Source organism: Capra hircus, chromosome 16 (genome assembly GCF_001704415.2).
Source record: "Capra hircus breed San Clemente chromosome 16, ASM170441v1, whole genome shotgun sequence".
Classification (NCBI taxonomy): Eukaryota; Metazoa; Chordata; class Mammalia; order Artiodactyla; family Bovidae; genus Capra; species Capra hircus.
In genome coordinates, this window is record NC_030823.1 from 736,327 (window position 1) to 859,273 (window position 122,947).

The following is a 122,947-nucleotide window of genomic DNA, read 5'->3' on the forward strand; positions in this document are numbered from 1 at the left end:
TCTGTTTCTTTCTTTCTTAATTGAAGTGAAGAGGAAAAGTTAAAATTTTACATCACCTCCTTCTCCTTCTGCCTCTAACTCAGCTTGCCCCTTGCAAAGTCTAGATCACGTAGGTCACGTAGTCTCAGAAAGTGGGGACTTGCAATACTAGGAACTGGAGTTTATCTCACTCACCCTTGTCCTGCTCTTTGCAGTCTCCCAGCCCCTGCAAGCCTGCTTAATCATGCCTGTCCAGGCCAGGCATCCCCCTCCCCATCTTGACTGCTGTTCCCGTGCACGTGAAACCCCTTAGTTTAAAGCAGCCTATTAACAGCTAGTGTTGCCCACTACAGTCTGTCTATATAAACTCTGTAATCCCTTTGTTCGGGGCTCAGAACTTGGAGCATTAACTCCGCTGGTCCTGCTGGCGTAATAAACCTGAGTTCTCCAACTCTCCAGAGTGTGGTGCTTGGTTTCTCCAGGACTGGTTTCTGCGGCAGAAGTACAGCTGATTTATAATCCTCTGCTAGTTTCTGGTGTACAGCAAAGTGATTCGGTTATATATGTATGCGTGTATGTATTCTTTTTCATATTCTTTTCAAAGTTATTACACGATATTAAATATAGTTCCTGTGCTACGTGGTAGGAACTTGCTGTTTATCTGAACTATTGTTTCTTGCCTGCTTTTCCTTTGTTTCTGCACCCCCTTACTTCCCTTAGTAGTAGTGCAATTCTGGGGGACCCCATGGACTAGCCCTCCAGGCTCCTCTATCCACGGAATTCTCCAGGCAAGAACACTGGAGTGGGTAGCCATGCCCTTCTCCAGAGGATCTTCCTGGCCCAGGCGTCGAAGCCGGGTCTCCTGCATTGCAGGCAGATTCTTTACCATCTGAGCCACCAGGGAAGCCTATTAAGATCATTAATTACTAAGACCTGTTCAAAGACAAGCATTGTGGCCAGGCTTAGATTACAGAATGGCTTAGGCCAAAAATGGCTTCTCTTTCGTTAAGAAAGCCATGTCTGGTTCCCTTTCTCAAAGGACCACCCCCCTATCTGCTTACAGAAGAGGACACAGAGGGGCCAGGGCACCTCTGAAGTTACTGTAGCTGTTCTCTATAGGCCGGAATGATCTGCAAGCAGAGAGGATAAGACTGAGATGGAGACCAAAGAGGGCAGAATCCTGCTCCTCGTCCTCCTCCTCCCTCTGCTCCGCCTTCCCCACTCCCTCCTCCTCCTTCCCCACCTCCTCCTCCTCCTTCTTTTGAATGGCTAAATAGAGTTGTTAGGGGGCCCCTCAGGCTGAGGAGCTTCCTCTGATTAGAAACTCTGGAACTCCAGCTGCATTCAAGCTCAGGAAACATCCTGCAGTCTCTTAAGGATTTAATTCAATTCAACAAAGGCTTATTGAACTCCTCATAAGGGAAAGGGGAAGAAAGGAGATCTAACAATTATCGAGTACTTATATTGTGTTAGGAGAGTGTTAAGTGTATTTACAAGTAATCTAATCTTCAGTCACAGTCCCCTCAGCCCTGAGAGTCTGGGTCATTTAGCTCCAGGGCCCTGAGAGTTCAAGCAATTTGTCCAAGTGTTGAGGGGTAGTGCCTGGATGCAAAACCGGAAGTATTGCTCTAAGATACGTTCCCCTGTGAACCCAGGAGATTGCAAGTGACTGATACATAAACTATTTTAAGCAGAAAGGGAATGCACTGGCTTATTTAACTAAAAAGCACATGAGTCAGCTGGCTCCAGGCACAAACGATGCTGTCAGCTCTCCTTTGCACTTGCTCATAAATGAATAAATCTGTCTCCCATTTCTGTTTGTCCTGGCTCATATGTAATGGCATAGCATGATAGTTTAGGGGTCCCACAGACTGGTTCAAATCCTGGCCCCACTATCTAACTAGCTGGTAGACTGAAAACAAGTTGCTTAACTTCTCACTACCCTCGTTTCCTCGTCTGTAAAATGGATGTAATAATAGTATCTGCCTCATGGTTCTTGTGAAAAGCAAATGAGATCATCCACACAAATGTGCTTGGAATAGTGTCTGGTGTAAATTCAGCTCCAAACACGCCAGCTATTATCGTTTCTGTCTCTGCTTCTTTTGAGGCAGGCATCATTTGCTCCTGTAGTTTCCTCCATGTAGGCCAGAGAGATGGCCACAGAAGGACCAATCTACAGCTTCCCCACAGCTTCTGGTCTTAGAAGAAGAAAGGCCTTTCTCCACACATGCTGCTGCTAAGTCGCTTCAGTCGTGTCCGACTCTGTGCGACCCCATAGACAGCAGCCCACCAGGCTCCCCCGTCCCTGGGATTCTCCAGGCAAGAACACTGAAGTGGGTTGCCATTTCCTTCTCCAATGCATGAAAGTGAAAAGTGAAAGTGAAGTCGCTCAGTCGTGTCCTACTCTGTGCGACCCCATGGACTGCAGCCTACCAGGCTCCTCCGTCCATGGGATTCTCCAGGCAAGAGTACTGGAGTGGGGCGCCATCGCCTTCTCCACACATCCATGTAGCAAATCTCAAGGCAGGCTCTTCGGTTCTTAGGTCACGTGCCATCTCTAGTGCTGGAAATGGAGTTTTTTCATTGGTTAGCCTGTATCTTCTGCCCAACTTTGTGGAGCACCATAATTAACAGTCCCACTTTGATCATATAGACACAGAGGGAGGATCGCTTAAAAGATGGGATACTGCGAAGACAAAATAACATCTGTCTACTATTCTTTGCTGGCTGCTGTTATGAAAGGGCATGACAAGAAGATGGGTGAGGTACAGCCTCCTCTCCATGAAAACTTACATCAAACTAGGGAAGATGAGGCAAAGACATGCATAACAATACTAGAAGGCCAGAGGTTATGGACCAAATGAGATTAGTGCCCTCATAGAAGAGACCCAAGAAAGCTCCCACGCCCGCCTTCTGTTATGTGAGGTTTACAGCTAAATAGCTCCACCTGTGAATCAGGAAGTAGACTCTTACCACACGCAAAATATACCAACACTGTGATTTTGGACTTCCCAGTCTCCAGACCTGGGAGAAATAAATTTAGTCATTTAAGTCATCCACACTATGGAATTTCTGTTGTAGCAACCTGAATGGACTAAAATAGCAGACTGCGAGAAACTCCACAAGAGAAGGGCAACCGAGACTCTACAAGTTTCAGGGAAGAGGAGATCACATCTGGCCGGGTGAATCAGCACAAGTCCTATAAAGGAGACAGTGTTTCAGCTTGCCTGTGAAGAATGGGTGGAATGCTGCTACATGGGAATGGTGCCCATTCAACATGGCCAGTCTTCTGGGGGGACATGGCTGCCTAGGCTGATAGTATAAGGTGTAAAAAGTAATCTTGAAAGGTAAGGCTGGAAAGCTGAGCTGGCAACCAAAACAAAAAGTGGACCGATGTCAAGAATTATTAGACCAGAGGGCTAGAAAAGAAACAACTCTACACAGACATGAATTGCTGAGATTGAGAGCAGAGGGCGTGTAGTGTGGAAGAGGACTGTGAGTCAGATACTAAGGTCATTTGGAAAGTCCTGGAGCCACGATCATCATCAGTCAAGATGGGAAGAAGCCAGGGTAAGCAGATGGCCAGATGGCAAAACATTTTAAGGAAGAGTCTTAATTCTTGATCCTCCAGAGACTTCTACACGACTCATGTGAGTTCCAGTTAATCCAAGAGAGACTGGATTTCTAGAGGTAATGTTATATCCATAAGCATGAAATGATTCACTTGCTAATTCACGTATTCACGAATGCACTTGTATTTGGTGGGCACTGAGTTGGGATCCAAGGCATGAATAAATGCGACTGGATCCCTGACCTCAAGGAGCTTACCTCCCCTTTGTTTATACCCACTGGTCACACACTGTAAGCTGATTATCCACTAAATTGTTGGTTCCCCACTGGACTGGGCATTCCAGTCAGTAAATGTTTTGGACTGATTAATGGTATCTGTATCCTCAGCCTCCACTTGGACTGAGACTTTAACGAGATAATTTCATTTCCATTATGCACTGTCTAGTGCAGAGTCTGGAAGTCATGATAGGAAGCAAGGGACCTGAGCCCTCTTCATGAGAGAAACAGCAGCTGTCACTGAAAACTGCCTGTCAAGATTTGGTTCTGTCTGAGGAAAAGTTCAATCTCATGTGGGAAGAGGAAGGGAAAGGATTACCCAAGGTGAAGTTCCCAGCAGAAGAGGATCCAGATGGCCCTGTGAAAGAGTTAGCAGCGAAGCTGAGATGGGAGACAGGGAAAGGGGAGTGGCCCTGGAGGGTGGTAACTACCGTGAAGAGACAGAGGCCAGAGGGAACGGTCTGCGCTTAAGGCAGGTGAGAGGAATTCAGGAGGCAACAGGTTAGGAGCAGGCAGGAGAGGAGAGGGAGAGAGAGGGGCTGAGCGGGAGGAACATGCAGGAGAGCAAAAACGACCAAGAGCTTTTTGGACTTTCTACCCAGGAAGAAGCGGATTTATTTCTATTCCAGTTCCATCTGGGCTGGCCTGTGAATGTGTTGCACATCTGAACTGCAGAAGTGATGCTATGCCACTGCCAGGCTTAGACTTTAAGGAGGCTGGGATCTTCCTCCATGGTCTCCTAGAGCCCTGAAAAGATCTCCCTTTAACCCTGATCGTCCATAGGCCTAACCAGCCTGTCACCATGGAGATCTCACCATCTGTCAGTGCTGAGCCAAACAGGCTATCATAGGCCCCCAAACTGGTATACTCTTCTGCCACTTTCCCCTCGCCCCCAGTTACCCAGAACTGTTGACCTTTCCTGAGAGTAATTTTTAAATACTTTGGAAACACCTCGCAGAAGTCTTTCTTGCATACTAGTTGGAAACCCATTCACTTCTGCACTTGCTGCTAGTGTCCCATTGGATTTTCTCAGTGTAGCCTGAATCCACTTGGCTTTCCTCCCTTAGACCTTCAGTTCAGTTCAGTCACTCAGACGTATCTGACTCTTTGTGATCCCATGAATCGCAGCACGCCAGGCCTCCCTGTCCATCACCATCCCCCAGAGTTCACTCAGACTCACGTCCATCGAGTCCGTGATGCCATCCAGCCATCTCATCCATTGTCATCCCCTTCTCCTCCTGCCCCCAATCCCTCCCAACATCAGAGTCTTTTCCAATGAGTCAACTCTTCGCATGAGGTGGCCAAAGTACTGGCATTTCAGCCTTAGCATCATTCCTTCCAAAGAAATCCCAGGGCTGATCTCCTTTAGAATGGACTGATTGGATCTCCTTGCAGTCCAAGGGACTCTCAAGAGTCTTCTCCAACACCACAGCTCAAAAGCATCAATTCTTCGGCACTCAGCCTTCTTCACAGTCCCACTCTCACATCCATACATGACCACAGGAAAAACCATAGCCTTGACTAGACGGACCTTAGTCAGCAAAGTAATGTCTCTGCTTTTGAATATACTATCTAGGTTGGTCATAACTTTTCTTCCAAGGAATAAGCGTCTTTTAATTTCATGGCTGCAGTCACCATCTGCAGTGATTTTGGAGCCCCAAAAAAATAAAGTCTGACACTGTTTCTACTGTTTCCCCATCTATTTCCCATGAAGTGATGGGACCGGATGCCATGATCTTTGTTTTCTGAATGTTGAGCTTTAAGCCAACTTTTTCACTCTCCTCTTTCACTTTCATCAAGAGGCTTTTTAGTTCCTCTGCACTTTCTGCCATAAGGGTGGTGTCATCTGCATATCTGAGGTGATTGATATTTCTCCTGGCAATCTTGATTCCACCTTGTGTTTCTTCCAGTCCAGCATTTCTCATGATGTACTCTGCATAGAAGTTAAATAAGCAGGGTGACAATATACAGCCTTGACGTCCTCCTTTTCCTATTTGGAACCAGTCTGTTGTTCCATGTCCAGTTCTAACTGTTGCTTCCTGACCTGCATACAGATTTCTCAAGAGGCAGGTTAGGTGGTCTGGTATTCCCATCTCTTTCAGAATTTTCCACAGTTTATTGTGATCCACACAGTCAAAGGCTTTGGCATAGTCAATAAAGCAGAAATAGATGTTTTTCTGGAACTCTCTTGCTTTTTCCATGATCCAACGGATGTTGGCAATTTGATCTCTGGTTTCTCTGCCTTTTCTAAAACCAGCCTGAACATCTGGAAGTTCACAGTTCACATATTGCTGAAGCCTGGCTTGGAGAATTTTGAGCATTACTTTACTAGCATGTGAGATGAGTACAATTGTGCGGTAGTTTGAGCATTCTTTAGCATTGCCTTTCTTTGGGATTGGAATGAAAACTGACATTTTCCAGTCCTGTGGCCACTGCTGAGTATTCCAAATTTGCTGCCATATTGAGTGCAGCACTTTCACAGCATCATCTTTCAGGATTTGAAATAGCTCAGCTGAAATTCCCTCACTTCCCCTAGCTTTGTTCGTAGTGATGCTTTCTAAGGCCCACTTGGCTTCACATTCCAGGATGTCTGGCTCTAGATTAGTGATCACATCATCGTGATTATCCGGGTCATGAAGCTCTTTTTCGTACAGTTCTTCTGTGTATTCTTGCCACCTCTTCTTAATATCTTCTGCTTCTGTTAGGTCCATACTATTTCTGTCCTTTATCGAGCCCATCTTTGCATGAAATGTTCCCTTGGTATCTTTAATTTTCTTGAAGAGATCTCTAGTCTTTCCCATCCTGTTCTTTTCCCCTATTTCTTTGCATTGATCACTGAAGAAGGCTTTCTTATCTCTCTTTGCTATTCTCTGGAACTCTGCATTCAGATGCTTATATCTTTCCTTTTCTCCTTTGCTTTTCGCCTCTCTTCTTTTCACAGCTATTTGTAAGGCCTCCCCAGACAGCCATTTTGCTTTTTTGCATTTCTTTTCCATGGGGATGGTCTTGATCCCTGTCTCCTGTACAATGTCATGAACCTCATTCCATAGTTCATCAGGCACTCTATGAGATCTAGGCCCTTAAATCTATTTCTCACTTCCACGGTGTAATCATAAGGGATTTGATTTAGGTCATACCTGAGTGGTCTAGCGGTTTTCCCTTAGACCTTAACCCATCCTTAAACAGGTACCTGCATGGTAGCATCCTCCGATCAGTCCTGGTGCCCACATTTCAGAGGTGACTGACCATGGGCTACACTTTTCTCCTATTTATTCTGTGCTCCTGCCTAGTTGCCATGAATGCTGCCTCCCTTAAATTCCAGTTGGTGCCCAATTACCACTGTAGGCCTTTAGTCTTCGTTTATCTCATCTCTTCTCTTTCTCGGTTCATTCACAGTCTGGATCTTCCCAAGGGAGCCCTAATCCCTCTCGGGGACCCTACGTCTTCAGTGACAAATATTCTATAAATGGGTGAATTGAAATCCATGGGGGGACAGGGAATAGAGGAGGGGCCAAAGGGGACAGGTATGCCCCAGCCTCGCCTTCCCCGTCTCTCCTCCACTAGCAGCTTCCTCAAATGGGAGGTGGAGAGGTAACATCACCAGCAACACGGCTCATCATCGCAGACCCACGACAGAGAAAAAGATGCCACTAAGCCCCTCCCAATATGCAGGGGAACAGAGGCTCAGAGGAGAAATGTATCTATTCAAGGTCAAAAAAACTCATCAAATGGCACTCAAGTCTCCTAATTCCTAACTCAATTCACTCTTAACTGTGTGATTTCTTCCACATTCAAAATGTCATGCATCAGATCTAAGACAGCTTACAAAGAGACAGATACTGCCCTTGGTTGAGATGAATGGAACACTGTTAACCTTGCTCTCAAGAAAGTGAGGCCCCAGTGGGAAAGATGCTGTTCATTCAGTCTATTTTAGTGTTTTTAACAATGTTTTAAATGTTTTATTAAGTACCAGCTATACATAAAATGCATCTTGCTATGCTTAGTTGCTCAGTTGTGGCTGACTTTTTGCAAACCCATGGGCTGTAACCTGCCAGGCTCCTCTGTCCATGGGGATTCTGCAGGCCAGAATACTGGAGTGGGTAGCCTATCCCTTCTCCAGGGGATCTTCCCAACCCAGAAATCAAACCAGGGTCCCCTGCATTGTAGGCAGCTTCTTTACCAGCTGAACCACCAAGGGAGAATACAAAAATGCAAATGAAAGGCAAAATGAAAAGAATACAAAAATGAAACGTGATCTCTAACCTCAAGAAATGATTTCACTAAAGAAACAAGACATATACAAGTGAGGATACAACTAGCAATTGACAAACAGAACATAATTAAGAATATGGGTTACAGGGAGGTGGTGCAAGGAGAGATTGTGGGGACTGCGGATCTATTCACCCTGTGGCCTAGCCTCCCCGTTCCCACTGTGGGGAAAAACACCGCCCCAAACTGACAGAGATGCGCAGAGATTGCAGCCCTGCTGCTAGTGCTTGGGAGTTGGATAGCAACCGTGGTATGCACATGCGATGGACTGTTGTGCCATAAAAAGTACACACGACAACATGCATAGCTTTTAAATCACTACCATTGAGTGAACAAAGCAATGTGAGATTACAGCACAAAATAACGGTGCAAATTAAGAACACACACAGTAATATCAGGAATCTTTTTTGCAAGAACACATATATCTCTATCAGCATATGAAATGCAGACTGGAAAGATACACACACACTGAGGTGAATGTCTATGGTAAAGAAGTTAACGGCAGCGAGGGTGGAAAATAATAAAATAGAATAAAGTGCAGGCTTAGAACAGGCCAGTGACTTAAGGGACATAATTAACTGTGCTTCTCAAGGGTAAAAATAAAGTGATTTAAGAAAAGTAAAAAGTCCTGTCTGGGGAGTTTGGGCAGAGAGTTCCATGAATGAGACAGACCCCGAGCCAGTCCATCACCACCTGTTATTTTCTTGATAAAAGCTACATTTCTAGTATCTGCCAGCTTCTAATTCTGGTGACTTCACCAGCCTCTCACCCTTGGCACCCAGGACCAGTCACTGGGAGCTGCCTCTTCTGCATCAGCAGATGGAACCGCTGCCCCGTTGCGGTGACTCTTGTGTGCCACTTGGACAGTCTCCTCTCTTTCTCCCTCACAGCTCCAGGGTTCCTCAGCTTGCTCCTTAAACAGAGAAAAAGAGGCTAGACTGCAAGGCGCTGGTGAGGACTTTAGAGGTGAGACAAACATGAACTCAAATTCAGACTCTAGGAACTCCACCTCTCCGAGCTTCATTTCTCCAATCAGTAAAATATTCACCCCTACAGTTACCTCTTGGTGGGGTTTAGGGATTGACTCAGATAGTGTATGAAGCACAAAACAATGGTAGTTCCTTTGCTTATTTGTAGGTAAAATTCGTAGTTCTGGAAAGGGCAGCTGGGTGCTAGGTCCTCGCTCGGCCTGCACACTGGTCTGTCCGTGGCCCCTCACCCTCCCTTTTCCCAGGCCCTGCTCCCGTCACTCTGTTTTCACCCTCCCTGGGCTCTGCCTGAGCAGGGTCTGCTCTTATCACCAGACTCCCAAACTCTCTGGAGCTTGTAAGATTAATAAGAAGACTGCAGTGAGAGCTGCTCAGTGCCCGGGCTACAGTTTACCCTTCCCCTGACCTCAATAGAAGGCGCCCTCGTGCCATAGAAGAAAGCCTAACACTCTGATGCTGGCCTTTTTCTCTCCTTAAAATGCTGGACGGAGATGAACGCGTCGGGGCCTCGTGTCTAGATATGGATTTTCCTTTGTGCAGCACTAGTCATGATGGGAATTCCAAAGCAATATATCACAGTAATGACTGCAGATTCTAGAGCATCAGGGTGACTGATGGCCGTTCTACCTCACACTTGTCTTCCCAGCTTTCTCTTTCACTAGAGAGCAATTGTGTAGAGTGCTGGTGGGTGGGGGTGGCTAATTGGTTTGAAGCAAATAGTCACAGCTCAGCTTGTTGCCAAGGTTTGGTTACCAACCCTGGGATGGGAGGGACAAAAGGAAGCATGCAAAAATAACAGTCAGCTGAGATGGCTCACAGAGAAAAGTCAAAATCTGTGAGTTTAGGTGGGTTGTTTCATCTGAATGCCTCTGATGTATCCTCTCCAGGTGAAAATGTCCTCCACCAAAACAGGGAAAGACGTGATACACGCTACCTGAGCGTGAGCAGAGTTGTGTTCTACACCAACCTCAAGGACAAACCAAGGGGAAACATGGCTAAGCTGCTGCAAGACAGATTAAGGAAGGCTTGAGAAAGATGCTAGTCTAGTTAACAAGAGGCAGTTCAAGGCACAATTTTATTTTCCAAGGAAATATTCTGGACATTTGTCTTTCTTTTGGATGCAGGAAGAATATTCCTGCCCAAGATGGGGATGGGGTTCAACAGCTTTTACTTTGCAACTTTCTGGGAGGCTCAGGATGACAAGGAGGTGGGGAAGGTGTGTCTCAGCTTCGGGCCCCAGGGTCCTCTGACCGCCCTGACCTGGGACACCCCGACAAGCAGGTGGTGAACAAACCTGTGGACGTCCTCTCGGGTCCTCCCGGGCTCTGGTGTAAGGGTGCAAATAAGGCATGCTGCGGGTTGAAGAGTGTCTCCCCAACATTCATGACCACTCGGAAATCTTAGACTGTGACTTTATTTGGAAATAAGGTCTCTGCAGGTATAATTAGGTAAGAATCTCAAGGTGAAGTCATCTTGGATTCAGGGTAGGCTCTGCATCCAGTGATAGATATCTTTATGAGATGGAGAGAAGACACTCCAATAGCACCACACGGAGATGGAGGCAGAGACTCAGCTGGAGCATCTACAAGCCCCGAAATGCCAGAGGTTGCCAGCAGCAACTAGAAGGCAGGAGAGAGGCACAGAGCAGGGCTCCTTCAGCCTCCGGAAGGAGCCCACCCTGCGGACACCCTGATGTCTGACTTTTGTCCCCCAGAACTGGGGAAGAGTAAGCCTGTTCTTTTAAGTTTCAAGTGTGTGGTCAGCCAGCCCTGGGAAACCGATACAGGGGAGCTGGGCGGAAGGGCTCCAAGGTGCCCCAAGAGAGACAAAGTACCCTGGAGAATCACCTGGAACGGCCTAAACTTTAGTGTCTGCAGTATCTCTCAGTAGGGCGTCTTCAGAAATTAGAGATTCTGTTAACAGTCCCCCAGTTCCTCCTCCCCCAGCCACTCTGGGCACACACATGGAGCCCGCCTTGAACTGCCTCTGCGCCACTTGGTATGGGCTTCAGGCCGAGCCTGAGGACTCCATCTGCTCACAGCTTCTGACCTCAGTTTGCTCAGCCTTCCCCCAGACAGACTCTGCAGAGGCTCCAAACGGGAGAGGAGGCTAGACTGTCCACCATGCTCTTCTACCTGCCTGGTCTCTGAGCAGCTCACTTCCTGCTCTCAGTCAAGACTGTCAGTCACAAAGACCTCTCTGGCCTGAGGGAAGCAGGGAATCCACGTGTATAAAATAAGGGAGGTCAAATCCAGCAGAAACCAAGACCCCAGCATCCAAAGCAGAAACTTCAAAGAATCCCTATAAGAAGGCACTCTTTTATCCATTGTTCCCAGGTCCTGCCATAGAGATCCCTGAGAATGAGTCTTTCCTCTACGGGACGTGGAGGTGCATATATGATGTTTGGGAAGAACATACAGCAACCTGCCTGATCACACTACTGCTTAGGATTGAGCCTGGTCTCCTGAGTCATCTCCCCCTCTCATACTGTGCTTCTTCTTGTGAGACACTGCCCTCCTCATAAGCAGCTCTCAGCCTCCTACTGGAGTGTCCTAAAATTATCACAGTCGCAAAGCTGCCTTGCTAAGCTATGGGGGGTGGCACCTCCCAAGACAGTCTTCTCTGTTTTCCTGGGTGGGCTTCCAGCTCTGCTGTCGCCTAAGAGCCAGAAGGAAGAGGTGGGCGCTGTCTTCTCTTCCCGGGGGCCTAGCCCGGGGGGGGGAGGTGGAGGGCCTGGGCCCTGATGCCTCCCTGAGGGCCAAGACACCTAGAGGGAAGGGGCCGCCGACAGGAAGGGGGCGGAGGAGTCGAGCCCTGGAACCCTGGACTCCCTGGAGGCAAAAAACCAAGCAGATCTTGACAAACACGTCCTGGGAGTGACGGGCCCTGCAGGCATGGAGAGACACCAAAAGTCCAGACTCAGAGGGTGGAGGGATCATGGTTGTGGCAACCAGCTGTTCATTGCCAGTCTCATGTTTCATTGACCTTACCCACCTCCACGTGTGTTAGCCTCTGTCCCAGGGTGTTGTTCGGAACTGTGCCCCCCAGGAGTGTGGCTGCCTTCCTCTCACCAGAGCTGGTGGGCCTGGGCCAGGCTGGAGCTCTGGCCCCGTCACCCCACCCGGCGCCCGGGCCCACTCACGCGCCAGCCCCGCCCAGCAGGGGAGGCCGTGAGCGCGTAGCCCCCGGGCTGGCTGCGCGGCGCTCTTCTGCTGCCTTCTGCCTGCTTGCTCAGTTTCAACGCACTGGCGTCTCCACAGGGCAGGGCTGCTTCGAGTACCCAGAGGAGCCCCCGTGCCTGAAATCTGGGCCGCTCGGGCGGCCAGCACTAAAGCTTAACTGCAGGATGAGGGTGGCGTCAGGCTTGCTGGGTTTTAACATTTTATGCAAAAATGCCTTCAGAGCTTCCACAGTTCTCAAGGAACTGCAGTGCCTAAGACAAGGGACCAGGGGTCAAGGACAGGGCTAACTCCTCCAGAAGCCCCCATGTTGGGGAGACAGGAGGGCTGTCAAGAATTGCCAGGCGCAGGGCTTCCTGGTGAACACCAGAGGACCGACTCTGCAGAGGTGCCATGACCACGTTCACTTGGGAGGGGCCAGGGCAGGAGTGGAGGCGGCTTCAGTAGCCCCTAATAAATGCCTTCTGTTCCTAGCGAGCAATCTCAGCTCTCCACCTCCTGCTTCCGAAACGCAGTGGCCCTGGGTTTCGGTGGGTGGGGTCCTCCGTGCCTCCCTCACCGCCCACCCCTTTCCTCTCAGGTAGAGGGAGTCTGGGGTTCTGGTGTCCCTGGGTCAGCCTGTGGAGGCAGGGGGCTCTTAGAGCTGCCAGGATACCAGGGGGAGGGACGTGGATGGAGGAGGGAGAGCAGGCACCCCTGTGAGACAGGAGAGCCTCAGGTGCCAGGTTCCTGGTGAAGGTGGTCCTGGAGCCCGGCACTGCTGCCCGTCTCTGGGTGGCACCTCTGCTCCCTCTCTGCTGTCTGTCTCCCCTCCCAGTTTCCCAGGAGAAGATGGGACCAGCTCAACATCTTCTCCTGAGCTATTTTGAGGGGGGCGGGTGTTGAAGCCGGTGATGGAGCCAACTCACTCTCTTCCCTCGGGCTCCCACCGTCCCCTCTCCCATCCGTGTTTTGGGGTTGCTAAGGAAACCGCACAGCCTATCTGCAGCTCCTGTTCCTGTCAAAACCAGGAAAGTTTCTAAGGCCAATTCAGTGGGAACACTGTCAGAGCCCGAGTCGGTTGGCAAGGAGAGGCCTCTCCCTCTTGAAGCCTCCTGCATGGATGTCCTCCCACACAACTGTGCGTGTGTGCGTGCACACACACACACACACAGGCTTGTGCTGCCCACACACACACCCGCAGCTCCAATCACCCAGCCGAAGCTAATGGGAGGAGAGAAAATGAAAAACAAACGGAAAATATCGCCCTGCCCGGCTCCTGGGGGAGCTGCATGCCCCAGCTGCCTCCGCCCCTCCCCTCCGAGACTGAGGAGCTGGCAAGGTCTGGGGGCTCCAGGCAGCCCACCCACCCCAGCATCCCCCGACCTCAGGCTGATCAGTCCAGAGAAAGCTCCCAAGTTTGGATCGCTGAGGGGCTGAGTCCTTAGGAATAAGAAGAGGCACCAAGCAGGAAAGGGGTGTGCAGAAATGGCCCAGAAGCTCCACAGTGGGAGTCGGAGTGGAGTGTGACCTTGAGAAGGTCACCCAAATACATTACTGACCGCCTCTCTGGATGCTCCGAAAGTGCACTGAGATTCTGCAAGGCTAGGAGATTGGCTGAAAAGCATGGTAAAAGGCAACTGGTTGTAAAGCAGACCATGTTTAGCATCTTTCTGCTGCTGCAGCTGCTAAGTCGCTTCAGTCGTGTCCAACTCTGTGCGACCCCATAGACAGCAGCCCACCAGGCTCCCCTGTCCCTGGGATTCTCAAGCAAGAACACTGGAGTGGGTTGCCATTTCCTTCTCCAATGCATGAAAGTAAGAAGTGAAAGTGAAGTCGCTCAGTCGTGTCCGACTCTCAGCAACCCCATGGACTGCAGACCACTAGGCTCCTCCGTCCGTGGGACTCTCCAAGCAAGAGGACTGGATGGGGTGCCATTGCCTTCTCTGTTAGCATCTTTCTACAGCTCCTGAATTCCAGAACTCAGAGCAAGGTCACTATCAAAGAAGAACCTTTCCTCCAGAGATGTAAGCTGTCCAGACAGGATATAAGCTTCCACACTGAACACTGAGCTTTTCATCACAGGAGCTATGCAAGCAGAAGGTGGGTTCCCATTGGTGAGGCTGCTATAAAGAAGACTCCGACTCTGCATGGCAGTTCTGTGGCAGGAAGAGTCCAGCGCCCACGGTTCAGAGTCTCTGCAGGCAGCAAGCCCTGTCAGTGCATGGGGGCTGAGGGCAGCAGCCAACCCTTGCTTCCACGCGCTGGCATTCACAGTGCAGCTGACCTTCCCCCTGATCAGCCAAGTGGCCTGTTCACTGTTGTTTTTCTGGACTTGAGAGAGACGGAAGGAAAGATGCCTAAGGAAACACCTGATGAAAGATTTCTGGCTGTAGGAGTTAGAGCGCCACACCACACGGAGCAGAAGCCTTGACTATGAAGGCCTTTTCTGCTTGGAATGAAGGGTTGTGCCTTCACAGCCAGCTAGGAAGGTGGCTTAGCTTTGGGGGGATTTTGCTGGTTGTTTGTTTTTTTAATTTTCTTTTCTTTTCTTCTTTTTAAATCTTGGCCATGCCAATGGCTGGCAGGATCTCCGTTCCCTGACCAGAGACTGAACCGGGGCCGTGGCAGTGAAAGCATGAAATCCTAACTGCTAGCCAACTAGGGAATATATGCGCAATGGAATATTGGCCATTAAGAAGAACAAAATGAAGTCGTTTGCGACTGTGTGAATAGACCTAGAGACTGTCAAAGTGAGTGAAGTAAGCCAGACAGAGAAAGACCACTATCATATGGTATCGCTTACATATGAAGTCTTAGAAAATGGTACAAATGAGCCTATTTACAAAATAGAAATAGACACATGTAGAACACAATCTTATAGTCAGTGGGGAAGGGATAAATTGAGAGACTGGGGTTGACATGCACACGGAGCTTGGTGGGCCACAGTCCATGGGTCGCAGAGTGGGACACGACTGAGCGACGTCACTTCCCTTCCCTTCCCTTCCCTGCCCTTCCCTTCACTACTATATGTAAAAGATGACTGATAAGGATCTACTGTTCAGCACATAGGACTCTAAATACTCTGTAAGGCTCGATACAGGAAAAGAATCTACAAAAGAGTGAATGTGCGTATAAGCGATTCACTTTACTGTACGGCAGAAATAATACAATATTGTAAATCAACTATACTCCAATAAAAAAAAATGAAGTGGCTTTGTTTCCTCAAAAATCAGGGACAGAAAGGAAGTCCCTCTGGTGAAAATGGAAGGAGGTTTGTGTCAGAAGAAAGCAAAGCCGAGGTGGTGCTGTAAGCTCCTCAGGGTCAGGGATGGTGTCAGGGCCTCAATTCCAGGCTGTTGAGAACTACTGTCCCACCTGGGCTCTGCGCAACAGAGAAGTGAGTTGGGGTTGAAGTCCAGCCCCATTTTGCTAGCCAAGCAATACAACACACATGATGGAGACTCTCCCCCGGAGGCAGCAGCTGGGGAGAGCAGAGCGGGCAGCAGCTCCGGGCCAGCCCTGACTGATCTCCTGGGGTCCTCCCAAAGTCCAGCTTCCACCACGGTGCCCCTCATCACCCTCTTCGTGGCTGCTCCCCGCCATGCGGAGAAAGGCAGACATTAGGCTGGTGGGGAAGGCCCTTCCCCGTGAGCCTCGGCCCTCCTCCCAGGCTTGTGAGCCATTTTTCTTTCCAGTCCCCCGCACTCCAGCGATGTCGCCCTGCCTGTCTGTCCCTAAACACTGCGCTCTGTACTTCTTAGCCTTCTCAAGGCTCTTCCCAGCCCAGACCAGACAGGAAACTTGGCTGCAAATGATGAAAGCCAACTCTCGTTAGATTAAGCAGACAAGAAATATTCTGAAGCGAGAAAGTCTAGTGCCTCAGGAGCTGATGGGTGGGCTGGAGCTGCAGCTCCCACCAAGCAAGGACAAAGAAAGGCTTGGTGGCCGAGAACCCTCCAAGGTAAATGACAAGGGCGTCTGACCAGGGCATGTTGGTTCTGCCCCTCTCCCATCTACCTTCAGCTGATAAACCCCTCCCCCAGGCTTATGTGTGTGTTAGTCACTCCGTCGTGCCCAACTCTTTGAGACCCCACAGACTATAGCCCACCAGGTTCCTCTGTCCATGGGATTCTCCAGGCAAGAGCACTGCAGTGGATAGCCATTCCCTTCTCCAGAAGATCTTCCTGACCCAGGGATCAAACCCCTGGTCTCCTGCATTGCAGGGAGATTCTTTACTGTTGAGCTACAGGGACATCATCTGCTGCTAAGACTCTTTGCTGGGATGATTCCCAACTGTTCCTGCTCTTCCTGTCAAAGTCCCAAAGACTCTGTAGGGGCAGCAGATTGGCTGAGCTCAGGTTCTAGGGCTCACCCTCCTTCTCCGCTGACTCTGCCCACATCCATGCTGTGAGGGAAGCAGGGAGGGAAAAAAATCTGCACACTCCCCCTGCCCCTACCACCATGTGGAACAGAAGGTGAAATCCTGCCTGCAATGAAACTCATGTGATAGCGAATTCCCTCTGAAATAGGAAGGGTGCTCAGACATTGGGCAGCCCCATGACAAATGTCCACTTCACTGACTCCCATTCACTCCTCAAATGTCATTTCTCTAAAACCTTCCTCCAGCCCAGCTGTGCTCAAGTGCTCCTTCCACGTTCCCATAGCACCTGGTGCCTTCACATCCTTCTTGTTTTATTAAAGTTGTTTGCAGATTTGTCTTTTTCTCTAGACCATGAGTTCCTTTGATTTTTGAGCAGGGCATCTTCATCCATGACCCCTTGTCTGGATCCAGTGGGTGGCGTAAAAGTTTACAAGTAGGTGATGGACTGAACGTGTGCCCCCGAGACAACTCACACGGTAGCAGATCAGCTCACAACACTTTAAATGCCTGGGTACTTGTGATGAACCCTTACTACAGAGACGGGGTGCCGAGGAGAGCTCAGGAGCAAAGCTAGGTTCTTAAGCTTACGAATATTAGCAAGAAAAGCCTGTAAGTGACCCTCTTCCCTAAAGGGCTGTGAAGGTATCTTTTCCAAAATATGCTCCAGAGAGGGGCCTAGTAGGATGTGTGTTCCATTGTAAGCATGAAATCTTGGTTGCTGTAAATCTGAATTTGTGTGGGTTGAGATAGAAATGCTTTACAGTCATTAAGCAACACTGTGAAGGTAATTATATAAAGTCCTATACCAGGCACCTGGGCCAGGAGTGGGATGAAACTGCCCTGAGTGGCCCCCACAGGGGAGAACAGTGGGAGAGAAGCATCTGGAAAGATATGAGAGGTTAGCAAGAGCCGCTGAAAATACAGGGAAGAAGCAGAAGAGAAGGTGAGGGAGGAGAGCAGCAGGTGAAGGAGCGCAGGAGCAAAGCCCAGGCGCGGGGCAGAGGGGAGCGTGGGGCAGGGCTGAGCCAAGGACCGGGAGACAGACACTGACGCAGAAAGAGGTGGCCCGTGGTCAAGCGTGCGCGGCCAGGAGAAGCGGCGAGGGACGCGGGAGAGACCAGAGCTAACGCCCACCTCCAGAGAAGGCGATGGCACCCCACTGCAGTACTCTCGCCTGGAAAATCCCATGGATGGAGGAGCCTGGTGGGCTGCAGTCCATGGAGTAGCTAGGAGTCGGACACGACTGAGCGACTTCACTTTCACTTTTCCCTTTCATGCATTGGAGAAGGAAATGGCAACCCACTCCAGTGTTCTTGCCTGGAGAATCCCAGGGACGGGAGGGCCTGGTGGGCTGCCGTCTCTGGGGTCGCACAGAGTCGGACACGACTGGAGTGACTTAGCAGCAGCAGCAACGCCCACCTCAGTTGGACAAATGCTTATTAGTGCCTACTACCCACCAGGCACTGTGCTAAGGCACTAAGGAATATAAAGGTACATAGCTATATATAAAGATACACAAACCCCTTATTTTCCAGGGTTTTCAGAGCAGTGGGGAAAGACAAACAGAAAAATCGAGCTTCTTTACCTTGTCCAGGGGACTATGAAAATAGGAAAGGTTCTGGAGGCACATTTTAGAAGAATTAAATGTCTTATCAGTAACACTATCACTTCTGTGATAATAAGGGTTAGGTTTCTGGGGAAGGTGATGCTTCTCAGGTGGCTTGGGGGTAAAGAATCTGTCTGTCAAGGACAGACTCTACAGGAGACACGGGAGACATGGGTTCGATCCCTGGGTCAGAAGGATCCTCTAGAGAAGGAAGTGGCAACCCACTCCAGTGTTCTTGCCTGGAAAATTGCATGGGCAGAGGAGCCTGGCAGGCTGCAGTTCATGGGGTCGCAAAGAGTTGGACACGACTGAACACAAACACTGAGGAAGGCGACAGAAGTAAAAAAAAAATGGCTGAATCTGACCGAGCGGACGTGGGATCCTTTCTCCCGTGTTGGGCGCCACGCAGATTCCCTCTGATTATGCCACTGTCAGCAGCCAGCCCTGACTGGGCGGGAAAGGTGCTGCACCCGGGCCTGGGGTGGCCAGGGTCTTCTCTTCCAGTTCTAATTCTGTTACCTTCAATGTCTGAACCTCAAACAAATATTTAGACATTAACTGTGTGTGTCATTTGCCCAGAGCAAAGAGATCATTTGGTAGATGGATAGATGCAAGAAAGAAAAGGATTGCAATCACACAGTGAGGAGACACTTTTCCTCGCCTATAGCAGATGCCTTTGACCTCAGTGTTGAAGGATGGGTTAGCCGAGGAAAGAAAGGGGGGAGGAGGCCCCTGCCAGGAAAACCACGTGAGCAGACGCACAGAGGCTCACGGTGCAGGCAGGAAGATAAGATGCGCTGGAGACGCTGGGCGGAGTCACGCGGGCCAGGGGTAAGGAGCTTGAACCTACCAGCGGTGAAAACCATTGACAAGCTTTCTCAGGGCAAGACACAGAAAGATTTGTATTTACGGATCGTCACTTTGACAGAGGGGGGTTATCTGGAGGAAGACTGTAGTCTGGGAGACCAATTAGGAGTTGATTACACTTGTCAAAGTGAAAGATGGTGGTGCTATTACCTGAAACGGAGGACACACAGAGGAGAATGTTGCGTTTGGAGTCTTGTGTTCAGAATGTTTGCAGACCATCTAAGGGTATATATGTGTAACAGGTATATGAATATGGGCCTCTGAACCTAAACGGAGAGATGACGGTTGCAGATATGGGGTGGGCTTCATCAGATTAGAGACCATCATTTCAGTAAATAAATGTGGGTGAGTTCTCCCAAAGAGAAAATACACTCAGCACGTTGTGGGTCTAGGTTGGAACCTGGAGAAACTCGAGTGTTTAAAGGGTGTTAGAAAGGAGGGCCCTAAGAAGGAAACACAAGAGGAAAAGCGGAGAACGAGGAGGAGCAGAGGAGATTAGGCCGAGGGGCCGCAGGCCTGGCAGAAAGGGATGGGGACACAGCCTCAGAAGCAGGAGAGAGGGCTAGACGGTTAGGGCCGAAAAGGAGCCGTCGGGAAAAAATGTAGCCGTTGGAGTTTGCAAAATGGAAGCAATCTTTCCACAGATATGTGTTGTGTGCGGCAAGATGGAAGCCAGCAATGAGTCTGGGCAAGAAGTAGAATGAATTCCTCACCATTCTTCTTTTTTTTTTTTAACTGAAGTGTAGTTGAATAACTTTACTATTCTGTGTGTGTGTGTGTGTGTGTGTGTGTGTGTGTGTGTGCGCGCGCACATGCGCAACAGAGTTTTATGAAACTGTGAAAAGGGTCAGAGAACGCTTCTGACACAGATGTCAGAAGGGGCCCAGAGAGTGCCCCCCTCGCTAGTCTAAGCAAGGGAGTTATACACTTTTTTAATTGGTTATCACAATAAATCAAAAGAATGTCTGAAGGTTGTAAAAATTTTCCAGGCCCACTCCCACAATTTACAATTTAAGATAACAGGATGAGTCAGAAGGTTTTCAAGGAGAAACTGTTCTCAAGCAGGATCCATTGTTGTCATATAATCTCTAGTAAAGAGTTAAAACTGAGCTGTCTGTTGTGTAATCATCAGTTCCAGGCTTAAAGAAAAAATACGTTTTATGTGACTAAGACTAAGGAATGCAGAGGAAAAAAAAAAAGGCGTCTGTCCCTTCCTCCTCCTCGATCCTTCACTATTCTTGCCACTTGTCTCTGGGTTTGAAATTGCATCAAAATAAAAAGATAGCAATTTAAAAAGGAGGTTTTTGTTTGAAAATAATGCAGTCTCACAGTAAAGAGCAAGCGACGCTAAAAGGCATAAAACAGGAAACGAAAATTCTGTATCCAAATCCCACTCCTCACAGGTGACATCACCACTGTTTAGAGTTTGATAGCTTCCTTCTGAATCCACTTTGTTTCTTTATTTCTTGCTGTAGTTCTTACAAAAATAGAGTCAGGGAATTCCCTGGTGGTCTAGTGGTTAAGACTCCAGCTCTCATTCCTGTGAGCGTGGGTTTGCTCCCTGGTCATGGAACTAAGATCCCACAGGCCATGTGGCAAAAAAAAAAAAAAAGAAAAGAAAAAAGTGTTTACATTAACTAAAACAACTTCATTTTTAAAAAATGAGATGACACTATTCGCATCCTGATTTGCAGCTTAAAAGCATCTCAGATATTCCGTCATGGCGGCATGCGTACTTCCCTTTCCCTCTTCAGTGCTGCACAGCGTTCAGTCGCGTGCTGTGTGGTGCTTACTCACTTAGTCCTGTCTGTCTCTTTGGGACCCCGTGGACTGTATGTAGCCCCCTAGGCTCCTCTGTCCGTGGGAATGCTCCAAGCAAGAACACTGGAGTGGGCTGCCATGCTCTCCTCCAGGGGGTCTTTCCCAACCAAGGGATCGAACCCATGCCTCCCACATTGCAGGCAAATGCTAGAGCAGGGAAGTCCAAGAATACTGGAGTGGGTGGCCTACCCCTTCTCCAGAGGGTCTTCCTGACCCAGGAATCAAACCAGGGTCTCCTTCACTGGAGGTGGGTTCTTTACCAGCTGAGCTACCGGGGAAGCCCATTCTGTCATAAGAATACACAAAAATTCATTATTAATTTTGAAAATGTTAAATTCAAAGAAGGGACTTCCTTGGTGGTCCAGTTACGAATCCATCTTCCAATGCAGGGGATTTGGGTTCGATCCCTGGTTGGAGAACTAAGATCCCACATCCCACATGCCACAGAGCAGCTAAACGTAACTAGAGATGCCCACACAGCAACGGAGACCCCATCTGGTCAGAAAAACCCTCAAAGAAAAGTACAGAAAATAAAGTACCATACACTCACGCACCCACTGCCCTTTCCAATCAGTGCTAACACGCATGTATGACACATGTGTTAGTTTGACATATGTGTTTCAGATTCTTTTTTTAGAACATAACAGGCTTGGATGAGAAAAGACTGAAAAAACCCAGGGTGGCTGGAAGTCACCTAAAAGTGCAAACCTGACCTCGGCACATACCTGATTGAACCCTTTCCGTGACTCAGGCCAGCCCAGGCTCCACGGTGCGGCCTTCCCAGACTCAAGCCCAAGCTCCCCACCTCCCCACACCGTGCCCTGGTTAGAACGTTCACATTCCAGCACTTTTCAAACAGGCTTTTAGACATAGACCTTCCTGAAGCTCATCTCTCCAGCTAGATTAATTCCTCACTCCATCTTGCTGTCCACACCACACACCCCCACATGGCAGTCCACCTGGAGAACACTCAGCCATCTTCAGGATACAGCTAGAGTCACCTGGTGCCTCTCCTGACTTTGCCCACCCCACCAGATAAGACTGGCATCTCCCCGCTTCGGGCCCCACGACGTCCTCCATTTGTCTCCGTCACGGTGCTTTTCTCTGTCGACCTGCTGAACGCCCGCCCGCCCCTGGACTATAAATTCCTTGAGGACAAGATCCATGCCTTATTAATCTCCAGCTCTTCAAAGCCTGGCACACTCAGCAAAGGCTCTTTAAGTAGCCTTGTGGATTCCTGAAGCACTGATGATGAAGCAGAGGGTTAGGTGGCCCCAGCCTGACCGTTTCCAGAGGTCTCCAATAATCACGCTGCCCAGGACCTCTAGACCCTCCCAGGCCCCCACAGAGGCACTGCCCACTCTGCCCTGTGCCCTGGCTTAGCTGTGCAACCTCAGGCTGGCCCTGCTCAGTCTTGGGCTCCCCCGCCTGCCCTGCCAGCCAGACCCCCTCTGCACCGAGTCCTCAGGGAACACTCAGTGGAGCGCATTACTTAACGGTCAATGGCTCAGACTCCCATCTCTCCTCAGGGCCCTCAGAGTCTGTTTGGAGCCCAGCCCCAATTCCAGTAAATGGAACGCGAATGGCACTTATTCCCAAGATGAATCATTTTGTTTTAATCGCTCGGCCTTTTGCGGCATGGCCGCCTGCTCTGCCTGTCACTGTCTGCTGGCAGGATGGCCTTCCAGGCCCTGCTGATCACCGAGAAGAGGAGGAGTGGGGAGGGAGCCCCAAAAAGGAGCAGTGTGCAGCAACGAGCCAAAACTAATGAAAATGACACTATCGTCCTTCTGGAACCCAAGGAAAGATTCCAAAGGGGCAGAGAGCGGCTCCCAACGTGCAGCACCCTTGGCTGCTCCAACAGCTAACATGGTGGAAACACCCAGCCCTCACCTCCAGCTTCTAAGAAGAGCCTCCAGACCTGGAATTCCTCTGAGCTGGATGAGCTGGGGGACCTGGGAGATCACGGGCGGAGGAGGCTAACAGGGAAATTGTAAGACCTGGAATTAGTTCCCCGAACTCTGGTGTGAAATGGGTAACATGTTGGGAGAAGCAAATCTACACTTATTTTCCTTCCTAGGCGACAATGCCAACAGATCGTGTAGAATGGCAGCCACGTTTTTCTTCCCACCTACGGGAGGGCTCGATCTAGATCTGTCGGGGAAGAGGGGAGCTTGCCATCAGCGAGAAGCTGCCAGGGTTCCAGCCTCTGCCATGGTGTGGGCCCTGGGCCCCAAGGGCTGTTGGCGCTGCCGCCTGGGGCCCAGACCACAGGTCCTCCCCTCGGAGTGAGGAGCCCGTGGCCGCCTGGAGCTGTAGGGCGTGCTCACCCCGCCACGGTGGGATGGGCCTGCAACCTTGCTCAAGTGCTGAGCTGGCTGGAAAGGGGTGATGTGGGGAGAGGAAGTGTTTGCAAGGGGAGCAGAAAGATTCAATGACCCAAGGACACTAATCTCCCTTTCTGACCACCTGGCCAGTCAGGAGGCACCCAGGGTGTCTGCAGCAGAGGGATGACTTAGATGACCTCTGGAGGACTCTTCCTGCCCACGGAGCTCACAAAGCACTTCGCAAAGATGACCTGGGCAGGAAACAATGGTCGCTCTCCAACTGGTAACTGAGCCTCTGGGAGAGGTTTCCTCCACCCCAGCCCAGCCGTCTCTGAAGTGTTGGTGGGGTTAGGGGCAGCACCTGTTGGTCACAACTTGAAACTCCCGCTCAGTGCTCCAGGCCTCCTTCGGTCCCTTTCAGCCTTCTCTGTCACCTCTCTGCTTCCTCACCCAGGCCGCCTGCTGCCCCCTCCCCGCACCTTAGCCTCCTGTGACTATGGTGTACTCTGCAGGGCAAAGCCACGAGTGGCCACGAGCGGAGTTTGCCAAGAGGCACCCGCAACTTCCCTGCGCTCTTCTCCGCTGAGGCGCCAGCTGCTGTTTCCCCGGCAGGTTACTGAGCCCGGGAGGCCCGCACGCCAGGACGCTGTGCAAGACCAGCCGGACCCCCACCTCTGTGTGTGCTCCCCCAGGACCAGCCCAAGGGCCTCCTGGGAAAGGAAGGATAGGAGGCTTAGGCACAACCATTTTTTGAGTGTCTGCTATACAGTAGCTCTGAGACAACTGTTTACGAGGCCGGTAGAGTCCCTGCCTCATGGATCTCACATTCTACTGCAAAGTCAACTCTGGAAGCGTTGTTAGAAACCTTGAGAAATAGCTCCTGAGCGCCCACCAAGGAGGAACTGAAGCCTGAAGAGGGAAGGCGGGTGAGGACTCAGCCCGAACCAGCCCCGGGCCCCGACTCCGATCAGCAGCGGGAGAGGAGAGAGTGCACACCAGCTGTGCCTCTAGCCCGGGGTCCGCCCCAGAGGGCCTGCCAGGGGCAAAGGTCACCGTGCTGCTGGGAGAAGGTGAAGAGGAGCAGCCGGTCCCCCGCCCTCCCCTCTCCCCTTCCAAGCCTGTTCCACGAGTCTCCAGGGGACAGCGGGCTCCCCTGGCCTGCAGTGCTGAGGCGATGATGGTCCACTGTTCCCTTGATACAGCAGCTCCAAGACAGCCCCTGGGGATGGGGATGGAAACTCAGAGGGAACGTGGACCTGAGACAGGAGAAAGCTGTGGACAGCGAGGAGTTAACTTTACACTGCAGCCGTGTGTGTGTGTGTGTGTGTGTGTGTGTGTGTGTGTGTGTGTGTGTGTCTTTGTGACCCTTGTAGCCCACCAGGCTCCTCTGTCCATGGGACTCTCCAGGCAAGAATACTGGAGTGGGTTGCCGTTTATCCCTTCTCCAGGGGCTCTTCCCCACCCAGGGATTGAACCCACATCTCCTGCGTTGCAGGCAGATTCCTTACTGTCTGAACTACCAGGAACTGCAGCTGCCTAGGTTAAACTACAGAGATAAGATGTGAGAAAGCTCCAAGCAGAGCGCCTGACACACCAGCACTCGATAAACATTCATCTTTTCCCTCCCTCCCTTCCTCATCTCCACTGAACAATGCCTCCAATTCAAATGCCTTATTAATCATTCACAATATCACTGATAGTAAGAAGATTCATAAAAATTCAAACTGTAGGTGCTTTGCCCCTCCCTTCTAGCTTCAGAGCATGAAACTGCACATCCCACTCTGTAGGGAGACAAGGAGCACTACCCCTTGGAATTCTCCCATCCGCACTGAGGCTTTCCATTCAGATTGTCTCACTCTGCTGGGAGACGTCTTCAGGAAACACACGTGTCTCGTCCGCCCAGATGTGGCTGAGACACAAATGAACAAGGGGACCACACCAGCCCCTCAACGCTCTCCCTCCGGCTGCACGTCCAAGGCTCCACTTGGCAGGCGTCAAACAAGACACCTCTCTCTGTGCCCATCTGAGTCCCAGCACTGATCTCGGGCCCTGACCTCCTCTCTGCCCTTTTCTGCTCTCCAGGCCCTGCTAATGGGCCTCTCTCACATGAATTCTTAGCACCCAAAGACATATCTGTTAATTTGGATGAAGCTTTTATGTACTACCATCGATTTTAAAGATATCAATAGCAGCAAGCTTAAATTCTTTTTTTTTTTAATGTGATATAACAATAAGTTCAGCTCACAAAATACACCAGCCTCCCAGAGGAATTATGAGCACTTAACAAGTTCTCTGTCGCCTCCAGTCCCAGGAAAGTAAAACAAAGTGAAGCCAACTTTTGTTTTGGAAGTGGGGTGACAAGGGGATGGGGTGCGCTGTGCTTATCTGAGAGGGTGGGAGAGAGGAGGTGACAGCTGGAGGTGATCAGCTGGCGCATCTTTTCCCCTTTTCCTCCTGGGCAGGCAGGCACACCACGAGGAGAGGAAAGCAGGGCTGCCCACCCCCCCAGCCCCCACCCTTGGCTGCATCAAACCTGGGGGGTGCCCAGGAGAGGGGGGCGCACACCTCTTGCAGCTGCCCTGCACCGCCAGGCATCCTGCCTCCCCTCCCTGCCTCTGTCTCTCCCCACCACCTGTGCCCATTCTCCGCAGTAACAATTTACTTCTCCCCTTCTCAGCGACGCTCATAAAAGCTTCCCTCTCAGAAGCTGGAGGCAGGGTGACCAAGGACAACTTGGCCCCTTCCCTCCCAGCCCTCCGTGCCCTCTTCAGCCAGCCCTGGCTTCCACCCTAGGTTGGCCCCTCTGTCTCGCCACACTGGGCCCCCCTCTGTCAGCCTGCTGCTCTGGCTGGCCAGCCTGCCACATGATCCGACTCTTGGGCTCAGCAGACATGATCTGTCCCTGCTTTGGCCCAGGAGCCTTCCCCCTGCAGCCCACCCTTCGCCCTTGCAGACAGGCCCTTGCACAGCATTTCTTGACTGCCACTCACCCCCCTCTGCTTTTACCCTATTTCTTTATTTTCCTTTGCAGTGTTTGGCAACTTGCTTTCAGTCAGACCAGAGGCCTCTTCTGTATGCATGAAGCCCTGTGTCTGGCGTGTCTCCCTATACAGCCAGACAGAATGATCCATTAGCAAGAGCAAGCGAGTGAACTGACTGCAGAAAACCACCAAGGGCTGGTAAGCTGTTTCAGTAGCTCTTACTGATGCCAACGAGCTACTTTTTTGACCTGTTAAAATCCCACCTAATAGGAGCAACAGGGTCAAGCTGAGGATTGGAGACAAAAGGGTTCTGCATTTGAACTCTGATTTTGTTACTTCCAGATGTACGTGTCTGGCTAACATGCTTGGTTTCTTTAAGGGTTTCCTACTCTGATAGAGGAAAAGAGTGATTTTGCCCTCTGGTTTCCCAGACATCACAGGAGGACAGAGAGATCTTCTTCATAACATGTTTTGGAGGTTTCCTTGGAGGTTTTTGGAGGAAGAAGCTGATGAATTGGCTTCAGGCTCTCTCCATCTTCCTGTCAGCCCAGGATTCCCAGCAGGAGGCAAATTTCCTAATCAGTCAAAGCCATGCTCAACCCCCATCCCCACCCGCACCCTCCATGCCCATTAGGCGGGATATAGGGGAAAAGTAAGGAGCCCTTAGCGGGCTCCAAACTGAGGACATGTGGCCCATGACCTGGGACTCCCCAGTCTGAGAAGGCGGAAGAGTACAAAGGAGGCCACATTCTCCAAGCACTAATGACACGAAGACCCAGAATCAAAAAGTAGGCTATAGCAACACATTTTCTTCCAGGGAGAAGGCACAGGGTGGTGATGGAGACAAATGCGAGGTGGGGCGGCTGTGAGTGCCCAGCCCCGCCTCCTCGAGCTGCTCCGGACGCCAGCCCCAGCCTGTCTGGTTTAGATAAGAGCCCACAGATAGCATTGCCCTGGGCCACACCGTCACCTCTCCCAAGGGGACACTGAAAAATCCAGGACAACAGCCTCAGATCTCTGATCCCTGCTTTCTGAGACTGCAACCTAAAGAAAACCAAGGGCTGCCTGAGGGCAAAGGGGCAGAAGCTTGTCCAGACTACTCTGCTCATCGGGGCAACCAAGGCTTCTGATGTCAGTGGCGAAGACCTGGATGGATGCTGCTGTTTGCAGGTCCAGCTTGCTGTGGGCTGGCCCCTCTGCTCCCACTCCCAAGGGCTTCAAGGGGCCGAGGACCACTCCGGCTGCCCTGCCCTGCGGGGTGCCACAGAGGAGCAGGGAGGGAAGCAGAGAGAAGAACGGCAAGACAGGGGGCAGGTGCCAACTGGTGGGGCCAGTCTCCCTGGAAGAGGAGAAATTCAGGAGAAAACCAGGGAAAGTCTGGTTGTAAGGAATCCTCTGCTCTGTAATAGCTCTCCCCACAGCACACAGCATCTTTAATGAGAACCTCATTAAAATGCAGGCCAGGTGAGCTTTGGTGAGTCGGTTCCTAAACATCCTTCTGTCCCGCCTGCAGATGGTAAGGCAGGGTTCCCCTCCCCCACCCCCCCCATTTTGTTCCACTGGGGCCGGGGCCTCTCCGCAGCCAATCTGAAGCATCAGAGGGCAAAACAATGCAACTGGGCTCGGCCAGTGCCGAGGCCCCAGATCTCGGAGGGGTGGATGGGGCCTCAGGTCTCAAAAGAGAAAATGTCAGTAGGACCAAAAAGGGGCCATCAATAAAAACAGTAGGGGTGTGGCCCTGGGTCTCATGTAGACACATACACAGATGCTCCCATTTACACAGATTTTTTTTTAATGTCTTTTTCAGATGCACACATAGACTCACAAAGCAGAGATGTTCACTTATCCTGAGGTACCTTTCCTCCTTCCCTCACCCACATACTAGAAAGTCAAATGAACTCGCTGACCTTCTAACCCCCGGCCCCCCCCGCTACCCCCTCCTATAGGGTGGGCTTCTGCCAAAAAGCAGTCTTGGGGTCCTGGGGCTAGGGGAGGAACTGGACCATCCGAAGTTTTTTCCAGAGGGGAGTGGCACCAGCCGTCCGGGCACCTGCTCGTCCTGCAGACTGACAGCTTGATTTGGCCCAGCTGGATCTGACCCAGCTGCTCTGGGAAGCCCTGTCTTCCCACTGTTCCTTCCCTGCCAATCTAATTTCATTATGATGGCTCTTGGCTCCAACCTGTAAAACTGAACGCACAGCCCTGGAACACAACTCAACCTGGGTATCCTCACCTACCTTCAGGAGGACCCAGGCCACTATTCTCTATCTGGGTGTCCCCCCAGCCCAGTACCTATTTTCAGTCCCTGCACTCATACTCACCTCCTCCAAGAAGTCTTCTCTGATTACATTTGTTTTGTTCTAAACAGCACAGCTTCTCAGCGCTCAGGAAGAAAATTGCTTTCTATTTATCGCTTGTTGTCTGAGCTTGCATCAGGCCTGACTCATGAGAGTGCTGACTCTTCCATTAGATGAGAGCTTCTGATCCTGCAAACAATCCTTGTCCACTCCCTCCAGAGCCCTGCAGAATCCTGACCTGGGAGGAGTCCATTGCCTGGACAACACAATTTTCAAGGCCTGGCTGTTGGTTTGCCGAAGACCCTACTGGATAGCGAGGCCCTTGGAAAGCAGGGGCGATAACAAGGGGTTGGAGCCATCTGGGTTCCAAGAGTTAAGAGGTTTCCCAGGAGTGACTAAGTATCTGGTGTGGCCTTTGTGGAGAGCGGCTCCCTGTTTGCTTTGTGAACCGAGAGATGTGTCTCACCCACTTACTTGAATGCCCTGAGGAGAGTCATCCTATGCCTTGAATAGAGGAACGTGGAGCAGCAAGGCAGGAAACGCAGCCCTGGAGGGTCGGAATCAGAAAGGGGAAAGGAGCAGGTAAAGGAGGATGGGAGGGGGTGGACTGGAAGGTAGTAAGAGTAAAGTGGTTTGGGGGGGAAGGAAAGGAGCAGAGACACAGAAAGGGGAGAAAGAAAACCTGACCCAAAAGGTGGAAAAGGGAGTCACGAAGGAAGCAAAAGCAAGGCAACACAGAAACACAGGCTAAGACACAGATACAGAAATCTCTCCACCAGGAGCTTCGAGAAGGTTCTCAAGCACTGAAACATTCCAAGTCAACTGTACTTCAATGAAATATATTTATTAAAAAGAGAGAGAGAAGGTTCTCAGGAACTGAAGTGTTCAAGGCGGGGGCTGGAGATTTTAGGATTTTAGCCTCTATTATGGACCAGCTACATTCTGTGCATTAGACTGTGTAACACCCCACGAGGTGAGCACTCTCACTGCCTGTTTACAGCTCAGGGGACCCCGGAGTAAAGAAGGGAAGCAACACCCCCGGTCACACAGCTGATACACAGCAGGGTTCAGGTTTAAGTCCAGGTCTGACTCCAAAGCTTGTGACTTTTGTGCCATCCTTCCCCGGTTCTGAAAGCACTCTCCCTGGGCTGACTTTCTCCCAGCATTTCAGCAAGCCCTAATGAAGTGCCTTCTGAGTGCCCGGCACCATCATAGGAGGGGTCTCTGCGCCCACAGAGTCTACAGTCTGACGGGATTCCTCTGATGTTTGATGGCTTGTTCCTGTATATCCAGGTTGACAGGACCCCCTACTAAAGTGCAAATGACGGTCCCACTGCTCCAAGGTCATGCCCGTGACTGACAGGACAGGAAGGAGTTTCAACCTCTTTCTTAGTCACCAAATTTGGATCCATCAACTCTAGATAGGGGGATTTTCTTACAAAAACTCTGAGACTTCTCCAAGTCCCTGGTCCTTCATAAGGGCGTTTGTCTTGGGAAGGTGGGAATAAATAAGGAAAAGAGGGCAATTGAACAACTGTCTGGTCTCTGCTTCTCTGCCAGATCCACTTTCCCCCAAAGTCTCTTCCCCCTGACTGCTCAGAGAGTGGGGCCCCTGGGGGCAGGGGCACCGGGGGTGATGCCAGCAGAGAGGAAGGTTCAGGGAGGGGCTTACAGAGCACTGCAGCGCTGCTGCCGGGGGCCCAGAGGCAAGCTCTCCCGCCCCACGGAGGCAGGGCTTTCAGAGAAGGAGCAGCTTCGTCTGACCAGCTGGAGGAAGGGCAGGAAGCAGGATGCACCTGGGTTATGCTGGGGGCTTGCGAATTCCTTCTCTAGAGCTGTAAACTTGGACAGAAACACCGCCAGTGTCCAGCGCATTGCTGAAGTTTCACCTGGAGGCTGGAGGAAGAGTTCCATGCACTCTCGAGGTCACTAAACAAAACTGTATTCCAAGCTATTCAGACACAGAGAAAGACACAAAGAGCAAGATCCAGAATGGCACTAAGAATGCCCCCACAGGTCCCCTTGCTCTCTCTGCTGACATGCTCCTCGTTCACCCGGGGTGAGCACCCGGGGTGAGCACTCCTCTGAGTTCCGTGTGTACCACCCTGCAAGGTGTCCCCCTATGAGTCCTGCCTCTCCTACAGGGAGAAGGCCAAGAGGGCCTCGGCCAGCCTTCAGCCCGGGCGCCCTGTCCTCCAGGGCTGACTGATGGGGCTCCCCCGCCTGGCCTCGCTCTCCCCTTCCCAGATGGCTGAGCAGACAATCAATATTGATGTGAATCTCCCAGGCAGGCCTGCCGGACAGAGAGGCCCAGCAGACAGAGGCAGAGCTGCCCTCCCCAGCCCGGGCGGGCTTTAACTCAGACACAAAGCAGGTGACCCAGGTGCCTGGTGGCTCTGGCTGGACTGAGGTCATCGTGAGCCAGGAGCCAACCAGGCCCCGCTGCTCCACTGGCCAGATCTGACGTGTGCCTCTGCCAGACGTTTACCGCTCCCGCTCACTCTGCTGCTTGGCAGCGTGAGGTGCCCGGGTGAGGCTGAGGGGAGAATAATAAGCAGTTTCCTCTCCCCTGCAGAGCGAGGCAGCAGCACAGCTGCAGGGCTGACAGTTTGGGAGAGGGACCCGTGTTGCCCCAGGGCCCCAGTCCACCCCCAGCAGCCCGCTCCTCTCCAGCTCACTGCACATCACTCTCCTGAAGGGACACGCCGCGCCACAGGGTCCTGCACAGCTCACCCCACCTCCTCTCCCCATGGCCTCCTGGTTCTGGTCCAGCTGACCAGGCTCCCGCCTGCTCAGGAAGCCCTTTCTTAGCTGACGCCCCCTGGCCTTGCGCACTTTTGCCCCATGTCCATCCAGTTCTTGCACAATCAGTTGGCACAATGGTAAAAATTTCTCTTATGAAGATACAGCCTTATGTGCCTTGAATGATCTTCCCTGCCACACTATAAGCATCTAGAAAACAGGGGCCAGGGCTGACCCATCCTGGGCACCCTTCATAGCCATTTTCATAAGTGGCTCTGTAAGTGTTTGTTGAATGACTGAATGATCTCTGCCCCGCATCTGCCTGAGTGTTTCTCAAGGATGGGACTACCCGGGTCTTAGAACCTCCCAGGAAAACCAATAAAGGGATACCCACTCCTGATTGTTGAGTGAGTGGAGAAAAACCCCAGAACAGTCTCTTCAGCCAGTCTACTCACCCCCTCTTCTCTACCCAGCGCTCACCTGCCCACACACAAGCCCCTCCCCAGCAGCAGGAGCAGAACTGGCACGGCCTCGTCGTGCTCCTTTGAAACCCCTGCTGACACTGTTTAGGTCTGACCTGACTTGAGGCCCATTCACCAGCCTCCGCAACTGTCTATATCACAACCATCCTGAGAAAAAGCAAGCATGCCTCAGGCAGCTTTCCTGCTTCCACACTAACACAGTGCTCTCACCACACATTTGACAGGACGCAGTGGTTTCGCCACATATTTGATCATCACAGGACACATCCCCATTCTACAGAGAAGGAGACTGAGGCTTAGGGAGTTGCACTGAAGGACCTGTAGCTCAGTTGAGACTGAGACCCTCTGACTCCAGCCTGCCACCTCTCCTGACAGCCTTCTGCCTCGCCTCGCCTCATATGGACTCAACAAAGTACGGCCTCCCGAGAAGCATAGCCTTTGGGCTGGAGAGGAAAACTTTGAGGACAACTGAACGCTCCTTGCAAAAAAGAAGACAGAGAGAACCCTTCAGGTCAGAGCAGCAGGGCTGGGATTGCCCTCAGGGTTTCTGGCCAAGCAGAGTTTCTCTGTGGGGCCCAGCAGTTTCAGGCAAGAGGGCACATGGATTTGCCAGGGATGCCCTGAGTCAGAAAGGCATCAAGAATCAGTGAGTGTTCCTGACCAGCCATGAGCAGCGCCCGGGTGCCCCTTCTCTTGGCTTCTCCAGGGCCCACAGTGGTCACGGCTGCAGCTGTCTGAGCACTCAGCACAGACGAGGACCGTCCTCCACGTGCGGAGGGAGACTCCCTGGTTACACACGTGTCCATTGGGGTTCAACAAGGTGGCGTGACTTGTCTGACGACTTGGACCTTAAAAGTGTCAGCATGCAGATTTAAAATCCAGGTTTTTCTAAAGCCAGTACCAACGACCTCTCCAAAACTATTATCCATTTCTTCCAGAAACTGTCATCTCCACTTTCCTGTTCAGTAAGACACGCATCACCTAGACCAGGACATTTATTTTTATTTCTTTATTTGTAGCAGGGAATATATTGAAAAAGTCCAAAACACACATGTTACAAAAGAATATACCATGAAAATATACCACCCACTGTTGATCCCCAAACATGTTACTCTTCCTAGAAGCAACCAGTTACTGTTTTCTATATCTCCTTCCATGTACATATTGTGCAAAACATTAATTATGTATAAATATTCTCCCCCCACCCTTTTTAAACAATGGCAGTATATTAAATACATTGCTCTGTGCTTGTATTTTTTTTCCACTAAACAGTGTGTCCTTGAAATTATTCCATATCTATACATAAAGTGTTCTCCACTTCTCTTGATGGTTGCAGAATATTCCATTGTCTGCAAATCCGTTTAACCAATCCCCTGTGATGGACACTAGGTCATTTCTAATCCTTTGCTATGAAAAAGGGTGCTACCGTGAACAACTCTGTATACAAGGTCATTGTGCTCATGCGCAAGGACATCTGTAAGAAAAATTCCTAGACATGAAATTGCTGAGTAAGCAAGCTCTGAAATTAAACATTACCGATGGGAAGCAAAACAGAAAGCACAGGAGTAGACTGAGATCTTTCAACCTGGCTCCGTGGCTTACCAGCTGTGCGTCCTCCAGCAAGCTATGAGACCTCACTAATCCTTGGTTTCCAAGTCTGTTAAAACATTTGCCTCCTTATAGGGTACCCTGTGAGGCGCCAAGTAAAAGGCAATGGATGTGAAGTGCCTGGCACAAAGCCTGACTCACGGAGGTGAGGAGGTGATGGAGCGACGTCCCCGCTCCACCGTGGGAATGGCCCCACGCCCCTTCCTGGGAAAGAGCTTCTTGCAGTGCCCTGCCCCGCCGCCTTCTCGTTCCCTCCCCCCTCCTGATTCCTAGTGCTCCCATTGCCTCTGGGCGCCACCTGCCTGGCATCGCAACTCTTCGTGTCGTTGTTCACTGTGCCTCTTGCCCATCAGATGATCAGCTTCTAGAGAACAGGGAGCCTCTTGCTCTTTCTCAAACACCCCCTCCACCTGTCAGAAGTCCTGGCACACAACAGAAGCTCAGTGAAGGTCCACTGAACTGAAATCAGCTCTGGAAAACACTCCTCATGGTGTTCTAAGCTCCTAGGTTCTTGGTACTTTAGCAAAGAGAGAGAGGTGTCATCCCCGGCCACCAGGCTGAAGAGGCAGCCAGCCTCCCTCTACCATCCGCTGAGGATTGGTCATCAGGAAAGGTTTTACCGAATGTGCCATCTTTAAAATCCCCTGCTTCTGCACCTCCCATCTCCCACGACACCCCCCAACCCAGACCCTGGTATAAAGCATTCAGACAGCCCCCCTCTGGGGAGGAGTGGAGGATCCTCCCCTGGCCCCTGTCCGTCCCTTCCCAGGCATGTCCTGGGTTGGTCCGTATGCCACTGGGGATCTCAGCGCTAGGGCCCATTGCCCAGGGAGCGCAGGGAGGCGGGAGGAAATGATTTCAGCTTCTCTCTGGAGTATAAAGGCTTTGTTAATTGCTGTCAGGGCAGCTCCTTGGGAACGGATTATTGATAGCAATTGAAATGAAAGAGTGGGGAAGAAAAAAAAACCCAGCAGGCCCTCCTTTGCTGGCTCCTGCCCTCCTGGGTGGGTTGTCCCCCTGCCCCTTCCCTGAGGCGGACACCCCGCTCCGCAGCCCTCTGGCCCCTTCTCCAGCAGCACACCGCCTGCCCCCTGCCCGCCCCCTGCCCGCCTTTCCCTCCTGCTGCTCCTGACTTTCCGCCTGTCTCCCTGCCTCACAGCAGCCGGGTGCCCTGTCTCTTCCCTCAGCCTGTCTCCAGGCCCTGCACCCTCACCTCTTGCTGCTTCCCACGCTGTGGACCCCTGGCCCGCACTTTTTCCTAAGTGCCTGCCGCTCGGTTGCTGCTTTAGTCTCTCCCTTCCTTCCCCTCTCCAGCCCTCCAACCTCCGCATCTGCACCTCCGTTAGCTCCCCAGCCTCTTCCTTAGCTGCTCGGGCTCCTTTTGTTGGAGTCTTGGACCCCCAGTCATTCTCTCCAACAAGGAGAAAGACGGAGTAATCGTGCGGTGTCTCCTGGCCCCCAAAGCTTAGAAAAACATGACTTCCATCCTCCTGTTGTGCCGAGGCCTCTACCCGTTGCCCAGACTCCCAACCTTTAGCCTTTGGTTTGTGCCCGCTGGTCCAGTGAACGTCCGTCCATCCCGCAGGCTGTGTTTGGGGCCAACACTAGCAGAGCCTGATGAGCTCTTCGCCTCGGGGTGCCGGGGTGGAAACCCCAGTGCCCCTTCCGTTACTCACGTGAGTGTTTCTTACCCTCTGCCCATGGCAGGGTCTCCGTGCACCAGGGCTCAATAGCAGCTCTCTGCTTTAACTGGAAGCTGCCCTGCTTCCGGTCTGGGCTGGACCCTGGCTTCCAGCGAGGGTCTCCTGTGCCTTTAAGAAGGCAGACGCTGGTGGGCCCCCCAGCTCCTCTGCCCCCCCAGCTTGGAGCAAGGATGGATATTCCCACGGAGCCCCCTTCAGAGGGGCTCATAAATAATGGCTGATCTTCCCACAGGGGACGGGAACTGTTCTGCTCTTGTAGAGCCTGGGGAAAGCATGACAAGGCTAATTTATCTCTCTCCTCCTGTGCTCACACAGCAGTGGGGGACAGGCCACTTTTCCTCTTTCTCCTTGCCCAGTCTCTCCTCCCAGGATCTGTACAGGAAAGGGCAGGGATGAGAAAGGAGAGCTCTGGGCTTCTGGGTCCCTGAGGTGGATGCCCGCCCTCCACCATCGCCCCAAACAAACCGCAGAGCAGCTTCAGAGCCAATAGCCGCCCTTCCCAGACCCCGCCCATGTCTCACCCCACGGAGCCCCGGCCCACCCCACAGCCCACGGGGCGGGAGCACTCGTGAAAGCAGTATGGTTGCACGTGACGTTCACATGGTGAAGCTTTTATAGTCAAGAGCAGTGGATTCCCCAGACCTCTGAGACCATCCCCTCTCTGTGCTTCAGCAGCCCCTCTAGCCCTGCAGGACTCCCCGTGTGGGGCCGTCCTCATCCCACCAGCCTAGCCGTTCACAGGCAGCTTCAGCCCAGCTGGCCTGCCCCGGACTCACTCCACATCGGGCCTTCCAGGCCGCTGCTTCGACCCACATCTTACGTCCATGGCCTTGGCCGGTGAGGGGCTTGAAGCTATGGAAGCAGATTTCTCCTCTGTGTCTCTGAGGCTGTTCTCTTTCACTGTGTTATACCACAGTCCCACCCATCTAGAAGGGCACACACCGCCACCATCACCAAGAAGCACTGCCCTACCCCCAGCCAAGGCCGAAGGCAGGCTGGCTGGGACGCTAGTACTGCCTTGGGGTTAGGGTAACACCAGGCCTGGCTCCCAGTGAAGATTTTGGGGGGAGTCTGTGGTCTGGAGTGGTTGCTCGCTGTGTTGGTCATCACTGCAGCAGATAATCAATTAGCAAGGGCTTTTAGGAGGTGGCCAGACCCCACACTGGGCCTCATCCCAGCCTATCTGCACTCCAGGCAACCTCTGTCGTCCCCCAGCGCTGCCTCCACCAAGCCAGCACACTTTCCCAGCATCGGAACGCTGCTGAGGTTTCTTCCATTCCCAGAGACTGAGGGATCTGTCTCTCCAGCTCTCCCCTTCTCCTCTCCCTGCAGCTCTTTTCCGCGTCTCTTCATATTACCCGCGTCTCTCCATTTCCTTTCTGCCCCTCCCTCTCTGTCTCTCAGACTCTGCTGCCTCTTTTCTTCCTCCTCCCTTCCTTCCCTCCTCCCATTCTCCTCCAGGCTTCATCCCTCCTGCTCCTTAGCTCCCCCCACCCCAAATCCCTGCCGCCTTCCCTCTAGCGACTATGTTCAGCTCAAAGGTCGGGATCTCCTGAAGGCGCCTTCAGCGCTGGTGGTTAGTCTTGAAGTCTCCGTCAGTGTCTCCGAAAGAGGCCTGGCTGGGGTGAGTTTATAAGTGAGCTGTTTCCTCTCCTTCCCACACTAGGTCCTGGACCGAGAGGGCAGCGAAAAGGCCTCCAAGCACACTGAAGCATCCTCCCAGAGGCAGAACCTCTAGAGGTAAGCTCTTTAGGGGAGAAGGAAACTTAACTGCAGGTTAATTCAGAGAGACTCTGCCGTGGGTCAGGTCTTCCAGGAGCCTGAGGATAGAGCTGCTTCTAACCACCAAGCCAGCAGTAACATGACCTGAGGTGGGGAGGCTCACACACCAATCACCGACGTGCAGCCTGACCCTACTGTGCATGAACATCCGCCCGTCCGTTTCCCGAGCTTCAGGGGATGACTTGGAGTGAGAGGCAGTGACAGCATTATCATGCCCCTTTGCAGATGTGGAAATCAAGGTCACAGCTAATTGCTTCATTCCTCGCTCCATCAGTTCTTTACTGAGTGCCCACTACCTACAGATGCTGTGTTAAATACTAGGCATCATCAACGATAGCTAGAACTGGAACCCAGGGTCAGGAGACACAGGCCTGGGACTTCTCTGTGATGAGACCGCAGTGCAGCCTTCAGGCCAGAGTTACTGGTTCAGCTTGGGAAGTGGTGGTTGAGCCTGAGCAGTGAGCAAAGGCCCAGCCCCCTATGGACCATCTGCAGCCCTTTGGCCTTTCCCCTGCCTGGCCTGAGAGGGGCCCACTGCAGTGTTTCTCTGACAGGAGCGCAGAGAGCAAGACCCTGCACCAGCAGAGCTCTTGGCTCCTCGGACTCTTGCAGGTTCCTTACCTCTCTGAGCCCAACCACAAACGCCGTATGGATCACCTCACGGGAAACTGGGCAGGAAGCAATCATAATTTAGTCCAGAGCAGGGCGTCAGCAAATGAGAGGAGGTGGGGAGATTCCATTCCATCTATTCTTCCACTCTTCTGGACAAAGCACATTACTTCTCAGCTTCTCTCTTACTGCTGCCCCTATTTTTCCTCCTTGGCTGGAAGAGTTGCTGTCGTTTATAGCATGATACTACGCAGATGGGTGAAAGGACGGAGGAGCAGGGAGAGCTGTTCAGAACTTGTGAGGAGGACCGTGTGGTGTGTGACTCAGTAGATGTACCATTTTCCTAAGTCTCATCCGCCCATCCATCCTCTCAGCCTAATTCACTGGGAACCTAACAGAAAAATGCTGACATGTCCATTTTTGCTCTTTCTCTGACTTCTTTCTCTTCACAAGATCTGTGGATAGGAAGGGGGAGACTTTTCAGAGGTCATTTCTTCCAATCATCAGCCTCTAGGAAGAGCCAGGCTCACTCCCCAAGCGGATAGACTGATTTCCCCTGGTACTCACACCTACAATGAACAGTCTTTTCTGCCCAGAAGCATTTTATTATGTTGAACCTGAAGGCCTCCAGAACCATCTATACTGTGTTCACTGCCCTGCCTCCTCTGAGTCTTCTGTTTTTCCTCTTTGATGCCCTGTTTTTCTTTCTTTCCCACCCCCTCCCCCCTTATTCTCATGGCTCTGGGACAGAGCTGTGGACTTCAAGTCAGAAAACCTCATTTTGAACTCCAGCTCTGTCATTCACAGTGGAATGAGCAAAGCCCTCGATTCTCTGAGCTTCAGTTTCTTCCTCTGTGAAATGAGTATAATAATACCTCGTTGCTGTGAGGATCAAATGAGATAATGAATGGGAAGCAGGTTTGCAAACCATAAACCACCATACTGGAAGGCTTACCATTAATTTCACCTGTTTGTTCGACACCACGGAGAGAAGAGGTGGGGAGCCAGCAAGACTTCAGGTCAAAGCTGAGTACCGCACACCTGAATCATAACCCTGCCTCTGGCTCCATAGGCGACCGTGGGAAAGTCACATAAGCTCTGAGCCTTGGCTTCCCCGACAGTAAAGGAGCAGCCACTGGACCCATTCGCCTCCCCCAGCTGAGGAGGTGAGTTGCTCATAAACAGGGTTGTTCATTCTCTATGTCAGAGACACTTCTGAGCTCACCACTCCAATTGTGATTTACTGAGCATACATGATGCCATCTCCTGGGCTAGATAATAGAAGTTGCAAAGGTCTAGGCCTTGCCCAGGAAGAGCAGCCAGCCCGGCCCAGCCCTGCCAAGGAGCAGACCAAGGTGCCTTCTCAGCTCACACATGCCTCCGCCCCTGGATGAACCGACCTGAGCAGAAGTGACCACCGAGTCTCACCCCTGGCACCGGCCACCAAGAGCCAGTGAGACCCTAGCTGATCAGAAAGAAGGAAAGGTTTCCCCATCATGTTGGGGTCCTCTCAGCTCTTCAGAGCTGCTCCTCTCCTTCTCAGTATCCCGTCTGCTTCTGCTGTCCCTCTGGAGGTATCTCACGGCGACTCTGTGGCAGAAGCCTCCTAACCTGTCCTCACAGCTTTGGCCTCACTTCTCTCCCACCCATCCCACTCACTGCTGTCGGATTAACCTTCCTAAAATGCTCCTGTAGCCTCTTGGTTTCCTGCTGGGCACCCTCAGTGATTCCCCATTGCCTACAGGATCAAACTCAAGCTGGATGAGGTCTGACACTAAGGATAAATAGCTTCAGAATCAAGAGAAACCTGGTTCGACCTTTGGGGGACTTCTCTGCAGCTTCCTTGAGTGTCAGTTTTCTCAACTGCAAAATGAAGCCAATAGTACTGATAATCTACCACTGTCATTCAGCTTTAAAATACACAGAAGGCACAGCGCCTAGCCCGCAGAATTCACTTAGCTTGCATTAGCCCCCTCTGACTGCCTCCCTATTACTTCCCTCCTCATCCCGCTACAAGAAGCACCTTCCCTGGGGGCTCAGATGGTAAAGAATCAGCCTGCAGTGCAGGAGATCTGGGCTCCATCCCTAGGTTGGGAAGATCCCCTGCAGGAGGGCATGGCAACCCACTCCAGTGTTCTTGCCTGGAAAATCCCCATGGACAGAGAGGAGCCTGGCGGGCTACAGTCTGTGGGGTCACAAAGAGTCAGACACGACTGAGCGACTAAGCACAGAACACCCTGGGCGTCCTGCGAGATAGACACTGACAACCAATATATCACGTTTACAAGGGCCAGGAGGGGAGCCCTGGGAACGTAAAGGCTTTGGCGTGATGAGCAGGCTTCTGGCGCATCGGGCTCAAGCCTTCAAGTGAAAAGGGAGGACAGAGTCTGCTCCAAGGGCTGTCAGCCTGCGGAGCTCACCTGAGACGAGAACGCCTGTGCTTGATTAAAAAAAAAAAAAAAAGCTTCTTTACATAACTGAGCATATTACTTAAATGGCTTTGGCTCAGCCCTTGGGAAACCTGGTCCTCGTTCTTTCAAAGAAGAAACTTAAACCAAAAACCAAAACAAACAAACAAAAAAAAAAAACAGGCAGCGTTAGCTGCAGAGTTCCTGCTCCAGCGACCAAGAGGCCTGAGGAGCGCACGGACGTGGGGCCACGAGGTGTGGCACCATCAGGATGACTTCATTCACCGAGTTATCAAAAACCACAGGGTCTGCCAAGAAAGAGGGTGAGTCACCAGGACCCACAGGAAGGAGGACCAGGGGTGGGGTGGGCAGCAGGATATGGTGAGACAAGTTAAGTATTCTGAGGACACACAGCTTCAATTCCTGACATAGCTTTGGGGTCTTCAACTCTCTGAGCCTCAGCTTCCTCATCTTTAAATCTAAATGCTGATTGCATAGCATTGTTTTAGGGATTAAATGAGTTGATGCATATAAAAGACTATCAATAAATGTTACTTACTTTGACAAATGAGTTCTTAATTTTCCCCAAAGTTAGAGAAAGTGTCACATTCTCTCATCTTCCACTGCCCCTGATAAGAACCTCTGGCTTCAATTAGGCCGACCTCAACTTGAATATCGGAGAAGGCGATGGCACTCCACTCCAGTACTCTTGCCTGGAAAATCCCATGGACGGAGGAGCCTGGTGGGCTGCAGTCCATGGGGTTGCTAAGAGTCGGACACGACTGAGCGACTTCCCTTTCACTTTTCACTTTCATGCATTGGAGAAGGAAATGGCAACCCACTCCAGTGTTCTTGCCTGGAGAATCCCAGGGACGGGGGAGCCTGGTGGGCTGCCATCTGTGGGGTCGTGCAGAGTCGGACACGACTGAAGCGACTTAGGAGCAGCAACTTGAATATTCTTCAGGAGGATGATTTCCCCAAAGTTCAGGCCTCCCTGAGTTCCAGCTACTTGCTGTAATTTCAGACCCACTTGGTTCATATCATCCAAAGCTTCAAGACCTGCATCAACCCAGACAGATGTCCTCTAACAGTCAGAGCGCCAGGCATCGCACCGTCCTCGGAATACCCTCAGCACTTCCCTTCTGATTCAAGCAACAACAAATCACAGACCATTCCAGACACTCTGTGTCATTCACATCTCATTTTATTATGTGTGCGTGCATGCTCAGTAACTCAGTCATGTTCTGTTCTGTGTGACCCCGTGGATTGCAGCCCACCAGGCTCCTCTGTCCATGGAATCTTATTATGCTGTTGGGTAATTTTCATAGGTTTTTCCAGTAGTCATGTATGGACATGAGAGATGGACTATAAAGAAAGCTGAGTGCCGAAGAATTGATGCTTTTGAACTGTGGGGTTGGAGAAGACTCTTGAGAGTCCCTTGGACTGCAAGGACATCCAACCAGTCCATCCTAAAGGAAATCAGTCCTGAATATTCATTGGAAGGACTAATGCTGAAGCTGAAACTCCAATACTTTGGCCACCTGATGCAAAGAACTGACTCATTTGAAAAGACCCTGATGCTGGGAAAGATTGAAGGCAGGAGGAGAAGGGGACGACAGAGGATGAGATGGTTGGATGGCATCACCAACTTGATGGACATGAGTTTGGGTGGATTCTGGGGGTTGGTATTGGACAGGGAAGCCTGGCATGCTGCAGTTGCAAAGAGTCAGACATGTCTGAGCAACCGAACTAAACTGAACTGACTGAATTTTCATAGGTGTAAGTTTTTATAGTCAACTACACCATAGACTTTCCATAACTCCTCATGCAGCTATAACAAAATTAGGCACAGACTTTATGCTAAAGCTGCTTTGAATGAGCAAATGAGCTGAGCTTAGCTGGAGCATTAGGCTAACGAGATCAGGGCTTAGGGTCCAGGCTATAGATGGCTCAGAGTCCAGGCCACCCCAGCTGACCGTGCTGCTGGTCAAGCAAAGATGGGACAAATGAGTGTGGGCGAAGCAGCCACTAGCACAAGCAGAACAAAGGTGCCTGCCCTGCAGAGGGGGCTCAGAGCCTGCTTCTCCTTACTGCTTTCTGTCTTGCTGATCTAGTTCAAGGTGACTGGGACCGTGAGAGAGAGGAAATAACCAGATGGAGCCAGGCTGAGACGGAAATGCAGATGCTGCTGCACAAACTGGGCCTGGAGAAAACCTCAGGCAGCCTGGGACCAAAAGAACAGGGGCCCATGTGAAAACAGATGGCGCTGGGTGTCCAATCAGCCTAATAGGGAACAGCATTGGGCAGTGAGGGGGGACGTTTACCTGGAGTGCTAGCCATTGAGGGTGCTGGCCATTGGGAGATCAGCTCAAATACAGAAAGAACCTGGCCAAGGTAGCACCCAAGCTTGGGGCAGTACCTGTGGACTAAGCCACAGCCAAGCTGGAGACAGAAAGACACTGGTTCCCTGTCGGATTGGAAAGAGCTCCCGGGAGCCTGTTGGGCATGGCTCCCTCATTAGTCCTTGGCTGGAACTTTCTTCAGCTTCCCTCCCTCAGGCATTTCTAGCTAGGGTGCTCTTCCTTTCATCTCAGCACAGGCCAGAGGGGACAAATATTGTGCAGATAATTAATACAAGTCCTACTCCTCTCGATGGTAATTCAGAAACTGAATCTAGCCGGGGATTAGGAGCCAGGGGGACGGAGGAGTGGAGCAGACAGAGGCGCGCATGACAAGTCCAGCTGCAGCACCCCAAGGAGAGCTGTTGGTCTGATGTGCTAGAGCAGTATTTTGTATGTAGAGAAATCCCCTAATAGGCTGATGTGTCCAAAATGTGAGCTTTAGATTTGATACCCGATGCTTACTCCTTGGAAGAAAAGTTATGACCAACCTAGACAGTATATTCAAAAGCAGAGACATTACTTTGCCGACTAAGGTCCATCTAGTCAAGGCTATTGTTTTTCCTGTGGTCATGTATGGATGTGAGAGTTGGACTGTGAAGAAGGCTGAGCGCCGAAGAATTGATGCTTTTGAACTGTGGTGTTGGAGAAGACTCTTGAGGGTCCCTTGGACTGCAAGGAGATCCAGCCAGTCCATTCTGAAGGAGATCAACCCTGGGATTTCTTTGGAAGGAATGATGCTAAAGCTGAAGCTCCAGTACTTTGGCCACCTCATGCGAAGAGTTGACTCATTGGAAAAGACTCTGATGCTGGGAGGGATTGGGGACAGGAGGAGAAGGGGACGACAGAGGATGAGATGGCTGGATGGCATCATGGACTCAATGGATGTGAATCTGAGTGAACTGTGGGAGATGGTGATGGACAGGGAGGCCTGGCGTGCTGCGATTCATGGGGTTGCAAAGAGTCGGACACGACTGAGCGACTGAAATGAACTGAACTGAACCACAAATTTTCAGGTCCCTTTGCTCTGGTGGGTAAAATCACCCCCAGCTGACTCTCTCAACAGCAGGGTCTTGGACAGAAAAGGATAGAAATAAGACCTCCGCGTATTGTGGAGTTTTGATGCGAAGAGGACAGTGATCTCAGTATCAGGAGTCAGAAGGTGCAGGGTGGACATCTCAGGAGGCTGCGGAATTGCCCACCAAGGGCCCTCTGCTCCTCGCCCAAGCTTAGTGGCCTGCCATCCTGAGGGCTGTTTCTGGGACTCTGTGCAGCAGGAGCCACCCTGAACTGAGGGCTCTCCTTCTGTGTCCTCCATGGCCTCACCTGCCCCACCAGGACAACGCTGTCTGGAAATCTGCTCGTTCCTCCATCATCTACACACACTAACATGCTTATCCTGATGAAATCCGGTCCGACTAAACTCTGGGGTAACCCGAAAGGGGAAAGGAAGTAAGGAAAGGCCAATGTATAGCAGGAGATGTAGGAGGGAGAAGAATTTGCTCCTGTTCCCTCAGGCCAGGAGAAAAAGGCAACTTTTTTTTTTTTTTTTGTAAATGATATGGGCCTCAATCCAACATTAGTCTGGATTGTTTCCACTGCAATGAAAAGAAACCTAACTAAACCTGGCCTGAGCAAAATCCATGAGTATATCAAGCCTGGCTGCCTACAGAAATCTCAGGGTCAGGACTGGTTCCTCTGCCACTTGCAGCTGGACTTCCAACGCTGGCTCTCCAGGAGGCATTGCTAAGACAGCCCCACATATCAAGGTGTTAACACTACTTGCGTGAATTCTACTGGAAGGGATTTTGACCAAAGTTCCAGAATTGAGTTTCATCCCCTGGTTTGAAGTCAGGAGTATGGCCAATTCTTCCCAAACTGCAAGATTTTAGCAAGAGGAAGCAGTAACTTTTCTTTTTTTTTTTTAATTGTATTTTATTTTTAATTGGAGGATAATTGCACTACAATATTGTGAAGGTTCCTTCAGCAGTGATTTTTCAAAGAAAAAATATAAAAATCCAAGTGCCACCACTCAGGGAATCAGCTGGGGGGTGATTTTACCCACCAGAGCAAAGGGACCTGAAATTTTGCAGGTGTAGGTATCAAATCTGAAGCTCACATTTTGGACACGTCACCCTATTAGGGGATTTCTCTACACACAAGGGCCCTAGATCCTGGAGTAAACAGCTGCTGTTAACAGAAGCAGACAAAGATGCAAATGACCACTACAGACCCTATCTTGAATCAGTGGGTCAAGTTTCTTAATATGAAGACATCCAATGTAACTACTAAAGCGTTTGTCAGGGCTGCGGGGCGTGCTCCGCAGAAAGAGAGAGGCAGTGGAACTTCCCTCAGCAAAGCCGAGGGTCCCGAGGAGAGGTGAGCCTGCTATTCACCAACCCAGCCCTTCAGCGAGCAAGAAACAATCAGACACAACAGGAGTTCTGTCTAAGCAGTTCCGCTTTATTGCCACCAACTCTTAGTTTATATAGGCAAGCAAGGGGGTTTTTTCGAGGGTTGCACCAATCACGTTAAAGGTCAAGTCGTCATGCGCTTCATTGTAACAGGAGTCTTTGGCGATCACGCGCTGTCCACGTGCATGGAAATCAAGAGAGCCAATCAAAAGTTTTAACAACTTAGGCCGCGCCCTCATCTCTTCCGCCAGGCACCATCTTAGTTTCCAACCGCAAAGCTAACCCATCTCTAAGGTTTCCCATTTAGGGCCCCACAAGGGCTAGGTGAAGCATTTACTCAAATGGATGCCGTGAGGAACTGTTGACAAACTCCGGGCCCCTCAGAGCCAGAGTCAGTCTTATCCACCTTTGTTTCTTCAATCTGAAACCAGAACATTTGACTTGACTACCTCCAGGGCATTTTAAAAGACTGTGAGTTTAAGAAAAATGGATATTGAGTTAAACTTTCATTGCTCATAGGCATCCAGAAGAGGCAGAAACCTCTTGCAAAATTCCAGTTTTCACAATGCAGGGGATGCGATGACTTTGAATTGAGAGAGCTGTAATGAAAATCAGGGTACCTTTTTTGCCCAGACAGAGGAGGTTTTGTTCCTGTGTGACAGGAGAAGTTAAGAGAAATATCCCTGGCCATGGTCTGGGATGGAAGGAATGGGAATCCAGGAGAGGGAGCTGGAAACGTGGCTGCGCTAGCTAGTGTGTGGCAGTCAGTGTGTGATGGCTAGCCCATGCCAGCCCACCCTGGACGGCAGAGACTGCATCAGTTACCTCATTCGGATTGTGTTTATCCACCAAGATGCCAGACCCAGAAATAAACTGTTTTGTGAGCTCTATACTTAGAGAGAGCACGTAGAGGCAGAGGGATGGGGGTGGGACAGTCAGAAGTCCAAGAGCCATGGGCCCCAGGCTTTGGAAGAGAAAATATGGGCATTCCTTCCTAGTAAGGAAAATAGGTTTGAAACCGAGTGCTGCTACTTACCAGCTATGTGCCATTGGATAAGTTAACAACCCTCTCTGACCTTCACTTTCCTCTTCAATAAAATGAGGATAATGATACTAACCCCTCAAGTTTTCATAGACTCAAATACAGTAGCCTAACTAAAACCTTTATCACAGTGGGAACTCAGAAGTGTATGATCAATGGTGAGTGTAGACCCCACCCAAGACTTCCTATGTCAAAGGATTTTGAACATTTCAACTTTATCCTGCAACAAGCAGCCTCAGAAACAGATGAGGGAGCAGAGGGTGAGTTCCCAAAGGGAGAATTTTGACCCTACTCTTTACCCCCTTGTTTCACATCTGTGGTTTGCAAGGTCAGAGACTTACATCCCTGGCCTGGCAAAACCAAAATTAGCCCAGACCAGGCAGGTGGCAGGGCTTCCCTGATGGCTCAGTGGGGAAAGAATCCACCTGCAGTGCAGGATACACAGGAGACATGGGTTTGATTCCTGGGTTGGGAAGATCCCCTGGAGAAGGGCATGGCAACGCGCTCCAGTATTCTTGCCTGGAGAATCCCATGGACAAAGGAGACTGGCAGGCTAGAGTTCAAAGGATCGCAAAGAGTTGGACACAACTGAGTGACCACGCACGCACGCACGCACGCAGACAGCATGGTGCTCCTTCTTAAAGACCTCCAGGTGGCAGACTTCTCGGCCTGCCTGCCTCTGGAATCTGATGGGATGCTCTTGTGACTAACTCCAAACCTTTAGCACCAACCACAGTTTATATTCATTCATGTATTCAGTCAGCTGTTGATTCATTTTTGCTATAATAAATTGTCAGGCACCTGTTATGCCACATGCTGTATCAACTATTGGAAATATAAAATTGAGTAGGAGCTGGAGTCTAATGCGAAGGAGACCCAGCAATAGGCCATGATTGTGGTACACAATAAGTACCTTAATAAAAGTCACTTCTGAACACTTTTGGGAGAAGGCAATGGCACCCCACTCCAGTACTCTCGCCTGGAAAATCCCATGGATGGAGGAGCCTGGTGGGCTGCAGTCCAGGGGGTCGCGAAGAGTCAGACACGACTGAGTGACTTCACTTTCCCTTTTCACTTTCCTGCATTGGAGAAGGAAATGGCAGCCCACTCCAGTGTTCTTGCTTGGAGAATCCCAGGGATGGGGGAGCCTGGTGGGCTGCTGTCTCTGGGGTCGCACAGAGTCGGACACAACTGAAGTGACGCAGCAGCAGCAGCAGCAGCAGCAGCAGCTGAACACTTTTGAAGCCTTGAGGGGCACCTACCTTGTGTTTGGGAGAGGGGACTCAGGGAAGGCATCTCAGAGGAGGGGACACATGAGCTGAGTTTTAAGGGACTGCTGAGCAAGCAGATCTGAGCAACAGTTATTTTGAGAACTATTTCTCAGCCTTTATCATACAAGAAGGCTAACAAGTTGGTTATTGCCAGGCTGGTTATCTCATGGAGATGATATCAAGCTGACGGCACTGGGGTAATTAGCAAGCAGACGTTATACCCCAATGCCTATGATTCTAGGGTGATGACAACGTGGGCACCAAGGACTCCTATGGTGAGTGAAGCCCTAAGACCCCAGAAGCAGGCGGTCCCATTGGAATGCACCCGTAGGTTGCTGCATCCACCATGGTCGACAAAAAGTGCAGGAATAGAGGCCAGTCCTCACAGAGACTGGGAGTGGTGGGGAAGGGCATGGAACAACTTTCTCTTCATATAGAACCAGCTAGATTGGATGGTGACAAGAACCTTCCAGCCTGGAATGTGGAAGGGAAGAACCAGATGACCTCTGGAGGCTCCTCTGATAAGAAGAGTTTCAGAATTTGACTTTATTTCTAACTTATCCCAAGGATCTTGGCTCAAAGTGCTGCCATTGTCTTTGCTTCAAACCAATTCACCAGGTTTCACACACCAGGAGAGACATGCACGCATCCCACTTCCAGGCTCCCAAGCCACAGGTGTGGGGAGCCCACCGAGGCCTATAGAAGCGGAACACTTTGCAAAAGGTCACTCAAGGAACCAAAAATAGAACATTGTCTGTATCGGCTTGAATTGGTCAGAGAAGCCACACCCCTCCACACAATGCAAAGAAAAATAGCTTTTCCTACCGACATACTTTCCACTCCACAACCACTGAATCCCAGAAGAAACTAAGATTAAGGGAGCCAGCCTGGGGCCACCAGCTGCGGCAGCCCCTCTTTGTCTGTCCTCGACCCTGGTGGATGCACTCTTTCTGGTACCCTCATTTCCAGCTCCAGCAGACGAGAGTGCCTTTAAGGCAGAGCTCGAGACTCCAAATACCAGTGTGGAGTCGGGTGTCAGGGAAGACAGCTGAGCAAAATCTTAAAATGTGCTCTATCTCACTTATCATCCTCTTTCTCTTTCTGGTGAGTACCGACCAGGATCTGAATAAGAAGGATTCAGGTTAGCCCTTCTGAAGAATTTACTTATTTCTAATGGATCAAAAAAGGAATGTGTAATGCAAGCAGGCAGCAGAATCTCCTGCTTCAGGGCAATTTTCAGAAAGAGGGCTCTCTACCTGGTGAGCCTTAGCAGGATTGCCTGGAGGCAGGGGTGTGGACTCAGTGACTTCCTAGAAGCACGGGGTGCAACACATCCAGAGGTCAGGCTGAGACCCCAAGAGCTCTGGAGTAGGTGGTCAGTGGGGAGAGAGAGCACCCCAACCCTCAGAACCCTCCCTTAACCTTGGGGTCTGCCCTGCATCTGCTTACTCCCCCCAGCCCCACACACACACCCATGTTAAATACACGGACTGGGTGTTCTTGTCCCTCTTCCTCCTCTCTTGACCGAAAGCCTGTACACCGGTCACAGAGATGTTCACCATCCTCAGTCCTTGCTTTCTGGAGGCTGTTAAACTGAGATGGACACACAGATGAGCCAAACACTTAAAATCTCTTTTTCCACCCTGAACTGGCCACTCTGGCTTTGTTGCAGGAAGGGGGACCCCTTCCAGGGCCTGAAAGGGGGCTCTTGTCTAACACTGAGAAATGAATTGCCCATGGAAACACAGCTGACAAAGCAAGGGACTTTGTTGGGTGGGACTTTATTGGGCGGAGAGCAGGATGGTGAGGGAACCCAGGAGGACCACTCAGCCATGTGGCTCACAGTTTTATGGCGATGGATTCGTTTCCAGGTTGTTTCTGGCCAATCATTCTGACTCAGGGTCCTTCCTGGTGGTGCACGCGTTGCTCAGTCAAGATGGCTGCCAGCAAGGAGGATTCTGGGAGGTGGTAGGACACGTTGCATCTCCTTATGACCTTTCCTGAACTCTTCCGGTTGGTGGTGGCTTGTTAGTACTGTGTTCCTTACCAGGACCTCCTATCACAAAATAATTCACACAAATGGTTACTATGGTGCCTGTCCAGAGCGGGTGGTTTCAGTTAGTGTGGACACCACACTCACATGTCCATCGTTTCAAGTAAAACAGAAGTACGTGGGCACAAGAGGCTTGGTCAGAATGTCTAGAGGTGGAACCAGCTCTATGACTTACTGGTTACAGGCCCTCTCTGAGCTTCATTTCCCATGAAATTAGTGTAACGACACTTACTTCATAGGACCACCAGAGTGAAAGGAGATAAGGCAAGTGAGTTGGCTTGCCCATTGTAAATATTAGTTGGAGAAATGACTGGAAGGTAAGTGCTCAGCCTAAGCATTTACCCAGGTCCCTGTGGGAACCCTTCAGCTTACTCTGTGTTTGGAAGGAAATGAAGATGGGAGCTAAGGAGCTGCCTAAATAACAGGAGGGACTGAAGCGCCCTAGGTCCTGGAGTACACAGCCTAAGCCTTCCCTGCTGAGCAAATTCAACTCTGGGTTTCTGTGAGGGCCCACCTCCTGTGGTCTTCTCCAGACGAAAACATGAAGGAAGGAGGATTTCTGGAATCTAGGACCCAGTGTCAGTTTGAGAACAAACGGGAGGGGCTAGAATTCAGTTCCTGGGATGGAGGCAGAACCACTGTTGTTTCCTCTTTCCTGCAGCCCTTCCCAGCCAGGGCTGTTCTCCCCAGCTCTCCACAGCACCCCCGGAGCCTAGAGGGTCTGAAGTCTGAAGAACTGACCCAAGGTATGCAGGGTGAGAAAGCCTGTCAACTCAAGATAGGGGACAAGCACCTTGGCTGAGCAGGCAGAGGACCTGCCACACAAACTATGTGATATCATGCAATCCTGTTCCAAGCGACAGTTCCCCACCTGGAAAACGGGAATAATAGCTCATACCCTGTTCTCCCTACCATATACAGCTACTGCAGGATCCAATTATTCTATGCAGAAAAAGCATGTAAACTGCAAGTACTGTGCAAACATGGAAGAGCTACTAAAGACTGGAACAGAGGGCCTGTGAGATGGGACAGATTATAAACTCTTCCTGTCTGGCGTGGAGGCCAGAAAGGATCCTTCCAGTTGGCTTTTCTTTGATCTTCATTTGAAACTTAATGAGCACTTAAGGCACTGCTGACACTCTAATTAGGTTTAAAAATTAAATTTAAAAGTCATCACTTGTTCCCTTCTTTCTACATTTACTTTCTCAGCTCTACTGAACACAGACATTAACCAAAAATTATTTTTAAATAACCCTGATTTGATGTAGACTGAAAGAAATGCAAGACAAATATTTTGTTAGAAAAACAAATCACAAACCAAACTTGAGTTTAAAAAAAAAACAAAAACTAGTTAATGAGTTCAAAGTGAAATTAAAACCAAACCACTGAAGTTTCCAAAACAACTGAACAAGAGTAAAATTGAAACAGTAAAACATGCTCCCAAGTAAACCAAACCAATTTTACACATCATCAGAAGTGCTGGATCCCGAAAGTGCTGCGGGCCCTCGCCTCTGCTGGTCCAGGCTTTCCCACGGTAGACCCTGCACTCCATTCACAGGATGCCCCGGACACCTCAGGTGTGCTTAGTCACCAGGGAGGCAGAGATGAGCAAGAGAGAATTCCTTCACTCCAGGAGGGGCTCAACACACACGTTTTTCCTATCAAACACTCTCCCACTGCCCATCTCAACTCTTTCCCCACTATACACCCTCTTCTGCCTGCGATCACAGAAGGAGGTGGAGTTCTCGGCACCCCTACTAAGCCTCATTGTTGCCAGAATCAGAGCATTGAACCAGCAACACAACAAAACACCCAAAATCCAGCGAATAAAAGTTGAGTCCCAAAGGCCTCTGTGGTGCCAGAGACTGGTGATCCTGAGACCAGCTCCTTCCAGTTAGCAGAGAAAGCATCCTTTGATTTAATCCTGCATCACACCCTTTACAGCTGACATGCTTTCTAATGATCTCAGAAAAGGTTGTCCCACCCAGTCCTCTCCACAAAAATCCCAGGAAGTGGAAAAAATGAAATTGTTGCTTGTCTAGGGTAGATGACCACCCACACTCAGCAAGGGGTGAGCTGGAAGCCTAACCTCCTGTGGAGGGCCCAGCAAGTTTCCTGCAGTGGAAAAATAGCCCCAGCTTGTTGCTGCTATTGCTGCTGAGACAGCTGCTGTGATTTGCGTCTCTCTCATATTACCACCCTCCCAGCTGAAATCACTGTTGCCTTCCTGGATAGAGTACTCCCTTTCTGGTTCCTGGAACAAAGCTCACCACAGAGTTGAGAGTTCCTTGTTCGAGCAGATGAGCTTGTCTTGGCTATCTGTGTTCTTATCTACCTGCGGTCTTCTTTCATTACCTGTCATCTTGACCCAGGCTCATTCTGTAGGCTTCTGTTTTGATATCTCTGCCTAGCACACTGACTCCCAGTTGTAGCAGGCATTCTTGTCCCCCAGTTTTGGGGACCAACCTGCAACCAAACTGCTTTCCTAAGCTCTGTCTTCCAGTTTCCTTTCCATCAGCAGCCTTGTCTTGGGTTATGTATAAGGACACATGAAGGGCATGGGGGCAGATGTTGCTTGGATAAGTGTCTGTCTATCCTGCCTTCAGCCATCACCAGAACTGCTCTGCAGGGGAATGAGAAGAGAGACCTTGGATAGAATTTTGAAGTCCAGCAGGAGTCCCACCAACTCTAAAAAGCCTTCCCCAAAGGCTCCAGCCCATCAGCAGCTTTCCTTTCACTAGAACTTCATTGGGTTTTTCATCTGGATCCAAGCTTTGGACTTAATCACACACTTTGTTTTGTGATCTGTTTTATGGGTCTCTACAACTAGATCAGAGGCTTCCAGAGGACAGGGACTATGTTATATATAACTACACTACATAAAATTGCCCAGCGTTGCACTGGGTGTGGGTTATCCTTGCCTGCCACCTATGTTTCCAAGCTATCTACACGCTGCTGCCACAGCTTGCTAAACATAGACTTGAAGAGGCCTCCCAGCCTCCACTCTCTGCTCTTCCTACCTCTGGACTTTTGCTCTCCGCTCCAGCCTGCCCCGCGCCACTTCCCACTCCCCTAGTCCAAAACAGGCTAAAGCTTACTCTTCAAGATTTTTCAGGAACCTCCAAATAGCATCTATTTTCTAGTGCCTTCTAATGTTTTTGTCAAAAGTTATCACTCCCTGGAATTTCCAGAGAAGTATTTTCATACTTCAAATTTCACCATATACTATCCAGCGCATAGTCAGCCCTAAGTTAACATTTAAAAGAAGAATAACTGCTTATAAAGAATAACTGTAACACCTTCTATTGTGGTTTTTATGCTGTGAGCATCTTTATTCCTCCACTAAATGATAAGCTTTATTATCTCTCTACACCTCATCTAGGCCCAGTGGATGTTAAAACGGTAGCCATTCAATAAATGTATACTGAATTGAATAGTAGGTATTCAGTAATGAATAAAATGAATGAATAAAATTCACTGAAATGAGTGTATCTTCATTGGAAAAGACCCTGCTGCTGGGAGGGATTAGGGGCAGGAGGAGAAGGGGACGACAGAGGAGGAGATGGCTGATGGCATCACCAACTCGATGCACATGAGTCTGGGTAAACTCCGGGAGTTGGTGATGGACAGAGAGGCCTGGCGTGCTGGGATTCATGGGGTCGCAAAGAGCTGGACACGACTGAGCGACTGAACTGAACTGAACTGAAATGGCATGTATCAACTGCAAAGGTTTCTATATTACTACATTACTTAGTACAAGTGATCAAAAAACCCAATTTAGTCTAGATTATGCATTGATAATGAGTCATGTAACTAACTCATTTGTGGGAAAAGCAAGGATATAGTAGGATATGAGGTCGAGTTGATTCAAATGCTGCCAGAGCTCGCTCCTCAGCTTTCTGCTCTGCCTTGCTCTGCATGTAAGCTTTACTCTTTACGACGGCAGGCTTCTTTCATGTGGCAGGGAACGTAGTACCTCATACTTCCAGAGCTTCATTCCTCTGAGTGTCCTTGCTGGAGGGAATCAAGCCTCGTTTTCACTTTGGCCTTTTAGTCAAAACTCTCAGAAAGGAATATAATTGGCTCACTTTGGGTCAGGTAGGGATGGGCCTCTAATAAAAGGAGTTCCCATATTAACAGTGAGGAGAAAGACTGTCTTAAAGAAGAGCTGGGTCTGGGTGTCAGCGGGGAGGTTTGGTGTTCTAGACAGATGAAACACTAGATACGCACAGTAAGGGAAGGTAGAGTCTGCATTCAAGAAAGCTGGGGAGAACTGGCACAGGGGATTTGGGGAACTCAAGGCGGGGGGCTCAAGAGGCCAGAGGAATATGCTTTGTTAAACACCTAAGGGAGAGACAAGGCTGACTGCATTTTCTTCAAGTAAGAGGCAGCGTGGGGACAGGGTCGACAGTGACGGAAGCCCACTGGCCTGGCCTGCTCTGGAGAGGCCGTGACACGTGGCTGAGGAGAGCCAGGCTGCAGCTCAAGGATCGGAGAACACGTGAAGGCAGGGGCACGGCCGGGAGAAGGAAAAGGGTCTAGTCAGAGGCTAGTCAACCAGCCATCCACAACAGCCCGACCAGGAACTTCCAGTGCGAGAGACGACACCCTCCCCTCTCCATGGTGGGAGAAGGGGCACGCCTCTGCTCTCCCACGCTGGGCAGTTATTTTTATGGTAGATTTATTTTTATCCTTTCTAGACCTCAAGCCCCCTGCTAGAAGAAAGAAGGCACGGAGGCTTCTGGGCGTCCAGCAAACACTGGCTTCAGGACTGGCTCAGTTACAGAGACGAAGCTGCAGCCACTCCACACTCCCTCCTGGTTTCAAGGGGCTGGAGCTGGGCTGTGCTGGGGGGGCTCTCCCCTCATCCCACAAGCCCCACGAGTGACGGGGACATGGGGAAGATCCTACCTGACACGGCCTAGGGATCCCAGCCCGCCACTGGGGCCTCCCAATGCACCACCCCTGCACAGCCTGCCTCCTTCAAACCCAGGGAGTCTGAGGAGACTCTCTAGCCTTTCCATACTAACCAGGCATCATTTCCCAGCCCCTACATGCCAGGCCGCCAAAGTAGATCCTTCCTTAAATGGGACCACACATCTCGTCTAAATTGTTACTCCTCCAAGGCAAACTTACAGAGCAGTCAGGCAAGGCCTCCACACAGCCACTGCAGACAAGCTTAAAATACACTTTAATCCATATAAAGCACCATTTCAGAGACTGGCTTTTTCATGAATGATAAAGATGCAACTGACACTCACTGGGGACTAAAATGTCAAGTTGCTGCAATCAGGCAGGGAGCCTGACGGCCGTTATGAAGTTCAGTTTCACTGACTCCATTCCTTTCATTTCCCTGTCTTCCTCAACAATTGATCTGTGCTCCTGAAGCTGACATTTCGGTGGGACCTTAGAAACTCTAACATCTCTATCCCTGCCACCAGTTCTTCCACCGAAACACTCTGGAGACTGGAGTGGGATGGACCAGAGGAGCTGGAAGAGGGTTGGGGGCTGAGCGAGCGCACACCTCACCTTCGGGTTCCTCTAATGCCAAGAGGGGAGACTTTAACTTCCGAGGAAGAAAGGGCTTCTTGAAAAACAATCCACGATGGCTTCCAGAGAGTGCGACCCTAAACGCCCCTCCACACCCCTGGAATCCTCCACCTACTGGACTGGGGAAGACAGGCATGAGGGTGGGCGTGGACCTTGTTTTGGATTCAGTTCCCAGGATAGACGGGGGCAGGCGATCTAGCACAGCACTAGGGAACTCTGAGCTCTGAGCCCAGCCAACCACTCGACAGTTTCTTTACTTTTGTCTGTTTAACTTTCCCTGGCTCAGGAATAGGACATAAATGAGTTATTGAGAACTATTAGAATAGAAAAATAGAGGAAAGAAAGGGCCCAAATGGTAGGGCACTGGCAAGGGTGCAAATAGGCAGAGGAAAACCAGACGACAAGGCTGTAACTCATAACGCTGCTTTTCCACGTGCACGTGGTTTTTCATGCTTGGGCCTGCAGGGTGGATGGCAAAGGAGGACAGGGGTGTGTGTGTGAGGGGCTGGGTTAAGATGGGAAGATCAAAGAGGCCTCTTCCCAAACCCTGAAGCTGCGGCCAGTCACCTTCTCTACACCATAGTCTACGGCTTTAACCTGTGAGCTGTGTTTTGATCAGCCTTCCACTAGTGTACGAGTGTGCGTGTCTGCCTGTGTTTACACGCCTGCTAAGGGAGGTATGGGAATATGTCAGCCCATGTAGATGTGCACCCGTTGATGGTGCGTGTTTACACCTGGAAGCCAGAAGGTTTCAGGCAACATCTGGGGGTGGCACTGTTGCACAGTGCTAGTGAGTGTGTGGCTGCTGGGTGTGGTTAACAGCTTATAGTCTGTGTGTAAGTGTGCATGAATATCTGTGTGCAGGTTAAAATGGAAATATGCGCTGGAACATGATCCAAGTGCAGGGAAGCGCATGGGCTTTGGACTCAGGCTGACTCAGCCTCACATCCTCGCTCTGTTATTAACCAGATGTGCAACCTTGGACGAGTCACTGATCCTCAATTTCCTCAACTTAAATGAAGATAATAAGTGCCTCTCAAGTTTGCCATGAGATTACCTCACACCGGTTAGAATGGCCATCATCGAAAAATCTAGAAGCAATAAATGCTGGAGAGGCTGTGGAGAAAAGAGAACCCTCTTGCACTATTGGGCGCTTGCCTAGGAATCCCACGGACAGAGGAGCCTGGTGGGCTACAGTCCATGGGGTCACAAAGAGTCGGACACAACTGAAGTGACTTAGCTAGCTTGCACTACTGGTGAGAATGTAAACTGATACAGCCATTATGGAGAACAGTGTGGAGATTCCTTAAAAAATCTAGGAATAAAACCACCATATGACCCAACAACCCCACTACTGGGCATATACCCTGAGAAAACCGGAATTCAAAAAGGCACATGCAGCCCAATGTTCATCGCAGCGCTATTTCAACAGCTAGGATATGGAAACAACCTAGACGTCCATCGACACATGAACGGATCAAGAGTCTGTGGTGCACACACACAATGGAATTTTACTCAGCCATAAAAAGGAATGCATTTGAGTCAGTTCTAATGAGGTGGATGAACCTAGAGCCTATTCTAGAGTGAAAGAAGTCAGAAAGAGAAAAAACAAGCACCATCTACTGACATACATATGGAATCCAGAAAGATGGGCCCAACGAGCTGATTTGCAGGGCAGCAGTGGAGACACGGGCACAGGGAACAGGCCTGTGGGCAGGAGGGGCGGGGAAAGGAGAGGGCTGGACGGTGGAGAGAGGGGCACGGAGACACACACACCACTGGAAAAGAGCCAGTGCAAACTTGTTGTGTGATTCAGGGAGCTCACATCGGTGCTCTGTGACAACCTTGGGGGGGGTGGGGAGGGTAGGGTGGGAAGTGGGAGGAAGGTTCAAGAGGGAGGGGACCTATGTGCACTGATGGCTGATTCATGCTGATGCATGGCAGAAACCAACACAATATTGGAAAGCAACTATTCTTCAATTAAAAATAAATAAATTGTTAAAAAAGATTGTCATGAACATTAGAAATTATGTGTACAAAGCTTTTGGCACCATAGGCCACACATAGTAGAATTCAAATTAGGCAGCTACTATCACGCACTGGGGATGTTCCTGAGGCGGTTACTGAGGTGGTTAACCAGGCAGTGGGTCTGTGAGATCTGGGTGAGGACTGTGCACTAAGGTGTGTGTACAAGCAAAGCTGTGTCTAGGGGTATTCGACCAAAGCAATTCCTTCTCCTCCAGCAGGCTCGCTATGCAGGGGAAGGAAGGTGCAGGGGCTGGGCCATGTTCGCAGACACCTAGACATCTGGGTTAGCTGAAGAATTCATGCTTTTGAACTGTGGAATAGGAGAAGACTCTTGAGAGTCTCTTGGACTACAAGGAGATCCAACCAGTCCATTCTAAAGGAGATCAGTCCTGGGTGTTCTTTGGAAGGAATGATACTAAAGCTGAAACTCCAGCACTTTGGCCACCTCATGCGAAGAGTTGACTCATTGGAAAAGACTCTGATTCTGGGAGGGATTGGGGGCAGGAGGAGAAGGGGACACAGAGGATGAGATGGCTGGATGGCATCACTGACTCGATGGACATGAGTTTGGGTGAACTCCGGGAGTTGGTGATGGACAGAGACGCCTGGCATGCTGCGATTCATGAGGTCGCAAAGAGTTGGACACGACTAAGCGACTGAACTGAACTGAACTGAGACATCTGGGTCCCGGGTCTAAGGCAGTAAGAGGTTGAGAGGAGCTGCAGGAAGCCAGCGACCTGCAGAAGCTTCCTTTTCCCCCTCCACCCAGCAACCGTTGAACACCGCCACCCACACCCACTCTTCGCTCCACCCCCAGCCTGCGTTGCTTTCGACGAGGGAGAGCAGGGCGGAGAGGAAACCCCACCGGAAAGAGGATTCCTCCCCTCCTTTCCCCACGCCACCTTAAGACAAACCAGGAAGCCGCTGCAGCTTGCAAAAGGGCCACCTTAACAGCTAGGAATGGCCTGGCTCCCCGCCAAGCCCCACCCTGCCCGGCCTCGCCCCGCCCCTTCTCCTGCTTGGGCGGGGCTGGTGAGCCAGAGTCTGGCCCCAATTGGCTGGAGCTGTTGCCATGACGAGCATTTTCTTAAGAAAGCTCTGCCGTTGAAACCGTTTAAATCCGGGCGTGGAAAGGGGGCGCGAAGTTCTCCTCCCTCCGGGAAAAGCAAGACGAGGGACACCCGCCCAGCTCCCCGGCGCCCCTCTCCTTCCGGGAACCTGAGAGGTTCTTCCCTTGGGAGGGCCGGTGGAGACCCAGCCCACTCTCTGGTTTCCGCGGGGAAGGCAGAAGAGACCAGCTAACAACTCCGGCGTGGTTGCCACACTGTGGGGACCGGTGAGTAGACACCCCCCACCCTACCCCTGTCCATGGAAGGCTGGAGGGGGAGTCCCGCGTGCAGAAGCCTGGATCTTTGCCAAGAAAGAGAGGTAGGCTTGCAGAGAATGAATTGAATCGTTCGTGATTTGCAAACTTAGTTTCTTTCTCTCCTCTCAACGACTTCTTTAACTCCCTGAATTTCTTCCTAGCATGTTAGTTGCGACTGGCTTTAGGGCGTGTGTATGTGTAGATATGTGCACAGATTTGTCAAATACTGTATTTCCTTCCTAGATTCAGTTCTTAGAAACCATATAATCAAACAAGTGATTTCTCCTCCCCGCCCCCCAGTTGTCATTCTTAGGCTGTGGGGGTAGGAAGTGGAGGGTCTGTATTTTTCATACCTAAATTGAGCTTTTGGCAAAAGCATTTGTTTTCCCCCATTCGTTCCTGCCCTCCCTGCCCCCTCCTCTCCCTTGGCTTGGGAATGAGACACAGAATGGAAAACTGTTGCAGAAATATTTTCCGTGTCTGTTGCCTTTCTTGAAAGCCCTAAAGAGAGATGGAAAAAAAAAAAAAAACCACACAACTGAGTATGAAATCTTCAACAGGAAGGAGGGGCAGCTCTGGGGGCTGAGAAAGGGCTCACTGAGGGGTGAGTGGCGGTTTGAGCTAGGAGAAGTTGGGGGCGGGGAAGGGGAATGCATACATTTTCTTTGGCTTTGTAGAGAAACCTCAGCAGTTTCTCTCTACCGCTTGCAAAACATCCTCAGACTTTCACGTCTATAATTAGTCGTGGAAAAAGCTGGGAGTTCCCTCATACCGTTGTTGTTTGAGTGTATGCAGAGCATCAAGAACCAACTGTATGAGTGTCTCTGAGGGCACCGCCCCATATATAGCTGTTCCCAAAGAGGAGAAAGGCAAAGGGCTGAAGTTGGAAAGTTTGCAGTTTCACCGGGCTGGCGAGTGTTTGGTGGTTAGGGTGGGCCACAGGCAGCATTAGGAGGGCCCCAGCATCCTGGGCCACTGTGCTGTCTTGATAAAGAGCTAGAAATTCATGCTGGGATTGTCCCTCCTTTTGGTTCACAAACACACTCAAATACTTGGCTCGCCCCTGGGGTGGAGGAGGCAAGCTGGCATCCTCTGCAGGCGAGTCCAGCCTCACATACGCCTCCGTCATCTCTCTGAAGGATCCACCGCGCTCCTGCCGGGTGTGGAGGGTGCGGGAGTGGCTGGCCACAATCCTAGTAGAGAGTGGGCACTCTGTTGGCCAGGATCACGGCCCTCCCGGGCATACCTGCCAGACTCACAGTAACTTGAAGTTAGTGCCCGCCAGCCTGGTAGGGGGGATCTCAGCTGACGCAGTAGGCCCCGCGGCGGTGAGGGCGCCAAAGGGACCGGAAACCCCCACCGCACCCACCTCGCCTGGGTGGAGTGCCTGGCCGGGAGAGACGGTCTCTCTCCCTCCCGGAGCCTCCCCCCAGAGCCGCCCCTTCTGGTCCTTACCACTTGGAGCTCCCTGCCCCTACTGTCCCCTCAGCTCAAGGCCCTCTTTACAAGGAAGGGCCGAGACCAAGGTCATCCTAGGCTGCGGCAGGCCCTGGGGAGAGGGGCCTCCGGGGCAGGGTCCCGGGGAGAAAGTGTAGGAGGCGGGTTCCCTCGGTGGCCGGCCAGGGCTGGCGGCCCACGGAGCACGCTCTGGGGCTGGTGAAGGCTGTTGGGGAGCCGATCCTGCCCCCGAGGCTGGGGAGTGCAGGTGTGTGGAACCGAGCGCCCGCCCTCGCCCTCTCAGCCAGTTTGGTCGCAAGAGTCTTAAAGGCGAGGTTAGAACCTGGAAAGAAGGAAGCAGAAGATTTGGGGGAGAGCAGACACAGAGGCCGGGAAGCAACAGGAACCCATTTCCACTCTGGGGTTCTGGATGACGGGGCTGCCTGCACTCCTGCAAGGTCAGACCGCGCCTCTCCCTAGACTCTGCGGGAGGAGCGAGGGGGACCTTACCCCGCGGGCAGGGGGCCCACGGCAGGACCCCGCCTGGGTCCGGAGGAAAGCCAGGAAGAGGAGCTCATCTCTTGGCCCGGGAGCCCCGTCCTCCGCGCCACCATCTTGCAGAAGCACAACCCCGAAACCACCCTCTCCTCCGCCCCCGGCGCCGTCTCCGACTCGGGCGGCCCGTAACCCCCGCGTCCGCGCGGCGGCCCCCCACGCAGGGCCCTGACCGGGGTCAACCCCGGCAGGCTCGCGGAGGCGTCTCCCGGACGCGCGGGGCGCGCCCGCCGCTGTGAGCCGCGGGCGGGGGCCGAGGGGCTCCCCGCTCCCCACGCCCGCCCCGCGGGCCCGGGGCGTGTCCGCGCTGCGCCCCCTCCGTCGCGGCCACGCCCGGCCGCCGCCCCGCCCCGGGCCTGCGGGGGCTGAGCACACCGGGCACCCCGGGCTCTGGGCCGAGCGCGGTGCCCTGCCCCCGGGGTGCCAGGAGCCTTCTCCCGGTTCCCGTCTCCGCGGCCCTGGCTGGGTTCAGAACCCAGCAGGACGAGCACAGTTCGCTTCTGCACACTGGCTTCTCAGCACCGAGGGCGCAGTCAGTGTTTGCGGGCAGGAGAAGGTGGCGTCTGGGGGGCCTGGGAACCGGGCTGACTCCTGGCTTCCCTGCGGTCTCCGGCCTCCTCTCGGGACGGGAACGCCCCCTCCCCGGTGATGGTGGGAGGGAGTGCTGAGTCAGGTTTGTCAGGGGTCGATGGCCTTGGGTGTCCAAGAAAGTCAGAACCGGAGGGCCCAGTGGGGCAGAAGTAGCAGGTGCTGCGGGCGGGGACCCTGAGCAGGCGCGGAGGACCGGGACTCTGCCTCTCTCGCCGCGGCCCCTTGAGAAGAAGAGGGGTCCTGGGCCACTCAACCCAGCCCTGACCCGCTGCCACCTGCCAGCGTTTCATATATTACAGAGGAAACTGTCTCTTATTCGAGAATAATTCAGCTTCTCTCAGCAACCCCCGTGGGCCCTTTTCGGTTTTCTTCTAGTCCCCTGGCCTTTGACCTAGAAGGCCTGCCCGATGAGGCCATTCCAGACCCACCAGGCCTTGGAGGGAGAAAGCGAGGGTGTTCCTTCTTGGTCCCAGCACCTTAAGAATCCTGTCTGGCTTAGGTCGGCCCCAGTGTTGGGTTCAGCTTGTTAGAGGAATGCCCCTCCTTGGCCCCACTGCCTTCCCTGGAGGACTTCCTGCCTCCAACCTCCTCCACCAGCCCCCTGGGATAGGGCTCCCTTCCCTGCTGGCTCCTGCTCCTCAGACCCGCACTGACTCCTGTCATCTGTGATGGGTATTTGCTGGGTGGGGGTAAGAAGGAGGGAGGGATGAGCAAGGCAGGGGTCCCAGGGAAGCAGAGTCAGCTGGGATGCAGTCCCTTCCCACTCATGTCCCCCTGCAGCAGAGCGGGTTAGAGGAGGACAGCAGGCTGCGGTCCAGAAGGCTGGTGCGGAATGCTTTGTGCCCCACTTCCTCTCCCGGCCATTTCTCTGTCTCCTCTCTCCTCTCTCCCTGCATGAGCCATTGTTGTCCCACTGGCTTATTTCCTCTGCACGTGGTGAAGCAGAAATGACCAGCGCGGCAGCCCCTCCACCGTAAGCCAGTCCTCTGTGTTCCGCCCACAGAGACAGGGCTGAGGAGGGAACCGACAGGACCAACTTGGAACCAGAGACGACTGCCAGCCAGGGGAGGAGCTGGTGCCGGCAGTTTGTGCTGGAACAGGGGCGGATCAGACAGGCCAAAGGAGAAAAAGGAGGTGAGCACACAGGTGTTGGGGGCAACAGTTCCCCCACCCCTGTTTGGACTCTCTTCACTCTTAATTCTTCTTTGGCTATAGTCTTCAGCCTCATCATTTCTCTCTGCTCTGGTTTCCCAAGTTAAGTACAAAAATCTTTGGGATAATTCAGGGAGACGGACTGGGATGAAATCAGTGAGACTGCTTTGCTTTGGCCTCCTTGAGCTGCATCACTCAGGGCAGAGGGAGCTTAGGGTAATGTGTTAATTGTCGAGGAGGTTAAAGACTCAGATAAGCTCAGGGAAGCTCTCAGCTTAGAACACTTCATAGCATCCTGCTGTGATCTTCCACCTGCAAAATCAGTGTCAGGGGTGCTGCTGCTGCTGAGTTGCTTCAGTTGTGTCTGACTCTGTGTGACCCCATAGACGGCAGCCCACCAGGCTCCCCTGTCCCTGGGATTCTCCAGGCAAGAACACTGGAGTGGGTTGCCATTTTCTTCTCCAATGCATGAAAGTGAAAAGTGAAAGTGAAGTCGCTCAGTTGTGTCCAACTCTTAGCGACCCCATGGACTGCAGCCTACCAGGCTCCTCCATCCATGGGATTTTCCAGGCAAGAGTCCTGGAGTGGGGTGCCATTGCCTTCTCCAGTCAGGGGTGCAACCTAGTACAACTCCTATGGAGAGCAAGTAAGCAATATCTAAAAAACAACATACGCATTTACCCAGCAATCCTGTTTCTAGAAATTTATCCAGAAAATGCACATTCACAAATAGAGAAAGACAGGTGCACAAGGTAATTATTTAAGGCATATCTGTAATAAGGAAATCATTGGAATTATCAATGTCTCTGTGTGTGTGCACTCAGCTGTGTGTGATTCTTTGCAACCCCAAGGACTGCAGCCAGGCTTCTCTGTCTGTGGGGTTTTCCAGGCAAGAATAGTGGAGCAGGTTGCCATTTCCTACTCCAGGGGATCTTCATGACCCAGGGATCTAAATCGTGTCTTCCATGTCTCCTGCATTGCAGGTGGATTCTTTACCACTGTGCCACCTAGGAAGTCTGGAAACTATCAATGTCCATCTTTAATAGACACAAGGAGTACTATGCAGCCAAAAAAAAAATGAGTAGGAGCTCTGTGATCCAATATATGATGCCTGGGATATGTTATTAAGTGGAAACAGCAAGATGCGAAAAGAGTGGGCACAGTATGCCAGCTTTGGGTTGAGGAAGTGGGAGGAATATGGCTCTTTTTTTGCAAACTGATACATACATACATGCAGGAAGGATAAACCAGAAATTAATTAATTAAAATGGTTACCTATAGAGGGTAGGTAGAAACTAGTTAGAGAGGCTAGAGCTTGGCATGAAACTCTAATGATGCCTTTTTAGACTGTTTTGAATTTTGAACCAGGTAAATATTTTATGTATTCACAAAATTACATCAAAAAGAAAGAAAAAAGCAGACTCTAAAGCTGACTGCAACAGAAATAAAGATCCTAACTGAATATCAATTTGATTACAAATAAGAGAGTTAATTCTAGTAGTTTTTCAGTTTGGTGCCCTGACCCTATATCCATACTGAAATGTATAGTCTAAGGATAAAAAGAACTGCAAAAAAACCTCAGAGAACTTTGTGGTATTGGTGCAATAAAATGGAAGCTTTTCTGATTATTGTAGGCTAGCTCAAAGAAGTAACTATTGTGGGGCCCTACATGGGAAACCTTAAAAAAGAAGGGCTAGCTTTGCGGTTTAGAGCTAAGATGGTGCCTGGCAGACGAGATGAGGGCGTGGCGTAAGTTGTTTGTTAAAACTTTTGATTGGCTGGCTTGATTTCCGTGCACGTGGACAGCGCGTCATCACGCGTGATCACCATAGACTCTTCTTACGATGAAGCGCATGACGACTTGACCGTTAACGTGATTGGTGCAACCCTCGCAAACCGCCCCCCTCCCACCTTGCTCGCCTATATAAACCAAGAGTTTGCAGCAATAAAGCGGAACTGCTTCGATGGAACGCCTGTGGCGTGTGATGGTTTCTCGCTCGCAGAGGGGCTGGGTTGGTGGACAGCAGGCTCACCTCTCCTCGGGACCCCTCGGCTTTGCTGAGGGAAGTTCCACTGCCTCTCTCTTTCTGCGGAGTGCCCCTCTCAACTATGTTGATGTTTCTGGAAATCAGAGTCTCACTCTGGAAAAAGACAAAAATGGGGGAAGGTGAGGCAAAGCCCTATGATTTTTTTATGAATCTCCTAGGTCTGTTCCCTGGAAGGGTCTAGAAGCAATGCTGTGCAGTAGCACTGAACACACCTAGCGCTTGGAGTTTTATTTCTAAGTACCACTTTCCATTAAAAGAAAGCAATGCTCCTTGGACATATGGCTGATTCCAAGTGTGGGAATGGGAATGTAATAGAGTGTAAGACACTGAATAAAAGGTTCCCTGAGTCCATTCTGAAAGTTAAAAAGCAGCAGGGAGGAGTGGGGAGAGAAAACTCTGTAAAGATAAATGCCAATGAAGTGTGGAAGTGAGGACAGAACTTTAAACTTACCCGTTGGCAGCCCTAAAGTAATAGCTGATTTGGGCTATACTTAAAAATGGATGCCAAGACCACTGGGTGAAAGGCTGGTCTTAGTGTGTTGCCTCGTAGTTACCCCCTAGAAAAGGAAACACCTGTCTTTACAATAGGGCAAGTCCGCACTGACCACCTTAACCTAATAACCAAACGTCAGCAGTAGCGGAAACACCTGGCGCTAATTCCTCCTGAAGTTCTATCATCTATGTTCTTGTCAAAATGTTTATCCTGATTCTAATCATGAGATGAGAGACAAATCTAGAATGAGAGCCCTTCTTTTTTATTTCTTTACATGCCCATCTAACAAATTTATTCACTTTTTAACTGTTCCTGTGTGATGAAAGTCACACTTTTTGATGTGCAGTCCTGTGAGTCTGGACAAAAGTGATCATCCTATAATCACCGCCACCATGAGATTGTTGTTGTTCAGTTGCTCAACTCTTTGCAACCCCATGGACTGCAGCACGCCAGGCTTCCCTGTCCTTCACCATCTCTCAGAGCTTGCTCAGTCCCATGTCCGCTGAGTCAGTGATGCCATCCAGCCATCCGGCCATCCTCTGTCATCCCCTTCTTCTGCCATCAATCTTCCCAGCATCAGGGTCTATTATCTTACAAAAGACCCTGATGTGCCATGACATACTGAACCACAATATTTGCCTTTCCCACACATCCTACTGATGGAATTGCACAGGATGTGATCTTTTGTGTCTGACTTTCACTAAGCATGACGCAGTTCAGATCCTCCTGTGTTTTTTTGTGTCGCAAGAGCGTGTATTACAGAGCAGATGCCCACTGTTTCAGTTTGTTTATCTGTTCACTAGTTTAAGGAGATTTTGTTTGTTTCCAAGTTTTTGGAGATTGAATAAATTCACTCTAAATATTGGACTCAGGTTTTTATGGGAAAATTCTTCACCTCTTTAGAGTTGTAATTTATAAGAAACTGTTAGAATGTTTTCCAAAGTGGCTCTACTATTTTGAACCAACACTGCATGATAATTCCATTGACTCTGCATCCTTACCAGCACTTAGTATGGTCACCTTTTTGAAGCTTCTATCATGTGTTTAGAGGTATGAAATTAGTTGGTAATTGGACTATTATTTGATGTCATCAGCCTGAAATGTTGAAAAACCTAGTAAGAAATAAGGCAGGCATCTTGATGTTAGCAACCAAAAAAAATCTGCTGGGGTAGAATGAGAGTTATTCTCCGTAACAACTGAGACTTCAAAAAAGTTATTAAATTATTTAAAAAAAACATTAAAATTGTGTGTTTGGAGAGAAGGGTAGGGAGGCTGAAACCTCTTTAGATTTAAAGAGGTATTTTAGTCAAATGCAATGCATAAACCTAATTGGATCTTGGGTCAGAAAAAAAAATAAAAAGACCATAAAAGACATTCTGGGACAACTGGGAAATATTTAATATAGATATTAGATGACGTAATTTTTGTTAATCTTTAAAGGTGTGCTAATGGCCATGATAATGATTTTATAAGAGACTATATATATGCAAAAGTATTCAAGGGCACAGTGTCTGCAAGTGGTTTTCAAGTGGTTCAGCAAACAAAAGTGTGTGTGTGTGTGTATTTGTGTACATCAAGAGGGCACACAAGATGCTAACAACTGGTGGATCTAAGTGGCGGGTCTGGAGTTGCTTATTGCACTGTTTGTTTTCAACATTTCAGGTTTGGAATGTTTCCTAACAAGGTAGGGAGAGAAGTGCATGCCAGGGGGGACCCTTGGATTCCTAGATTCCCTCACTGACCCGTGACTGAACCAACAGCGCGTCCGCTCTCAGCTCCCTCGCCAGCACACAGCACCCTCCGGGAAGTTTTGTTTTCCCCTCACCGCCTTAGCATCAGGCTCTTCTTTCTGGGTGGGAGCAGCTTGGACAGCCCGGAGTAGCCGGTGGACGCAGGTGCTTGCCTGCGGGGCCATGGCCAGCCGGGGAGGCCAGGAGGCGGAGGCTTCCAGAATCACCGCGTGCCCTCTGAGAACGGTCCTCCGTGTAAGAGGAGGGACCCACCACGGTTCAGAAGTCGCTTCTGCCAACCTTTCCCCTCCCTTCTGAATTGTACAATGAGGTGCCTCTGAGGGAACCCAGCTGTGCCTGCCCTGAGCCGTCTAGGTGGGCTAAGCAAGGCCGCCTGGACCGTCCCCTGCTGGAGACGGCACAGGGGCTGCACGGTCACTAACCCAAATCACCGTGCTGTCCACCGCTGCCTTCAGCCTGGCTCTGACTCCGGAGAGAGAGCAGGTTTCCAGAACTGCCTGCGTTCTCCTCTCTCCTCTCTTTTCTCCCTGGGCACCCTGGGGCTTAGGTCCTGTGTGCTGACTCGGGGCCCTTCTCAGGTAGGCGAGGACTCTGGGTCCTTTGGTCAGTTCCCCTCTGTCTTGCTTGAGGAGCCTGAAAGAGCAGCAGCCAAGAAGCTGGAAGGGGGCAGACAGGGACCAGTTTGTTCTGTGTTGCCAGACCTGCCGGAAGAACTCGGGGCTAGGAATCAGAAAACTGGTGATCTGGGCTTATGACTACTGCGTGACCTTGCCTGAAGCAGGTGGCGTCTCTGGGCCTTAATCGCTCCCACTGTAAAATGAAACCAAGGGCAGACAAACAGGCCTTTCTGATTCAAGGCCCCTTTTCTACAAAGAGGCAAAGCTCAGCACCCAGACCGAGCTGTTTTCTCATAGAGTCTAGCACAAGGTAACATCCTGTAGCTAAGTTCCATCTTCCCAGAAAGACCAGTTGTAAGGAGAGCTAAAAACATCTGCCTGGTGGACAGCCACACCCTCCAAGTCTGGAGTAGAACAAAGTTCTTAGATTCCCCATCCCCACTGGCCTGAAAGTTACTTGAGGACATACTCAGCACCTCCAAGGCCAGAGTTCTGTTATGTCCTAAACCAGAATTAAGAAAGATTGGCTGGAGATACAGAAATACAAGACTTCAAGGAGTTTACTTATTTCCTAAGAGAGTCATTTCCCCCAGAGAGTTATTAGGTCGAACCATATAAAATTGCCAGTTTACAACCTCTTTTGACCTGTAAAAGGCAACTTACTATGATTCAAATTAACGTTACCATTATTAAACACTGGAAGTCAGGAACTACAGTCAGTGCTGTGGAACGGAGAGATGAGATTCCCATCTGAACGATGGATTGGGTTTAGAGAAATTTGGGGAGAGTCACCAGCTGCTAGGCCGGTTTGTCCTCTCTCTCAATCCAGGCTTTTAGCCCTGGAGGTAGACACATTAGCCAGGTCCTTGTCCAGACTCTAGCTGAGATTTCAGCATTAGTTTTTCTGGTAGCTGGCCAGGGCAGTTGCCTGTGAGTAGAGAGGAGAGTGCTGTCCGTCTGTAGCTGACTGTTCCTGTGCCCTGCTTCATAGCTGCAGAGTTGAGAATGGAGGAAACTGAGAAAGGAAGAAATAGGAAAGGCCGATCTAATTCTCCCCCTCTGGTGGCGGACCGCGGTGGGACGCACCCCTGAAGCCTCATCTGACACAGGATCCTGGGAGCTGAAGGAATTAGTGGGAATGTGGAGGCCAGAATTTGACAGGTCTGGAGACCTGGAGAATCCCAGGGACGGGGGAGCCTGGTGGGCTGCCGTCTGTGGGGTCGCACAGAGTCGAACACGACTGAAGCGACTTAGCAGCAGCAGCACAGCACCCCATCCTTAGAGGAGGTAATTGCCAAACAGGATTGGGACGAGGAGAGAAACAGCTTTGATGGAGGGGAGGATGGGGGAGGATGGGTGGATTGGGAGGAAGGGCTGTCTGCACGTGGCCGAGGACTCTCAGCATCGTGGAGAGTCAGGCGCTCTGGCAGCTGACGGGAAGCTGTCTGCTGTCCCGTCCTTTGAGCCAGTGCCCAGGTCTCAGGGAGGCGGCATCCGGCCTCAGCTGCAGCCTGCTGTCTGCCTGCTCTCCTGGTACTGTGGACCTTTAGGATGATTTTTTTTGATGTTCCCTCCCCGCTGTCTATACTACAGCCTTCTTTGTGGGAAGCATTTGTAGGACATCTGTTGGAATGCTAGGATGGGCACAGCTGGCATCCGAACTTCCAGGGGCTTTCTGACCTTGGTACAAGGGAGGTTGGTCACCAGGCTTTGGGCTGGGGAGGTTTTATTTTATTGAGCCAGAGCATTTGAGATGGATCGACCTGGAGAAATGGTCCAGTTTCCCTTTATCCCAAGTGAGAAAACTGAAACGTAGAGACTTGTCCAAGAACACCAGAGTAGTTGGAGGCCAAGCCCAGTTCGCCCCACTCCACACCTGTGATTAGGCCCCCGGGCCCCTCCATGCATTTCTGCGTGAGCCAGATGGATGTCGAATCGCCTTGGTACCCACTTTCTCTACCCATGTAATTGGGGCAATTATTCTAGCCCCTCTTGGGATGATGTGCAGCGTGATGAGATCGTGTGCTAGAAGCTTTTTCGAAGAAAGATGCCAGAAACCATGGGTTGCTGTGCCATGCTTATTACTGTTGCTGCTGCTATTAGCAGTTAAGGTTATTAGGACTAGAGAAAATGCAAAGGAGAAGCGCTTTGGTACCCCCTTGTCACTGTAGCTTCTCATGGGCCTGAGTTTTTCTCCTGGTCCTTTCCACATCCCTTCTCAGGCACCTGGGCCTTGAGCTAGGAAAGGCAGAGTAACGCAGAGCAGAAGCAGAGTCCTGGAAAAGGGTGGGCAGAACCCTCCTCCTGCCTGGGTATCCCCAGCTCTACCCTTTTTTCAGAACGTGGACTTTGGGAAGGAGTGTGGAGGGAAAACACTCTGACCTTCACTTCTTCCTTGGCAGCTGACTAACCTGGGTTGGCTGGGAGCTCTGATTTAGGGGCTAAGAACCAGCAGAGTTGAGCCACTTGTAATAGGACAGAACAGATTGATTTTATCGCCAGAGCCAATCGGTTGTTCATTTGCTTGTTCATTTATTCATTTGTTCATTCAGCAAACACAAAATGAGCACGAACTGTGTGTCCGGAGCAGTGTTAGAATTTGGGAGAAAGTGGTGTCCAGAAGGCAGGGAAGGACTAAGAATCACCTACTTTCAGCTCAAGGACAAGTGAGCTGAGCCTGGGCACCCACAGCAAGCCCTGATTGTGGCAATGTTCCCAAGAACTTGCATTTGTGTCCTTGAAGTATACCTTTAACCCCCGAGCTCAGGAAGATCAGGCTTAGATTCCATGATGGACTGAGCTGGGAGGGGCACCCCTGTGTCACTGATAAGACTGGCCTGATGAAGGACTTACCCTCGTCCTTTGTCTTCTGGGCCAGGGCCTGGTCCTGGAGCTGGGTGTTTGTCCAGCCTGGTATACCCAGTCCTTGGGCTGGCATCCCAGTGTTGTCTGACTTTGCAATCCCCTCCTTATGTTCTCAGAATCTGATGGGAGATATTCTGTTGCTAGGATTTGCAGAAGGATCTGAATGGAACCTTGGAAAGAAAAACATCCAGAGAAGCCCTTCAGTTTCTCCTCCAATCCTTATTTCTCATTTCAGCCCTTCCACCCTACTTGGCAGTGTGATATTGAAGGATAGTTCAGCTCAGTTCAGTCACTCAGTTGTGTCCAACTCTTTGCGACCCCATGAACTGCAGCACACCAGGCCTCCCTGTCCATCACCAACTCCCGGAGTCCACCCAAACCCATGTCCATTGAGTTGGTGATGCCATCCAACCATCTCATCCTCTGTCATCCCCCCTCCTCCTGTCCTCAGTCTTTCCCAGCATCAGGGTCTTTTCAAATGAGTCAGCTCTTCGCATCAGGTGGCCAAAGTATTGGAGTTTCAGCTTCAACATCAGTCCTTCCAATGAACACCAAGGACTAATCTCCTCTAGGATGGACTGGCTGGATCTCCTTGCAGTCCAAGGGACTCTCAAGGGTCTTCTCCAACAGCACAGTGCAAAAGCATCAATTCTTTGGTGCTCAGCTTTGTTTGTAGTCCAACTCTCACATCTATATATGACCGCTGGAAAAACCATAGCCTTGACTAGATGGACCTTTGTTGGCAAAATGATGTCTCTGCTTTTAAATATGTCTAAGTTGGTCATAACTTTTCTTCCAAGGAGTAAGCGTCTTTTAATGTCATGGCTGCAGTCACCATCTGCAGTGATTTTGGAGCCCAGAAAAATAAAGTCAGCCACTGTTTCCCCATGTATTTGCCATGAAGTGATGGGACCGGATGCCATGATCTTAGTTTTCTGAACGTTGAGCTTAAAGGATAAGACAGTGGATTTAGATTCGATTGATGCATGTTATACACATCTTTATTGAACCTCAGCTTTCCCATCTTTTTTTTTTTTTTCATTTTTTGAATGTTGAGTTTTGTTTTATTTATTTTAGTTTTGCTTTATTTTACTTTACAATACTGTATTGGTTTTGCCATGCATTGACATGAATCCACCATGGGTGTATACAGGCTCCCAATCCTGAATCCCCCTCCCACCTCCCACCCAATATCATCTTTCTGGATCATCCCCACGCACCCGCCCCAAGCATCTTGTATCCTGTATCGAACATAGACTGGCACTTCATTTCTTACATGATAGTATACATGTTTCAATGCCATTCTCCCAAATCATCCCACCCCTCCCTCTCCCACAGAGTCTAAAAGTCCCTTCTACACATCTGTGTCTCTTTTGCTGTCTCGCATACAGGGTTATCGTTACCGTCTTTCTAAATTCCATATATATGTTAGTATACTGCATTGGTGTTTTTCTTTCTGGCTTACTTCACTCTGTATAATCGGCTCCAGTTTCATCCATCTCATCAGAACTGATTCGAATGTATTCTTTTTAATGGCTGAGTAATATCCATTGTGTATATGTACCACAGCTTTCTTACCCATTCATCTGCTAATGGACATCTAGGTTGTTTTCATGTCCTGGCTATTATAAACAGTGCTGCGATGAACATTGGGGTACATGTGTGTCTTTCAATTCTGGTTTCCTCGGTGTGTATGCCCAGAAGTGGGATTGCTGGGTCATAAGGCAGCTCTATTTGCAATTTTTTAAGGAATCTCCACACTGTTTTCCATAGCAGCTGTACTAGTTTGCATTCCCACCAACAGTGTAAGAGGGTTCCCTTTTCTCCACATCCTTTCCAGCATTTATTGCTTGTAGACTTTTGGATCGCAGCCATTCTGACTGGTGTGAAGTGGTACCTCATTGTGGTCTTGATTTGCATTTCTCTGATAATGAGTGATGTTGAGCATCTTTTCATGTGTGTTTTAGCCATCCGTATGTCTTCTTTGGAGAAATGCCTATTTAGTTCTTTGGCCCATTTTTTGATTGGGTCGTTTATTTTTCTGGAATTGAGCTGCATAAGTTGCTTGTATATTTTTGAGATTAGTTGTTTGTCAGTTGCTTCATTTGCTATTGTTTTCTCCCACTCCAAAGGCTGTCTTTTCACCTTAGTTATAGTTTCCTTTGTTGTGCAGAAGCTTTTAATTTTAATTAGATCCCATTTGTTTGTTTTTGCTTTTATTTCCAGTATTCTGGGAGGTGGATCATAAGAGGATCCTGCTGTTTTATGTCGGAGAGTGTTTGGCCTATGTTCTCCTCTAGGAGTTTTATAGTTTCTGGTCTTACGTTTAGATCTTTAATCCATTTTGAGTTTATTTTTGTGTGCGGTGTTAGAAAGTGATCTAGTTTCATTCTTTTACAAGTGGTTGACCAGTTTTCCCGGCACCACTTGTTAAAGAGATTGTCTTTACTCCATTGTATATTCTTGCCTCCTTTGTCGAAGATAAGGTGTCCATAGGTGTGTGGATTTATCTCTGGGCTTTCTATTTTGTTCCATTGATCTATATGTCTGTCTTTGTGCCAGTACCATACTGTCTTGATGACTGTGGCTTTGTAGTAGAGCCTGAAGTCAGGCAAGTTGATTCCTCCAGTTCCATTCTTCTTTCTCAAGATTACTTTGGCTCTTCGAGGTTTTTTGTATTTCCATACAAATCTTGAAATTATTCGTTCTAGTTCTGTGAAAAATACCGCTGGTAGCTTGATAGGGATTGCATTGAATCTGTAGATTGCTTTGGGTAGTGTACTCATTTTCACTATATTGATTCTTCCAATCCATGAACATGGTATATTTCTCCATCTATTAGTGTCCTCTTTGATTTCTTTCATCAGTGTTTTATAGTTTACGATATATAGGTCTTTAGTTTCTTTAGGTAGGTATATTCCTAAGTATTTTATTCTTTTCATTGCAATGGTGAATGGAATTGTTTCCTTAATTTCTTTTTCTACTTTCTCATTATTAGTGTATAGGAATGCAAGGGACTTCTGAGTGTTGATTTATATCCTGCAACTTTACTATATTCATTGATTAGCTCTAGTAATTTTCTGGTGGAGTCTTTAGGGTTTTCCATGTAGAGGATCATGTCATCTGCAAACAGTGAGAGTTTTACTTTTTCTTTTCCAATTTGGATTCCTTTTATTTCTTTTTCTGCTCTGATTGCTGTGGCCAAAACTTCCAGAACTATGTTGAATAGTAGCAGTGAAAGTGGGCACCCTTGTCTTGTTCCTGACTTTAGGGGAAATGCTTTCAAGTTTTCACCATTGAGGATAATGTTTGCTGTGGGTTTGTCATATGTAGCTTTTGTTATGTTGAGATATGTTCCTTCTATTCCTGCTTTCTGGAGAGTTTTTATCATAAATGGATGTTGAATTTTGTCAAAGGTCTTCTCTGCATCTATTGAGATAATCATATGGCTTTTATTTTTCAATTTGTTAATGTGGTGAATTACATTGATTGATTTGCGGATATTGAAGAATCCTTGCATCCCTGGGATAAAGCCCACTTGGTCATGGTGTATGATCTTTTTAATGTGTTGTTGGATTCTGATTGCTAGAATTTTGTTGAGGATTTTTGCATCTATGTTCATCAGTGATATTGGCCTGTAGTTTTCTTTTTTTGTGGCATCTTTGTCAGGTTTTGGTATTAGGGTGATGGTGGCCTCGTAGAATGAGTTTGGAAGTTTACCCTCTTCTGCAATTTTCTGGAAGAGTTTGAGTAGGATAGGTGTTAGCTCTTCTCGAAATTTTTGGTAGAATTCAGCTGTGAAGCCGTCTGGACCTGGGCTTTTGTTTGCTGGGAGATTTCTGATTACAGTTTCAATTTCCATGCTTGTGATGGGTCTGTTAAGATTTTCTGTTTCTTCCTGGTTCATTTTTGGAAAGTTGTACTTTTCTAAGAATTTGTCCATTTCTTCCACGTTGTCCATTTTATTGGCATATAATTGCTGATAGTAGTCTCTTATGATCCTTTGTATTTCTGTGTTGTCTGTTGTGATCTCTCCATTTTCATTTCTAATTTTATTGATTTGATTTTTCTCTCTTTGCTTCTTGATGAGTCTGGCTAATGGTTTGTCAATTTTATTTATCCTTTCAAAGAACCAGCTTTTGGCTTTGTTGATTTTTGCTATGGTCTCTTTTGTTTCTTTTGCATTTATTTCTGCCCTAATTTTTAAGATTTCTTTCCTTCTACTAACTCTGGGTTGCCCATTTCTTCCTTTTCTAGTTGCTTTAGGTGTAGAGTTAGGATATTTATTTGACTTTTTTCTTGTTTCTTGAGGTATGCCTGTATTGCTATGAACTTTCCTCTAAGCACTGCTTTTATAGTGTCCCACAGGTTTTGGGTTGTTGTGTTTTCATTTTCATTGGTTTCTATGCATAATTTGATTTCTTTTTTGATTTCTTCTGTGATTTGTTGGTTATTCAGAAGCGTGTTGTTCAGCCTCCATATGTTGGGATTTTTAATATTTTTTCTCCTGTAATTGAGATCTAATCTTAATGCATTATGGTCAGAAAAGATGCTTGGGATGATTTCGATTCTTTTTGACTTTATCAAGGTTAGATTTATGGCCCAGGATGTGATCTATCCCGGAAAAGTTTCCGTGAGCACTTGAGAAAAAGGTGAAATTCATTGTTTTGGGGTGAAATGTCCTATAGATATCAATTAGGTCTAACTGGTCTATTGTATCATTTAAAGTTTGCGTTTCTTTGTTAATTTTCTGTTCAGTTGATCTGTCCATAGGTGTGAGTGGGGTATTAAAGCCTCCCACTATTATTGTGTTACTCTTAATTTCCCCTTTCATACTTGGTGCATTTGTCTTACATATTGCGGTGCTCCTATGTTGGGTGCATATATATTTATAATTGTTATAGCTTCTTCAATCAAAGGATTGATCCTTTGATCATTATGTAGTGGCCTTCTTTGTCTCTTTTCACAGCCTTTGTTTTAAAGTGTATTTCATCTGATATGAGTATTGCTACTCCTGCTTTCTTTTGGTCTCTATTTGCGTGGAAAATCTTTTTCCAGCCCTTCACTTTCAGTCTGTATGTGTCCATTGTTTTGAGGTGGGTCTCTTGTAGGCAGCATATATAGGGATCTTGTTTTTGTATCCATTCAGCCAGTCTTTGCCTTTTGGTTGGGGCATTCAACCCATTTATGTTTAAGGTAATTATTGATAAGTGTGATCCCATTGCCATTTACTTTATTGTTTTGGGTTCGGGTTTATACGCCCTTTTTGTGTTTCCTGTCTAGAGAATATCCTTTAGTATTTGTTGGAGAGCTGGTTTGGTGGTGCTGAAATCTCTCAGCTTTTGCTTGTCTGTAAAGCTTTTGATTTCTCCTTCGTATTTGAATGAGATCCTTGCTGGGTACAGTAATCTGGGCTGTAGGTTATTTTCTTTCATCACTGTAAGTATGACTTGCCATTCCCTCCTGGCCTGAAGAGTTTCTGTTGGAAGATCAGCTATTATCCTTATGGGAATCCCCTTGTGTGTTATTTGTCGTTTTTCCCTTGCTGCTTTTAATATTTGTTCTTTGTGTTTGATCTTTGTTAATGTGATTAATATGTGTCTTGGGGTGTTTTGCCTTGGGTTTATCCTATTTGGAACTCTCTGTGTTTCTTGGACTTGGGTGATTATTTCCTTCCCCATTTTAGGGAAGTTTTCAACTATTATCTCCTCAAGAATTTTCTCATGGTCTTTCTTTTTGTCTTCTTCTTCTGGGACTCCTATAATTCGAATGTTGGAGCGTTTCATATTGTCCTGGAGGTCTCTGAGGTTGTCCTCATTTCTTTTAATTCGTTTTTCTTTTTTCCTCTCTGATTCATTTATTTCTACCATTCTATCTTCTATTTCACTAATCCTGTCTTCTGCTTCTGTTAATCTACTATTTGTTGCCTCCAGAGTGTTTCTGATCTCATTTATTGCATTATTCATTATATTTTGACTCTTTTTTATTTCTTCTAGGTCCTTGTTAAACCTTTCTTGCATCTTCTCAATCCTTGTCTCCAGACTATTTATCTGTGATTCCATTTTGATTTCAAGATTTTGGATCATTTTCACTATCAATATTCGGAATTCTTTCTCAGGTAGATTCCCTATCTCCTCCTCTTTGGTTTGGTTTGGTGGGCAACTCTCCTGTTCCTTTACCTGCTGAGTATTCCTCTGTCTCTTCATCTTGGTTATATTGCTGCGTTTGGGGTGGCCTTTCTATATTCTGGTAATTTGTGGAGTTCTCTTTATTATGGAGTTTCCTCACTGTGGGTGGGGTTGTATCAGTGGCTTGTCAAGGTTTCCTGGTTAGGGAGGCTTGTGTTGGAGTTCTGGTGGGTGGAGCTGGATTTCTTCTCTCTGGAGTGGTATGAATTGTCCAGTAATGGGTTGTGAGACGTCAATGGTTTTGGAGTAGCTTTAAGCTGCCTGTATATTGAAGCTCAGGGGTGTGTTCCTGTGTTGCTGGAGAATTTGCGTGGTATGTCTTGCTCTGGAACTTGTTGGCCCTTGGGTGGTGCTTGGTTTCACTGTAGGTATGGAGGCGTTTGATGAGCTCCTATTGATTAATGTTCCCTGGATTCAGGATTTCTCTGATGTTCTTAGGATTTGGACTTAAGCCTCTTGTTTCTGGTTTTCAGTTTTATTTTTACCCTAGCCTCAGGACTTCTCCATCAATACAGCACTGATGAGAAAGCATCTAGGTTAAAGATGAAAGGTTTCTCCACATTGAGGGTCACCCATAGAGGTTTGCTATTTTTGAAGCCAATGATCTGCTTTGCTGGGTGCCTGATGTCCTCTGCCAGCATTCAGAAGTTGTGCTGTGGAATTTATTCAGCGTTGAAATGTTCCTTTGATGAATTTTTGAGGGAGAAAGTGGTCTCCCCATCATATTCCTCTGCCATCTTAGCACCGCCCCAGCTTTCCCATCTTTGAAGTGTACATAAGATCATCCTTCCTTATCTACCCTGTAAAGTATTGTGATGGACAAATGAGATATGGTAGATGACAGCGTTGGGTAAACGCCAAAGTGCTGGATGCACATAAGGCTCACTACTCCAGTGCCCCCTCCTCGTCCTCCAGTTCGCATTTCAGCCCTCTCTGCTGCCCAGTCCTCTGATCCCCCTCGCCAGTGCGTCCTTCTCTGATCTCTCACTTCCACTCCAGATGCTGCTCTTAACCTGTCTTCTCTCCTTGCCTAGATCAAGATCTAAAACAACACTTGTTGCATCTTAAATGATAACAACAGTAAAAAGTAATAGTCTGATTATGTGCTAGATATTAAATGTGGATTATCTCATTTAATATTCTTAGTTGACGATGAAGTCAGTACTAGTATTATCTTCATTTTACAGATTAGTAAAGATGTTCATAAAACACATGCTGAGGTCCAGCCCTAGTTTAGCCTCTTTCTGAATTTACTCTTTCTACTGCTAAATGACTGACTGGCTGACAAGAACAGGGAGAGATTTGACAGCATTTATTGAATGTCGACTAAATATGCTGCTTTCAAATTATGTCACAACAGCCACCATCTGAGACAGTTACTGGATTTGTCTTAGAGATTCTCTGGTTGCAGAATAGAAACCAGTCCAAAAAAGCAAAAGGGCGCTCTAGTAGGTCACAGAGAAATATCACAGAATTAGCAGCAAGAAGTGCACCTTCCGTGTGGACAGCATCTCTCCTCTGCCCCCCAGTCCACACGCACAGCTCTCATCGTGGTTCACCAAGCAGCAGCTTCAGTGTCCAGACTGATGACCTTCCTGCTTAGCTTTGCAAAGTAAATTAACTCAAGTTTCTCAGCCCAGATATAAAGAGATGTTGATTTCCAGATCAGATCTGATGTCCATCCCTGCTAATTATCTCTGATCTGTGTGGCCTGCTTGAGGAGAGTGTGGACTAATCAAATCATGAACACCCAGGCCTGTCCCTCCAATAGTGGCTGTGGGTGGGAGCAGATGTTTCTCGAGGGGAAGTCCTTGACCTTAGACGGATGCAAACCCACCATGCGGTTTATCACAGAAGACTGTCCCTACGGATGTCATAGAGGTGACGCCCTGCTGCAGCCCCTAAAGAGATGAGTCATTTGTATTAGAATGTGCATGTTCAGGTGGGCCCGGAAAGGTAAGAAGACCTTTTTTGAACCCTGCTATATGCCAGGCATTTTGTATTCTCTTCCAACCTTACAACATGTCATTGTTTTCATTTTATAAATTAGAAAGCTAATACTCAGCAAGCCAAGCGTCTTGCCTAGAGGTCCTCTGGTTGGTTTGGGCTGGGCCAACGTTTGACCCAAGCCTGTCTGACAGTAAGACCCTTCCCATTAACCAAAATTCACCAAAGAAGACTATTTGATGTTGATTCTGCTGTGAGGTGTGCTCCATGAGGGCAAAGATCTTAGTCTTTTTGTTCACTGACATATACCACGTAAAACAGTATGTGGCTCATAGTAAATGCTCAATCAAAACATCATCAAATGGATTTCGTTTTAGTATCTTGTGTACCCCGGGCTTCCCCTGGTCAGAGGGAAAAGGGTAACATTCTAACTGTTGAGAATGGGCCACTGAAATGACTAGGATAGCCCTCTGGGTGTGCCTCTGATCCCTAACTCAACTCTTCTTTGACAGGGACTTTAGGAAGAGTCCCTCAACATAGCGGACTCTAAAGGATGGTATAGCTCTATCTCCATCTGTGTTTCCTGTCCTGTACACCTGATCCAAGACACTTAGCCCTGTGAAGAGGTCAGGTGAAAGGACGTTTCCCTAACACTAGAAAATTCACTTACTGAAACAGGACAGAGAATGCCAGGCAAAATAATGCTAATTTCCATTGGGTTTTTGGCCCCAAGGTTCAGTTTAGCAAATCCTGGATTTCTTCCCATGGCTTTCTGCATAGCAGTGCCCTCTGCCCCCAGTCACCCAGACAGTGTTCCCAATCCCAGGTTTGGGAGAGTCAGATGGAACTGGGCTCAAGTCTGCCTTCCCATCCTTGTGACCATGGACAAATTTTTCATGTGACTGGACTTGATTTTCTCTGGAAAAGAGGATTATTTATTAATAAAGAGTGATCCGTGTTCTAAGGGCCTGGCCCGAAGTAGGTCCTCATTGCCTTTTGATTTCACCCCTTCATCCCTCCAGTTCTCCCTTCCTTCATGGATGCTGGCTCAAGCCTGCCCACCTGCTCCCTGCTAAGCTTTGGGCTCAGAGCCCATTGTCCCCAAGTCACCAAAAGGCCCGGAGGCCCCCGCTTCCTACAGCTAGCTCTCCACCAAATGGCTTCACAGGCTGACCGAGGACTCTCTTGTTTCCACGTGGCCGCAGTTCCAAAATCGTGCTTGACCCTTGTACAGCAAGAGTCCTGGCAAAATGAGGAGGAGCGGCAGGTGGAGAGCTACAGTCCCCTCTTGTCTGCTCCTGCCCTGCGTTCCTCCCCCGGCAGGTAGATGCTGGGAGCCCCGAGCTGGGAACTCTCCTGTAGGAGCCAGAATGGGCGACAGTGCTCTGCTTGCTCGCAGCAGCTGCGGCCTGAGGATGCCATCGCTCTTTGGTCAGACAGATCATTTGCCAGCTGCCCCTGGAACTGAGCAGGCTGCTTAATAAACAGGCAGGACAGTCCCAGTCTGGGATCGCCGCCTGTCTCTCCAGCACGCACCCGCACAGAGACTTCAGCTGTTGTGAAGTGCCAGCCTGGCCAAGGTAAGGCACGAACCAGATTTGCTCTCCTGAGCTGGAAGGGGCGTGGCAGTGGATTACTTAAGTGCTCCAGGCTCTCTTGGAATGGAGGAGATAGATTCTCCAGCCGCCTCCTAGTTTCTCAGCGATGGCATCCTGTGATAGGAGATGCTTTCAGCAAAAGTGAGCATGTGAGTCGTAACCGAGTTCATGTGGGCAGGCCTATGGCAGCGTGGTTGCTGGGGTAGATCAACTTGTCAGCTCTGGCTGCAGCATCCGCTTAGCCCACGCGTAGCCTGTGAGCCAGGACTGGTGCTCTGCCTCTGTTTAGCCAGTGTTTAGCACAGTTCTTGGGCTTCCCAGGTAGCTCAGCTGGTAAAAAAAATCTGTCTGCAATGCAGGAAACCTCAGTTCAATTCCTGGGCCAAGAATATCCCCTGGAGAAGGGATAGGGTACGCACTCCAGTACTCTTGGGTTTCCTAGCTGGCTCAGACAGCAAAGAATCCATCTGCAGTGTGGGAGACTTGGGTTTGATCCCTGGATTGGGAAGATCCCCTGGAGGAGGGCATGGCAACCTACTCCAGTATTCTTGCCTGGAGAATCCCCATGGACCGAGGAGCCTGGCAGGTTACAGTTCACGGGGTCACAAAGAGTTGGATATGACTGAGCGACTAAGCACAGCGCAGTAAAGTCCTTGGTTCTTTACTGGATGAAGAGAACCTTTACTGGATGAAGAGAACCTTTACTGGATGAAGAGAACCTTTACTGGATGAAGAGAACCTTTACTGGATGAAGAGAACCTTGGTTCTTTACTGGATGATCATCAGTAAACATTGGGTGGTTGAATAACTGAATAAGCAAATAGAAAATTTTTCTTTAGAGTCAAGATCACAGCAGAGTTTACCTTTTTTCTTCCCAGGGTCATCATCCCTGTTCAGCATCTCATCATGTCATGCTGAATAATTGCAAAGGACTCCTAATGATGGACAGGGTAGTCTAGAAGGACAAATTACAGATTAGAAGTCGGGAGACCTGGGATTTCAACTATTTAAGTTGCTCTATCACTTTAAGGATAAATCTGGGCTTCCATTTGTTCATGTGTAAAATGAATAGTTTGGCCTAAACATATTTCGAGGAGATTTTAACTCCCAATTCTCTGCCTCCTCCTGCCCAAACAACCGTGCAGATTAATTATAGTTGGTTACCAAATGGTAAAAATAAGATTCACCATAGAAATCCAAATTTCTTGCTTCTCAAAAAGTGGAAGCTCTCACAAAAGTTCCACCTTTTTTCCATGGCAACAGTTAGCAGGATCTAAGTAACCGCTGCCCTGTTCAGACAGCGTCTGCGTTCCCGTTTGCCACAGACGCCTCCTCTCCCTGCTGCCTAATGCTCAGGCTGCTTCGCTCGTTTTTGTGGCTGCCTGGCCCATGCAGGCATGTTAATTTGCAGACCTCGAATGAGGAAAACAAAACCTCGGAGGGTGGAGGGAGAGGCAGCTAGGATGGGGCGGCAGCTCAGCTGAGCTTAGGTGCAGAGACGAGGACGGGATCCTCCTGGGAGGCAGTGGCAGGGATGCGAGTGGGAGCAGCGGCCAGTGCCCAGGAGACTGCGTAGGGACTTGGCCTCCAAGAATTGTTAAGGCCCTGCCTGAGGAAGCCTTCGCTCTTCACCAGCTTCCTTTTCCTTGGACGCCTGCCGGGAGTTTGGAAGGCTCCCTGGGGCCTCCTTGGTATAACTGTATCTGCCACTACACGGTAGGGAGCTCAGGGCTCCATCTAAGATCCTCGCAAGGCTGGTAATTCCCTTTGCACTTCTTTCTGTTGTCCACCCTCTGTTAGTATTTTGGTCACAAAACAGTTCACACTGTTGGAGTAAATACAACATGAGGCAACCTAGGATCCCAGCTATATCCTATCGGTGAAGTGCCTGTTCTCCCGTTAACTTACTCCGCTTATCTCATGCACTGCTGCTGTAAACAGCAGTACCTCAGGCCTCCCAGGGCTGGCTGATCCGAGAGTCCTTTGTCTAACTGGGAGCTAACTTGTGCCCTGGTGTAAGTCAGGGCCGTTTCTCACTCAGCTCCTTAATCATCCTGTCCGAGCCCTAGGCAACTTTGCCTCTCTGTTACCCTAAGCAGGCAGAACCTTCTTTGCATACCCATTCATAGAATTTGTTTCTCCTACTTTCTGGTTTGCATGCCTTTTTTCTGATTAATTTCTTTTTGGCTGTGCTGGGTCTTTGTTGCTGCGTGCAGGCTTTCTCTAGTTGCAGTGAGTGGGGGCTTCTCATTGTGGTGGCTTCTCTCGTTGCAAGGCACAAACTCTAGGGTGTGTGGGGTTCTGTAGTTGTGGCTCACAGGCTCAGTAGTTGGGGCTCAGGGCTCTAGAGTGCTGGCTCAGGAGTTGTGGCCCATGGGCTTAGTTGCCCTGCAGCATGTGGAATCCTCCCAGACCAGGGATCAAACCAGTGTCCCCTGCACTGGACCACTAGGGGAATCCTGCATGCTTTCCTTAAGGGAGAAGTAAGATTTCCGTAAATCCAAAGATAATTGTTAACATTCTGGTATGTTTATTCTTTTATATATGTAGGTGACTCTACACATTTTTTAAACAAAACTGGGAATAATTTGAATATCAAGTTTCTGATTCAGATGTTTTCCAGCTCAATACTATATCATGAGCATTTTCTTACAGCCTCAGGAACTGGCCACAAGTCAGTCACAAATATGGTTCTTGGAATCTGATAGTAGTAGGCAACCTGAGGTGAAAGAGTGATGTGATTTTGGAAGGAAAATTAAAATACTGATGCTTGCACCCTTTGCCTTGAAAGTTGACAGTCTGGAGCCAACCTGGGCTGGGCACAGGGGTCTGAACCTGGGATGGAAAGATCAGGAGAGGGAGAAAGCCTGGAACCCTTGAATTGCCTTTGAAAATTCCTTCTCTCTGTGTGTTTGGATCCCACATGAAGGTTCAGGCCCATTTGTGTTTGAAGTAAGAGTTAAAAATGTAAAGTGGCTTTTACACAGACTCAGCTAGGGATAGGGCTTTCTGGAAGATGTGGAATACTCCTATAAAGCTGTGAGTGGAGTTACTCTTAGTGGCAGAACAGCTGACTCCTCCTGCTGAGTTTGGGCCCTTACAGTAGCCCCCTGGTTTGAAAGAACGGTAATGGCCTTTCCTGTCTTCTTTCTCTGAGTTTATTTTATCTCGGGGTATATGTTTAAAGGAAAGAAACTGTTTTGTTTTGTTTGATTTTAAATAATCATCTGAGCCTGGGTCAGGGAGGGACAGAGAAAAAGGAGTTAGGAAGAGCAAGAGGCTGTCACCACCACCAAAATTAGCAAATCCAGCGCTGGGGACAAAGATGGGGTCTAGTGCCTCTGATGGAGACAGAGTCCCTGTGCTTTTGGTAGGCAGCTCAGCACCCCTCAACAGTTGGGATGCTTTGAAATGACAGCCTGAGATGTCAGCCTCTTAAAAGTTGTACCAACCAGCAATTATACATTTAAGAGTGACAGAGAGCCTTGATGACCATCATGATGAGTGTAGGCTTATCCGAATAATATTGGTACATGTTCAGTGTAGGCTCGAGGGCTGGGCATGAAGTCTTAGGTTCACCCGTGAGTTGGTGCCACCTCCCCATGTGGCTTGGGAAGCCTTCCACTATTGTCCCCTGGCCCATAGGGAGGTTTCTCCCTTGCACTCTCCTCTTTCCTAAGGAGGTTTCATCCCTTACCTTCCTCCTTCCTCCCATCTAGGGAGATAGATGAGGGAAATGGAGGGAGATGCTGTGGTTTCCATTACAAAATAGGGGGATCTTTGTTACTCTGTTTTTATTCTGGTTACTCCAGAACCTCTTGCCCTAACAGAGGATAACAGACTGGGTGTTCTCATCACACGTGTCACCCAGCTTCTGAACTTCATCTTTTTCATCCTCCTTAAAATATCAGATAATAGAATTTTGAATACCTTCCAAGGTCATTACAAGAATCACATGAGATACTTGTACTTTGTACAAGGTAGAGGGCCTACAAATATATAATTATTTACAAAGATTCTTGAATGAGGAAGCCCCTCCTCACCTGACTCCTCTGAGGTTAGGAAGGCCTTTTCCCAGCTCATCTAAAATTTGAACCCTCTTCCTTGGGTAGGTGCTGTACCTATGCTGTGGGTGGAAGGTGAGATGCAGCAAGTGTGAAAGATTTGTTCAAAGTGGGAGAAAAAGCTGGAACTCTAGAGCCATTAAAAAGAGCTCCTTAATTGAGTTCCTCTCTTGACCGTGCCACTAGCTAACAGCATGACTTTGAGCAAGCCCCTTAACCTTTGAACCTCATTTGTCATCTGTTTCTAACCATAAGGATTGTTAATAATCTAGGAGGACAGTGTAGACTCTAAACAGGAGTGTTCTGAGAAATTAAAAGCACTATACACGTGTGATAGTCCACTGTTAGAGCTCAGATGTGTTCCTGAAGATGTCAAGAGGAACCAGTGTTTGATTAAGATTACATACCCTGCTGCTGCTGCTAAGGCGCTCCAGTCGTGTCCGACTCTGTGCGACCCCATAGACGGCAGCCCACGAGGCTCCCCCGTCCCTGGGATTCTCCAGGCAAGAACACTGGAGTGGGTTGCCATTTCCTTCTCCAATGCATGAAAGTGAAAAGTGAAAGTGAAGTCGCTCAGTCGTGTCCGACTCTTAGCGACCCCTAGAATCCTATTATATCAGAATCTGCCTGCAATGCAGGAGACCTGGGTTCAATCCCTGGGTCTGGAAGATCCCCTGGAGAAGGGAAAGGCTGCTCACTCCAGTATTCGCCTGAAGAATTCCATGGACAGAGGAGCCTGGTGGGCTTCAGTCCATGGATTGCAGAGTCGGATGTGACTGAGCAGCTAACACACAACAGTACATTATATCAGCACTGGAAGGGGCTATCACTCAACTCCCTCAATTTTACAGGCCATAAAAAGCTGAGTCCAAGCAATCCCCCTTGGACCCTGACCAGGCTGCACTGCACTCTACGACTCTGGTTCCCCACATGTGTGGCCCTTCTGTTTCAGGTCTCCCACATCCCAGTACTGGAGAAGGAAATGGCAACCCACTCCAGTATTCTTGCCTAGAGAATCCTGTGGACAGAGGAGCCTGGTGAGCTGCTGTCCATAGGGTCGCACAGAGTCGGACACGACTGAAGCAACTTAGCAGCAGCAACAGCATCCCAAGACAGATGGAAAGTCATTCACTCTGTACCCTCGTGTTCTGTGTACCTTAGTGTCCTGTGTTAAAGCCTCTCCAACTTGCCATGCCCTTCCCTTCCACTGGGATGGGAGGTGCCTTTCATGCTAACATCTCAGAGTTGCCCCGATATTTGTCCTTCCTCTCTGCGTTCATGCCCTGGCCATGCGGGGCAGAGCGGGGAGCCGGCGGTCCGGGCAGCTCCGGATCAGGGCTGGAAGGAACGGGGCTGAGCTCGCAGTGTCGGGGAGGCCGAGGATGGTGGGTGGGGACCTGGGGGGCGCCGGAGGGGAGGTGGAGAGCAGGTCCTGGGCGGGCCGCGGTGAGTCACGGCTCCGCTGGCCACAGAGGGTGGGGCCGCCCGCCTGCTCCGGGCTTGGAGCGCCAGGCATCCGCTGCCCCGGACGCCCCCGGGCAAGGGGCCTCCCCGGGGCTCCTCCCGAGACAGGCAAGCGGGCTGGGGCCTGCTCGGGCTGGGGCGCTGCGGCTCCTCGCCCCCACCCCGGGGCCCGCCCTGCGGAGCCTCCTGCCTGGGTGAGGGTGTGGCGGCGGAGGACCCGGAGTCTTAGTGGGGCTCCCCTGAGCCAGTTCGCTCTGCGCCCCAGAGAACACTGGCGCTTCGCTTCCTCTGTCCCCGGTTGCTATCTCCCTGCACTGTGAGATGAAATGCCTCTCTTCACCTGTCCCCGGCTGGTCCCTGCTGAGCTCTCCCTCCCGCCTTCTTTCGGAGCCCTGCTTTCTGGCTCTCAGGTCTCTAGAGGAATAATGCAGATCCGACCTTCTGCCCTGCTTGCATACCACCCCACCCCCGAAAATCAGAATTGCTGCTTTGGTTGATAATGTTATTAGCTAGCATGGTCAAATGCAGTGTATTCACTGTGGTGGTAAATGGCAGTTGTAGACTGTGAAATCGGTAACAGAAGGGCGCACCTAGGAGCTGCTGACTTTTGGTGGACCCATGACTGTCTTTGATCATGCAGATTAAAAACGTTGCAGGCAGAAATAGTGGAAACACTTCTCTCTCTGATCTCTGCCTCAGTTTTTATTTTCCTTTTGTTTCTCTGAGGCACAAAAATGAATGGTTCATAATATATTTTCTTCACTGGTTTATGCATGCCTCTCTCTTACTATTTATGTTAATGTGTTAATGTACCTGTTGAAGACACCACCCAGTCCAAAAATTTTGAACTCGTCACCCAGTCCAGAAACGAGATCCCACCCATATTTTGCATCCACCTATGCGCCCTTTCTCAGAGAAGGCAAAGGGGCCCCACTCCAGTACTCTTGCCTGGAAAGTCCAATGGGCGGAGGAGCCTGGTGGGCTGCAGTCCATGGGGTCACTAAGAGTCAGACATGACTGAGCGACTTCACTTTCACTTTCATGCATTGGAGAAGGAAATGGCAACCCACTCCAGTGTTCTTGCCTGGAGAATCCCAGGGACGAGGGAGCCTGGTGGGCTGCCGTCTGTGGGGTCACACAGAGTCAGACATGACTGAAGCGACTTAGCGGTAGCAGCAGCATGCGCCCTTTCTATGCTAGCCCCTTACTTTATCACCTATCTCAACCACTATCCAGAATTTTGTGTTTACCATTCTTTTCATAAACCTATGTATGCCTAACCAAATATATTATTTAATCTTCATATTCTTTATTAAAAAAATACTGTGTACAGTCTTCTGGAGCTTACTTTCACTCAATATTGTGATACTAAGTTTGTCCCTGTCAAGTGTAGCTGCAGTTCCTCCATTTTTACCTTACGAACTATTCTATTGGTGGAGACTATCGCCCTTCTTCACCATAAAGAACAGGATTACCACAGACTTCCTTGTTCATGTTTTCCTGTGCAAGTCTCAGAAGGGAATTGCTAGGTCTTGGTATGTGAATATTCAGCTTTACAAGAGAATGAGAGATTGTTTCCCAGTATGTTTGTAGTGGTTTTGCTTCTAGCAGTAAGTGTAGGAGTTGCTCTTGGTCCATGTCCTTAGAGTACCTGGTATCATCAGACTTTTAAATTTTTGCCAACTGAATGGTATAAATAGTGTCTCTTTGTTGTTGCTGTTAAGTTGCTAAGTCGTGTCCAACTCTTTGTGGCCTCATAGATTGCAGCATGCCAGGCTCCCCTGTCCTCCACTATCTCCTGGAGTTTGTTCAGATTCATGTCCGTTGAGTCAGTGATGCTGTCTATGGATATCTCTTAGTGGCCTTGATTTGCATTTCTCTGATTAAGTGAGGTTGAAGAGCAAAAATAATACTTCACAGATCAGACCCACAAAAATTGCAAACATCGGCTTTATTGAATATAGAAAATTATAGAATATATTTAATATGTTGAAAGAAATAGAGTATTGAAATAATACAGGGATAGGAAACTCAATTGAGGCACATATTCAAAGAGAACATCTAAAAATGAAAAAAATGCAATAAAAGAAATTAATATTTATGAATTGCTTGAAATAGTATTTTGCAGCCAAAGATAAAATTAATGAGTTGTAAAATATTTCTGAGTAATTACATAGACAATGGAAGATGGAAGAAATGAAGATGGAAAATGCTGAAGAACTATAGAAGTACAGAATACAGAACAGAGATTGGCCAGATAGTAAATGTGCTAGGCTTTGTGGTCCATACGGTCTCTGTTACAACTACTCAACTCTGCTGCTGTAAAGCAGCCACAGACAATCTATAAATGAATGGCTGTGGCTGTGCACCAGTAAAACTTCATTTACAAAGAGATAGCAGGTCAGATTTGGCCCAGGTTGCATAGTGCGCCTACGCTGGGAACAGAGCAAAAAGATTCCAGTATGCACCTACGACAATGTTTAAAGAAGCAATGGTCTAAGAATTGATGAGGTATAATCTTTATTAATGCGCTTGTGAGGCCTAAAGACTCCCAAGAAGGATACGTAAAATTCCTTAGACACACAATAATAAAACTACAAAATACCAGAGATAAATAATTTTTGAAGGAACTAAAAAGATAAATTACTTTAAGGGAAAGACAATTAGACTGACAATAGATTCTCCAACTTCAACAATAAAAGCAAGAGGATGGTGAAATAGTATCTTCAAAGTTCTGAGGCAAAAACCTGCTAACACAGTATTTTGTCATCAGTGGAAATCTGTGAAGAATGAGGGCAAAATAACGCCCTTTGTAGACAAACAAAACCAGGTTTCTACCAGTGAGATTTCCACGAAGGCAACTTCTAAGGGAAACAGTTCAAGAAGAAGAAAAATTACCCAAAAGGAAGGTTCAAGGAGGAATGATGAGCAAAGGAAACTGTAAACATGGTGCTAAGTCTAAATATTACAACGAAAATGAGGATAACAGTGTCTTAATTTCCAACGATAAAATGAAGCTACACACTAAAATTGCCAGTAACAATAGCATATAAATTGGAAGATAGAGTCCAAGTGTTCTAAGCTCCTAGTGTAGTTTGGGAAGAGGTTCAAGATATTATCAGAAGTTTCTAAGTTAAACATACATTCTAGGATTCTTAAGATTTCTAAACTAACACAAAAACTAGGAACAATGTAACTTCCAAACTAGTAGGGGGGATGAAAATGGAAAGAAAGAAAAGAATGAAGATAATAGGAAATGTGGCAGTTGAAAAAGGTTCAGGCTGTGACACAGAAGAAAGTAATAGCTATTACCATTTATTGAGTAGATGCTGTTAGTCATTTTGAATTATTAATCTTCATAATTTCATATAAAATACAAAGTAGACATTAAAATTTTCAGTTTCTCTTATTACTACATGCCTATGCTTAAAACAAGATCTGGAACTTAGTAGTGACTCATTTATTGAAGAAAATTAAATGGGAATGAATATTGATTCCTATCTAAAGATGAGCAAACTGAGGCTCTGAGAAACAGGAGGAAAAGAAAAGCAACAGATAGTATGAAAGTGAAACTCGCCTCTTACGGGGGTTGAGCACAAGTGCCCCTCTGTTTTCCTATCTGTGAAGGTAAGTCAGCAGTGCATGGCACACAGCAGTCTTCACTGGATGCTCCGCGCTCACCAAATGATGAGCGCCATTGCTGGAGGACGTGTGCAGAGCCCAACCCAGGCGTGTGGACTTCAGCCACACCTGCTCTCCCCTCTACCGTGTGCAGACTTTCCTGCTCTTCTCTGATGCAGAAGTGTCCACGCAAGAGCTGAGAGCAGGAGCTGTGGAGGGAGGCAGGCAGACCTGGTTCATGGCCTGGCTTGATGGCTCTAGGACTTCAGTTTGCTGTAGGACTTGAAGCCTCCACTTCTTCAACTGTTTAAAGGGGATGAAAACAGCTATTAAGAAAGGTGAGCTTCCCAGGTGGTGCAGTGGTAAAGAATCCACCTGCCGATGCAGGAGATTGGGTTCGATCCCTGGGTCGGGAAGAACCTCTGGGTTAGGAAGTGGCAACCTGGTCGAGTATCCTTGCCTATAAAACCTCAGGGACAGAGGAGCCTGGTGGGTGACAGTCCATGGGGTTGCAGAGGGTGGGGCGTGACGGAGTGACTGAGCAAACGCACATTAAAAAAGGTGATTGGGCTTCCGGGGTGGTCTAGTGGCTAAGACTCCGTCTGCCAGTGCAGAGAGCATGGTGTGACCCCCGGTCTGGGACGATCCCACCTGCAGGACAGCTAGACCCACACGCCCACCGTAACCGCTGAAGCCGTCGCACCCTGGAGCTTATGCCGCACTGCGGGAGAAGCCAGCGTGAGGCGAAGCCTCTGTCCCACAGCCCGGGAGGGACTCCTGCTCGCGACAACTAGAGAAAGGCGACACGCGGCAGCGAAGACCCGGCACAGCCACAATTAAATAGTCTTTTGTTTTTTTAAAGGTGTTTGTGAGATTGTGAGACCGCATGCCAATCACTTTGATGGTGGAGATCACAAATTAGGTCCCAGTTTCATATAAGAGAGAGTAGGCGCTTTAGGGAACAGTAAGAAGGGAATCGTTTCTAACACTGGAGTAGAGATTAATCTGGGTGACCTTAGGGTGTTCATTTCTTCCTTAAGCAGAAGCAAGGGAAATACTTCAGTGCATCGCCACTCACTCTCTGGTGAGCAGGCCTCTAGTGACTCCAGACCCAGCGGTTGAAATGGGCTGATTGATAGCATTGAACAATAACCATAATAATTATGTCTGAGTGCTTACTATGTGGCAGCACTGTGTGCTTTTACAGAGGTTATTTAATTATCTTAAAATCTTGTCAAGTATTTTAAGTGGGGTTACCATTATTATCCCCATTTTATCAATGCTAAAATGGAAGTAGAGAGACAGTAACTTTCCCAGGGTCAAGCAGGTTGTGATGGTGGATCCGGGATTGATCACTGCGCTGTATCTTGAAAGGTGACTGAGCGAAAGAGCCCTCATGTCTGGAAAGCACCTTCAAGGCAACATTGTGGGAAAAGCGTGGCCCTTGTCACATCCTGATTTGGATTCTGGCCCTGCTTTACTACATGGCCAGTGAAGTGTCCGACTCTTTGCGACCCCATGGACTCTAGCCCACCAGGCTCCTCCATCCATGAAATTTTCCAGGCAAGAGTACTGGAGTGGGTTGTCATTTCCTTCTCCAGGGGTTCTTCCTGAACCAGGGATTGAAGCCGGGTCTCCCACGTTGCAGGCAGACGCTTTGACCATCGGAGCCACCAGGGGAAGCCCTGTGGCCAGAGTCAAGATATTTAACCAGTTTTCTTCTTTGTAAAATAAGGGTGGTGGTATCTGCTTCCCATGTTTGTTGGGAGGATCAAGAGAGGTCATACAAGATGTACTCAGAAAGACTGGGGACCCTGTGTTTTCATCGTGACTCAGGAAGCTGTGCCTGTTCTAAGCAGAAACTGAGGTGCTCTGAGCTGATAATGGGGTGACTTTGGGAGAATGAGTGGATGAAGGCTGACTCTTTTATCTGCTGCTTTAAAGGATGCATTGAGCATTGCCCAGATCACCCTTCTATGCCATCGGCCACCCCAACACACAGAGCATGGTGTTCAGAAAGCCCGGTTTCCCCTCCCCTTGGCCTGGCCACGCCTCCGTGTCAGGATGGTGAGTTGTCTGATGTGCTAGACCCTCCGTGGGCTCTCAGCTCTGTGCGAGTCTGGGGTAGCTGCCCTCTGGGCCGCTGGGCCACTGCCTTCGCTGCCAAGATGGGGCTGAGCTCTTGGTGGCCGCAGCAAGTGGGTTCCACAGTCCTGAGCTAGACTGTTTCTTCCCTTCTCACCTCTTTGTACCACCACTATTCTGTTTGCTTTCTCATCTTTTAAAAAATTTATTATGGTAAAACACACATAGAATGTACCCTTTCAACCATTTTTTAAATGCACGGTTCAGTGGTATTCATTACACTCAGATTGTTTCGCTACCATCACCACTATCCATTTCCAGAACTTTTCATCATCCCAAAGAAAACTGTACCATTAAACAGTAATCTGTGTACATCACTCAGCCCCCACCCGCAACTGAGCCTAGGCAGCCCCCATGCTGCTTCCTGTCTCTCTGAATTTGTCTGGAGTAGGCACTTTGCATAAGTGAACTCATCCAGTGCTCATCCTTTGCTTCTAGCGTCTGTACTTTGCATAACTTTTCCAAGTTTTATTCATGTTGTGGCATATATCAGAATTTCATTCCTTTTTAAGGCTGAATGATATTTCATCGCATCGATCGATACAGTGTTCGATATGCAACATTTTGTTTATCCATTCATCTGTTGATGAACGCTCCCTTTTCTTTAATCTTTGGACTTTAATCTTTTCTTTCGGTGCATCATAATTTGCAATAATATGGAGAGAGCAGTTTCTTTCCTTGCAGTAGAACACGGAGGGGGTCACTGTCCCAGAAGGTGAGGGCAGGTGCAGCCAAGTGTGCTGTTTGTAAACTCTGCTCTGAAGCCTCTACCGGGTTTCACCCTTCCAGAAGTCTCTTCCCAACAGGTACTTAATGTGCTGACATCAGCAGACCCAGAAGTGCTCGTGGGAACAGAGAGCAGGGTTACCTGGGCATCGAGCCTGCCTTTGCCGCCTTCCTGGGGACAGAGCCGGCCTCGCCCCAGAGGCGCTCCATTGTCAGAGCTGCAGGCACAGGGTATAGAGATTCTAGAGCAGCTTTGGATTTCGTGTTTATATCTTTGAGCTTTTGTATGCTTTGTTTTGTATATTTCTTCTTACCAGTCTGTGTCATTTCTGTCTTCTGCTTGGCAGGTCAGTATTTCTGCGTGTACTATACTATAATCTCAGGGTTTCTGAACAGACAACATGTCCGGTCTTCTTTAGACTTTTGTACCTGGGAGTTCCCTTAGAAGGCTCTCTTCCTCTCTCTGAGTCTTCCCTCCTCCTGTTTTTGTTCTCCCTTCTCTGCTTTCCCTCCTACAGCCCCGCGATGCACCAGAGCTTTGGAGCCCTTATCTGGACCACAGTCTGCGCCCAAGGTAGCCCTGACTCTGACGGTGACGTATCTTCAGGGTGTCTCACAGCTCCCTCTCAAAGGGAGTGGAGCACCTGTGCTAACCCTCTGAGCTCATCAGGGTAGGGATCTCTCAGCTCCAGTGTCCTGGGCGGGGCTAAAATTACCTGATTGCTCACATAGGCTGCTCTCCTCCCTTACGTTGGCTTCTGTCCACCTTTTAAATAAGAGCTAGTAGCGCGTAGTGTGTCTCAGGTTCCGGGCTCTCTCTGTGCCTGTGTGCCGTAGCCGAGTTATGTCACCTTTAAGACCCTGTGTGATGAAATCTGGAGAAGGAAGATCATCAGTCCCGTTTATCTTTTTTGCTTTTATTTTTTTAGATTTTGAACTTTTGTTGGGACATAGCCAATTAACAATGTTGTGATAGTTTCAGGGGAAGAGCAAAGGGGTTCAGCCCAAGATATGCGCGTACCCATTCTCCCCCAAACGCCCCTCACATGCAGGCTGCCACATAGCATTGAACAGAGCTCCTGTGCTATTCTGTAGGTCCTTGTTGTTATCCATTTTAAATATATTGATAGCAGTGTGTACTTGTCTATTCCAAACTCTCTAACTGTCCCTTCCCACCATAGTCCTGCTTATCCTTAAAGGCTGTTTCAGATCACGTCAAAGTGCTCTGAAACTATAAAGCAGTATGCAGACATGAGTTCTTACCACAGTCTTCTTTGACTCCCATGAACTTTTCTGCCTTCCTGCTTGGTTTTCCTGACACCAGTTAACAGAAAACCTCAGGCGAACTCCCCAGATACGGCTGAAAAAGTTGGAGATTCTGGAGAGATCCGTGAAGGGGGAGTATCAGTATCCTCCTGGTACATAGAGCCAGGATCTAGAACAGGTGCTAAGAAGGGTAAGGACAAGGTAGCCAGAGGTACCGGGAGCCTCTGACAAAGGGGCGGCCTTGATTGCCTCCATTCTGCTAAAGCTTTTTAATGCCCCTGATCTCCATCCAAAGGCAAAGAGCCTTTGGATACGAAAGAAGTAATCACCTCCCAGCCTAATATGAGGTCAGTTACTTACTTTCACTATCTCCTTTTTCCAGATGGGAAAATTAAGGCCTAGGAAGGACGGACTTGGATGAGAGTGGCTGAGGGGAGGCGAGTCTAGTGCTGCTCAGGAAGACCCGCGGGGCAGAGCCTGGGGCCGCAGGCAGGTCTGTGCCCAGCCGAGCCCACACTGGGCTCACTTCCACTTTTCTTCCTTAGGCATTTCTTAGAATCCAGTGACCCAAGGCAGTGTGTCGGGCTGACCGCAAAGTGTCACTGCCAGCCTGTACGGCACCTCTCTAACGATGTTAGCAAGGTGCTGCCTTCAGATGAACCCAGCCCGTGGATGCATCACCCAGCTGGCAGAACTTGGCGTGTCTCATCTCCCAGTGCCCGCTCACTATCGGCTCAGCATTCTCGGGGCACGCTGTGCACACCCGTGTGTTGTATGGAGCAGCTCTGGAAAGTTCCCCTTTGCATATGGTGTGGGTGGGGCCCAGAGTTGGGGGGCAGGGGTTCTGTGAGTGATCTCGTCCTGGCTGCCAGCTGGCCTGTGGGGCAGACCTTGGAGGTGCTGGATACACACGGGCGGATGGGTAAGGGAGGCATTTCCACCCTTTGGTTGACACCTAATGCAGATTCCTTTGCGTTATCGGCCCCGTTTTCCCACATAGACTGCAGTCTCTTTGTCCCAGTGCCTGGCACAGTGTTTGATAGAAGCTTCAGTGTGAAATGAGGGGATTTCCATCAGGCTTTCCCCAAAGGGGAAGGACTGGGGTTCTGGGAGATGTTTGCTTTAGTTGGTAGGAAATGCAGAGGATTTGCTCCCTGAAAAGGCAAGGAATTTAACTCTGGAGTGCACTCACTGATAAACCTGCCTCCTAGCTTGTGGCCAGTCAACCCCCGGCCCTACCCTGCTTTGAGAAGCTAGCAGGGCCTACATGGTACTTAACCTACAAAAGTCCTACACTCGCCGCTTCTGGGTGTAGAGAGTCCTGGTCAGCTCTGTCCTTTCCACCTCTCCAGTGTGAGTCAAGCTGGCAGGAACTCTGGAGGAGGCATCCAGGGGGTTCTTGTACAATGCAGAGAGCTGTCACGCGCATGAAAGGGAATTCCTAGACCAGGTGGCCCCGTTCAGCTGAGCACCCCTGCTGGAAAGACGTGGTGGCGTTCGCACTCGACACTCTTCTGCCCCATCTGGTCCTTTGGAGTGAGAGTAAGGAGTCCCGACCGGGGCCTGGGGAGACAGTGCACCGATGCTGGTGTAGGAAGTGACCAGAGGGGTAGGCCTCAGTTCTGGGGAAACAGCGCCTCTATATATCACTTCTGGGCGAAACTCAGGGGCCTAGCCTTTCCTGGAGCAGCTCGGTTACAGCCTGTGTTCTCCCTGCCTCCTAGGTTAGGTTGGCTGGGCATTTCATATAGAAGAGGGGTTGCTCATCTTCCTACGTAATTCCTGAGTTTAACTCTTCCCCGACATGGTGCCTTATCATCCTAAAAGCAGGGCCTTCACCCTCGCCTCCCCAGGAAGAATGGGAACTAAGAATGAAGACTGACCGTTGTCCTTCCCCTGTAACCTTCTGTAAGCGTCGCTTCGTTTTGCCATACCCCCCTCCTGTCTTGGCTCTTGAAACGACTCCAATCGGGAGAAAAAGGCAGTTCACCCTCCTACCCCTCTTTAGGGCCATATTCTGTTTGTTCTCCTGGAAACCATGGCAACCTGGCTTAGGAGGCCACTTCTACCATCTTGGGAGTTAATGTTCCAAAGCCTTGTACTCACAGCTCTGGACTCTAACGTGTTTTTCCAAAGTGGGACAGGAGCCTCTGAATGTTCAGTTCTCCTCAAAGAAGAAAGTTTCAAACGAACCAACCCCTTTGGTTAGAAATGGAAGCAACATTTCCTGCAGGATCTGGAATATAAATGTAGACATTAGCTGGGAATCCTGAAGCTGTGGTCCACGCATTTTTCATTTGCCTCTTTCTTCTTTCACTTTTCATAACTACTCAGTTACTTAGAAGACTGTTGAAGCTGGTTATCTTTTAGCTTGCCTCAACTTTTTTTCTTTTCTCTCTTGACATGTTTGTACTTCTTGCTCTGGTGCTACCTTTTAAAGTCCCAAGCTGGGCATCCAGGGAGTTGTGATGATTAACTGCAGGCGCCCGGTAGAAGAATTCCACAGCCTTAGACGGCAAAGTTTCCATGGCTTCGCTGCTGTGGGACGTCCCCGAGAAGGAATCCTCTTGCGCCGGCTGTTGGAGGAGGGAGGGCGGGACGCGGGGTAGCCTGTCCTTGGCCTCTTTTTGGACTTGGCAGCTTGCAGAGGGAGGGCTCGGGCTGAAGCCCTGAAGGGCGGGCGCTGACCTCCCCGCTACACTGGAAGGGATTGTTCTCTGCTGATACGGGTCTTAACTGATTTGGAACAGCTGGCCAGGACGTGTGAGACTGGAGAAGCTGGGAAGAGTGCTCCAGCAAATTTTTGCCGAAGCAAATGTTAGACAAATAGTGTGAGATGCCTATGGAGGTCTGGCCCCGCTGGGTTAGGATGCCTTTTGCTGCTCCCCCACTGGATCCCTCTGTGAATCCTTGAATACTTACTTGCGTAGTGGTGGGGAGAGCTAGGAGAAGGTGACCGTGTCACCAGGGAGCTGAATGTTCGCCTCCATCTGTCTGTTCCCAGCCCCAATTTGATAGACTTACAGTGTAGTTCAAGTGAAACAGTGGAGCCACTTTGCAGCTTATGGTTGGGTAGGACTAGCTTATCATGTTCAGTTGTGAATTTTCAGCTTCTGTGGCGGCACAGAGAGGAGCGGGAGTCCAGTTGTGGCCCCAGATGTGTTTTATCTGTCTAATCTCCCAGCCTCTTCCTCCGTCAGGTCACTTCCTATCTATACTGGATTGGGAACTTGGCTGAGCATACGAGATCCTGACTGCAGTTTGTTACCCATGGGAATAGTCTCCCATCCTTCCTTTCCCACCGCTTCTGTTAGGGGTCTTCACTTCTGAGTCCTCAGTGTTTGCCTCTGCTTCAAGCATGATTGGATGCTACATATTCGACTTAGCCGGGCTTCCCCTGTAGCTCAGCTGGTAAAGAATCCGCCTGCAATGTGGGAGACCTGGGTTCGATCCCTGGGTTGGAAAGATTCCCCTGGAGAAGGGAAAGGCTACCACTCCAGTATTCTGGCCTGGAGTTGGACACGACTGAGCGACTTTCACTTACTTACTTACTTAGTCGACTTAGCCAGGCAAGCTCCAGGTAGGTCTGGGAGAATGCAGGTTGGTTCAGAGTTTAGCCTGCCTGTCTCTGGGCCATTCTCCGAGGGACACGGGTAGACCTGGCCCTGTGCGGGGACTAGCCGTGACAGCCCCACGAGTGCCCCGCTCGCCTCTGAGCATTCCCAGACTCCTTTGCTGTTTGAGCCGATGTGGACTTGACAGGGCTGATTGGTTTCAGAAATTACCCAGGTAAGGAGGATGGAATTCTGCCCAATTAGATTGCCACTGGAAATGTGGAAAAGAGAGAAGGAGAGAGATTTTGAGATTGAGATAGACAGATAGGCAGACCGATAAATAGATAGGTTGTGAGGGTGAGAGGCAGAGAGAAAGAAAAGGAAGCAGGCAGGAAGTGAGGGAGAGATGTGGAAAGTGATGTACAGAAATATGAAAAAATAAGGCTTAGAATTGAGATATAGAGAGAAAAATGAGGCAAAAGAGACTGGTACTGGCTGCTTTCCCCATGATTTCTGGCAGTGCAGTGCTTCAGAAATAATCCAGAAAACATGCTTTTCTGCCACTTCCTACAGACCTCTCCCCAAGAAACAATCACCATGGTTCTCCCAGGTTTTTCCTTGGAGGTATGGCAGTGATGTTTAAAATGCAGTGCGTGGGAGTTTAGAATTGAATGGGTATCAGGAGAACCTGAGTTCTGTATAGTTGGTCTTTGCTTCTGCCTAGAGGGCAGGTGCTTCCTGCAGCGATTCCTGTAGCTGGTTTCCCTTCCATCCGCAGCAGAAAAGCCCTGTGGCTGTGTCCTGGAGACTGTGGCTGTGTTTTGGAGAGTGAGGGTGATGGGCCTCCAGTATGCCAGCCCCACAGCCCCCGAGGGGCTGCGGGGCCGGGCCTGTGCTGAGGGCAGGCCCCTGGAACTGAACAGTGGCTTCTCTGTGCAGGTTGGGTCCCCTTCCCGGCCTTCCATCTTTCTCTTTCCCCTGGGAACAGAAGTGCATGGGAACAGAGAAGGGTCGCTCATTCGTGACCTCCACATTTTAGGTCAGGCACTGAGGCAGGAGCTGGGGGAAAGAGGTGAGACACCCTTTCCACTCGCCCAGAATACACAGTACCTTGCACTTTCTCTTGCGACGCATAAACCACCGCCAGCTGGGGCTGACTCACCTCTCTGCCTGCCCGTTGTCTCCTTCAACAATGGGCCCTATGTCCATCTGAGCCCTTTTGAATAAATGCTCTTTATAACCGAGATTTTTGGAAGCTTAGTCTGCCATGGGGGTTCTAGGGCATGTCCGCTTCTTTGTCTTCAGTGTATTCCTAAGGAACGACCGCTCAGCCTGAGTAAATGCCCCGAGACTTACCAACAGGAGCCCTGGCGTCTGGGGCAGCCTCAGTCAGCTCCCCGCAGCCCAAGACGGTGCCCATGTTGGGCCCTCCCTTCCTGCCCTGCAGGGACAGTGGCGTGCTGGCGACAGCTGGTTTGACAAGCCTAGAGACCATGCCCGCTCTGGTCCTTTGACCTCAAGGTGCTGCCAAGACTGATTTCTGTCCCAGGTTGCTGATTTTCCCAGCAAGATTGTATCTGCTAACCCAGGCTGTCAGTTAGGACTTTGACCTCTCCTGGGGCAGCAGGGGGTGCTTCTTTTGTGGAATCAGCAGCAACTTCCCCCTCTGCCTCTCTCTTCCCCTTAGGGACTGTTCTCATTGATAGCCTTTCTGAGCCATAGTGGCATCTGGGAGGCATTCTGTTACAGTCTGAGATGGAAAGAATTGAACCGTCTGTGTGATTTGCTCTTGTTAGAACTGCCCCTAAGTTTATTTTTAATCTGATTAATATGCCCTTCGGCAGGTGGGGTTTTTTCCTCCTACTAAGGAAGTAACCATCTGAAAGGAACTAGAATAAGGTGGAGAAAGAGGAACGGTAAAGTCCTTCAGCATCTTTTGCATTCCAACCAGCTGTTTCTGCAAGGTGGCACTCTGTCCCTTAGATGTCGTCTGGTACCTGGCGTGTTTATCGGTCAGCACACACTCTCAGCTCAGCTGTGTCTGTGCGTGGGTGTGGGTGTGAGATCCCGCACGGTAATCTTCCACTCTCTCCCTCTGGGGATGCTGATGCCTGATGGCGCATTTCGTTGTGCGTGTTTATTACTTCACATTTGCCTGGGCAAGTGGAGAAGGTAGGAGGCTGTGTTGCCCCATCCAGTAGCCGGAAAATACTCCCTACTTCTACGAAAAGCTTTTCCCACGTGCCTAGTGTCCTGGTGTCCAAGGATAAATCAACCTTGCTTTCGATGATCCTCCAGCATCTGAACCTTGAATGCTGGCTCCTTGGTGCTGGTGAGAGGACCTTACCATCCTGACTTGGACCTTAAACCTTGTTCTACAGGAGTATCCTTTCCCCCGAGAGCTCCCTGAGAAGAGAGAATTGAATGAAAGTTCTCTGTACAAGTGGCAGAAACAAGTGTCCCTGCAGAGGTACCTCAGAGGTCATTTCCTACAGCCCTCTAGCCAGGAGTATCTGGGATCCATGCGGAATGGCTCTGCACCCATAGCTGGGCTGGCAGCGGAGGGTGATCGTCTTGAGACTGTCTTCCCACCACCCCGTGTCTTGGTCCTGACGAAACCTGCATCCGGTGGGGGCTGGTGGGGACACAGGGAACCTAAGGAATGCTGCTGGCTGGAGCCAGCTTTGACAGGAAGGCATAGGACAAAGCGTCTTTGTCTCTTCTCAGAGCCAGTGGTTCAGAGGTGAGAAAACCCAGAGTTGGGGCTTCCCCTTGCTGAGCCGAGGCAGAGGCAGGTAGGGGCAAGAAGCCATGCGTTTCCCTCTTTAAAGGAGCTGACTGCACTCCTTTAGTCTTCCCCGTGCTGGTTCAAATCCCAGACTCTGTAATACAGCCTTTCTCTTCCTGAGGAAAGATGCCATAGCTCTTTTTTTTTTTTTTTTTTTTAAAGAAGTTTTGGGGGTTGGGAAAGGAAAACTTTGAAAGTAAAATAAAAAAAAAACCGGCCACTCTGCCATTACACGCACATAAATAGCTGCACCATCGTGGGGCTCCACTCTCACTTTGCCATAGCAACCTCAGCAAGTGTTTATAGCAGCCTGTCGCCCCGGCTGGAAAACAGCAGCTGCGGCTCACCCGCCACACCCGTGCCTCCTGGGCCTCAGAGCAGCGGGCACCCCCCACCCCAATCCGAGGTGTGGTGGGACCGTGGGAAATGGCAGAGCCGAGGCAGCATGGGATCCAGATGTGCAGCCGTGTCCGACGCTGCGACCCGTGGACTGTAGCCCTCCAGACTCCTCTGTCTGTGGAATCTTCCAGGCAAGAACACTGGAGTGTGCTGCCATTTCATTCTCCAGGGGACCTTCCTGACCCAGGGATCGAACCCGAGGCTCCCGCGTCTCCTGCACTGTCAGGAACCCACTATGCCACCTAGGAAGCCCTCAGATGTGCTGAGGAGCGGTAACATCCCAAGAACCTGAAGTGAGGGGTGGGTGTCTTTCCTGCCTGCTGCTTCTCTTTCCCCTGGGCATCACCCCATCTCTCATCTGCAAAGTCAGAACCAAAGTGCAGGGGGTGCTTAGCTGCACATGAACCCAAAAGGGGTCCGGGTTCTGAACCTCACGAGGCAGCTTGTTTTAACTTTCTAAATAAATCCTGGCTTCTGTTGCAGCCTCTTCAGGGAGCTTCTCTCAAGTCTGTTTTCTCAAGGACTCACAGGACAGGGGCTTCCCTTGGGAAGATCATGGGTCTCCCTGGGAACGAGGCTGCACTGAGATGAACAGAAGCAGAGATCAACATTCTGGAAAGACTAAAGGAGGGGGAGATGGGACAAGACCCTCGTGTGAATCCCCTGTCAGCCTGGGTCCGAGGACAATGTTGGGTCTGGGCCTCTGCTGGGAGCCTCGGTTGCTTTATCTTGGTGTCGCTGGAGATTCTCACGAGGTTGTAAACTCTGCATCCTTCTCAAGTGTGGTACCCAGACCAGCAGCAGCATCCCCTTGTCAGGGAACTTGTTTCAACGCATGTCCTCAGACTTCCTGAACCAGCAACTCTGGGAACCCTCCCGGAAGTCTTTTTTTTTTTTTTTGCAGGGAAGCAATTCAGTTTTCATTCCAATCCCAAAGAAAGGCAATGCCAAAGAATGCTCAAACTACCGCACAATTGCACTCATCTTACATGCTAGTAAAGTAATGCTCAAAATTCTCCAAGCCAGGCTTCAGCAATATGTGAACCATGAACTTCCAGATGTTCAAGCTGGTTTTAGAAAAGGCAGAGGAACCAGAGATCAAATTGCCAACATCTGCTGGATCATAGAAAAAGCAAGAGAATTCCAGAAAAACATCTATTTCTGCTTTATTGACTATGCCAAAGCCTTTGTGTGGATCACAATAAATTGTGGAAAATTCTGAAAGAGATGGGAATACCAGACCACCTGACCTGCCTCTTGAGAAATCTGTATGCAGGTCAGGAAGCAACAGTTAGAACTGGACATGGAACAACAGACTAGTTCCAAATAGGAAAAGTAGTACATCAAGGCTATATATTGTCACCCTGCTTATTTAACTTACATGCAGAGTACATCATGAGGAACGCTGGACTGGAAGAAACACAAGCTGGAATCAAGGTTGCCGGGAGAAATATCAATAACCTCAAATATGCAGATGACACCACCCTTAGGCAGAAAGTGAAGAGGAACTCAAAAGCCTCTTGATGAAAGTGAAAGAGGAGAGTGAAAAAATTGGCTTAAAGCTCAACATTCAGAAAACGAAGATCATGGCATCTGGTCCCATCACTTCATGGGAAATAGATGGGGAAACAGTGGAAACAGTATCAGACTTTATTTTTCTGGGCTCCAAAATCACTGCAGATGGTGACTGCAGCCATGAAATTAAAAGACGCTCACTCCTTGGAAGAAAAGTTATGAGCAACCTAGATAGCATATTGAAAAGCAGAGACATTACTTTGCCGACCAAGGTCGTCTAGTCAAGGCTATGGTTTTTCCAGTGGTCATGTATGGACATGAGAGTTGGACTGTGAAGAAGGCTGAGCGCCGAAGAATTGATGCTTTTGAGCTGTGGTGTTGGAGAAGACTCTTGAGAGTCCCTTGGACTGCAAGGAGATCCAAACAGTCCATTCTGAAGGAGATCAGCCCTGGGATTTCTTTGGAAGGAATGATGCTGAAGCTGAAACTCCAGTCCTTTGGCCACCTCATGTGAAGAGTTGACTCATTGGAAAAGACTCTGATGCTGGGAGGGATTGGGGGCAGGAGGTGAAGGGGACGACAGAGGATGAGATGGCTGGATGGCATCACGGACTCGATGGACGTGAGTCTGCGTGAACTCCGGGAGTTGGTGATGGACAGGGAGGCCTGGCGTGCTCGATTTCATGGGGTCGCAAAGAGTCAGATACGACTGAGCGACTGAACTGAACTGAACTGAATGGAAACACAGACATAGAGAACAGAGCTATAGCCACGGGGTCAAGGAGAAGGGAGAGGGTGGAATGTACGGAGAGAGTAACATGAAAACCTACACCGCTGCTGCTGCTAAGTCGCTTCAGTCGTGTCTGACTCTGTGCGACCCCTTAGAGGGCAGCTACCATATGCAAAAGAGACAGCCAACAGCAATTTGCTCTTAGACCCAGGGAACTCAAAGCAGGGCTTGCAACTTCTCGGGAGTCTTGACGCTCATGCAGGTTTCGGAACCGCTGCTCCAAGTGCAGGAGAGTGTGACCTGCCCAATTTCAGAGGACCCACGCCGACTCAGCGTCTCCTGACTATACAGTGTATGAACAGAGGAGAGTGGGATGCTCCCGGATCTCTGTCCTGATAAGTGCCATCTTCTTGGCACGGAGCCTTTGCCCATTTGTCTGGAGCTCCCAGGAACTAGCTGGGCTGAGAGGTCTGGATTAGACAGGGCCGGGGGTGGCTGTCTATACTGATAAGACTGTCATGAAGCGGACAGAGGCAACGGGAGTGCCAGCCAGGCCGTGTGGTACTCCGGGGCACACAGGAATGGTATTTTGCGTCCTCCTCATGAGCCCCTGGGACAGCTGCCCACAGCACACCCTTGTGGTGGATGACATGTGACCTCCCTCGTACCCTGAGGCTTCCACCAGAGCCTGAGGTCTGGGAGCAACGAGATGCTGAGCAACTCCAGTAGCCAAGGGAGACGGACCTTCTCCCTCTCCGTGAGCATGGCATGGCTCTCTTGAAATTTGTTCCTAAAAATAACACAGGATATAGTCCAGCTGCTAAAGAGCGCCCCCTCTTTTTCCCATGGGGCCAAAACGTGAAAAAAACCACCTCAGCACCAAGAAAGGCAGTCTGTTGCCCATGAGTGTATGTGTCCTGGGTCTGCGAAAGCTGCTGCCCAAGTGTCTGCCTCCTGTCTGCTGACCTAGTGGCTAACTGTCCCGGTTTCAAGCAGCTGCTCCTCACTTAGTGTAAGAGGAAGGTGGCCTTCTAACCTGTGTCCAGAGCATTTCCCACCATCTGGCCAGCACTCCTTGCCTCAGACAACAGGCCTTCCGGAATGGACAGTTACTCCCGCCTGAAGTCAGCTCCTGTCCTCCTTCGTCCACTCTTCCACCCTCTACATTTTTCTCTTTTTCTCCTGAGCCCCAGCTTCCTGTGAACACTCCCTTAACACCCCCTGAGTCACAGGCAGCCATAGGGGTGACCCAGGCCAGTATGACTCCGATTATTTGGAAATAGGGTATATTCCCTATGGCTCTAGGCCCAAGGGACCGCACATTTTCATTTTGATCTACTGATGCTATTTTTAGGATGAATCCAGGAGGGTAACAGTGCCCTGTTAGGAACATTTCAGCTTCAGTTTCCCAACCCATGTCATGAAACTTCCTGTCTTCACCTTGATGGTTCTGGGGTCTCTGACAGGGGCTGGATCAATAGATATCAGGAACAGAGGATCATCAGCCTTGGGCCAATTCTTGGCATCACTGTGTAGAGAGAGCTTGTGCTCTCTGTGGGCCTGACCTTCTCCCTGCCATCTGAAGGCATCTGGCCGCAACTGGTAAGTTTTGTCCACGTTGTCATAGCATATCTTAGACAGTACAGCCCCTCCAGGTCTGAAAGGCTTCAGTAGCATAGTCTGTTTTATCTTTTTCCAGTTTCAGGTGCAGACTGTTGGAGTCAATCGTACTGTGGATTCATGTTCCAGTATTACCGTGATCCATGCAAGACCCTTCCTGTGCTCACTGTTTCCCATATTCCACATATTTTCCCTTCCCTCCCTGTGAGCAGCAGCCTAATGTGTGTCTTTTTGTTTAAATATATCCCTGAAAATGTATAGTTTTGCTTCAGATGCATATGTTTTTAATTTTTGTTAAAGTACCTTTTATTACCTGCACTAAGCACTGTTTTTAAGGTCAGCAATATTGTGTGTACATCTGGTCTGTATTTTTGTTGCATGGTCCTCTCTATTATCTAGCTTATGTATTTTTTCTGCCCATCAGTGGGAGAGGGGATCCCAGGTTGCCTTCAACTCTGTCACCACAGACATAGACTTAGTTTGGTCAAGTGCAAGGTGGCTCCAAGGAGGAGGGGGACATTCTGAATCCCTGAGACCCAGGGCTTGAGGGCTCCACATCTTCTCTACACAGATGCTGTGATTCTGGCACTGCGTTTCTGCTACTGAATTGAAGAAGACCTTCTCAGGGTAGCTTACCTGGTGGTTCAAATGGTAAAGAATCTGCCTGCAATGCAGGAGACCTGGGTTCAATCCCTGGGTCAGGAAGATTCCCCGAGAGAAGGAAATGACAACCCGCTCCAGTTTTCTTGCCTAGGAAATCCCATGGACAGAGGAGCCTGGCGGGCTACAGTCCATGGGGTCGCAAAGAGTCAGACACTCACTTTCTCTGGGTAGCGGGCTTGTGGGGAGGAAGCGGTAGGCCAGGAGGCCACATGTAAGCCCCCTGCTCACCAGCAAGTGATGTCTTCACTTTAGGGAGGGAGTACCCACCAGAACCCAGGCCCAGGGGCTGGCAGAGAATTAGCATCGGGTTCCAGCACCGCAGGCTGCAGTGTGTCATGCTGTGGTCAGTACGGAGGCCTAGTTTTGGTGCCTCAGCACTCCCTTGGCTTCCTGGCACCAACCTGGCTGTTGCTGGCGATGAGAGGGAGTGCCACCCACCACCTGAACTCCCGCCAGCATCCTCTGCCCCAACCTTCTGCCCATATGCCTCCACAGGGCCTCGGAGACTGGAGAAGGGCGTGCACGCAGGTCTGCTTGGCAAGCCAGCAGGCACTAGAGCAGGGGGAGGGAAGGAGTGGCCAGAACCACAAGCAGGGCGGCTGCGCGACCCAAGCGGTGAGAACTGGTGCTGGTGGGCCTGCCTCTGGTCATGGGAATAAGAGGCCTGTCATGTCATGAGGATGGAGCAAAGCAGCCTCCGCGTGATATTTAGACTTTCAGAGGAGGGCCAGCCAAGGATGTCTCATGCAGGGCAGCCTGCCATGTGCAGGTGCTTGCCAGCTTTCATGAAAGGCCTCTTAGAGGTATGCCAGCAACGAGACAAAGAGTGAAGCTGAAGACACTGTGGGGAACTGCCCCTGCGGGAGTAAGAAGAGAAGAGGTGTCTCTGCACCTCTCCCCATCCCAGGGCTGATGCCCTGAGTGTGAGGGGATGGAGTGCAGGGAGCCCTCAGCCCCCTCCTTCAGCCTCTGAGTGGGAACTGGATATACCTGGAGTCATGCCATCTGAAGCCAAGGGCATTCTGGCCGGGGCATATGTATGTGGGGGCGGGGCTGGAGTGGAGGGTGTCAGCCCCTCATAAGCTGTGACCTACTGCTGTGGTTGCCCAGGAAGCTGAAAGAGGTAAGGAGGTGTTTCCCTGATGTGTGGGAAACAGAGCCCCCTTTAGGGGCTCTGGGCCAGCTAGGTTTATAGGGGCTTCTCGTCAAGCTTTAGGAAGTAAATCTGTAGCTTTGTTTCCATTTTCGTAGAGGATTGACCTTGCAATTGAGGGTTTGGATTCAGGCTAGGACACAAATCCTCGTTCTCTAAATCTGTATTCCCTCCTATAAAAAGGCGCGCCCTCCTTATAAGGCTGTTAATGAAGATTCAGAGAAACAATATGTGGAATAATGAGAATAATGACTATGTGTGGACCAACCACTACTTAACAGCTGCGATCCTAGGCTGCTGTTTATCAGTAATAACACGTGTGTATTTCCATGACACTCTCTCTCTGAATGGGAAAGGGTGGGCTTGAGGCAGGGTTCGTGCTCAGTTTGGCGCATTATAAGGTGTCAGGATCCTGTTCCTGTGCCACCCCCACCCTAGCGGCTGCCGGCAGCCCAGAGGCTGGAGCTGAGCTCCTTACAATTCCCGGCAGGTCTCACTGTGGCCACCAGCCTGCAGCCTGGGCCCGCGGCCCCCTGCCATTTCCTTTCTCCTGTTTCCAGTCATACTTCATTTCCCATGCATCACGCCAGAGTCATTAGCAGCCTTTGGCAGCGGAGATTCAGGGGTGGGTTCCTTTCAGATCCTCAAAATACCCTACTCTGTCCCATCCATAGGAAGTTAACTTTTTTCCTCGTATTCTGAGAGCACCCCAGGAAGGTTTCGACGAGTAAGAGATTTCTTGGCAAAATTGGAGAAAACAGCATCTGACTATTGTTTATGGCTTGGTGGCTTAAGACATGAGGTTTTTATCTCTGGCAGCTCCTCACTTTGGAACTTGCTAGGGAGGTTAGCTGCAAATTGAGTCATCAGGAAGTGTAGGGCGCTCTGCTTCTCAGGTATGTGTAGGAGCTGGAGGGGATCTCTGACCCTGGGTGGAATGTGAGGGAACTCGTTCTGAAAGAGAAAGAGTAAGTGCGAGAGTCAGTACTTCCTCTAAGTGGTGGCAAAGAACCTGTTAGATATTTATCAGAAAATGAAGAAGCCCAGATTGGAGGGGAGGAGTAAGGCACAGAGGACCGCACAGCAAAGGCCACTGACTTGCCAAAGAACAAGGCACTTTTCATGGCTTTGAATCTCAGCGTCTTCACCTGTAGGGTGGGAGTCACAGCCGTCCTACCTAAAATCGGTATGCCAAATCCTGTCACGTGTCACTACAAGTTGTACAACAGCTATTACAGAACTTGAGGAGGAAAAAAATTAAAATGATTTAGTGGTCATGTAAGTAGTAGGATTTCTTGACCCCGCAGGAAGGGGTGAAAATTCCCTTTTCCGTCCTGTCATCATTAGGCTGGCAAAATGCTGGAAACAGGGAGTGAGAGCAGCCTTACCCAGAAAGCCCCGAGCGGCGTGACTGATCCCGACCTGACGGGAGGCGGCGGCCTCCCGGGCAGCAGAGCGTTGCGCCCGGGACTGAGGCTGCCTGAGCACTCAGCGGCCCTGCTTTGCCAGCTGCCTAATAAGGTTAGAGGCTAGGCAAGCTCGGCCGCAGAGGGAGGGCAGCCTTGGCTCTGGCTCCTGCTATGCCTCTGAATTCCAGAAGCACTTTTCGCAGAGAGCCCGGCTCAAAAGGGGGTCCCAGGCGGGCAGCACCCCTTGACTTTGTGCCAGCAGCTTCGTGCCTGGCCTGTGTGTGTCTCAAGGGCGGCCAGAAGCAGAGCAGCCTCACTGTTTTCTACTTGCCCCAAGTGTTGTGATCTTAACTGGCCTTTTCGCATTGGTCATCCGTGGACGTGGAAGACGCTGGGCTCTTCAGGCTGCCCCTGCTCCTCTAGAGGCCCCAGGCTGCCCTGCCGTAGTTGCTCCATTGCCAAGTCACGGCCGACTCCCGCCTCCAGTGGACTGCAGCACGCCAGGCTCCTCTGTCCTCCAGCATCTCCCAGAGTTTGCTCAAACTCACGGCTCTGAGTCAGTGATGCTATCTAACCAACTCATCCTCTGCCACACCCTTCTCCTTTTGCCTTCAATCTTTCCCAGCATCGGGGTCTTTACCGATGACTCAGCTCTTCACATCCATGGCCAAGGTATTATAGCTTCAGCATTAGTCCTTCCAATGAATATTCAGGGTTGATTTCCTTTAGGATTGACTGGCTTGATCTCGTTTCAGTCCAACGGGCTCTCAAGAGTCTTTCCAATGTCACATCGGCTCCAATGAAACATCGGCTCTTCAGCACTCAAGTCTTCGTTACGGTCCATCTCTCACACCGACATGCCTACTGGAAAGATCATACTTTTGCCTTTACATACAGACCTTTGTCGGCAAAGTGACATCTCCACTTTTATATGCTAATTTCACGGCTGCAGTCACCATCCGCCGCCATGATTTTGGAGCCCAAGAAAGGAAAATCTGTCACTGCTTACGCGTTTTATCCCCTTCCCTTCTATTCACCATGGAGTGATGGAACTGGATGCCATGATCTTAGTTTTTTGGATGTTGTTTCAAGCCACGTTTTTCACCCTCATCAAAAGGCTCATTAGTTCCTCCTCACTTTCTGCTATTAGAGTGGTATCATCTGCATATCTGAGTTCATCGATATTTCTCCTGGCAATCTTGATTCCAACTTGTGATTCATCCAGCCTGATACTTCGCATGATGTACTCTGCTGCTGCTGCTAAGTCACGTCAGTTGTATCCAACTTTGTGACCCCATAGACAGCAGCCCACCAGGCTCCCCCGTCCCTGGGATTCTCCAGGCAAGAACACTGGAGTGGGTTGCCATTTCCTTCTCCAATGCATGAAAGTGAAAAGTGAAAGTGAAGTCGCTCAGTTGTGTCCAATCTTTAGCGACCCCATGGACTGCAGCCTACCGGGCTCCTCCGTCCATGGAAGTTTCTAGGCAAGAGTACTGGAGTGGGTCGCCAGTGCCTTCTCCATGATGTACTCTACAGATAAGTTAAATAAGCAGGGTGGCCACAGGACTGGAAAATGTCAGTTTTTCATTCCAATCCCAAAGAAAGGCAATGTCAAGAATGTTCAAACTACCACACAATTGCACTCATTTCACACGCTAGCAAAGTAACGCTCACAATTCTCCAAGCTAGGCTTCAACAGTACATGAACTGAGCTGAATTTAGAAAAGGCAGAGGAACCAGAGATCAAATTGCCAACATCCATTGGATGATAGAAAAAGCAAGAGAATTTTAGAAAAGTATCTACTTCTGCTTCACTGACCATGCTAAAGCCTTTGACTCTGTGGATCACAACAAACTGTGGAAAATTCTTAGAGAGATGGGAATATCAGACCACCTTATGTGTCTTCTGAGAAACCTGTATGTGAGTCAAGAAGCAAGAACCAGACATGGAACAACAGAGGGTTCCAAATAGGGAAAGGATTACGTCAAGGATGTATATTGTCACCCTGCTTATTTAAGTTCTATGTAGATTACATCATGCAAAATGCCAGGCTGGATGAAGCACAAGCTCAGTCAAAATTGCCAGGAGAAATATCAGTAACCTCAGATATGCAGATGACACCAGCCTTATTGCAGAAAACAAAGAGGAGCTAAAGAGCCCCTTGCTGAGTGAAAGAGCTGACTTAAAACTCAACATTCAAAAAACGAAGATCATGGCATCCAGTCCCATCACTTCATGGCAAATAGATGGAGTAACAATGGAAACAGTGACAGATTTTATTTTCTTGGACTCCAAAATCACTGTAGATGGTGACTGCAGCCATGAAATGAAAAGACACTTGCTCCTTGGAAGAAAAGCTGTGACAAACCTAGACAGCATACTAAAAAGCAGAGATATCACTTTGCCAACAAACGTCCATCTGGTCCAAGCTACGGTTTTTCCAGTTGTTACGTATGGATGTGAGAGTTGGACCATAAAGAAGACTGAATGCCAAAGAATTGATGCTTTTGAACTGTGGTGTTGCAGAAGACTCTTGAGAGTTCTTTGAATAGCGAGGAGATCAAACCAGTCTATCCCAAAGGAAATCAATCCTGAATATTCATTGGAAGGATTGATGCTGAAGCTGAAGCTCCAATACTTTGGCCACCTGATGCAAAGAGCTGACTCATTGGAAAAGACCCTGATGCCGGGAAAGATTGAAGGCAGGAGGAGAAGGGGATGACTGAGGATGAAATGGTTGGATGGCATCACCGACTCAATGGACATGACTTTGAGCAAGCTCCAGGAGATGGTGCAGGACAGGGAAGCCTGGCGTGCTGCAGTCCGTGGGGTCGCAAAGAGTTAGACATGACTGAGCAGCTGAACATAACAACAAAGCAAGGTGACACTTTACAGCCCTTTCATGCTCCCTTCCCAGTTTTGAAACTGTTAGTTTTTCCATGTGTGGTTCTAACTGTTGCTTCTTGACCCACATACAAGTTTCTCAGGAGACAAGTAAGATGGTCTGATATGCCCATCTCTTTAAGAATTTTGCACATTTGTTGTGGTCCACACAGTCAAAGGCTTTAGTGTAGTCAATGAAGCACAAGTAGATGCTTTTCTGGAATTCCCTTGCTTTCTCCACGATCCAGTGAATGTTGGCAATTTGATCTCTGGTTCCTCTGCCCTTTCTAAATCCAGATTGTACATCTGGAAGTTCACCGTTCACATACTGCTGAAGCCCAGCTTGAGGGATTTGGGGCATAACCTTTCTAACATATGGAATGAGTGCAATAGGACAGTAGTTTGAAGGTTCTTTGGCATTGCCCTTCATTGGGATTGGAATGAAAACTGACCTTTTCTGGTCCTGTGGCCACTGTTTTCCAAATTTGCTGGCATATTGAGTGCAGCACTTTGACAGCATCATCTTTTAGGATTTTTGATAGCTCAGCTGGTATTCTGTTGCCTCCACTGGTTTTGTTCATAGTAATGCTTCCTATGGCCCACTTGACTTCACACTGCAGGGTGTCTGGCTCTGGGTAAGCGGCCTCACCATCATGGTTATCATTAAGACCTTTTTTATATAGTGTATGCTTGCTACTTTTTAATCTGTTTAGCTTCTGTTAGGTTCTTAACTGTTTGTGTTCTTTATCGTGCTTCTCCTTGCATGCTGTCGCTGATGTTCTTGAGATCTCTAGTCTTCCCCATTCTATTGCCTTTTCTCTATTTCTTGGTGCTGTTCATTTAAAAAGGCCCTTTTATCTCTCCTTGCTCTCCTTTGGAACTCTGTATTCTGTTTGGTATATCTTTCTCTTTCTCTTTCGCTTTTCTCTTCCCTACTTTTCGCAGCTATTTGTAAGGCCTCTCAGACAACCATTTTGCCTTCTTGCACTTCTTTTTCTTGGGGACAGGTTTGGTCACTGCCTCCTGTACAGTGTTACCAACCTCTGTCCATAGTTCTTCAGGCACTCTGTCTACCAGTTCTAATCCCTTGAATTGGTTTGTCACCTCCACTGTATAAGAGATTTGATTTAGGTCATATGTGAATGGCCTAGTAGTTTTCCGTGTTTTCATTAATTTAAGCCTGGAATTTGCAATAAGGAGCTCATGATTGGAGCCACAGTCAGCTCCAGGTCTTGTTTTATAGAGCTTCTCCATCTTTGGCTGCAAAGAACATGGTCAGTCTGATTGCGGTATTGACCATCCTGTGACATCCATGTGTAGAGTCATCTGTTGTATTGTTGAAAAAGGGTGTTTGCTATGGCCAGTGTATTCTCTTGACAAAACTCTGTTAGCCTTTGCGGTGATTCATATTGTACTCTAAGGCCAAACTTGCCTGTTATTCTGGGTATCTCTTGACTTCCTACTTTTGGATTCCAATCCCCTGTGATGAAAAGGACATCTTCTTTTGGTGTTAGTTCTAGAAGATAGTGTAGGTCTTCATAGAACCAGTCAACTTCAGCTTCTTCAGCATCAGTGGTTGGGGTATAGACTTGGATTACTCTGATGTTGAATGGTGTGCCTTGAAAATGAACCAAGATCATTCTGTTGTTTCTGAGGCTGCACCTAAGTACTGCATTTCAGACTCTTTTGTTGACTATGAGGGGTACTCCATTTCTTCTAAGGGATTCTTGCCCACAGTAGGAGATAAAATGGTCATCTAAATTAAATTTGCCCATTCCCATCCATTTTAGTTCACTGATTTCTAAGATGTTAATGTTCAACCTTACCATCTCCTGTTTGACCATGTTCAAACTTGATTCATGGGTGTAACATTCCAGGTTCCTATGCAGTATTGTTCTTCACAGCATCGGACTTTACTTTCACCTCCAGACACATCCCCAGCTGAGCATCATTTCTCCTTTGGCCTAGCTGCTTCATTCCTCCTGAAGCTATGAAGAACTGCCCTCCACTCTTCCCCAGCAGCATATTGGACACCCTCTGACATGGGGGGGGGCTTATCTTCCCGTGTTATATCTTTTTGCCTTTTCATACTGTTCATAGGGTTTTTGCGGCAGGAATGCTAGAATAGGTTGCCATTTCCTCCTCCAGTGGACCAGGTTTTGTCAGAACTTTTCACTATGACCTGTCTGTCTTGGGTGGCCCTTACAGCTTCATTCAGTTATGCAGGCCCCTTTACCACGACAAGGCTGTGATCCATGAAGTGGTTGTTGCTAATGGTTATAACCTAGCTAATGGTTGTTGCTAATAATGCTGTGTGGAATTTTCCATTCATTTGGGGGGTGAGGGAGTTCACTCTCACAAGAAAAGATGGAGGGGAACATGGGGATTATTGCTCTTCTGCTTAAAGGACTAGATAACAAAAGTTCATTACGATCAAATTAACCTTTTCACATCACTCGAGTGTCCTATACAGGACATTGGTCATCTTTCATCTAAGATTTCCAGGTACTATTTCTGTTTATAATGCCATTCATTTATCAATTTCTTCTCCCAGATAAAGGTGGGAGGAAAAGTCTGCAAGCAATAAATGCTGGAGAGGGTGTGGAGAAAAGGGAACCCTCCTACACTGTTGGTGGGAATGCAAACTAGTACAGCCACTATGGAGAACAGTGTGGAGATTGCTTAAAAAATTGCAAATAGAACTGCCTTATGACCCAGCAATCCCACTGCTGGGCATACACACCGAGGAAACCAAAATTGAAAGAGACACATGTACCCCCAATGTTCATTGCAGCACTGTTTATAATAGCCAGGACATGGAAACAACCTAGATGTCCATCAGCAGATGAATGGAAAAGAAAGCTGTGGTACATATACACAATGGAGTGTTACTCAGCCATTAAAAAGAATACATTTGAATCAGTTCTAATGAGATGGATGAAACTGGAGCCGATTATACAGAGTGAAGTAAGCCAGAAAGAAAAACACCAATACAGTATACTAACACATATATACGGAATTTAGAAAGATGGTAATGATGACCCTGTATGCGAGACAGCAAAAGAGACACAGATGTGTAGAACGGACTTTTGGATTCTGAGGGAGAGAGAGAGGGTAGGATGATGTGGGGGAATGGCATTGAAACATGTATACTATCATGTAAGAAACGAATTGCCAGTCTATGTTTGATACAGGATACAGGGTGCTGGGGGCTGGTGCACAGGGATGATCCAGAGAGATGATATGGGGTGGGAGGTGGGAGGGGGGTTCAGGATTGGGAACTCATGTACACCCGTGGCAGATTCATGTCAATGTATGGCAAAACCAATACAGTATTGTAAAGTAAAATAAAAATAAAAAATTTAAAAAATATATTTTAAAAAAAAAGGTGGGAGGAACTGAGCCCTAAAAAAACTGAGCTCTAGGAAAGCTAAGTGACTTGCTCAAAAGGGTCTTGGGAAGATGGTAAATCTGGTTCTGACTCTACTATGAGTTATTCAGCTAAAAAATTAGCTGAATGCCTGCTTTGTGTAGGTCATTGTCTGGGTACTGGGGAGAAAGCGCTGAGCAAGACATGAAAAATCTCTGCCTTCATGAAACAAATGTGGCGGTAGGTGGTAGAGATAAAAGAAAAAGGTTGTAATTTCCAGTTAAGCTGTCAATCAGCACTGCCCTCAACATCCTCTTCAAAGGTCAGGGAGTTCCACTTAAGGGTCAAATGGCCTTCTTGCTGCTGTAGCCCTTCCCACTGCTTCCAGGCTTGGAGAAGAAACTGAAGTGGAGAGAAATGTCCATGGTACTGCCTGTCCTGGTGCCAGGAGGATTGAAAGGAGTGTGATACACTGCCTCAGCTTCTCTTCTTGTTCCCTAGGAATGACACCTAAAAAGGGAGCATGATATTTGAAAAACAATCGCAATAACAACAAAACGCTGCTTGTATAACCCTTTATAAGTCAGGATAGCACTAAAAATTCACAGTAGAAGAAGTAAGCTGCGGGCATCCTGGGAGAGGGAGGGGTGTAACCTCCTCCAGCCCTGCGGAATCTACCAATAACAGGATGGATTAGAATTATCCATCTAATAACTTCGGCCACATGTGATTTTTGGAAAAGTAATAAAGTAGTCAAGCCCTTATCTGATGACCCTTGTGCTTGCTGTTCATCGTCTAGAAGCAAGGACGTCATCCATGTATAAAGAGGGGCTGACCAGGGCTGGGCCCTCAATGCTCTGGTGCCACGTTCAGAAAGATCCCCTTGGCATTTAAGTAGCTGGTGTGTGGCGGAGTCCTCTTGCCTGAAGCTGAGAACAGGGCTTAGGATAAGCCTTTTTCTCTCCTTCATCCTCCCTGTTCCCACCCGTCCCTCTCTCCCTAGTCAGCACATGCGAGGTGACACATGGCTTCCCGAGAGGAGAACTGCTGAGCCGAGACCCTCCGTTGTCACTCACACGCAAGCTGACTTTGCCCCCCTACTGACCTTGCTGTGGCCCTTGGCTCTAGCTGAATTGATAGCTGTCATATTCCTGCAATCCCAGAGAAACTTGAATACTCACAGGCTTCACACTTATCTTTCTTCCTCAGAGGTCCTTCTGTTCCCGTTATGTATCCACCCTGCATCGCCCACTGCTGGAGCGTTTTACTCACCCTCTTCTCCCCAAAGCTTTCTAGACTCCAAGATCTGAACGTCATACCTGGTCTGTTGACAGCTGTGTCAGGCTGCAGGATTTCTATACAGTGTCAGAACAAGTGTTCGGAGGGGCGGCAGGGGATGTGGCCATCTCCTCCCAGGTTGCCCTCCTGGTTTGCACATGTGTGTGTTAGGAGTGTGGTAGGGTGAAGGGTGTGGAGGAGGGTGGCAGACTGGCAGGCTGCCCTCCAGATCACTCTGGTCTGGACTCCTTTCCTGATCTCTTCTCACCTCTTAGAGGTAAGACGAAAACATTCTAAGATTAAAACAGACTAACACATTCTGTTGCAGATCCCCCAAATAGACAGGGAGAGCCATTAGAGGTCACATAACCCATTATTTCCAAGCTTCTCAAGCTGTAGGGTTTGTGTTGCTTGGTTTAGCAGAGGTGAGCTGTGAAGGCTGGGGTGTAGCTGAAGTTGCTTCTCTACACTGGAGTTTACAGGCTGCTGGGGGGCCCCCAGGGAAGAAGGGGCCTCTCCCAAGCCAGTGCACTCAGCTTAGGCCTGAGCTATCTGTTCAGCTCAGATACCAACTGTCACCTAAACCCTTGTGCTGGGATGAGTACCTCTTGTCCTTGCAGGTGCTGGACCCCATGCGCTTCTAATTGTTTCTTCATGTCTGCCTTTGAATCTTTATTCCAGAGACCGAGTTGTCATTGGTTTCCAGGGAGCCCTGCTCGTTCTCCTCTCCTGCCACCTCTCTGCCACTGCAGTTGCTGGTTGTTGCTAAGGTTGCCTCTGTGGTAACATGCGCATCCTGTTTATACCACCATCTGGGAAAGGTCTAAACTAGGAACCTACCTACCCTGGTCCATCACCACCTGGGGACACCAGTCATCCTAACACGTGGTCCGGCTCACACTCAGTTCCCCCCTCCTCTTCCTCCTCAGGCTTACAAGCTTCATACACACGAAAGGACCTGGACCACAGGCTGCTGCTCTGAAGCTTCCTGCACAAGATATAGTCGGTGTTATTCGCATCTGGACTCTGAGAGAAGAAAGAAAGAAGAAGTGAGGAAGAGAAACGAGAGACTCTGAATCAGTGGAAGGGAGAGTCCACATATTTTGTGTTGAGGGGCTTGGTAACAGCAGGCAAAATGACGAACCCAACAGAACACACCTTGCCGGCCAACTCGATACTTGAGAGCCGTGAAGGGGAGTTTGGCTGCACAGTGATGGACCTGAGGAAGCTGATGGAGCTGCGTTCAAGTGACGCAATAGACCACATCAACATCCACTACGGAGGAGTGACGAGTCTCTGCAGTAGGCTGAAAACCAACCCTGTGGAAGGTAAAGGCCACGCCAGGGGTGGGGGATTGGAGGAAGGCGGCCCGTGTTAACATATATTGTTCTGTCGGCTTCTAGAGAAGGGATGTTTCTGGAGACCTTGCTGCTCTATCTGTGCCTGGTGGGCAAAGTACAGTCTCCAAAGCACGGAAAAGATGTCAGGCTGTGGAGAGAAACATTCTTTCTCTCCCAGAAATGAGGTTTAGTGACTGCGGTATTCTCTGAAGATCATTCTTTCTTCTCTTTCTATATCACTGTGCAGAAGGGGGAATGTCTCTTATAAATGTTTATGTTAGAGGTGTGTTTATCAGTAAATAATCAAGTCCCTAACTCAGTATCAGTCTTTGATTGCAAAGGGTTGAAGACATGATTCTTCCCTACCCTGATCTTACGGTATAATAGGAAGAAGTGTGGATGAGTCTGTCTACCTAATGTAGTACTTCTCTATGGTACACTGTTAGAAATGGGATGGTGAATCAAAATGGAGAGAGTTTACCCACCATATCTTTGGGTTACTCAGTTTTCTTTCAGGAAATTATTGATGACTTTTTCAACCCTGTCTGATGCACTTTTAGTATAGTTCTTCTTAATCTATTCTCTAAAGAAAATGAAAAATCCAGCTTCATGCTTACCTGGCTCAGCCCAGTTGCCCAGTGAGCCATGGTAATTTTATTTCGTTGAAATGGAGATAGTACTAGAGAAATCTTATTTGCTCCTTTTTGCCTAGTTTCAGCATCTCTGTTACGGGTCCTTGCTTGGCCCTATCAGTCAGGCAGGCCTTGACTGAGTAGCTTGAGATAGAGCAAAGATCTTGTCCTTTAGATGCCATCAGCCTCTTGAGATGTACCATTTCTGACCCTTTCTTGGAAGCCGCATCATATTTTTTGCCAGCTCTAAGAAGTTTTGATCCCTAGCCAGTGTTACAAATTAGTGGAGTCCAGACTCTATGCTTAAAAGAAAAAAGGGAGAAATTTTTATCTAGATAAATCTGTACATTGCCCGTGTTTTCTTTGCTTTACCAGCAGGCAGAGGTGTCTTACATGTTCTCTGTGCTTCTAGAGTTCACTTTCTTGTCTCATAGGCTTTGAGTTCAGTACTACCATCTACTAGCTGAATAACATCGAATAGTTCACTCATTCTCCGTAAGTAAAAATCATTTTCTTTTTTGAAAATGATATTAATACTTAGTCTATACAGTTATCAGGATTAAATAATATGTGTACAATGCTTGTTCTCATAATGGGTGTTCAATAAATTAGTTGTCTCACATTAAAACAGAGCCCACATTTGCCAGAATATGAGAGCCATGGAGTGCAGCGTGTTATTCTGTCTGTCAGGCTGCTGCAGGCTACCTGCTGCTGCTGTCCATTCTCTACCTTCGCCACTGATGTCAGAGGCAGCTGCTTAGGGCGGCGGTGCTGAGCTGCTTCCATGCGGCTCAGCTGTTGCCGTCTGGTCAGTCTCTAAAGACTGCGCTCTGGATAATGCCTGCTTCTTGTCAGCTAGATCCCTTTATCTCGCCACTTCCACAGTGGCTGCTCCTATGTTCCCACTGAGATGATGCAGCACTTCAGCAACACTCGTCAGAGTTTGAGCAGGATCTTCCTTTCTCTCTTCCTGTACCGTTCTTTCCCTTGGCTCAGTTGCTTGTCTGACACAGTGAAACTCCGAGTAAACTGGAACCTGAGAAACTTCCAAGAGCAGAATCAGACTTCCCTCCCAATTTTCCAAACCCTTTCTCATAGCTGCTGCTGTTTGCTTCTAGTTCCCAGAGAGCTCCCATTCCCAGAGGCCAACGTACATATTCTTTCATGTCAGAATCAGATGTCAAATGCTTAGATTCTTTCCAATCCCAGATTTAGACCTGTGGTTGGAAGTCGCCTTCTGATGTCAGGTGCTTCTGCTGCTGCAGACCCTGGCCACACCAGGACCCCTGCTGCCGGCGCAGCTGTCCACTGCCATCCCCTGCTTCCTTGGATCACAAACCTGTATCCTGATGTGTTTCAGTATTACAGCTTTCTATTGGGCTGTCCTGGAGCTGGGAAGCAGGCTGTCAGGAACAACTTTTCCATGAGTGTTTCAGCCCTTAGTGCCTCACGTGTGAGAAGAGTAAAGGGGTAGGAAAAGAAGCCGCAGAAGACCTATGACGTGGGACTCTCCCCAGACAGAGGTTTGTTTGGACAGACTGAGAAAAGAGCGTCAGTATCCAGGTGCCAGAAAAAGCCAGCCAGTGCACAGCAGACCACGCTAGCATGCCTGACAGCCTAGCATAGCTTTCTCACCTGTGGTAGGCCCCTGCAGGCTAACAATAAGAACATAAAGAGATTTTCCCAGCGCTTGAATTCTGCTGATTGGAAAGTAAAGTGACGTAAGATTGGGAAGATCGTTTGCTAGAATATGGCCCTTCCCCTCTATTTTCTGTTGGATTGATAGTATCTTTAGGATAGATTGTTTTAAACTATAGCTACTAAGGGACCTTATGGAACTTGCAGTTTATAACTTTTCCGACACTAACATAGTTTAACTTCTCTCTCTCTGTCTCTCTCGTTGAGTGATCTCAACAGACCAAAACAATTAAATGACTTGCCTAAAGTCTTACCACAGGGTAGAACTTGAGGAATAATTCGTGTTTTCTGACTCACAGACCATTGATGCTCTGCTGTCTCCTCAGCTAGAGCAGCAACACAGAGAATCTCAGAAGCACAGAGAGTTTTGCAGTTTGTTTTATATTCTGGTGCCTGATAAAATGCCTAACTGTGACCCGATACTAATATGCATTTAATATTGGCTTGTGTTCCTTGAGTCCAATGACTAGTTGGAACTAGAGATGATGCCCCAGTGGCTAAGAGCTGGTTACATTTGAGATGACATGGAGGTGCTCAGCCGCCACAGCACTCATCAGTGAGCAGACAAGGCTCAGCAGAGAGGCAGAGGTGATTGTGTTGGTTGGGTAAGTGGTTGCATTGTGTGTGTGTGTGTGTGTTCAGTCGTGTCTGACTCCCATGGACTGTAGCGCACCAGGCTCCTCTGTCTGTGGAATTTTTCAGGCAAGAATACTGGAGTGAGTTGCCATTTCCTCCTCCAGAGAATCTTCCCGACCCAGGGATCAAACACACACCTGCTGCACTGCAGGCAGATTCTTCACTGCCAAGCCGTCGGGGAAGCCCTAAGAGGTTGTGTTGCCTGAGGTTTATCAGTAAGAAAAACCTGAGCGTTTTGCACTGATAGGATCTTTTCAGTTTGCTCCTTTCCTCATTCCAGTTTCTCTCTCTCTTTTCACTGCCGCTTGCTTCCTGATTCCATCCCCACCCCCAGATTTTTCCAGTCCTCAAAGAGCCAGATGATACCCACTGGAAGGTAGCCTTTTATCTTCTGATTAATTTTCCATGCTATCTCCTGGCTTCCAAGAGCAAGAAAAACCTGTGTGAATCTGAACTGAGAAAGCTGAGCGCCGAAGAATTGATGCTTTTGAACTGTGGTGTTGGAGAAGACTCTTGAGAGTCCCTTGGACTGCAAGGAGATCCAACCAGTCCATTCTAAAGGAGATCAGTCCTGGGTGTTCTTTGGAAGTAGTGATGCTAAAGCTGAAACTCCAGTACTTTGGCCACCTCATGCCAAGAGTTGACTCATTGGAAAAGACCCTGATGCTGGGAGGGATTGGGGGCAGGAGGAGAAGGGGACGACCGAGGATGAGATGGCTGGATGGCATCACTGACTCGATGGACATGGGTCTGAGTGAACTCCGGGAGTTGGTGATGGACAGGGAGGCCTGGCGTGCTGCGATTCATGGGGTCGCCAAGAGTGGGACACGACTGAGCGACTGAACTGAACTGAGGGAGAGAAAGAAGTCTTTTCCTTAGTCTGCCTTGGTGTGCAGGAAGAAGAGAAGGTCTGGATGAGAGATTCTTTGGTGCAGATAGAAAGTTGTATGAATTCTCCTTCCCCACAGAACCTTTCCACGTGGGTCCTCAGCTGTGTTACCCTTCTTCAGAGAAAGCATGCTGTTTTCTGAGGAGGCGCTATGCCAACAGTTAGGGGGATTGGGGGACCTGGGCCCAGACCAGAAAGGGCAGAGAAGGGGAGCCTTGACTAAACATTGAATAATTTCCTTCCTGCAGAAAGTTAAAGGCTATTTATATTGAATTTGGATCAGGAAGAACATTGGTGGGAATTTCTATTTCATCTTTCCTCTACATCCTGCTGTTTCTTTTCTCTGCAGAGCTGAGGTCTGGCCGTAGGACACAAGGATTCTAATTTCTTTTCAATGACAGTGAACAAATAGTGTCCAGCAGGTAGTGGGGACACAGTGGTGAACACAACAGGGACAGGTCTTCCTTCCATAGGGCTTGACAGGCACTAAGAGAATACACAAAGATTAAGTCAATTTCAGCAATAGTGTCATCGTGCTATGATGGTGTTATGGGGACCTGGAGGGGAGGACAGGTGGGCTTAGGAGTTGGAGATAGGACTCCTCAGTCATGTGACTGTCTAGGGAAGCTCTGGCCTGGCTGTGCTCTAGAGTAATTGCTACCACTTACTAAACGTTCCTGGCATATGAGGCAAGCATCTCTGCCTTGCGTAATTGTTGAGCAGCTACTAGGTTTGGGGAGCTGGGGTTCTTTGGGGAGTAAATGGCAGGAAGGGGAAAGAAACTGCTTTGAGACAGCCCAGATTTTGACTTTGGGTTCATTGCCTGTAGGGTTTGGGTTACTATCTCCTGCCTCCCTATGGCTTCCGGGGCTCAGCGGCGTCTCCGCTGTGCTTCTGTTGCCGCGCCTTTTGAGGCCAGCGGCATGTCCCACCACGAACTGTTTCTCCAAAAGCTGGGACGTGCTGGGGTTGGGCTCTTCCTCAGTGCGGCAGATTGAAATTTCTAGTAGCATTGTCAGTCTGGGAGAAAATTGCACACGTAGCCCCAGTAAATGTTCCACTACACACTACTGTGTTACTGTTAGTACTTCTAACACTAACATCATTTACATAGTAGACTCTGCAAGAAATAGCAATGGATGAAGTAATCCAAAAAGTTCTAGTACCTTTCCCACGCTGCAACAGATGAACGCATGCCTCCTGTTTAGAGACCACTGCCTCGGAGAATGTTTATGTTGCCAGGGGGTGTATAAAGAAATTGGCAAGTGGAGATGGGATAGAATGGATGTGAGAGGAAGATGGGTAACTGGCTTTTCTGAGATTTTCCTCCCTATCACTAGTCTGTTTATTAGTCTGTTATAGAAAATTAGTCTGCTTCAGAAAATCCGCTTTTCAGTTAGAGAAAATTAGTCTGCTTCAGAAAATCCGCTTTTCAGTTAGTTCAGTTCAGTTGCTCAGTGGGGGTGGGGGTGTGGGGCTGGGGGCAGGTCAGTCAGTCCTGGTGGAGAGTTTCAAACAAACCCAGTGACCTCTGGGAGAGGATGCAGTTGTTGAGAAGGGGAGACTCACAAACCATTATTAAAGATGGAGGGCAAAGAAACTGCTTTTCTTTTTTTTTTTTTAAGAAACAGGGGTAGGAAAAGATGGAAGAAAAGAACAGTGTTTTTTCCATGTGGTAACTCAAGCCTAAGGAGCTGAGCTGGCTATATACCCCATTAAACCAATGTCTTAGGAAACACTGGTCTCTGCCAGAAAGCTGCTCTGAAGCTCTGCTTTATGCCTCACCACACACTGGGGTTGGGAGGTGCGGCTCCTTGGGATCCTGTTCGATATGGCAGACGCACAGATGTGGGGCCCAGCAAAGACAAGGTGAGAGGCAGGGGGGAAACATCGGGCCAGACTTTAGAAAGGACTCGAGCTGTGTGTGTGTGTATTCTGAATCCCTTTTAAGTAAGGGTATTTGGGATGGAAGCTACAAAGTAAAGAAAAAGACTTTAGTCCTGTTTTGTGAATGATTTCTGTTTTCAAATAAGTGCCAGCCCTGTTTTGGTTGGTTGGTTATTAGTTATTTTCTCCCCGCAGCACGTTTGAAAGAACCTAGGTGGGCAGTGGTCCGTGCCCGTGGAGAGCAACCTGGGACAGGCAGGAAAGGTGGGTAACACTTCCCATTGCCGAAGACTTGTCAACCGTGGCTGGTTCCTCCTTCAGAATCGACCTCTTCAAACAGCCAGGAGAGCTGGGCTCTTCTTCAACATCATACTTTCCCTAAAATACCTTGGGGAGCCAACAGCGCCTTTCCTTACTTGCTGTTTTAAAGGAGAGTAGGTGCGTCTGGATGAGAGCTGCTGGGAGGAGCTCTGAATTGAGATGTGAAAGCTCAGAACCTAAATGACTTGCCAGGAGGCCGCTTTGACCTGAAACTAAGGCCTATTAGTCATGTTAGAGACCCAGTGAATGGAACAGCTAAAAAAACAACAAACTCTCAACCCCCCAGAAACCTCTGGGAAGGTGGGAACTGAAGAACTCAGGAAGGAAGGTAGAGAATAGCTGCTAACACGTGGTGGTTTGGTTGCTCAGTCGTGTCCGACTCTTGTGACCCCGTGGACTGAAGCCCGCCAGGTTCCTCTGTCCATGGGATTCTCCAGGCAAGAATACTGGAGTGGGTTGCAATTTCCCCCTCCAGGGGATCTTTCCCACCCAGGGATCAAACCTGGGTCTCCTGTGTTTCAGGCAGATTCTTTACCGACTGAGCTCCGAGGCAAGTCTAGCTGCTAATATAAAGGAAACATTTTCCTGATAGGCATTTTGTTAAAAATTAAAACAAAGAAAGAAAGGACTGCCAAACCTGACTCTATTTCATCCTTCCAGATTCATCCTTTTTCAAAAGCCCCAGCTTCATAGTTTCTCGATCGCAGACTCTAAACCAAGGTGGGCAGAGCAAAGCTCGTTTCCTGAGGGAATGAAACTGGCAACCAGGGCTGTGAACCACCAAAGGGAAGTGTTGGCAGAGAAGCACTTCAGGACCCAGTAACAGGCTGAGTCCTGGGCTTGCACAGTTAGGCGCTCAACGTGGCCGTGGCAGGGCCCTTCTCAACTTCGACAACCAGTGACCTTACCCCAAAGTGGATCCATACAGAGGATAGCACAGTCACAAGCGGGCATGGATTTTTATTCTCAGTGCACAATAGTTTGGTTTTTGCTCATCAGCAACAGCTTCATTGTTCTAAAAAAGATCTTCTTTTTGTCCTTCTTTTAAAACTCCCCTTCGTTCTCCTGTCTCAATGGAATAACATATTTGAATTTCAGAATTGCCATTTATACCATTTTTTCCCCTAAGAACCATATAAATACATGCAAAACATTGTACAGAGAGCTTAAATAATATTAAAATGCAAATACAGGTTGGGTGTACTGTTTAGCTGAACTGTAGATTATAACCACAGCACACTGGGGTACACACTGCTTTGATATCACCGTTTGTGTATGTCATGCAGATCACAATAATTAATCTCTGTTTTGTTTTTTTTCTTTATACAAAACCAGTGCCTGTTATACTAGTTTACTGAAAAGAAAAAAAGAAACTCAGAATCCCTGTGTGTGTGCTAATCTGAAACAATGTAGATAGGTTTGTTGGCAGCATGTATATGGCATAACTCAACACACGAGCATATACACACGGCGGGGAACACATGAACGAAAGGCCGATTCAGCATGGGAGCTCACCTCCCCCCACTCTCCTAATCAGGAGGAAAGGGGACAGCAGGTCTAACAGCAGGCTGGGGAGGCAAGGGCAGCACTGAGCTAAAACGAAGAGGCATGTTGGGTCTGTTCTGAGGAAGAGCCTGAAAAGGCTTAAGAGAGCAGACATGTTACAGAAGGG

At 49.2% G+C, this 122,947-nt stretch overlaps 1 protein-coding gene across 1 annotated transcript; it reads left to right on the forward strand.

Annotated features, from left to right (window-relative positions):
* Positions 57,937-115,200, forward strand: LOC106502935 (plasma membrane calcium-transporting ATPase 4-like; the record flags this gene model as incomplete). Its single annotated transcript, XM_018059999.1, is given in 2 exon segments — positions 57,937-58,043; positions 114,802-115,200. A coding segment is annotated over 1 exon segment (193 nt), but the record flags the coding sequence as incomplete, so codon positions are not given.